Below are 144,179 nucleotides of genomic sequence, written 5' to 3'. Positions count from 1 at the left end.
TAATTCCACATATTCATATCAGGAACCATGTCCTAATGGCAGGATTGATTAGCTTGTGGAATAGCCATCCCACGGGAAGGCGTGGAAACAGCATTATTTGGAACTAGGACTGGACAAAGCCTTGCGGAATAAAGCGTAGGCAACAATCCTCCACTAGCTGTGGGCAGAGGGGCAAGAAGTGACCTTGAGGGCCTTGGCTACACTGAGGATGTCCTGAATTTCCCCCACCTTCTCCCTGGCACCAGTGCAGCTCCATCAGAGTTGCAGATTTAATAATTGTATTAAGATGATATTAAAATAAAAAGAAAACGGCACAGAGTTTAAGCATAGAAGTTTCTGGTTATCAGGGAATAAGGTACAGATTTTCAAGGGGTGCGAAGTTCGGGTTAGGATCGGGTGGCGTAAGGAATACATAATCTGCAATATCCCCGATTGGGGCTAAAAGGTTAACAGGTCAAAGTACAAACATCGAGATATGGGGGTATGTTGTTCATACAATGGCTATGGTCAGGTGTGGAGTATAATGTACTACAGCTTCCACCACTAGCAGCATGAGCGGAGCTGCCCCAGTGGGCAATTATAGGTCCTAAATTTCCCAGCGTAGACAAAGCTCCGGAGGGACTCCCCTTAAACCTAGGACACGATCCATTTCCCAACCCACTTCCATGATGTTAGGCATGCTGAGCTGCTGGAAGTACTGCCCAATATACCCCAGACATGCTCCACTGAGGCCCTTTAAATATAGTCCTCCCCCCCCGCCCCCCCATAGTACATGGTCTTTATTCAACAATGGGAAGCAGGGGAAAGGGAGGAGGCAGCGCAACCTTCATGGACCTCCTTACACAGAAGCCAGGAGAAGAGTTTTCTCTGAAGCCGTTCAGGTTCTGCATTCGGATGAATGAAGAGTATGGACCCCTCCAGGCCAGACCAGGCGGGAGACAGGTTTTCCCTTGTCTGGGGAGCTCCTACCCCAAGCACGTGGCCACCAGCAGCTCTGCACAGACCCTCCAGCACTGAATAAAACCAGAGGGAGGAGACAGCCTGGAGCTCCTGCTAGGCATGTAGAATTAAACAGGAGTGTATTCTCTTGGAGGTACATTGCCCTCCATTGCCCAGTCTGAGTATTGCCCACAGTTTCTTAGCGGTCTCCCAGTGGGAATATCATCTGCACAACTAACAGCTGTAGCAAACCTTCAGCCAAAAAAAGTTATATTTAAGTCACCGCTGGATTGCTGTGTGTGCAAGGAAGGTATCCCCCAGCCCCCCACAACCTCCAATGTCTCTCCCCAGAAGTGCTAGGAAAAGAAGAGGTTTAACTAGGCGAGTCAAGTAGCTGATTTGTTACACAGATAACCATATGGCACATTTCTCTCCTGACTCACATCCTGAAGGATCCCAAGGTGCTGGACACGCTGGGATCAAGATCATTCGCTCGCCACTGCCCTCTCTGTAGTGGTTTAAGAGCACACGGAAACACTAGACAAACAATTACGGGCAGACGATGAAGAATAGTTTATACTTATATCCTGTCGAAATACCAGGACGTTCCTACTCTTGTGAAAAGTACCAGGCGGTTTCCCAAGACCTCGAGTAGCCAGAGCCTCCATTTCATATCTCATTCAAAAGACGGTACAATGAACCCTATGTCCACACTGGGGCATTCGGGCTAGTGGTTGTTCAGGGGGAAGAGCGCCCCCTACTGAGTAACCCTCATGCTCCCTGAAGCAAGGTATTGCTCTCAGTAGTGATTCAGGGGGAACCTGCTCCCTAAGGAGCCATCCACACTGTATTCTGCAGCACCCACATTTTCCCTACATCTCTACATCCAAGCACTGATCCAGGCGCATCTTATTTACCCTGTAGTGGCTGATGCAGATCAGAAAAGAACGAATGAAGAGCACGTGCTAAGTGAATGGTTTTGGCTCCTGTTGTAGTGGGCATAAATGGACACGGAGTCTGCAGGTGATGTTGTACCCACGTATGCTCAGCACAGCACAGAAGCCAAACCCATGTACTTAGCCCATGCTTTTTGGGTGAGTCAGTCTGTCCCTTCTGTGCCACTCTGGTGCTGGAAACCCCAACAGACACATATATTCCCCTTCCCGTTCTTTCTAAGCTCATCCCTGCTGAGGCTGTTGTCTGATTTTGGGGGGCTCTGCTTTCAAACCCAGCACCTGCTGGGCTGGAGTAGGGTTCCCCATATTGCCCAGCCCTCACCCTCATTGTCCCTTCCCCTGGGGCTGGCTCCCACCTCGGCATTCATGGGTGATTAGCAAGTGCTAGAGCCTGGGGCTTCCTTGGTTCTCACCTGCTCTCCATCTGAATGGAGGCAGGGAGGATGGTAAAGCCCAAGGACTGTGGAATGGAATCAGCAGGTGTATGTCGTCTGGGACTGAAGGAAGAAGGAGATTTACCTGCTTTTGTTTACAATATTTAGGTGGGTGACTGGGGAGAGACAGAAAGATACGAGAAAACAAAACAGAGAGAGAAAGAGAGAGAGAGGATGTAGTTTGGTACTTGATGTAGCTAGTGAAGGTCAACTCCAGGTGGGGGTATAATGTTAGCCTTGACCAGCAGCATCAAATTAACAACTACATGGGCCCTGTCTCCACTAGAATTTTATAGTGAGAGCTACCTTGAGTTGTTATTATTATTATTTGTTATTTCCATATACCATGGTACCTGTGAGTACCGGTCATGGACTAAAGACCCTATTATGCTAGGCCTGGTGCAAACCCAGAACAAAAGATGGTCCCTGCCCCAGGGATCTAGCTATCTCGACAAAGCCAGATTGAGAGAGAGAGATTAGACATGACCACAGACAGCAAGATTAGAATGTTGTCAAACATGCCTTTTCCATGGCTGTGTGGACAGAAAAAGCCATAAAACGGCATAGTTAAAGCACTAGAATCCCCAAGCGTGGATGCAGTTTTACCAGTATAGAAGTGCTTACACCCCTGTTGATTAGTGTGGGAAGAGGAATAAACTATACTGACTTAACGCACTTTATACTGGTATAACTGTCCACATGAGGGGCTGTACCAGTCTGGCTATTTCAATAAAAAACTACAGCCCTGACAAAAATAGTTTTTATCAGAACAAAATCTGTATGTAGACCAGGCCCCAGGGAGTCATGTTTTCACTCCAGTCGCACCTAGTTGCTACCATGGTTCTTTTACATGGCTGCAACCTACCCACAGAGGCAAAACAACCCAACATGTTATAACATGTTTTGGGCACAAATGTTATAACCAGGGTTATTTTTGTAGCGTAGACAGGATCAGAGGGAGAAAGAGAAACAGACATGACAAGATTCTGCTGTCAGCTTCACCAATGTAAATCCAGAGTAACTCCGCTGACTGTAATGGGGTTAATCCAGATGCACATCAGTATGTTTATGTTTACACTAGCATTCCTCTTCAAATTTCCCTCTCTTGCCCAGTCACCACTGCAGCTCCACCAGCAGTAGCAAAGGTGGCAGCACTATTGTAGACCACTGGTATTTTGATCACTGTGTCATTTAACCCTAATCAGAGCAGATCTACATGACTCAGTGGTTAAAATGCCAAAGGCAGTTGGCAGCCTGCCTACATTAGCGCTTCCATTATTGCTACTGCAGCAGTAATAATGCAAAGGTGGGAGAGTTGAAAAATGCTCCTGTAAGCAAGGCCTGTGAAAGGAGAATCTGCCAAATTGTGTATAAAATACCATTCCTATTCTGAAATCCTGTCCCAGGTACAGAGGCCCAAATGAATCCCTATGGGAACGCCCGCTGCAAATTAATGGAGTTACACCAAAGATGAATCTGGCCCACTGGGCCAGATTCTGATCTCCATTACTTGGGTGTCAATTGGGAGCAACTCCTCAGTGACAAAGAGAGTTCCCCATTGCCTTTGTGAGATCCGGATTTGGGCTCTACTTTGGGCTCACAGTGAGTGCAGCATCTGCCCTCAGATATTTGATGTATTCATTCTGGCAATACTTGCACATCCAGGCACACAGCCACTCAAAGAAGGATAGAGACATGCAAAGAGAAACAAGGCCACAGAGAGGAAAATGGAGAAAGCTAAAGAAAGAGAAAAGGCAGCATGTCTATTCTATTCTATTTCTTATACTGGCTTAATCATCATAGTAGTAGCTGAGCGCCTTCCAGTGGTGCATTAAAAGACATGGCTAATATTTGCCACGCATGGCTCATTCTCTCTCTCATCCTCTCCTCAGGGGGAGAATTGTGCGGGGAGTGGAGTGTTGTGTTTTGGTAGGGTTTTGGATTCAGGTTTTTTTAAGATGCACATATGTTTCTCTCGGAGAAGGCAGGTTGAAGAAGCGTTCCTTGTACTTGGAGTAGAAGGGACAGGCGGGGAGCAAATCAGAGCTGGATGAGCATCTGCATTGGAAAGAGGAGCATATCCCACTCCCACCCCTATTCATAGAGCATGGACTATCCACAGATATAAAACGGATATCCACAGAACTGCAGGGCTCCACCAGGAACCACAGCGGTGGAAGCCGCAGCATGTGAGGCCACTGGGGCTGGCACCAGGCTCACCGGCAGCTGTCCCTGGTCGTGCTAGTGTGTGCAAGCAGCTCCCACGCTCCTGGCCATGAGACGCACAGTAAACAGAGAGAGCACCAGTGTCCTAGCCCACATCACTCTCTCTCGAGCTGAAAAACAGTCTCCATAGAACTATCTCCCAATAAAACCAGGCACTGAGCTGTATCCACCTGGTATTTAGTTGTGACAGACTGAGTACAGTTCCCAGATCTGAAGAGCGTCTGTGTACCATGGGTGGTGGGGACACAGAGATCTGAAGAGCTCTGTGTACCATAGCCCACTGGTCCCACCCGTTCCACTCAAGGCTCCATCCACCTGCATGCCAGAGCCTTGGACCCTCCCCCCCACCCCCCCGATAAAAGGAAAAGCCCTGAGGGGCCCCCCCGACCGGAGGAGCCACTGACCCATGGCCCCCACCAGCACCAGACCGAGCCACTGTCCCCCCCCCCCGAGCGCCGGGCCAGCCCCCCCGCCCCGGGCAGAGTCGGGCCGGGCCGAGCCACCAGCAGCCTTCCCGAGCGCCAGCTTCTCCCGCCCCTGAAGGCCTGCCCAGGCCGAGCGGGGACCTTCGGGGGTGAGGGTTGGAGTGGAGGAGGTGGTGTGGGTCTCCGGAAAGGGGGGACACTGCGGCCCAGTTGTCCGTCGGCAGCGCCAGGAAAGCAAAGCCTTCCCTGGCCTATTATACCTGCCACCCATGCTGTGTACCTAAAAAGCTTCCCTCTTTCACCAACAAAAATTGCTCCAATCAAAGATGTTACCTCACCCACCTTGTCTCTCTAATAAGAGTGTCCACACAGCCTTCTGCATCAGACGCTGCCCAAAATCAACTTCATATCACACCTTACATCTCTGCATGTAGACATGCCCCAAATCTTGGTGGGTACCTTGAACTCAGCACCTGTGGCCCTGAGATGAGAGAGGCCTGTCCTTCTGAGAGTACAGCTCCAGATGGGATTACTATGGGGTAGAGATCACTGACCTCAAGTTCTTTGTCTACTGGACACTTCTAAGAAGCCAGGGGACCTCCCGGGTAGTGGCAAAAGGTTTCTGAGTCCATTTAAAGAGAACTTTTCAGACACACAAATGTGTGTGAGCACAAACACTTGCACAAACCACAGAGACACAATTTCTGAAGTAGCCAAGGTTGGCATCACATTCCTTTAAATGGCCACTAAGGGGCAGCAGACAGTGTTTAATGTGAGAGAGTAGGAAGAGGGTGGGAAGAGAGGGAAGGAGGAATAGAGAGAAAGAGGTAAAATAGTTTGCCTCACCTCCTCCTTCCATCCTTCCCCCTTTTTCTCCCTCACTCTTCCCCTTTCTCCTTCACCTCTTCCTCTCTTGCTTCCCACCCTCCTCTTCTCCCTCTCTCTCTTTACCCCCTCCAGCAACCACACGTGGAGATTGGGAGGCTTTGCTAATTCATGACAGTAAATCACTTGAGATCCCCAGCCGAAGGGGCTGTGCTAATGAAAAGTGTTCCCATAAGTGGTTCCTTTACTGCCCACATCAGCTGGGAATGAGACAGATGAAACAGAATGTCCCTTCTGCCCTGCTCACTCCCTGAGCCACATAACCCCTCTCTGCTGTTACCAGACCCTGAACCTCTCCACCTAGGACTGGCTCTAGGCACCAGCAAACCAAGCATGTGCTTGGAGAGGCACAATTATAGGGGCGGCGTTCCGGGTGGTTTGTTGTTGTTTTTTTGCTTCCGCAGTTGTGCTCTTGGAGGTTTTTTTTTTTTTTGCCTGGGGCAGCAAAAAACCTAGAGCTGCCCCTGTCTCCACCCAAAGCACCCTGGTTAACTCACTAGCTGTACGTGTCCTGGAAAGAGCTGAGGGGTATGTAGACATTGCCTAGTGCAGAGGGGTGAAACAGCTGGCCGGCAGGCCAACTCCAGCCCACGTGATGCGTGCATGTAGCCCATGGCATGTGGCCTGATTGTGTTAAACCTGGTTCCAAAACACGGTTACCCCCATGGGGTGAGCTGCACCGGCACGGGACCCTTTTAACACTGGTACAATGGCTTCCATATAGGGTGCTGGGTCGTGGTCGCACCCATCTCAGATGCATCGGTGTAGGTACAACCTTTAAAACCCCCCCGGTGTAAACGTGCCCTTAGTCTGTAGACAGGCTGAAGCAAGGATTCAGAGAGGTGTGGGCTCCCTGAGTCCCACTCATCTCCCTGGGGCACTAATGCTAAAGCATGATGGGGACACTTTAAATGTCAGTATTAACTATTTCATTGCTGATCATTTGAGATGGACAGGGTTATGTGGTATTGTTTCAACGCATGGTAAACTGCACCCGTGCAAATCCTGGTGCATTAAGGTAAAAGGTGGCTCAAATCCTGGTGCAGACATGGCCCCCGAGAGAAGAAAGGGAGGCTGCCCCGCTCTCCTGACTTGCATGATACGCCACCCAGGGAAGACCCTTTCCCCTCCCCTCCCTAGTGGCTACGGGACTTGTCCCCCAAGCCTTGCGGCATGAGCATCACATTTCTTAGCCCCACAGAGCTCACCTCTATTTCCTTCTTCCACTCATCATCTTCCCAACAGCAGCTGGGGTGGCTTTGGGATTCAGTTTCACTCAGCAAAGAGAGAGGAAAACATAGCTGCGGCTGGGAGAGAAGGTGACTGACTGTACCTGCTTGGAGCTGAGTCCTAGTTCCTCACCAAGTACTGACACCTCCTGGATGCTCAGATCTTTCTGTTTCTGAAAAGATGCCTCCAGGCGCTGGCGTTGAGCTTCACTGTAGAGATTCCGTTTCCTCTTCCCAGTCACCTGTGCTCTAAGCTGCTCTTCCCCCACTTGGACCCAGCTGGGGGCTACAGCCTGGTCAAGGCTCCCAGCAACACTGGAGGCAACCGACAGGGACTCCAAGGAGCTCTCAGAGTTGGTCTTTGCTATAAAGAGGAGAAGCCTCAGGACAGGTCTTAACTGTGGGGAAAGAGATTGCTTGGGGGCGGGGAGGGGGAGGTTGTTGGGGAGGAGGAATAAAAGGGGAGCGTAGATTGAAAGCTCTGCGGTGCAGGGAACACATCCCCATATCTATCCTGACTGGATCCCTCGGACACTACTGCAATGTTTATTAAACAAGAATAATAAATAACATGGAACAAGAGGTGGGAATTTCAGGCTGGAAAGGGGAACTTATCTGTCAGTGATGAGACTGTAGCATAGGCTCCATATGTGAAGGGATGGAATCCCCACCCGTCCAGTTTATTAATGACAGGCTAAAGCCCTGCTGCAGAATAAACTGTGGCGATCAATCCTGAATTGGCCCCTCAGCTCTGCTCCCCACCCCTACAGTATTTTACCAAAGTTGTGGAGGGGGTTGCTTCCTGCTGTCTCCATCCCTATATAAAGGAAGTTGCCGGCTGCTGTGAAATTGGCCTGGCTTCTGCTGTGGCACAGATGACCCGGGTCTTCCTCTGGGGCCATGGGTTGGAAAGATCCCTGGGAGTGAGGAACAAAAGCCATGAGGAAATGTGTGGTGTCCTGTCTGTCCCTTCTCTTCTCTGCTTCCCTCCGGCTCAAATGCTGTTGTGTGAGACAGCTCCATCACCCAGCTAATTGGGGAGGAGTCTTCAAAAGCTAAGCCTGTCTTCCTGGGGGGTGACTCCCTGGCCAGCTAGAGAGCAGAGAAGCTGCCAAACAATAGATGATGCATTTCTCTGATGAAAGGGAAAGGAAAAAACCTTCAACCCTGCAAATGTATGTGGTTGGGATTTAAAGTCAGGAAAGGGAGTCTCCAGTTCATATTTCCCTCCTGCAGGTATCAACCTTCAAGACACATTCAGTCTTAGCCATTCCATTGCTGGTCAGAGTACAGCCAAACTCAAGTACTCCAAACCCATGAAGCAGACTTTAAAACAAGGCTTTCAAAAATAATAAATGTTGGGTCTTTTTGTGCCTCCTGGGCCTCTCCAGGTTCTCTCCTCACCCTCCGGGCCTGGAAACGTACTTCAACAAAAATAAAACCTGAAAGTGAGATTCTCATGTCATCTCTCTAGGTCCTCACATCCAGGCTAAGTCTAAATCTTGTAAATTCTTTCTGCGTAACATCTCTAAGGGTATGTCTACACTACGGAATAAGGTCGAATTTATAGAAGTCGGTTTTTTAGAAATCGGTTTTATATATTCGAGTGTGTGTGTCCCCACAGAAGTGCATTAAGTGCATTAACTCGGCGGAGTGCTTCCACAGTACCGAGGCTAGAGTCGACTTCCGGAGCGTTGCACTGTGGGTAGCTATCCCACAGTTCCCGCAGTCTCCGCTGCCCATTGGAATTCTGGGTTGAGATCCCAATGCCTGATGGGGCTGAAACATTGTCGCGGGTGGTTCTGGGTACATATCGTCAGTCCCCCCTTCCCTCCCTCCCTCCGTGAAAGCAAGGGCAGACAATCGTTTCGCGCCTTTTTTCCTGAGTTACCTGTGCGGACGCCATACCACCGCAAGCATGGAGCCCGCTCAGGTAACCGTCACCGTATGTCTCCTGGGTGCTGGCAGACGCGGTACGGCATTGCTACACAGTAGCAGCAACCCATTGCCTTGTGGCAGCAGACGGTGCAGTACGACTGGTAGCCGTTCTCGTCATGTCCGAGGTGCTCCTGGTCGCCTGTGTGAGGTCGATCAGGAGCGCCTGGGCAGACATGGGCGCAGGGACTAAATTTTTAGTGACTTGACCAGGTCATTCTCTTAAGTCCGGCAGTCAGTCCTATTGAACCGTCTTATGGTGAGCAGGCAGGCAATATGGATTGCTTAGCAGTCCTATTGTACCATCTTCTGCCGAGCAGCCATGAGATGTCGATGGCATGCAGTCCTTCTGCACCGTCTGCTGCCAGCCAAAGATGTAAAAGATAGATGAAGTGGATCAAAACAAAAAATAAACCGGATTTGTTTTGTACTCATTTGCCTCTTCCCCTGTCTAGGGGACTCATTCCTCTAGGTCACACTGCAGTCACTCACAGAGAAGGTGCAGCGAGCTAAATCTAGCCATGTATCAATCAGAGGCCAGGCTAACCTCCTTGTTCCAATAAGAACAATAACTTAGGTGCACCATTTCTTACTGGAACCCTCCGTGAAGTCAACCCTGTAAGCCGTGTCCTCAGTCGCCCCTCCCTGCGTCAGAGCAACGGCAAATAATCGTGCATCTGAGTTGAGAGTGCTGTCCAGAGCAGTCACAATGGAGCACTCTGATTGGGCTAAAACATTGTCGCGGGTGGTTCTGGGTACATATTGTCCGGCCCCCGTTCCCTCCCTCCCTCCGTGAAGGCAAGGGCAGACAATCGTTTCGCGCCTTTTTTCCTGAGTTACCTGTGCGGACGCCATACCACCGCAAGCATGGAGCCCGCTCAGGTAACCGTCACCGTATGTCTCCTGGGTGCTGGAAGACGCGGTACGGCATTGCTACACAGTAGCAGCAACTCATTGCCTTCTGGCAGCAGACGGTGCAGTATGACTGTTACCCGTCCTCGTCGTGTCCGAGGTGCTCCTGGCCACGTCGGCTGGGAGCGCCTGGGCAGACATGGGCGCAGGGACTAAATTTTTGGTGACTTGACCAGGTCATTCTCTTTAGTCCTGCAGTCAGTCCTATTGAACCGTCTTATGGTGATCAGGCAGGCAATACGGATTGCTAGCAGTCGTATTGTACCGTCTTCTGCCGGGCAGGCAAGAGATGACGATGGCTAGCAATCGTACTGTACCATCTTCTGCCGGGCAGGCAAGAGATGAGGATGGCTAGCAGTCGTACTGTACCATCTTCTGCCGAGCAGCCATGAGATGTGGATGGCATGCAGTCCTTCTGCACCGTCTGCTGCCAGCCAAAGATGTAAAAGATAGATGGAGTGGATCGAAACAAGAAATAGACCAGATTTGTTTTGTACTCATTTGCCTCTTCCCCTGTCTAGGGGACTCATTCCTCTAGGTCACACTGCAGTCACTCACAGAGAAGGTGCAGCGAGCTAAATCTAGCCATGTATCAATCAGAGGCCACGCTAACCTCCTTGTTCCAATAAGAACAGTAACTTAGGTGCACCATTTCTTATTGGAACCCTCCATGAACTCCTGCCTGAACTACTCCTTGATTTAAAGCCACCCCCTTTGTGGATTTTAGCTCCCTGAAGCCAACCCTGTAAGCCGTGTCGTCAGTCGCCCCTCCCTCCGTCAGAGCAACGGCAGACAATCATTCCGCGCCTTTTTTCTGTGCGGACGCCATACCAAGGCAAGCATGGAGTCCGCTCAGCTCACTTTGGCAATTAGGAGCACATTAAACACCACACGCATTATCCAGCAGTATATGCAGCACCAGAACCTGGCAAAGCGCTACCGGGCGAGGAGGCGACGTCAGCGCGGTCACGTGAGTGATCAGGACATGGACACAGATTTCTCTGAAAGCATGGGCCCTGACAATGCATGCATCATGGTGCTAATGGGGCAGGTTCATGCTGTGGAACGCCGATTCTGGGCTCGGGAAACAAGCACAGACTGGTGGGACCACATAGTGTTGCAGGTCTGGGACGATTCCCAGTGGCTGCGAAACTTTCGCATGCGTAAGGGCACTTTCATGGAACTCTGTGACTTGCTTTCCCCTGCCCTGAAGCGCATGAATACCAAGATGAGAGCAGCCCTCACAGTTGAGAAGCGAGTGGCGATAGCCCTGTGGAAGCTTGCAACGCCAGACAGCTACCGGTCAGTTGGGAATCAATTTGGAGTGGGCAAATCTACTGTTGGGGCTGCTGTGATGCAAGTAGCCCACGCAATCAAAGATCTGCTGATATCAAGGGTAGTGACCCTGGGAAATGTGCAGGTCATAGTGGATGGCTTTGCTGCAATGGGATTCCCTAACTGTGGTGGGGCCATAGACGGAACCCATATCCCTATCTTGGCACCGGAGCACCAAGCCGGCGAGTACATAAACCGCAAGGGGTACTTTTCAATAGTGCTGCAAGTTCTGGTGGATCACAAGGGACGTTTCACCAACATCAACGTGGGATGGCCGGGAAAGGTACATGACGCTCGCATCTTCAGGAACTCTGGTCTGTTTCAAAAGCTGCAAGAAGGGACTTTATTCCCAGACCAGAAAATAACTGTTGGGGATGTTGAAATGCCTATATGTATCCTTGGGGACCCAGCCTACCCCTTAATGCCATGGCTCATGAAGCCATACACAGGCAGCCTGGACAGTAGTCAGGAGCTGTTCAACTACAGGCTGAGCAAGTGCAGAATGGTGGTAGAATGTGCATTTGGACGTTTAAAGGCGCGCTGGCGCAGTTTACTGACTCGCTTAGACCTCAGCGAAACCAATATTCCCACTGTTATTACTGCTTGCTGTGTGCTCCACAATATCTGTGAGAGTAAGGGGGAGACATTTATGGCGGGGTGGGAGGTTGAGGCAAATCGCCTGGCTGCTGGTTACGCGCAGCCAGACACCAGGGCGGTTAGAAGAGCACAGGAGGGCGCGGTACACATCAGAGAGGCTTTGAAAACCAGTTTCGTGACTGGCCAGGCTACGGTGTGAAAGTTCTGTTTGTTTCTCCTTGATGAAACCCCCCGCCCCTTGGTTCACTCTACTTCCCTGTAAGCTAACCACCCTCCTCTCCTCCCTTCGATCACCGCTTGCAGAGGCAATAAAGTCATTGTTGCTTCACATTCATGCATTCTTCATTCATTCATCACACAAACAGGGGGATGACTACCAAGGTAGCCCAGGAGGGGTGGTGGAGGAGGGAAGGAAAATGCCACACAGCACTTTAAAAGTTTACAACTTTAAAATTTATTGAATGACAGCCTTCTTTTTTTTGGGCAATCCTCTGTGGTGGAGTGGCTGGTTGGCCGGAGGCCCCCCCACCGCGTTCTTGGGCTTCTGGGTGTGGAGGCTATGGAACTTGGGGAGGAGGGCGGTTGGTTACACAGGGGCTGTAGTGGCAGTCTGTTCTCCAGCTGCCTTTGCTGCAGCTCAACCATACACTGGAGCATACTGGTTTGGTCCTCCAGCAGCCTCAGCATTGAATCCTGCCTCCTCTCATCACGCTGCCGCCACATTCGAGCTTCAGCCCTCTCTTCAGCCCGCCACTTACTCTCTTCAGCCCGCCACTTCTCCTCCCGGTCATTTTGTGCTTTCCTGCAGTCTGACATTATTTGCCTCCACGCATTCGTCTGTGCTCTGTCAGTGTGGGAGGACAGCATCAGCTCGGAGAACATTTCATCTCGAGTGCGTTTTTTTTTCTTTCTAATCTTCACTAGCCTCTGGGAAGGAGAAGATCCTGTGATCGTTGAAACACATGCAGCTGGTGGAGAAAAAAAAAGGGACAGCGGTATTTAAAAAGACACATTTTATAAAACACTGGCTACACTCTTTCAGGGTAAACCTTGCTGTTAACATTACATACATAGCACATGTGCTTTCGTTACAAGGTCGCATTTTGCCTCCCCCCACCGCGTGGCTACCCCCTCCACCCTCCCCCCTCCCTGTGGCTAACAGCGGGGAACATTTCTGTTCAGCCGCAGGCAAACAGCCCAGCAGGAATGGGCTCCTCTGAGTGTCCCCTGAAGAAAAGCACCCTATTTCAACCAGGTGACCATGGATTATATCTCACTCTCCTGAGGATAACACAGAGAGATAAAGAACGGATGTTGCTTGAACGCCAGCAAACATACACTGCAATGCTTTGTTGTACAATGATTCCCGAGTACATGTTACTGGCCTGGAGTGGTAAAGTGTCCTACCATGAAGGACGCAATAAGTCTGCCCTCCCCAGAAACCTTTTGCAAAGGCTTTGGGAGTATATCCAGGAGAGCCGCGAATGCCAGGGCAAAGTAATCCTTTCACATGCTTGCTTTTACACTATGTATAGTATTTTAAAAGGTACACTCACCGGAGGTCCCTTCTCCGCCTGCTGGGTCCAGGAGGCAGCCTTGGGTGGGTTCGGGGGGTACTGGCTCCAGGTCCAGGGTGAGAAACAGTTCCTGGCTGTCGGGAAAACCGGTTTCTCCGCTTGCTTGCTGTGAGCTATCTACAACCTCCTCCTCCTCATCATCTTCTTCGTCCCCAAAACCTGCTTCCGTATTGCCTCCATCTCCATTGAAGGAGTCAAACAACACGGCTGGGGTAGTGGTGGCTGAACCCCCTAAAATGGCATGCAGCTCATCATAGAAGCGGCATGTTTGGGGCTCTGACCCGGAGCGGCCGTTCGCCTCTCTGGTTTTCTGGTAGGCTTGCCTCAGCTCCTTCAGTTTCACGCGGCACTGCTTCGGGTCCCTGTTATGGCCTCTGTCCTTCATGCCCTGGGAGATTTTGACAAAGGTTTTGGCATTTCGAAAACTGGAACGGAGTTCTGATAGCACGGATTCCTCTCCCCGTACAGCGATCAGATCCCATACCTCCCGTTCAGTCCATGCTGGATCTCTTTTGCGATTCTGAGACTCCATCATGGTCACCTCTGCTGATGAGCTCTGCATGGTCACCTGCAGCTTGCCACGCTGGCCAAACAGGAAATGAGATTCAAAAGTTCGCGGTTCTTTTCCTGTCTACCTGGCCAGTGCATCTGAGTTGAGAGTGCTGTCCAGAGCGGTCAAAATGGAGCACTCTGGGATAGCTCCCGGAGGCCAATACCGTCGAATTGTGTCCACAGTACCCCAAATTCGACCCGGCAAGGCCGATTTAAGCGCTAATCCACTTGTCAGGGGTGGAGTACGGAAATCGATTTTAAGAGCCCTTTAAGTCGAAATAAATGGCTTCATCGTGTGGACAGGTACGGGTTTACATCGATTTAACGCTGCTAAATTCGACCTAAAGTCCTAGTGTAGACCAGGGCTAAGGTACAGCCTTAACTTGACAAATGCCACCTTGGCCTGCTCCTATCGATTCAGAATGCAGCTGCAGAGATCATTTCCTTAGCTTGCCATGCTGACCATGTCACCCCTCTCTTTACATCTCTCCACCTCCGTCTTCTCTATCGCATCAAATGGAAGCTGCTTGTCTTCACTTTCAAGGCCCTTCACAGCCTATTCCCCACTCTCCCTGTTACCTGTCATTTACAATTGAGCTGTGGATGCTCACCTCTGATCGGCCCATGATGCCAGCCTCCATCTCCTGCAAACAACACTTTAGTTCTTTTTCCCATGCTACCCCTCATGCCTGGGAGGTGCTTCCTATGACCATCTGCAAAGCTACCTCCTAATCCTCCTTCAAATCATCCTCATGACTCTTCCTTGCTGGGATGCCTACAAAAAAATTAACAATGGCTAGGTTGCTGGTGTGCCCAATATTGTCTCATTTTTCCTTGTGCTCCCCTGTCCAACTGTATCCATCTTTTGTCTCTGTCCAATACTGTGACTGTAAATGCTTTGTGCCAGGGACCATCTTTCTCTTCTGTGTTTGTACAGCACCTAGCACAGTGGGGTCCTGGTCTATGACAATCTGGTAATACAAATAATAATAATTAATAACAATAATCCAGTGACTTCAGGAGCTGGGGCTTTAAGGCAATCATCAGATATTGAGAGACTGGCCATACACTCCTCAGAGTTGAAATTACTATGCTGTGGAAACACATTATGGAGCAGGGTCTGGGAGATACAGAAGGAACCCAGTGCCTGACTTCCCTGGGGATGGAGCGAAGGCTGCTAAGAGGCGTCACCACAGCTGTGGGTCTGGGCCTGATTCTGTCTCACTAGTACTGTTGTAAATGAATTTCCCTTGCTGTCAGTGCATTTATTCTGGATTTTGCCCTGTCTGTCTTAGAAGAGGCTCTGGCCTAGATATATGGAATAAGGATGTACCATTATGACCAACCTGATTGCCTTCTATGATGAGATAGCTGGCTTTGTGGATATGGGGAAAGTGGTGGATATAATATAGCTTGACTTTAGCAAAGCTTTTGACATGGTCTCCCACAGTATTCTTGCCAGCAAGTTAAAGAAGTATGGATTGGATGAATGGACTATAAGGTGGATAGAAAGCTGGCTAGATTCTCGGGCTCAACAGGTAGGGATCAATGGCTCGATGTCTAGCTGGCAGCCGGTATCAAGCGGAGTGCCCCAGGAGTCGGTCCTGGGGTCGGTTTTGTTCAACATCTTTATTAATGATCTGGATGATGAGATGAATTGCACCCTTGTTGGATCATATTAAAGAAGTTCTTTATTAAAATCACAAATGAGTTTGATTCCCCATAGTTTAAATTCCAGGGTATTACTAATTAAGAGGTCTCTTGGTTTTTGGTACTGTTTCTCTCCCTCTATGCGTGAAACTTGCAAGCTGCTAATTGCGTTAGTACATTCTAAGACAGAGTCTGTTCTCAAAGCAATTCACACAGAGAGAGACTCAAAGCAATACTCTGTAACAACAGAAACAGCACCCAGAGACTCCCCGCCCTTTTGTTGAATTAACAATTGTGATTAAAATAGAGATAGAGGATGTATGTGGATGGATGCTTGGTGTGGATAATAACTGAATGATCAGGGAGGTGCCAGCCTAAGAATCCAGTGTCCATCGGCTGAAGAAGGCGTCAAGTGGAAATAACCAGAGGACCCCCGGAGGGCAGACTGGAATCCACCCAACAGCCTCAAGAATGGGAGAACCAAAGAACAAGATAACATCTAGCAGCACGGAGCCGTCAGGAATGTGCTATCTGCTGATTGATTCAGCAACAGCATGATGAAGCAATTCCCATAGACTGGCATAGGAAGAAACTCCTATAAAAAGGGACTCTAGAAAGTGAGAACTTTGGGGTCTGATTCTGCAAACCAACTTCCAGGAGCATCAGATGAGCATCTGACAAGGCCCTGCTCCCTCCTCATGTCCAGGCCACCTGGCCAGTGGCTTGGCATGAGCAACTCTAAGGCTGGTAACTATGATAACAACCTTGCAGAACCTGTGTGTGTGTGTGTGTGTGTGTGTATGAATGAATGAATGTGTGAATAAATATAAGATTGAATGGAATGTTGTAGCTATAACTAACTGCTTACTATGATTCTTTCTGTATTCACAATAAATGTGGTATTTTGCCTTTTCCCCTTTAATAAGATCCTGCTGGTTTTTATTTTATTGGTATAACACCCTTGGCAAGTTCGCAGATAACACTAAGCCGGGGGGAGAGGTAGATACGCTGGAGGGTAGGGATAGGGTCCAGAGTGATCTAGACAAATTGGAGGATTGGGCGAAAAGAAATCTGATGAGGTTCAACAAGGACAAGCACAGAATCCTGCACTTAGGAAGGAAGAATCCCATGCACCGCTCCAGGGTGGGGACTGACTGGCAAAGCAGCAGTTCTGCAGAAAAGGACCTGGGGATTACAGTGGATAAGAATCTAGATATGAGTCAGCAGTGTGCCCTTGTTGCCAAGAAGGCCAATGGCATATTGGGCTGTATTAGTAGGAGCATTGCCAGCAGATTGGGGGAAGTGATTATTCCCCTCTATTTGGCACTGGTGAGGCCACACCTGGAATATTGCATCCAGTTTTGGGCCCCCCATTACAGAAAGGATGTGGACAAATTGGAGAGAGTTCAGCAAAGGGCAATGAAAATGATTAGGGGGTTGGGGCACATGACTTACAAGGAGAAGCTGAGGGAACTGGGGTTATTTAGTCTGCAGAAGAGAAGAATGAGGGGGGATTTGATAGCAGCTTTCATCTACCTGAAAGGGGGTTCCAAAGAGGATGGAGCTGGGCTGTTCTCAGTGGTAGCAGATGACAGAACAAGGAGTAATGGTCTCAAGTTGAGGTGGGGGAGGTCTAGGTTGGATATTAGGAAAAACTATTTCACTAGCAGGGTGGTGAAACACTGGAATGCGTTACCTAGGGAGGTGGTGGAATCTCCATCCTTAGAGGTTTTTAAGGCCCGGCTTGACAAAGCCCTGGCTGGGATGATTTAATTGGGGATTGGTCCTGCTTTGAGCAGGGGGTTGGACTAGATGACCTCCTGAGGTCTCTTCCAACCCTAATCTTCTATGATTCTATGACACAGCTCTATTTCAGGACAGTAACGCGCTGTAGTGAAGCCATGTCTACTCTGTGTCTGGACTGCATTGTCCATTCCATCAGGCCCTGGGTCCTTTCAGGCTCTTCCTGGGAGGTAGCAAATGTTCCTCTGAAACTCATGCAGCAGAATCCCCAAGCAAACAAACTGTTTCAGCATCAACATATAGAGAAAATACCATTGTTTGATTACATATAAACCGGAACGTTTGTGCATGTTCACATTTAATTTTCTTATTTGAAAAACATAATGAAAATAGGGGGAAATGTCCTGAGCATAAAGTTAGCATGTGAATAGTCATAACAGGGCTGGGGATCCTCTCCTGGATGGGATTTTACTGGGGATGAGGGGAGGCAGGGCTTAAGTTGTCACCTCATTGATTTGAATGAGACAGTAGAGCTTGCCCTGCATTCAGGTGAATATGGGATCTGTTCTCACCTATTGTTTGGCCAGAGACAAAAGTTTTCTGCAAGGCTGGATGAAGAGGGTAACAGCAGAACTGGCTCCAAAGTGGGGGCTGAAAATATAAACTTCCGGGTTTGTTTGTTTTTTAAAAAAGCTTGCAGTTGGCAGAAGCAAGACAAATCCAGAATTGCAGAGGCACAAATGTTACATCAGCACTTCTCTGGATTGAGCCCTTACTTACGACAGTCATTCCAGAGCAGCCTAAATCCCCTGTCTAAATCCTACGTATGATCCTCTTGAAACAGCCACTTAAAGTCCTGTGGGACTGAAGAGAGGGAGCTTCTGGGACTTGGGCAGAGATTTTCTACTGGGTTGCTTAGGACCTGAACTGGGGGCTCAGGAGCTGCACAGGCAGGGACGCAACCCCATGCTCTGGGTGTCCCTAGGCCTCTGACTGCCAGAAGCTGGGACTGGACGGCAGTGGGATATGGATCACTCAATAATTGCCCTGCTCTGTTCATTCCCTCAGAAGCACCTGGCATTGGCCACTGTTGGAAGACAGGATACGGGGCTAGAAGGACCATTGGTCTGACCCAGCAGGTCCATTCTTCTGTTCAGTCTGTCAGGTGCTTGCACAGTCATAAGGGATATGGATGGCATTTTGGGATGGAGAAAGTTTCATGGTGGGAACTTCGACCCCTGGCTCCCACAGATTCCTGCGCAACTTATTTCTACCCCAAAATACATTGCAAAAATTTCACAAAAGGCATTGCAGTGACCGGTGGCATGAGGCACACTGGAATACTACCCATGGCGCAGCACACTGTGCCTTGCCACAAGCATTCCTGCTGAGTACATGCAGGGCTGATGCAAGCAGGCAAGTATGCACGTGCATGAGTGATATACTAACCCCAGAGGCTTTACCCTGATGAAACTTGAGTTGATTACAATCTACATACCACACAGACTATGCTGACAGCTTGTGCAACACGCTCTCAAAGAAACTGCGAACCACCTGATCAACATCCTCTACAGCAAACAGGGAAAGATTAAGAATCAGCTCTCAAAACTGGATACTCTCATAAAAAACCAGCCTTCCACACAAACTTCCTCGTGGCTGGACTTTACAAAAACTAGACAAGCCATTTACAACACACACTTTGCTTCTCTACAAAAGAAAAAGGACACTAAACTCTCTAAACTACTACATGCCACAAGGGGCCACAACAGTGGTTCCCTTAACCCACCCAGCAATATTGTTAATCTATCCAACTGTACTCTTAACCCAGCAGAAGAATCTGTCCTATCTCGGGGCCTCTCCTTCTGCCCCTCCACCCCCAAGAACATGAGACAGTTCTGTGGTGACCTAGAATCCTATTTTCGATGTCTCTGACTCAAGGAATATTTCCAACACACCTCTGAACAACATACTAACCCACAGAGACCTTCCTACCAAGACTACAAAAAGAAGGATTCTGGGTGGACTCCTCCTGAAAGTCAAAACAACAGACTGGACTTCTACATAGAGTGCTTCCGCCGATGTGCACGGGCTGAAATTGTGGAAAAGCAGCATCACTTGCCCCATAACCTGAGCCGTGCAGAACACAATGCCACCCACAGCCTCAGAAACAACTCTGACATGATAATCAAAAAGGCTGACAAAGGAGGTGCTGTTGTAATCATGAATAGGTCGGAATATGAACAAGAGGCTGCTTGGCAGCTTTCCAACACCACTTTCTCTGATCCCACTGAGGGTTACCAAAAGAAACTGCACCATCTGCTCAAGAAACTCCCTGAAACAGCACAAGAACAAATCCGCACAGACACACCCCTGGAACTCCAACCTGGGGTATTCTATTTGCTACCCAAGATCCATAAACCTGGAAATCCTGGACCCCCCATCATCTCAGGCATTGGCACCCTGACAGCAGGATTGTCTGGCTATGTAGACTCCCTCTTCAGGCCCTATACTACCAGCACTCCCAGCTATCTTCGAGACACCACTGACTTCCTGAGGAAACTACAATCCATCGGTGATCTTCCTGAAAACACCATCCTGGCCACTATGGATGTAGAAGCCCTCTACACCAACATTCCACACAAAGATGGACTACAAGCCGTCAAGAACACTATCCCCGATAATGTCACGGCTAACCTGGTGGCTGAACTTTGTGACTTTGTCCTCACCCATAACTATTTCGAATTTGGTGACAATGTATACCTTCAAATCAGCGGCACTGCTATGGGTACCCGCATGGCCCCACAGTATGCCAACATTTTTATGGCTGACTTAGAACAACGCTTCCTCAGCTCTCGTCCCCTAATGCCCCTACTCTACTTGCGCTATATTGATGACATCTTCATCATCTGGACCCATGGAAAAGAAGCCCTTGAGGAATTCCACCATGATTTCAACAATTTCCATCCCACCATCAACCTCAGCCTGGACCAGTCCACACAAGAGATCCACTTCCTGGACACTACGGTGCTAATAAGCGATGGTCACATAAACACCACCCTATATCGGAAACCTACTGACCGCTATTCCTACCTACATGCCTCCAGCTTTCATCCAGACCACACCACACAATCCATTGTCTACAGCCAAGCTCTACGATACAACCGCATTTGCTCCAACCCCTCAGACAGAGACAAACGCCTACATGATCTCTATCAAGCATTCTTACAACTACAGTACCCACCTGCTGAAGTGAAGAAACAGATTGACAGAGCCAGAAGAGTACCCAGAAGTCACCTACTACAGGACAGGCCCAACAAAGAAAATAACAGAATGCCACTAGTCATCACCTTCAGCCCCCAACTAAAACCTCTCCAACGCATCATCAAGGATCTACAACCTATCCTGAAGGACGACCCATCACTCTCACAGATCTTGGGAGACAGGCCAGTCCTTGCTTACAGACAGCCCCCCGACCTGAAGCAAATACTCACCAGCAACCACACACCACACAACAGAACCACTAACCCAGGAACCTATCCTTGCAACAAAGCCCATTGCCTACTGTGTCCACATAAACTATTCAGGGACACCATCATAGGGCCTAATCACATCAGTCACACTATCAGAGGCTCGTTCACCTGCACATCTACCAATGTGATATATTCCATCATGTGCCAGCAATGCCCCTCTGCCATGTACATTGGTCAAACTGGACAGTCTCTACGTAAAAGAACAAATGGACACAAATCAGACGTCAAGAATTATAACATTCAAAAACCAGATGGAAAACACTTCAGTCTCTTTGGTCACTCGATTACAGACCTAAAAGTTGCAATTCTTCAACAAAAAAAACTTCAAAAACAGACTCCAACGAGAGACTGCTGATTTGGAATTAATTTGCAAACTGGATACAATTAACTTAGGCTTGAATAGAGACTGGGAGTGGATGGGTCATTACACAAAGTAAAACTATTTCCCCATGTTTATTCCCTCCCCTCCCCCACCCCCCACTTTTCCTCAGACATTCTTGTCAACTGCTGGAAATGGCCCACCTTGATTATCACTACAAAAGATTCCGCCCTCCCCCCCCCCCCCCTTGCTGGTAATAGCTCACCTTAAGTGATCACTCTCTTGTTACAGTGTGTATGGTAACACCCATTGTTTCATGTTGTCTATGTATATAACTCTACCCACTGTATTTTCCACTGAATGCATCTGATGAAGTGAGCTGTAGCTCAAAAAAGCTTATGCTCAAATAAATTTGTTAGTCTCTAAGGTGCCACAAGTACTCCTTTTCTTTTTGCAAAGTTTGTAGTGTAGACATAGCCTCATAAACTTTTTTTTGCTCATTGCTAACTCAAAAAGCGCATGGGCTACAGACATGAAGCACGCAGCCTGGACTCCCCTTGGTAGGCACTATAGCCTTTAACTGGATTTAGGAGCCCTCCCCCCCACCATAAAAAAAGATCCCAAGGAAGACTGTAAGATCTTTGGGACAGAGACTGTGATTTACTATATTTGTGCAGTGCCCGACACACTGGGGCTCCAACCTGCTTGAAGGTTCTAGGCTAGTCACAATAACAATTAATAAGATATTTTAAGTAGGCACGGGAGGTGACAGTCCTGCTCTGCTTGGCACTGATGAGGCCTCAGCCAGAGTACTGTGTCCAGTACACACTTTAGGAAAGATGTAGGCAAACAGGAGAGAGTCCAGAGGAGAGCATCAAAAATGATAAAAGGTTTAGAAAACCTGACCTGTGAAGGAAGGTTGAAAGAACTGGATATGTTCACTCTTGAGAAAAGAGGACTGAAGTGGAACTTGATAAGTCTTCAAATACGTAAAAGGTGTTATAAAGAGGGCTGTGAGCAATTGTTCTCCATGTCCATCGACTGTAGGACAAGTAGTAATGGGTTTAATCTGCAGCAAGTGAGATTTAGGTTAGATATTAGGAAAAGCTTTCTAACTGTTAGGGTAGTTAAACTCTGGAACAGGTTACCTAGGGAGGCTGTGGAATTCTCTTCATTTGTAAGAACAGGTTGGACAAATACCTATGAAGGATGGCCTAGGTTTATTTGGTCCTGCTACAGCCTTGGGGGCTGGACTTCATGACCTCTCGAGGTCTCTTCCAGCCCTACATTTCTCTGATTCTGTGATTCTTGGGGCTCTACCTGGGAACAATGAGTGTGAACGACAACTAGTCTAAACAGGCAGATGCCTGACTCATCAAAGCCAACGGTAACCTGCAAACCTGCTCACACATTCCATGCCCCCATTAACCTGCATCAACCCCTGCCCTGAGCAGCCAGCAGCTTCATGGCTCTGAAGGGCTGTCCATAGGTGACTCACTGACCAGGAGACACAATCTTTCCACTGAATCTGGGATTCTTGTCTGTAGGGGGCGCTGTCTCCAGAATGGGAGTGGGGAGGGCATCCATGAACAGGGAGAGGGAGTTAACAGGGATATGTTAAGGGTCAAGAGTGGGGGAAAGGTGTGTGCAGGAGGGCGCTCTGCACTCTACATTCAACATTTTGTTTTTGATGTACAAACTAGTGAAGGGCCTGAATCCAAACCCTGGTTCTGAAACACCTCAATCTCTGAGAAAGTTCAGGGACGCCCCCTGTCCCCACTCCTTCTCCCCATACCCTCCAACCCAGAAACCACAGGGGCACAGAGACACCACCCCCATACACTCAATCACAGAAACACCTGGGCCAGTGAGAATAGACCCATGGACTACTGCCCTTTATCCATCCCATAAGCCCCTGGGGCAGGGACAACTCCTCCCCTTCCCCCCCGAGATATTGCCTCTCCATCCCAGAAGCCCCTGGGGCAATGATTTGAGACGCCCCTCTTCCCTGGATACTGCTCCCAATCCTTCCCATAAGCCCCTGGGGTAGCAAGAGCAGACCCATGGGATATTGCTCCATCTCATAAGTTCCAGGGGGAGGGATATGGGCCTTCAAGATACTAGCCCCCTCCTTCCCAGAAACCCCTGGATTCCATCTCTAAATCAAGACAGAGTTTGTCTTTAGCCCTCATTCCCCAGGCTCCAGTGGAAAATCCTCCATTTTGTTAGTCTCTAAAGTGCCACAAGTACTCCTTTTCTTTTTGCGAGTACAGACTAACATGGCTGCTACTCTGAAACCTGTCATTTAAGAAATACTTTCCCTAAAATATCCTGCATCTAAACTAAACTGGGGTGTTACCTCTGAAACAATCATGCTTGAAGGTGCTCTTCTCTTCCTTCCTTTTTAAATGGTCCCCCTCAGAGAGTGTGAATATCTTGGTGAAGTACCAGTGTATAACTGGTAGCATCAGAGGAACATGAGAAATAGCACAAAAGTGGGAAATATGGGGTCTGCTTCTGGAGTGGGAGAAGGAAATGTACTCAGGATATAAGTGACTCTTCATTTTGATAGATTCAGATCTCCCCCACCGTGAGATGTTTACAGGAGACCATTATAAAATACATTTAACTCCTCTAATAGTGCAGAGCTCATATCACCTGCTGAGCTCATAGTGCTTTATAAAAGTTGTGGCATTCGCCCCAGTTTATAGATGGGGAAACTGAGTTACAGAGTCGTGAGTGACCTATGAGCTCCCTGAGTGACAGTGCCAGAACCAGAATTCCTGATTCCCACACTCTTGCCTTAACCACAGTGCATCCTTCTCTTTAATTTCTTATGGGATTCCCATCAACTTTCTAAAGAGTCATGCTCAGCCTAAAGCAGAGGTTGCTTAATTGCACTGTATAGAGTGCAGATGAGCGCCCTCTGCTGGTGGATAGCACCACCTGAGCAGCTCCCATTGCACACATTAGGCTCTTTCTTGAAAAAGAGGCCAGGGCAATGTATGGTACTTGTCTCATTGTAGTACAGCAAGCAGCTCAGTTTCGTGTGCCATTTAGGGGCATGCTGCCCCGTACTGGAGTTCCCTGGAAGCTACCCTCTGTGAAGTCTGATAAATCAAATTCCTGCGGATGAAATGTGCTCTTGGTGACCAAAACCAAAATGCCACCCACCTTGTTTCAGAAGCTCTTCAACAAGAAGCATGGGCTAATTTCCCCTCCCCGGGACTCCAGGGAGGAGTGTGTCTTGTGCCTTTTCCTCGGGGTTGAGATCTGGTGCATTCCTTATTAAATGCGCCTAACTGCTGTGCAAATTCCAAAGCAAGTCATGATGACACAAGCATAACTTTTTCTCATTGATCTATTTTAATTGAAAAAGGGGCTTACTCAAATCTATGCCTTGGCACCTGTACAGTGATGAAACAGCAAGAGGCAAGCTAGCTCAGGCACAGGAGGGAGGGAAGAATGACACAGGGATTAGTAAGAAATGAGATAAAGTCAATAGGATCTATGGGGTGAGAAGTGAGGTGGTCTCTAAGACAGGGGGACGGGTGCAGGCCAAGAGACAGTTGGGCTGGGAGGTGTCAGCATGTCATCCATGGCTTTTACACCTGAACCCTGTTAAACTGGCCACCCAGTCAGAGAGATGGTCTTTGAGCCAGAACCCAAATCATGTAGAGCTTTATGGGTCAAAATTGCCAGCTGGAATTATACCCAGAAATGAACCAGAAGCCAGGGCAGATCACAGACCATGGGAATCATGTGTCCCCTCCCGGAAATGGCGCTAAGCCAGCTGCATCCTGGACCCTGAAGTTTCCATGTGATCTTCAGGCAGAGCTCATTGTAGCATTCCAAAGGAGAGGTGACAAAGGCCTGCACCGCTGTGGGGAAATTAACATGTGTGAGATGTGAATGAAAAAAAACAAAAAACCAGCTGCTCATAGGTCTCGGGCTTCAGGGCTGTTTAACTGCGATGTAGACATTCAGACTCAGGCTGCAGTGTGAACTCCGGGACCCTCCCACCTTGCAGGGTCCTAAAGCCTGGGCTCCAGCCCAAGCCCAAAAGTCTACACTGCAATTAAAACAGCCCTGCAGCCCGAGGCCCACCAGCCCGGCTCAGCTGGCATGGCCAGCCGCAGGTTTCTAATTGCAGGGTAGACATACCTAGTGAGTGCAGCTGGCCTGTAGTGGGTTGTCACACTGGCTATCCCACCTCACTCACGGGAAAAGTTATCAGGCCAGCTCTTAAGCCAAGCAGCACTTTGGCTGCTGCTCAAAGCATTTGGCCGTAGTTGCAATAGCTCCTGTGCTTGCTTGTTCCCAGCCTTGCCCCGACCTTTTTCCAGTCCTGCTCCTGTTTTGGACTTAGCCCTGCTCCTGCCTTGCTTAGCTCCAGGGAACATGGCTCTGACCCTCGGCTCTGATTCCTGATTTCTGCCTTTAGCGCTGACCCTTGGCTCTGGCATCTGGCTTCTGATTCCCATTCTGACCCTGGGCTCCTATTCCTGCCTACTCGCTCCTGCTCTAACCACTAGGCATGCCTCCTGCTCCAGCCACTTCTTAAAGTTTCTCTTGGGTGCCCTCATTTTCTCACACTATTTGGTTTCCACTTGACAGCTTCATGGGAGAGTCTGTGTGCTGGCATCCAGAGTACATGCCCCATATACATCCAACACTCCCTTCTTATTCTAGTGGAAACAAGGTGCTGTTCGGTGACTCTCAGATCTTTCTAACCAATGCCCAAAATCTTTCATAGACACTTGTTTTTGAAAGCGGCTAGTTTTCTGTCTAACATTTTGGTAGATCCCCAAGTCTCACAGCTGTATGTTAGTGCTGGTATCATAGGCGCTGTCTTTATGAGCTGCCGGGGGTGCTCGACCCCCCCACCCTGCCTCAGGCCCCATCCCCCACTCCTCCCCTTCCCCCAAAATCCCACCCCGCTCTGCCTCTTCCCACCCCCACCCCGCCCTGTTCACCCCTTTCCCTGAGTGCGCCCTGCCTTCGCTCCTCCCCCTCTTCCCCCAGTGCCTCCTGAATGCCACTGAACAGCTCATCGTGGCGGGCGGGAGGCGCTGGGAGGGAGGGAGAAGCTGATTGGTGGGGCCTGCCGCAGGCGGGAACCTAATGGGGCGGTAGGGAAAGGGCTGCTGGTGAGTGCTGAGCACCCACTAGTTTTTTCCCATACGTGCTTCAGCCCCAGAGCACCCACGAAGCTGATGCCTATGGCTGACATTATGTTTGCCTTAAAAACCCTCTGGTTTGCTGTAGTGCTGTATGTCTTTGATTTCCATGTGTTGATGAGTTTAGTAAATGTGGTGGATGCCTTTCCTATCCTCGATGTCGCTTCTCTGCTCGAGGTCTCCAGGTGCCCAGGTAGGTGAACTGTTCTACTCTCTTCCCATTTTTGCTTTCTCAGGTGATGTTACTGCTTGATGTCTGGGCATCAGGCATGTTTGTTTTAGCATAACTAATTCTGCCACCTGATTCGCCAGCTATTTTCGCTAGGTTGTTTGTCTTTGCCTGTAACTTTTTGGGGGTCGTCACACAGCAGCACAATATCATCAGCAAAGTGAAAGTCCTCTAGGCATTTGGCATCTACCCAGGCTATACCATTGTTTGTGCTGCGAATACACGTCTTCATTATCCAGTCTACAATGTCGGACAACAGCAGAGATAAAATGCAGCCCCGTTTCCCGCCTGGGTCCATGCTGAACCACTCTGTTCAGACAAGTCAAGGGAAGAATAAGAATGAGAATAAGAAAGTAGACAAAGCCAAGAAAAGCAACACAAGGAAAGATAAACGGAGATATAAACAAGTTTCAGAGTAGCAGCCGTGTTAGTCTGTATCCATAAAAAGAACAGGAGTACTTGTGGCACCTTAGAGACTAACACATTTATTAGAGCATAAGCTTTCATGAGCTACGTCCGATGAAGTGAGCTGTAGCTCTCGAAAGCTTATGCTCTAATAAATTTGTTAGTCTCGGGGATATAAACAGAGATATATCGAACTAACAGCTGAAGCTGAAGCTGCTACAAAGACAGAAAATCACGGAACCATTTACCAAATGAAATTTGTGGACATTTCAAAACAGGAAATGGATCAATAAAAAGCAAAGGTGGAAAACGTTTACAATGGAGGTAGAACAGAAAAACAGATGGGCAAAGCATTTCAAAGACGCTGTCAACAGACCTAGGCCCACTTCAGGGCCAGATTTTGATGGAACATGAACTTGATCAACTTGACATGAACATTGGTCCAATAGAGATGTCAGAAGTACAGGCTGTAGTAGAAGGACAGAGCCTACCTAGAACACTGGGCCTGGTGCAAGACCTGAGACCTGAACCACAGTCAGCAAAGCCAGGCCATGCTATGAGTCAAAGTCAGGCTGTGTCCTAAAGCAGACACTTGGGTACAAACTCACTGTCCAGTACATGAACTTGGCAAAGGTATGGCAAGCATTGCTAAAACACAGGCAGTCCTAAGTACTCGGTGCTGGATATTCACGTAAATACATTCCTGGGAAATGATACAGGAACACACTGACCCAGAGTAAGAGAAGGACGGGAGGACAGGATAATGGATGGAGAAGTTTTGTTCAAACCAACAGGTACAAGGTGTAGGGTTGGTAACTAACCACATCAGCAGTGTAATACGTAACTTGTTTGCGTCAATGTATAAAAGAGAAGTCAAAGGAGGGGCATCTTTGTCCAGCCGAGGGGCCATTAGAAAGTCCCACTGCTGATTGAGCTGGTCCACTGTTGTGAGTATACATGTTAGTGTACCTGTAGCTCCTATGGGGCACTGGGATCGTGCTTCGTCAACAATAAACCTGGCCGGGCGCCTTCGTCACTGAACAGAGCCTGTGGTCTTTCTGGCTAGTACTAGTGAGGTCTGCTGAATCAACTATCTGCACAGGGCTGAGACAGCATACAGACAGGACACACACACATGCCAGCTGACAAGACTGGTGACCCCAGCTACTGATTTGGTAAGTGGTGAGTTCTTTGCTGTAGGAGTCGCGAGTTAACATGGCAGAAAACTCCGAGGTAGGGAACACCCCTAATCCCCTCCCTAGATACCCTCACACAGTTTGATAAGGTTTGGACATACTGGGTAATGAAAAAAGCGGTCCATATGGGTTTAAAAAACAAAGTGGGGAAGAAACATGGACTGGAATCTGTAAGGCTAGGGCAGAGACTGTAGCCCTGAAAAATAATAATACGAGTAAGACATGTACAATATTGCAAACTATGACCATGGCTGTTAAATGGTTAAGACAACACACCACAAAATTGGTGGGACAAGTAACAGAAACAAAAAAGTTAAAAGAAACAAGAAAAGCAATAGAACCTTGGAAAGCTCCCGCTCTCCTAGCCGGGCAACAAGCAGCCCAGAGACATGATACATTACAGCAAGCACAGGAACAGAATAGACCATTGGAAACATCTGTAGAGAATCTGCAAAAAAAGAGAAGTGCCATTCCCTATTATAAATCTTGTTGGGCAACAATGGGCTTCAGGTACTTATATAGTGCCTGAAGGCTGGGGACAGAAATGGAAAAAGGTAGCCCTAGCAAAATTAAAAAATGGAACACATAGGATGATTGGAATGGATGGTGCAATGGAAACATGTAGAATGACCAGACCAAAAGCCACCAAGCAGTCCATGGGCAAGGCCACCACATTGCAATCATCACCATATGATGATAGCCAGGCTCCGGTAAAACCTAACCCAAGACCTAGATTTATGCCTGTCAGAACAGGAGAAGTAAGTGCACAGGAAGGAGAAGTAGCAAATAATACTTTCACTGGATTGGTAAATCAGATGAAGGAAACAATGGAACAGTTCACAGAGCTGCGCCCTGCCCTCACTGGGGAGTGGATAAAAAGAATTTCAAAGTGGAAAACCGAGAGTGAGCAGGGTAAGACCCAAAATTGATGCATTAACGCATGGAGTTGCCCAGAAACAGTTAACTGCAGCAGAAAAGGGAAATCCTGCAATCTATTTGGCAGCAGACAAAAGCAACAGACACTGGTGGAAAAATTCAGATTTTGCAAGAACAGGTAACAACCCCCATGCTCCTTTCAGAGCCAGGATAAAAACCAGGGATATGGGTTCCCAACTGTTTTAATCCATGGAGCTCTTCACTCAGAGCTAATAATATAACCTTCATTCTCTAATATTTTTATATACCTGTTAAGTTTTCCTTATGCATATAAAATGATGGGGTCTAAATTAGCTGTTACCACTCAAGGAAGAGATCTTGGAGTCATTGTGGATGGTTCTCCAAAAACATCCACTCAATGTGCAGCGGCAGTCAAAAAAGCAAACAGAATGTTGGGAATCATTAAGAAAGGGATAGATAATAGGACAGAAAATATCCTATTGCCTCTATATATATCCATGGTACGCCTACATCTTGAATACTGTGTGCAGATCTGGTCACCCCATCTCAAAAAACATATATTGGAATTGGAAAAGGTTCAGAGAAAGGCAACAAAAATGATTAGGGGTATGGAACAGCTTCCGTATGAGGAGAGATTAATAAGACTTGGATTTTTCAGCTTGGAAAAGAGATGACTAAGGTGGCATATGATAGAGGTCTATAAAATCATGACTGGTGTGGAGAAAGTAAATAAGGAAGGGGGGAGGGATAGCTCAGTGGTTTGAGCATTGGCCTGCTAAACCCAGGGTTGTGAGTTCAGTCCTTGAGGGGGCCATTTAGGGATGGGGGGCAAAAATTGGAGATTGGTCCTGCTTTGAGCAGGGGGTTGGACTAGATGACCTCCTGAGGTCCCTTCCAACCTAGATATTCTATGATTCTAAGTGTTATTTACTCTGTCTCATGACACAAGAACTGGGGTCACCCAATTAAATTAATAAGCAGCAGGTTTAAAACAAACAAAAGGAAGTATTTCTTCACACAACACAGTCAACCTGTGGAACTCGTTGCCAGAGGATGTTGTGAAGGCCAAGACTATAACAGGATTAAAAAAACCCTGACAAAAACTAGATAAATTCACAGAGGATAGGTCCATCAATGGCTATTAGCCAAGATGGGCAGGGATGGTGTCCCTAGCCTCGATTTGCCAGAAGCTGGAATGGGAGACAGGGGATGGATCATTTGATGATAACCTGTTCTGTTCATTCCTTCTGAAGCACATGGCATTGACCACTGTTGGAAGACAGGATACTGGGCTAGATGGACCTTTGGACTGACCCAGTATGACCGTTCTTATGTTCTTATATCCTCTCTCAATTTAAATTTGCCACGACTGCCTGTACTTTAAGATAACTTGATAGAGTTAATTAAACTCTCTTTGCTCAGGTCTCCCTTCCTTCCTAGGTTGCTTTTTCCCTCCCCACCTCACCATCTCTCCTTAAAAAATTAATTGCAATTAATCGTGCTGTTAAACAATAATAAAATACCATTTATTTAAATATTTTTGGATGTTTTCTACATTTTCAAATATATCGATTTCAATTACAACACAGAATACAAAGTGTACAGTGCTCACTTTATATTTATTTTTTATTACAAACATTTGCACTATGAAAAAGAAACGTCAGTTCACCTCATACACGTTCTGTAGCGCGATCTCTTTAGCATGAAAGCTGAACTTACAAATGTAGAATGAGGTAGAAAAGAATAACTGCACTTAACAATAAAACAATGTAAAACTTTAGAGCCTACAAGTCCACTCAGTCCTTCTTCTTGTTCAGCCAATCGCTCAGACAGACAAGCTTTCAGTGTTGGGGGAGGACAGGGGAGGGAGGAAGTAAGCAATGTCTTGTGCAGGAGGAGGGCCTGAGAGGACAGGGGGTGACAATGGGGAGGAGCAAGCAATAACTTGTGTAGGAGGCGGGTGAGGAAGGTGTCTTGCTGCTGCTTCTGGAAAGGTGGTTTCTGGTACTGGGCTCACCAGGCTCGCCTCCTTTTACTGAGTTAGGTGGGCCCCCCTCAGCTGAGTGAGCCCTTGTTTGCAAGGGAGGATGGATTTTACCTCAGGGACTCTTCATACTGCAGGGGTGGAGAGGCTGGTGCAGGGCGTCTGAGCTCGCCAGGCCCCTGTTCTCTATGGGGTATCTCCGGAGCGAGTGACCGGCTGGGGCAAGGGGACACGACGCAGAGGGGTTGGTCCTGGGAGTGAGGGGCTGGCCAGGAACAATAGGGCCCGGGCTGGCTAGGGTGCCGATATGTCCAATTTTAGCCAGGGCAGCCCCTTTTTTCAGTCCTGTCCCGGCCATCCCTACTTCTTTGCCAAAATTAGGCATTTGTCCTGGCTGCAAGGCAGAGCAGAGAGAGGCGGTTGCAGCCCGGGGGTCAGCTGAAGGCAGCAGGAAAGTGGAGAAACAGTGCTGGTTTCACAGCTGACCCCGGGGCGGGGCAGAGCTGGGGCAGGGATCAGCCTCAGCCGGGGCTGGGGGGAGGCATAGAATTTGGGAGTGGCGGTCAGCCCCAGCCCTAGGCAGCATGGGGAAGGGGCTAGGGGTCAGCCCCAGCCTCGGGCCGCACAGGGCTGGGAGACAGCACTGTGGGCAGTGCGGAGCTCGGGGTTGAGGGGCAGCCCCAGGAGCCAAGGGGAGGGCGGCTCTGGCAAGCCTTGCAAGCGAGGCTGTGGGGGGAGAGGGGGTCCAGGAATGCCCTGGGCATCCTGTTTTACTTTAGAAACGCCAGGATGAGACCCAGGTTACTGTCTCTCTCCTCGTCTCTTCCCGCCCTCTGGTGGCAGCGTGCGTTACTCCACCTGATCGGACCGGTTCTCCGGAGCAGCTCACGCTTCCCTCCCGCCCCGAGGGTCTGCGATTAATGTGTGTTAAAAAACACTAATGCGTTCATTGTGCCATGCGTTAATCACAGTTAATTGACAGCCCTCATGCAATGGTGATATGAACAAAATGTCAGTTTCTTGTCTGGGTTTTTATAGACCTGTCGGCACCTCTAAATATAGTTATTAGAATGATAGAGCAAAAATGTCAAAACATAACACCATGTAACTATGCCTGGTTATGTTGCAAAATGTTAAAGCTACGCAGAACAATTTCAACATGTACCTTATAGGGCTGGCTTGCGTCCATTATTTTCATTTGTAATGGAAGGAACCTAACGGCCTGTATCCTGAAAGACAGTGCTTTAAGCAAGCTAATATAAGTATAGTCAAGTAGAGTTGTAAGCTTGTGACCTTTGGCATAGATAAATTGCCTGGATTTCACCAAGACAGTGCCAAATGATAGAATAAACCACCAGTTTGGGGTGTATCTGCCCCATATCATACATCATGCATCTGAAGAAGTGGGGTTTTTTACCCACAAAAGCTTATGCCCAAGTAAATCTGTAGGTCTTTAAGGTGCCACCAGACTTCTTGTTGTTTTTGTGGATACAGACTAACACGGGTACCTCGCTGATACCCATACAATCTGTCCTGATTCTGGCATTCTCAGCTGTGACCCACTTAGGCATGGTTACACCCTCCTCATCAGGTTCATTTGACAGCCTGCATGGACACACACTGTGGAATATTCTGTGATCCATAATCCCAAAATGTCAAAATGGCTGGAAAACAGAAGACAGTTATTCCTCCCTGGAGCAGGAAGATCCTTGATGAATGCTGCTGGGTACTAGGAAATACCAATGGATACTGAGTGCTTGTAGAGCCTACATCTGGGGCAAGCCTACCTTATGGGCTCCAGCCGGGGCCAGCCCACAACATTTTGGCACCTGAGGCTGGGAGCTCAAATGTCGCCCCCATGCCACCTCACTTGGGCCAAAACTTTGAAAGGACTCAATTCTGCCTTCTTCCTGTTCTACTCCTCTCGTGGTACTGCTCTGCTACCTACCCCAATAAAGGAGAACTAACAACTTAAAATGCCTTGTTCAAAAATTTTAAGTAACACTTAACTCTAAAACGCCTGAACAGCAAATGTAACTTTTCTTGTCTGCATAGTAAACACTGGCGTTTTTATCTGTTTGAATAATCAAAGTGGTGCTTTCCTTGCCTTCTTGGTTGCAAAGATTTGAACTGCTTCCTGAAGGTCCACAGTCTGGGCCAGCTCATACTCTATTGAGATGATTGCAAGGCCAACCAGCCTTTTCTGTGTCATTGTGGAGGGTAGATGTGTTTTTATTAACTTCAGCTTGGAGAAGCTGCGTTCTCCACTGGCACCTATTACTGGAAGTGTTAGAAGTATGCGCAGAGCAACAAAAGCTTTTGGAAAGAGGGTGCATCCGATGAAGTGAGCTGTAGCTCACGAAAGCTTATGCTCAAATAAATTGGTTAGTCTCTAATGTGCCACAAGTACTCCTTTTCTTTTTGCAAAGAGGGTGGTCATCTTATTTGTGCACATATATTCCAGAACAGCCTTGCTGAAATGTATCTTGAAAGGGCTTTCAGTTCATCACCTAAATCACTATCACGCATGTCACCATGTGTCAACACTATCTCAGGTGACCTGCATTGCTGGTGTAGGTCTTCTTCAGGTATAGTGAGGAGTTTTGGAATATCATACAACATCCCAAATATACTGCTGTGTTCCTTGAGCTGCGTGAAACGTTCTTCAGCTGACTGTATTGCACAATCTAGCACCTGGTTAAAGAACTCAACTTTGAATTGTTGTTTGGGGTCTCTTAGGGGATTATCCCGTGCCTCGTAATCAAAATGTCTTCTTCTTCGGTGACTCTTGTATTCTTGAATGGGTGGGAAAATAGCTTCAGTGTGAAGTTCCTCTGCCAACTTCCGTACACTCTTCAGAACATTTTGAAATCCCTCATCTGACCAGTAAGGCTGTAGGTATGACTTTGCTTTGTCCAGTTGTTCCATTGCTCCAGCTATATCAAGGTCAACACCTTGGAGTCTCTTGTTTACAACATTTATTTCAAAGAGTATGTCATGCCACAACACTAAGCCACATAGAAATTTGAAGTTATGTATGTTTCTGGTGATTCCATTTCCCTCTGCCACTGTTCTCCCACGAACAGTTCCTGTCATAGCATTATCCTCCATAATGGCAACTATGGCATCATCTATCTTCCCAATTTGGTGTTTGATAGGCTTTATCGCCTCCACTCGACTTTCCCATCATGTGGCACTCCGTGGTTTCAGTGTCAGAGAGGATGTTCCCAGATGTTGCTTCAAAATTTGCCGTTGATGCAGAGAAAAATACATAGATGCTTTGAATTACATTAAAAAGTTCAGCAGCCTCACGAGAAGCTGATGCTGCATCACTGACCACCAAGTTCAATGAATGAGAACTGCATGGGACAAAAAAAGCTCGAGGGTTTAACTCTCGGATCCGTGTCTGTACTCCTCTGTTCTTTCCTCTCATGTTGGAACCATTATCATAGCCCTGACCTCTCATGTCAGCTATCGCAATTCCTGTATCTTCCAGCTTTTTAAGAAGCACATTTGTCATACCAACTCCTGTAGTATCATCAGTGTCAATAAATTCTAGAAAATGCTCTCTGACAGTCACCATTGCAGGGACATTTTCAGTAGGTTCTGTTGTTGTTACAAAACGCACCATTAAAGTCATTTGTTCCATATGGCTGATGTCAGGTGTGCAGTCCAGAATAACAGAGTCATATCTTGCTGACTTCAGATCTGCCACAATCTTCTGTTTGACTTTTGTTGCCAGTAACTGTTCATTTTGAATTGTTTTTCCAAGGTATGGTGTGTGTACATTTCTTGGGTGGTGACTCTTCTTCAATGCTCCTGGAGTACAGCATCAAACTCAGCCATCAGCTCCACAATTGTAAGGAAGTTTCCATTGTTTGGCACATACAGCTGATCTGAAGTGCCATACAGTGCTAGGTTTTGGGTAGCAAACATTCTCACAATGGCAATGAGCCTTTTCAGAACATTTTGCCAGTAAAGAGACTCTGATGCAATCTTCTCTTGATGCTGATCATCTATGGTGGCCTTTAACCTTAGTCTCATCTCAAGCTCTTTCCACCTGTGGAATGCTCTCTGGTGATTTGCTGCCTTCTCATGGCATGCCAGATTTCTAGCCAGATTTTTCCAGTCCTTTATTCCTGTAGAACCCAATGTGGCTGGAACATTAGACTGGAAGAGTTTGTAACAAAAACAGTATGCAGCATTCTGGGTTTTTGAGTACATAAGCCATGGCCTCTCCACTTTGTCACCATTGAGGATTTCACGCTTGTAATGTGTTGGATGGAAACTTCTATTTTCATTAGGGTGACTAGACAGCAAGTGTGAAAAATCAGGAAGGGCATGGGGATAATAGGAGCCTATAGAAGAAAAAGATTAAAAAATGAGGACTGTCCCTATAAAATCAGGACATCTGGTCACCCTAATAATCATTGTCTTTGGGGAACATGAAGTTTTTCACTTGCTGTGGCCCATGCAGTACAAGGAAGACCCTCAGGTTACTGCTCAAGTGGGTCCACAGTCCTGGATCATCTAGACTTAAGGAACTAAACTCAGCAGCTGCTGTTTCTTGCGCCTCCAACACACTCTTCTTTGACCTACACTTTTCTTCATGAATGTGCATGGTTACATCTATTTGAGATGGAGATATGGATGCTGCAGTAGCTGCCAGGTCATCTGCACTTGGGCTAACTGGAAGATCAGGCATTTCCTCACCACTCACATCCTCACTGGGACCGGAGGCTCACCCTGAACATTTGTGTCTATGTATCTCAGGAGAGCTCCTTCCGGCTTAGATAGAAAAGCTTCCTTTGCTTTCTTTCTTTTTCTGAATGCTGCCCCAGAGGGGCGTTTTCTTCTTTCACTCATGACTGCTGTTCTGTGCCAGCTATAGTGGCTTTCAACACTCAGTTGAAGGGGACAAATAAGCAGGCTGGTAGCAGGACCTGAGTGAGGGAAGATATCAGCGTCTTAAGGGCCTACCTGGCTCCTACTACTTCAGTTGGCTGCCTGTTCTCCTCAAGTGGGTTCAGGGAAGCAGCAGGAAACAGGAAGCTCCCCGAGAAGCTGGTGTTAATCAGTCCAGGTTCCTGGGGGTGCTAGAGAGGTACATAAGAGGCTCCTCCTCCTCTCTCTCCCTGCAGCTCCTGCTGCTTTCTGTTATTCCCTCTCCCCTTTTCTCCTGCCTGCCTGTTATGTCTCTTGTGCCCTCCTTCCTCCAGCACAGCACTCCACCATCTCTGTGCATCTAGAGCAGAGAGAATACATACGCACCAGCAGTAGACACAATTTTCTACACTCTGGGTCCTAGTGGCGCCCCCCCACAGTCTGGCACCTGAGGCGGCTGCCTCAGTTCACCTCATGGTAAGGCCAAAGTACAGACTAAGGCCATCCAGGGAGTGTCTTCTAAACTGAAGTGTGAAGGCTGTGGAGTTGCATCCTCAAACCAGAGTTGCAGAGATAAATCGCCCTGAGCAGGTGGTCCCTCAGGTGAAGGTGACATTTGAAAAGAGTGGAAATGAGCTGCAGGTGACAAGGAGGGAGAAGGGAGAACAAGTTTCTCTTCTTGGGAACGACATGATAGGAAACTGCGGTGCTCCAAGGGCTGATTCCTGCACAGGTGGCTAACTTAAGGGCGTTGCCAGAGAAGCATCAGGATGTCTTTTCTAAGGATGAGGTAACCAATTTGGATGACTGGGTCAAAGATCACCATGACAGGCTGAAGACAGCCTGTGAAGTTGGTCTCAGTACAACTAAAGACACAGTCCAAATTAGGAAAAGGACTTATGATTGCAAGTCCAATGGGGCTCTAATCAGATCTGGTTCATAACCAGTTCATAACCATAAACATCAAGGATGTCAAATCCCCACATTGTGGTCACTCACAACAATCCCGAACTGCTGGTTTACACTATCCAGCCTGAACGAGGAGGTCCTGAGAGAGTGGTACATAGGGACCAGATAAAACATTGGACTTTTAGTCTGATCAGGGCCCATAGGAGGCATAGACCAGCATGCCCTGATGAGACTGAAACCAACTGGGGTATGGTTCTAGTCCCAGAAACTGAGTACCAAGGGGCAAACCCAAACACTGACAAAAATCTCCAGATCCCTCAAATTGACCTGGTGTTACTCAGGGACAGGGGAATAGAAAATATGAATTTATATATATATATACATATATGGCTGTCGATTAATTGCAGTTAACGCACGTGATTAACTCAAAAAAATTAATCGCAATTAAACGCAGTTTTAATTGCACTGTTAATAAAATACCAATTGAAATGTATTAAATATTTTGAATGTTTTTCTACATTTTAATATATATTGTATTCTGTGTTGTAATTAAAATTGAAATGAAAGAGTAAATTATTTTTATTATAAATATTTGCACTGTAAAAAGGATAAGCAAAGGAAATAGTATTTTTCAATTCAAGTGCTGTAGTGCAATCTCTTTGTCCTTAAAGTGCAATTTACAAATGTAGATTTTTTTGTTACATAACTGCACTCAAAAACAAAACAAAGTCCACTCAGTCCTACTTCTCATTTAGCCAATTGCTAAGACAAACAAGTTAGTAGTATAAGGGCCCTACCATTAATCAAACCCTAACCCCTTGACCCCTTAAACCCTAACCCCTTGACCCCTTAAGCCCTGTCCACCTGTTACCAGAAGTCCCGCCCCAGGGGGGTATTACTTCCAGGGTCAAGGCGACCACATGACCGGAAGCAAGGTGCATCATGTGACCCCTCTAAGAACTCCTCCCACCGCCCTCTACCACTCAGGTGGGGTTTCAGCCCTTGGGTACCTCCCCGAGAGGAGATTTGACCAATCGGGGGGAGTTCAGGGGGCGGGGTGACCTGTCCAGAAGTGGGTCATGTGACCCTTCTAAGAACTTCTCCCACTGCCCTCTACCAATCAAGAGGGGTTTCAGCTGCTGGGGACCTCCCCAAGAGCAGATTTGACCCAAATAAGGCAAGTTCTGGGATGGGGTGAACCGCCCAGAAGAGGGTCGTGTGACCCCTCTAAGAACTCCTCCCAGTGCCCTCTGCCAATCAGAGCACAGCACCATCACTCCATAAATCTCAGTGCTGGGCAGAAGAGGCCATCTTTTACCAAGAATTCGTGTTTTAGAAATCATGGAACCATGGACTCCTTCACCACCCCCGTGAGAACTTCGGACTATGTTTTAGCCCCGAGCACCTTTAGGCTTGTGTAGAGAAAGTGCTACATCTGTGACAGTTCCAACGAGGGCCCTTTGACTCAACCATTGATGGATACACAGGAACCCGACCCCAAAACCCAAACCCTCATGAGGCACCCCAATGAGTGTGATGGCCTTTCATTGTCCACCCCCCCAGAGGTGGAAGGCGATCATGGCTTGGAGAAGGCACCGGCGGACAAGGTGAACAGAAAAGACGTTGCTCAGGTAAATGAATGATTAAGAAGTGACAGTTGAGGATGGGGTGTAATGGGGTTAGGAAGTGACCCAGGATTGCATAAATCTAAAAACATGCAGTGGGGGGGCTTACATTGATTCTTTTCTGAAAAATCTCTCAACAGCTCGATGATGCCTTTCTAGAGGCCTGTGAGAACTTACACATTGGTAGCTGTCATAAATATAAAGGGAAGGCTAACCACCTTTAAATCCCTCCTGGCCAGAGGAAAAACCCTTTCACCTGTAAAGGGTTAAGAAGCTAAGATAACCTCGCTGGCACCTAACCAAAATGACCAATGAGGAGAAAAGATACTTTCAAAGTGGGGGAGGGGGCACGCGGGGGAACAAAGGGTCCTGTCTGTGTGTGTGATGCTTTTGCTAGGACCAGAGCAGGAATGCAGGTCAGAACTCCTGTAAAGAGTTAATAAGCAATCTAGTTAGATATGCGTTAGATTCTGTTTTGTTTAAATGGCTGATAAAATAAGCTGTGCTGAATGGAATGTATATTCCTGTTTTTGTGTCTTTTTGTAACTTAAGGTTTTGCTTAGAGGGATTCTCTATGTTTTGAATCTGATTACCCTTGTAAGGTATTCACCATCCTGATTATAGAGGTGATTCTTTTACTTTTTCTTTAATTAAAATTCTTCTTTTAAGAACCTGATTGCTTTTTCATTGTTCTTAAGATCCAAGGATTTGGGTCTGTGTTTACCTATGCAAATTGGTGGGGATTTTTATCAAGCCTTCCCCAGGAAAGGGGGTGTAGGGCTTGGGGGGATATTTTGGGGGAAGATGTCTCCAAGTGGGCTCTTTCCCTGTTCTTTGTTTAACAAGCTTGGTGGTGTCAGCATAAGGTCCAAGGACAAAAGGTAAAAGTTTTAGCCTAAGCTGGTAAGAATAAGCTTAGGGGGTCTTTCATGCAGGTCCCCACCTCTGTACTCTAGAGTTCAGAGTGGGGAAGGAAACTTGACATGGAGGCACAGCGGCGGGATTAATTTGAAATAATTTTGAGAATTTTTTTTTGAACCAGAAGCACAGAAGGATTTTAAAAGATTTTAAAGGGTTTTGTAAAAGGGGACAAAGCAACAAGCATAACAAAAGGGAGCTTGCTTTTGGGAGCTGGAGTTTCTCTTCCTAAAGGCAGGGTAGTTAACCGCCTGCAGGGAAATTAATAAGTTCTTCACAGACCTGAAAAGGTGTTTTATTTAGCTAAAAGCAGCTAGAGGGGTTTTGGCCTGGAGACAGAGGTGTTCATTACAGGCTGAGAATAACTATCAGAGAATACGTATCAGGTTACAGCACAATCTATTTTTTTGACAAGCCAAGTTTTTTGTTTGTTTGTTTTATTTCTAACTCTCGGGTGTAAAGTTAGTTAAAAACAGAGAGGCAAATATGACAGAGCCCAGGGAAGAAAAAACCAAAGAGCTGCCCACAGGAGAGAACTGGAGGCAAAGGAAAAAGAAATGGAGGCAGCAAAAGAGGCAGAAAAAATCCAAGAGGCTGCCCACAGGAGAGCTATGGAGGCAGAAAAAAAACAAGAGGCTGCCCACAGGAGAGCTATGGAGACAAGGGAAAAAGAAATGGAGGAGATGGAAAAAGAGAGGAAGTATGCTACGGAGGAAAAGGAAAAAGAGAGGAAGCATACACTGGAGATAGAGAAGGCAAGGGCTGAGCTGAATCTACTGGATAACCCTAACCATCCTTCCCCGACAATCCACAAATGGGAGCAACGATGTCCACAGTATGATGAATCCAGTGATATTGCTGAATATTTTCTCACCTTGGAGAGACTGTGCACTCTCCATAAAATTCCTGAACCTCACAAGATGACCACATTGGTCACAAAATTGACTGGAAGAGCTCTGGACATATTCAATAAGATGCCTATTGATGAGGCTTCTGACTATAATAAGTTCAAGGATTTGGTTTTAAAGCAATTTCAAATTACATATGAAATGTACAGAGTAAAATTTCGAATCCTTAAGAGAGGGCCTGGACTAAGTAATGTGGCTTATCTAAACCAGATGAACGATCTGTTAGATAAATGGGTCCAAGAAAGGGGTGTTACTAGCTTTGACGGAATGTGTGATTTGATAGCTCAGGAGCAATTCCTGAATATGTCCAAAGAGGAAATAAAACAGTGTTTATGGGATAAGGATATGGACTCAGCAGAAAGTCTTGCTTCTTATGCTGATAGATACAAGCAGTCCCAGACTGCCAGAGAGGCAGGGCAAGCTGGAACAAAATGGGTGGAGGGAGGAGAGAGGAACAACCCTGGTCACAGTTGGAGCGGATACCAGAAGGAACACCCTCAGACCACACCCTACTACCGGGGACAGCCCAAGGCCCCAACTACGCACCAAGGAATACTCCAGACACCTTAACGTCCTGCCACACCATTCTCCAGCAACCCCCCTCTCCCCCATGACCTGTCAGCTGGACGATGTTTTAAATGTAATGAGCTGGGGCATGTAAAGGCCAACTGCCCCAAGAACCCCAACAGATTACAGTTCATTGCACTGGACTCACACCAGAGGTCCTCAGGCCCAGATACCTCCCAGACACCCTCGGAGCGGAGGGAAACTGTGAGTGTGGGCGGGAAGAAGGTCACCGTGTGGAGGGACACCGGAGCACAAGTGTTGGCTATCCATGCTTCCTTAGTGGACCCCAATTTAATGGACCCAGAGATCCAAGTGACAATTCAACCCTTCAAGTCCAACTCTTTCAATTTGCCTACAGCCAAGTTGCCTGTCCAGTACAAGGGCTGGTCAGGAACGTGGACTTTTGCAGTCTATGATGATTATCCCATCCCCTTGCTGTTGGGGGAAGACTTGGTCAATCATGTGAAGCGGGCCAAGGGGGTGGGAATGGTCACCCGCAGCCAGGCTGAACAAGCCGTGACGTCTAGCTCTGTTCAGGAAACTTCTACCAGGACCCGGTCAGAGGTGATGGAACCAGACCCCATGCCAATGTCTGCAACAGCAGTAATGGATCCAGTCCCAGAGACCCAGGCAGAGCCAGTCCCAGAACCGGAACCAGTGGAACAACCAGCACCAGACCCATTGCCAGCACTGAATCCAGTACTTGCAACCCCAACACCAAAGGGCCCCACCTAACCTGAACTGGCAGCAGCCGATAAACCTACACAAGAGGCTCAGCCGGATCCCGAACCCCAACATAGTGCCCCAGCGGAGAGTGGTTCACAAGCAACAGAAACAGCCCCATCCCCTACATCGCTTCCAGAGGGACCAAGCCTAGGTCCACAATCCAATGAGGAACTGATGTCCCCAGCATCGAGGGAACAGTTCCAGACAGAACAGGAAGCAGATGAAAGCCTCCAGAGAGCTTGGACGGCGGCCCAGAGCAACCCACCGCCTCTCAGCTCTTCTAATCGATCCAGGTTTGTTGTAGAAAGAGGACTTTTATACAAGGAAGCATCTCTCTGGTGGACACCAGGAAGACTGGCATCCTCAGAGACAGTGGGTAGTTCCAAATAAGTACCGGGTCAAGCTCTTGAGCTTAGCCCACAATCATCCTAGTGGCCATGCTGGGGAGAACAGGACCAAAGATTGTTTGGGGAGGTCATTCCACTGGGAGGGAATGGGCAAGAATGTTTCTACCTATGTCTGGTCTTGTGTGGTATGCCAAAGAGTGGGAAAACCCCAAGACCAGGTCAAAGCCCCTCTCCAGCCACTCCCCATCATTGAGGTTCCATTTCAATGAGTACCTGTGGATATTCTGGGTCCTTTTCCAAAAAAGACACCCAGAGGAAAGCAGTACATACTGACTTTCATAGATTTTGCCACCCAATGGCCGAAAGCAGTAGCTCTAAGCAATACCAGGGCTAAAAGTGTGTGCCAGGCACTAACAGACTTTTTTGCCAGGGTAGGTTGGCCCTCTGACATCCTCACAGATGCAGGAACTAATTTCCTGGCAGGAACTATGGAAAGCCTTTGGGAAGCTCATGGGGTGAATCACTTGGTTGCCACCCCTTACCACCATCAAACAAATGGCCTGGTGGAGAAGTTTAATGGAACTTTGGGGGCCATGATACATAAATTCGTAAATGAGCACTCCAATGATTGGGACCTAGTGTTGCAGCAGTTGCTCTTTGCCTACAGAGCTGTACCACATCCCAGTTTAGGGTTTTCACCATTTGAACTTGTATATGGCCATGAGGTTAAGGGGCCATTACAGTTGGTGAAGCAGCAATGGGAGGGGTTTACACCTTCTCCAGGAACTAACATTCTGGACTTTGTAACCAACCTACAAAACACCCTCCGAACCTCTTTGGCCCTTGCTAAAGAAAACCTAAAGGATGCTCAAAAAGAGCAAAAAGCCTGGTATGATAAACATGCCAGAGAGCGTTCCTTCAAAGTAGGGGACCAGGTCATGGTCTTAAAGGCGCTCTAGGCCCATAAAATGGAAGCATCGTGGGAAGGGCCATTCACGGTCCAAGAGCACTTGGGAGCTGTTAATTATCTCATAGCATTCCCCACCTCCAACCGAAAGCCTAAGGTGTACCATATTAATTCTCTACAGCCCTTTTATTCCAGAGATTTAAAGGTTTGTCAGTTTACAGCCCAGGGAGGAGATGACACTGAGTGGCCTGAAGGTGTCTACTACAAAGGGAAAAGTGCTGGTGGTGTGGAAGAGGTGAACCTCTCCATGACCCTTGGACGTATGCAGTGACAGCAGATCAAGGAGCTGTCCACTAGCTACGCGCCGATGTTCTCAGCCACCCCAGGACTGACTGAACGGGCATACCACTCCACTGACACAGGTAATGCTCACCCATTTAAAGTCCAACCTTACCGGGTGTCTCCTCAAGCTAAAACTGCTATAGAATGGGAGATCCAGGATATGCTACAAATGGGTGTAATCCACTCCCGCAGTGCATGGGCATCTCCAGTGGTTCTAGTTCCCAAACCAGATGGGGAGATACGTTTTTGCATGGACTACCATAAGTTAAATGCTGTAACTCACCCAGACAACTATCCAATGCCATGCACAGATGAACTATTGGAGAAACTGGGATGGGCCCACTTCATCTCTATCTTGGACTTAACCAAGGGGTACTGGCAGGTACCACTAGATGAATCCACCAAGGAAAGGTCAGCCTTCACCACACATGTTGGGCTGTATGAATTTAACACACTCCCTCTTAGGCTGCGGAATGCTCCCGCCACTTTCCAAAGACTTGTAGATGGTCTCCTAGCGGGATTAGGAGAATATGCAGTCACCTACCTTGATGATGTGGCCATATTTTCGGATTCCTGGGCAGAACACCTGGAACATCTACAAAAAGTCTTTGAGCGCATAAGGGAGGCAGGACTAACTGTTAAGGCTAAGGAGTGTCAAATAGGCCTCAACAGAGTGACTTACCTTAGACACCAGGTAGGTCAAGGAGTTATCAACCACCTACAGGCCAAAGTGGATACTATCCAAAAGTGGCCTGTCCCAAAGTCAAAGAAACAGGTCCAGTCCTTCTTAGGCTTGGCCGGATATTACAGGCGATTTGTACCGCAATACAGCCAAATTGCCGCCCCACTGACAGACCTAACCAAAAACAAACAGCCAAATGCCGTTCAATGGACCGAAGAGTGTCAGAAGGCCTTTAACCAGCTTAAAGCGACACTCATGTCTGACCCTGTGCTAAGGGCCCCAGACTTCGACAAACCGTTCCTAGTAACCACAGATGCGTCCGAGAGTGGTCTGGGAGCAGTTTTAATGCAGGAAGGACCGGATCAAGAATTCCATCCTGTAGTGTTTCTTAGCAAGAAGCTGTCTGAGAGGTAAAGCAACTGGTCAGTCAGTGAAAAAGGAATGTTACGACATCGTCTACACTCTGGAAAAGCTACGCCCATACATTTGGGGACGGCGTTTCCACCTGCAAACCGACCATGCTGCGCTACAGTGGCTTCATACCACCACGGGAAATAACAAAAAATTTCGGTGGAGTTTAGCTCTCCCAGATTTTGATTTTGACATACAACACATCTCAGGAGCTTCTAACAAAGAGGCTGATGCACTGTCCTGTGAAAGTTTCCCAAAATCAACTGGTTAAAATCATCCTTGAGATGTGGAAAATAGTGTAGGTCTTTATACACTTGGTAGTATATTTAGAGGTGCATGTGTCTTATTAACTCTGTTTTCTCCTAGAGCTCCAGGAAGAAATCACAGCCAGCGTTTCACCCTATCTGTGATTTGTGGGCGTGCCATAAATATAAAGGGAAGGCTAACCACCTTTAAATCCCTCCTGGCCAGAGGAAAAACCCTTTCACCTGTAAAGGGTTAAGAAGCTAAGATAACCTCGCTGGCACCTAACCAAAATGACCAATGAGGAGAAAAGATACTTTCAAAGCTGGAGGGGGGTGGAAAAACAAAGGGTCCTGTTTGTGTGTGTGATGCTTCTGCCAGGACCAGAGCAGGAATGCAGGTCAGAACTCCTGTAAAGGGTTAATAAGCAATCTAGTTAGATATGCGTTAGATTCTGTTTTGTTTAAATGGCTGATAAAATAAACTGTGCTGGATAGAATATATATTCCTGTTTTTGTGTCTTTTTGTAACTTAAGGTTTTGCCTAGAGGGAATCTCTGTGTTTTGAATCTGATTACCCTTTAAGGTATTCACCATCCTGATTATAGAGGTGATTCTTTTACTTTTTCTTTAATTAAAATTCTTCTTTTAAGAACCTGATTGCTTTTTCATTGTTCTTAAGATCCAAGGATTTGGGTCTGTGTTTACCTATGCAAATTGGTGGGGATTTTTATCAAGCCTTCCCCAGGAAAGGGGGTGTAGGGCTTGGGGGGATATTTTGGGGGAAGATGTCTCCAAGTGGGCTCTTTCCCTGTTCTTTGTTTAACACTCTTGGTGGTGGAAGCATAAGGTCCAAGGACAAAAGGTAAAAGTTTGTACCTTGGGGAAGTTTTAGCCTAAGCTGGTAAGAATAAGCTTAGGGGGTCTTTCATGCAGGTCCCCACCTCTGTACTCTAGAGTTCAGAGTGGGGAAGGAACCTTGACAGTAGCCCTGTGGGAGTAAATATATCATGCATCAGCTGTTTTTGCTCATGTCTGAGACACAGATCACAAGAGGAAATTCCAGAAAAGGACAAAATAGAAGAATGAACCAGCTCAGACTCCCTTATGATAGGGGTCATGGTGTCCATTTTTACAGGCAGCTGAAAAAGGTTGTGTTAAACCAGGAGATTAATAAAACTTATTTAAATGTGTCCATATGAATGTGTCCCCCTTTGTACTCATGTTAGTAAAAGACGGTACCAGTAACAGTCATTTCTACACAGGCGGCTCTGTTAAAGAAAATATATTACACTCCCGGGGAAGCTGGGAGCTTTGGCGGGGTGAACCCTCTTTTTCAAGTGGCCAAAAAGCATAGTAAAACTTTAAATAGAAGACAGCTTGGCTTTCATACCAGGATGCTTACACTTTACACAAACTGGCTCGAATAAGTTTTAAAAGAAACAAGACCATTGTTTCATATGTTGATGCGCAATGGCAGGCAGATTTGGTGGATATGCACTGGTTCTCCAAACACAGCAGCGTTTTTAAGTACATCTTAACAATGATAGACGTTCTATCCAAATATGCCTGGGCCTTAGGCCTAAAAGACAAGACGAGTGGTGAGATATCCAAGGCCTTTAAAGCTATTTTCAGGGAAGGTCGCGTGCCTCAAAAATTACAAACCAATCGGGGGAAAGAATTTTTTAAAAAACCTTTAAGCAGATTGGTAAAGCAGATGGACTTCACCATTTTGTCACTAGTAATGAAGTCAAAGCAGGGGTTGTGGAGCGATTTAACAGAACTTTAAAAACTAGGATGTGGAGATATTTTACAACCCATAACACCTTTCGCTACATCGATGTGTTACCTGACTTTATAAAGAGTTACAACCAGAGCTTTCACAGAACTATACGTACCAGAGCCGCTGATGTTAACCCTTCAAATTCTCTGAAGGTATGGAAAACAGTTGATAGAGACGGATTTAAAATAAAACCAATTGTTGCCCCTTTTAGAAAAGGTGAGCACGTGAGAACCAAAGGAGCTTTTGAAAAAGGTTATGAACAGACATTTACTGATGAGATATTCATAGTGGATGAAGCCTTAACCAGGGGCCAGAGAACTGTATACCGATTAAAAGATTACAAGGGTGAGACAGTTACTGGATGTTTTTACCCTGAAGAATTACAAAAAATAAACCCCAAACGAGACAGGATTTACAGGATTGAAAAAGTTCTAGCAGAGAAAGGAAAAGGGAGAAAAAAGCAGCTACTGGTGAAATGGTAGGGGTGGCCCGATAAGTTTAACAGATGGGTGGAAGCTTCTCAACTCTGTGACATTTAGATACGAACAAACAAACAAAAAAAGAGATTCCTCCTGCAAAGACAGAAAGAGAAAAATGAGTGATGGTGGGTTTTACATTACTTTGCCCAGTAATGCCAGCTCTGCAGTTTTTCTCCAAAACACCAGCTCGAACTTTACAATACGGCTAATTAAGCCCTTGGATCTCCCGGGTGCCTGGGAGGTGGGGTTAGTGGAAATACAATACCCGCACAGTTGGAACACTATCTACGAAGACACCCCTTTCGAAATCACCTTTGGAGATATGGCGCGGAGTTTCATCCTATGACGAGGTTATTACTCGTCCATACCCGAATTACTGGATCATATGAACAGCACCATGGCTTGTCATCACAGACCGCCTGAGGTAGTCATGAATTACAACCCTGGGGATAGAAAAGTTAGACTTAAATCCACTGATTTTACTTATATGTTTTCTACCAGCGGGGAGCTAGCTAATATTCTGGGTTTGGGCCCCAAGCACAACGTCCAAAAATTCCCCTTCTCGGCAGACATCACAGGGGGTTTCAGTTCCTTGTATCTGTACACAGATATCGTAGAACACCAGTTTGTGGGGGACTTTTCTGTTCCCGTTATGCTGTGTCGCCGTCCAAGGAACAACGAGTTTGTCACCATCACCTACGATAAACCTCATTATGTCCCCGTCAGTAAACACCACATCGACACCATCACCATTGAAATAAAGACAGATCAGAACAGATGCGTCTCATTTCGCTTTGGCAAGGTAATCCTCAAGCTGCACCTGCGTCCCCGGAGAGAGCGAGGTTTCTAAAAAGCAAAACACTATTATGGCGATCCTAAAAAATTATGGTGACCCCACCATCTACAGGAACTATTACAAAGCCCAGATGGGATATGCCCTTCCTGGATATCATGGGTCCCCCATGATGTACGGAGCTGGCGTGGGCAGAATATTCCATAGCCTCTTTGGAAAAGCCGTACCGCTTTTGAGGAGGGGGCTAGAGATTATTAAACCCCACGTAAAAACTGCCGCTCAAAACATTGCTAAAGACGTGGTAGGCCATGTGTCCCACGCTGTTCTGGAGAAGGTGGGGAATACAGCTTCACAGGAAGGATCGGGGCTGATGTACATTAAAAGGAGGAAGAAAAAGAGAAATGCCTCATACCCGCGATGCACAGGTCCCCTGAAGCCCTTTAAAAGAAGGGCTTTGACACGCAGGGCAGCCATAAGCAAAAGTCCAAGAGGAAGCCTGGGCAAAAGAGGAGATGCTCTCCTTTTGGTAAAAGAGATATATTTTAATCAACATGGCTTTTGTTCACTGCGGATCTGAAGAGTGCACCAAATCCGAACGAGACTTGTTTCAAATAGCCCCTACGCAGGCCAGCATTGAGAAAAGCATCTACATCGAGGTGCCACCTCTATCGGCCGTTACGGAGTCTGCCCCCATTGACTTTTTTATAGCAGGGAATGGCATTGATTATATGGATTTAAACAACATGCTGCTGTACCTGTGTTGCAAGATTGTAAAAGGAGACAGAACTGAACTTATCTCAGATGCCGAGGTGGGCCTGGTGAATTACCTTGTGGCCTCTATTTTCAGTCAGCTGGATGTCACGCTGGGAGACCGGGTGACCGCCTCATAAGCCAAAGCAACACCCTTACAGGGCCTTTATAGAATCGGTGCTCAAGTACAGCGATGACACCTTCGCCCCGCAATTTTCCACCGGCCTGTTTTACAAAGACACTGCCAGACAACACAAAGAAAGGGAGTTGGATGGCAGGAATCTAGGGTTTGTGAAGCGTGCAAAGCTGACAGCCCAGGGCAGGATGGTAGAGCTACTGGGTCATCTACACAGCGACCTGTTTTTTCAAGAAAAACTTTTGTTGAAGGGAGTGGACATGAAAATTAAACTGACGCGCAGTAAAGTCGCCTTCTGTTTAATGGGCAGTGCAGCCAAAGGCTTTAAACTGTGCATTGTATCAGCATCCCTTTTTGTGAAGAAAGTACAGGTGGCCCCGAGCATTCGTCTGGGGCACGGGGAGGCCCTGCTTACTGCTAATGCTAAATACCCCATGGACCGTGTGGGAAAGAAAGTGTTTAGCATCCTCACAGGCAGCAGGGTCAGTAACCAGGAGAATCTGTTTTGGCACAGTTACCCAAAATGCTTGTTCTAGGGTTTGTGGATAATGATACCTTTAGAGGAAGTTATGCTAAAAATCCCTTTCATTTTAAACATTACGATATTAATTTTGTGGACTTGTATGTGGATGGTGAACAGATACGAGCCAAGCCTCTGCAACCAGACTTCGAGGCCAGAGGCTGCGTGAGAGAATACATGAATCTGGTACAGACAGCTGGTAAAGCACATGAAAGATCGTTCTCTGTTAATCGACCATGAGGAGTTTGCACAGAGTGACACCTTGTTTGCCTTTGACCTGTCTCCAGACCAGGAATGCGCTGATCACTATTTCCTGATTAAAACCAGGAACATGAGAGCAGAAATACGTTTTGGGACGGCTTTGACAGTCACCGTCAAGATGATTGTGTATGGGGTTTTTGATAACGTCATAGAGATAAATCAGAGGAGAAACGTTCTGTTTGACTACAGGTGAATATCGACACCATGCAGCTCTCACGTGTCTTATCAATGGACCCTTACACGAAAAAGAATTTCGCAGATGTGTTCCCTTTCGATTGGCTCCCTGGTGGCAAGCTGTCTCAGAGACCCCGAGGTTTGGTGGTCAACACGCATCCACATAACCAACCGGGTGAACACTGGCTCGCCTTGTATCTGGCGGAGCGTAACCGTGGAGAATTTTTTGACTCATACGTGCACCCCCCGAACAGTCTGTTGTTTCCTAGAAGCATTATGAAATTTTTAACAAAAATGTCACAGACATTGTGTTTCACACTAGACAATTACAAGACCCCGCTCCGTCGCCTGCGGCTATCACTGCATGTTTTTCTTACATCATCGAAGCAAGGGTTTATTTTTTGACAGGATTTTAGAATTGCATTCTAACGACTTAGTGCAAAACAACCGGATGGTGATGAATTTTGTAAAAAATAAATGTAAATTCTCAGGCATGTCTAGCCTTGCTCAAAACATGTTTCAACAAGCCCAGAAGTGTATATCTTGCAATGATTTTCATAGCCATGTTACCCAATAAAGCACCCCAGGTGAGGGGTTTAAAGAGAATGGATGTGTGGTGGTTTTTAAAAAAAACAACAAAACAACAACAACAACAAAAAACAACAATGACCAATTCAGAAAAAGTACACAGATTTTTTTTTAAAAGTATAGAAATGTTTTATTTAAAGCAAAACATTACCAATTTTAAACATTTTAGAACGTGAAAACCATCACACACTGACCCATTCAGATCTTTTAGCTAATTTTTGTTTTTTAGATGGCAAAAAAGGGGTCACGGTTTCTCAGTCCACCCTGGTGTCGGCGGTCGAGGCCTTGAGGCGTTCCAAAAGATCTCTGTTGGCCGCTTTGCCCATGACAGAAGATGGTATGTTCAGCTCCACCATGGCATTCATAAACACATCCCATCCTTTAGGTACACGTCTGCTAGGAACAGAGCACGTCTGGGTGATGGCCCTGACTAAGTCGAGCAAGTTAGAACCATTAACCACAGAGCCTTTGTACACAAAAGCCCCTTTATCGTTCCACGAAGGGATATTTTTATCCTGGCCCAGCTTATTTAGCAATACTGATGCATTTTTCTGATAATGCTTATTCATGTTATCCAGCACCTCCTGAGCAACAGAGTCTGAGGTCGTTGGTGTTTCTGGGGGGTTGGCAGTCACACTCTGTTCCTGTTCCCGTAGAAACAGACTTATTTTCCGTTCTTCCGCATCTCTCTGCTTCACGTATGTTAGGAACCTTTGAAGCACGGCGCTGTAAAGTTCAGCCTTTTCGTATTCGGCTAAGTCAGTTCTTTGAAGAACAGACTTCATTTCAGCATCCTGTAAGCAAGTTGTGGTCGTTCTGATATTTTCCTCTGCCGGAGGGGAAGCCCTTAATTGCTCCAGCTGGCGGCTGGGCACCAGGTACATTTTTTCTGCATACTCCATTATCGATTAGTCAAATGCCCTGTTATCAGAGAGGTAGCAAAACTTAACAGAGGTCCAATAAACCCCCCAGACTGCTTCACCAAATGCTGCTTTCTTTTAAGTGAAACCCTTTTATTACACAAAGTTTTTATAAGCGTGCTTCTCTTTCTCAGCACACGCACTTGATTTTGGGTCAAAGATATGTTTCCTTTTAAGGTATTGAGTGCTATTTCTGACATGGCTGCTACTAAATCGTCAGAGGCCGAACACAGTATAGCCCTCCTTTGCTGTGGGGACGATTTACTAATTTTGAAAGGACCAGGTTTCTCTTCATGCAGCTAGACATGTTTTCGGTCAGCAACCCCAGCTGTTAAAAAAGGGGACTGCCAATAATTCATCTCTTTTTATACCCGGCTGTTGTTCTTTTCAAAGTATAAACTGCTGGTCATGGTGGAGGGAAAAGACCGGTTCTTAGTCTCTACGCTTCTGGTGTGGAAGCATTTAAATCCACCACCAGGTAGCCATAAGGTCTTTTGGTAGCATCCTCAAAAGCTTCTAGAATGAATTGAGGTTTGCCAGGGTACGTTTGCCAAGCGAGCGTAGCGATTTGTAATTTATCTCTGGGGTTTTTGAACAGAACCATGTACTTTGTGTTTAGGTTAATTGTGCGGCTCTTTTTTCCCCTTATAAAATAAGTTTTGAACTATATACATAATGCTCAGGTTTCTGTGATGCACGTACTTGGTAAAGGCTTTCTCGATTTCATCGCTTTCACAGAGTTCATCAGATCGTCTACTATAATCATATTTACTTTATTGGTAGGAAACAAACAGTCATCGTCAAAAGCATCAGGCAGCCCCTCCACAAAATTGATAAAGGGATATTTACAGAGCAGTTCTTTATACAGAGGTTGCCAACAACTGTAACACCACATAATATTCTCAAGCATAACAGACAGTGTTTGTTTGGCATTATACAACACATTTTTTATAAAGTAACTTTTCCCGCAGTTGCTAGGCCCAGCGAGAATTGCAGAAAAAGGGTGTTTTCACCTCGGATCCATTTTCAGAAGCCGTAGGACAGGGTTTTAAACCCTTCTCCTAGGACCCTCTTGTTGTAAATGACTTTCTGCGTTTTCTTAAGGGTTTTTGTCTCTATTTGCCACTGATTTTTTTTCCTCACAATAGAGGGCTGCTGCACCTCTATCTTTTTGGAGGGGTTTTCTCGCAGGCCCGTGCAATGGTCCAGGACTAGATCTTTCAGACTGTCAAAGTTGATCTTTTCACAGTTTGCTACGTTCAGGGTAATCCCTTTGACTTTCATACAGGTCTTTCCTCCCAACAGCTTATACCCGTATGTTTTCGGGCCTGCCGACACAAACTCGGTGATGTGTTGATGTGGCAGATCTCGCTCATGAGGTCCCCTAAATAATCCCCCAGAGGGGGATTCCAGTCACCCTCCCTTTTCACAGATATCACCGAGTCAGTGTCATGGTACAGGCACCCCTCCTGCAGCCTGTCTAGGAGGTTGTATAGTTCTAAGTGGTGTGACAAAGTTCCTGCTCTACCTTGGTGGGTCTTGCGCTTATTGGCAGATTTGCTCACCTTGGAGCTTCACGGCAGCCCTCAGCTTGGCTGTTTTTCTGAATTCACAGTCCAGGTCGACTCCTCCTGTGTCTGACCGGGAGTTGGGAGGATTTGGGGGGAACCTGGGCCCTCTACTCCGGGTTCCAGCGCAGGGCCCTGTGGAATGCAGCTGTCTAGAGTGCCTCCTGGAACAGCTGTGCGACAGCTACAACTCCCTGGGCTACTTCCCCATGGCCTCCTCCCAACACCTTCTTTATCCTCACCATAGGACCTTCCTCCTGATGTCTGATAATGCTTGTACACCTCAGTCCTCCAACAGTTCGTGTTCTCACTCTCAGCTCCTAGTGCCTCTTGCTCCCCGCTCCTCACACGCACACCACAAACTGAAGTGAGCTCCTTTTTAAAACCCAGGTGCCCTGATTAGCCTGCCTTAATTGATTCTAGCAGCTTCTTGATTGGCTGCAGGTGTTCTAATCAGCCTGTCTTAATTGTCTCCAGAAGGTTCCTCATTTTTCTGGAACCTTCCCTGTTCCCTTACCCAGGGAAAAGGGACCTACTTAGCCTGGGGCTAATATATCTGCCTTCTATTACTCTCCTATAGCCATCTGGCCCAACCCTATCACAGCGGGCATAAGCAGTGGTGAAACAGGCTATGAAGACGTTGGTATTGCCGGAGACAGAGTACCGGTCTTTTGCATGCTTCCAAGATACACACATGGTTTCATCGTTGATAAACTAGCAGGATGAAACCTCGTAATTGGGGGAAAACAGGTAGTGAAAGAGTTTGTCCGGGTCTCTCACGATGCTGGTGTTGGGTAGGTTTGTTCTTTGGCCGAATTTACCCCACAGAGAATTTAAAAACAGTTTAGCAATTTGGCGTTTAGCAGGGTTTGACCTGATCTTGTGTTGGCGTAAACGCACGCCTTCTTTCTGATAGAAATCGTTAATGTACTTATTTTGTTTTTCTTCATCTGTGCACCACCTGAGATACCCTGAAGCCTCCTGTTTCTGGCAGAGGTGTAATTTTATGTACTCTGAAAAGAGTTCATCAGATTTTTCATTAAAATGCCAGATTTCATAGATTTTAGCCACCGCGTACCCCTTTACTATGGCTGCATTCAATTTCACCATGCACCAAGTGCCCAGGATGGCCCTCTCCTTCTCAGTGTGGGTGCATGTCTCCCGCTGCTCGGTTTCCGCACAGGTTCGGCATAGCAGGAACATAAGCTTGCCACCCACTCTGACAGGTAACAATGGGGAAAAGAGGCCTCTCGGGGGTACACTTTAACTTTTGCAATTCCAAAATAATTTGCAAGGGGTCCAAATTTGTCATAAACTATATCGGGGTGTCCGATAGGGTATTCTTTGGTTTTGTTTACGAAAGGGTACAGGCTGGTAAAATCATAATAGTGGATTTCTTCCCCAGGGTTAGGTTTGTAATACAGGCGGATAGCATTTGTCCTCCCCGCAAAAAGAGCATCCCTAGGCACGAGAGGCTGGGGCAACTGGACTCGGTTTAAAAACCTGCAAGCTCCCTGTCTATTTCTTTCATCACCTCCCACTCGTGCTCCCAGAGAGTCCTCACTACAAAACCGAGTCTTTTCAGATAGTTGGTCTTGAGCTGCGTCTTGTAATAAAGAAACCCAAAAGTTGTCCCTGTCATAGGATTTTGTGCTTTTTCACAACAGGTGACACAGCCGCGGAAAAAACACCCATTAAACTCAAAGGCCATGTGTACCCCGTTAACATTGGCATAACCATCTAAAAAGTAGGGGCCTACCTGTAGTTTCCCACCCTGTAAAACATGCCATATCTCTATATATTCTTTGTGAGAGGTATACAACAGCCACTGAATAGATGGGGTCGAATATCTCTTTTTCTGCCTGTGATAGTTGTCTGGAGGGAGAAGAGCTACCACGTTAGGCTCCAAAAACATAAACCTGTACATAGCCATGCAGATGGATGCCAGCGTTATGTACCGGAATGGATCTATACACAGTTTCATCATGGTGAATTTACCAAGTTCTTTCTCTACTATATCTCCCATCTCCGTCATTTTCATAATCTCTTTTCTGTATAGGATACAAGCCTGTCTCAAAATTTTGACATCCTGCTGACAGTAGTACGCAAGCTTTTTCTGCAAGTCAAACATCTCATATCTGTGGTCCCGACAGCAGTCGAGAAACTCTGCTTTCTCCCTGGGCATCAGGCTTTCCACGCCATAGTGCTCCACACCGGGCATAGGCCCCAAGTAATTTTGATTTTCTAAAAAGTGTTTAAAAATGTGGAAAATACCCTTTGCACCCTTCAATCCCCATCACCTGCAGGAACTTGCTAAGCTTCATGGGCAAGAAGTTTAAAGAGTCTAAAACGAATGCCCAGGGCCTTAACTTCCACACACATTAGTTTACTACCCTGAGTGATCAGTTCTATGCACATCTTTTCCTTCAGTAACTGCCTAATGATGAAGTACACATCATAACCTTTGGAACATTGTGCTAGGAACGTGTAGTCCCGGAACTCTTTGCCAATAAAGGTCTAAACATAGAAAGACACTCACAGCCCTTAAATTCCCAGGATTTTTCCGGCTTTAGGGACATAGCAAAAATGTAATTGGGCATGTGCAACCCCATCTCCTGCGTGCATTCAAAATCATAAATAAATAAATAAATAAATAAATAAATAAATACATTTATCTGATGATTCGGGCTTTCTAATGCTGTCCATAAAACAGAGGTGGCTGTGTACATCACCAGCGATCAAACCCTGACCGGGCTTACAGCACCTCCCTTTACACCTGTGCCGCTTGTCCACGTAAGACTGACACTTATCACACAAAGTTTTAGGCAGCCATTTGACTTCTTTTTTCGATGCACAGTCGACGTGTCTGTCTAAACTCCTTGGACCAACAATACAGTCGACAGCTAGGACACCTCAGCAGCACGCCCACGCTGTCCGAGCACGTTACACTCAAGCAGAGGCGGCAACGATACCTGCAAGAGAAGTCATGACTGTACACCGTGTGGCAAAACTCACAATAATTTTTTGCTCCGAACAACTTTTTCACATCCAGAACCCCATAGTAATGCTCATCGTACAGCAGGATAAAATAAGTCTTAAGGTACAGTGGGCTCCCCCATTTTAAAAAAGTCCCAGCTGCCTTTCACTGCATACAGCACCACCTGTATGTTGACTCCTAAATGCTGTTCAAACCTTGCTACGTCACTGAGCAGAACCTTTTTTTGATCTGACCACCCCAGTTTCTCATGCAACTTGCTAACCCCCGCTAACAATTCCACATCCGTAGGTTTATGCTCAGACATGATGGCCAAGAGCCCACCTGCAAAACACAGATTGGTTGTGGTGTAAATCAGGTCTACTAAACATTGTCTCTTTTTATGAATAATTTGACTACTGAGGATAGAATTTAAAACTCTACGACCGCCCCCACCCCCGTTTTTTACAACTGTCACAACGAGGTGCAATGTCCCATCGACATGCAACTCTCTATTGCTCTGCAGCAGCTTTGAGGTCTGGTTTAAGAAATCCTCAGCAGATCGCTCATCCCTAGTTCTTCTGACCAAAAACAAAGGGTTAGTTAAATTTCGGCTCTCTAAACATAACTGAACATAATCATCAGGGCCTACCATACCATTAACGTCATCAAGAACTAATTGTATCCCTCCGTGTATGGCTTCAACAACCTGTTGAGCTGAATTTATTTGCTCAAGATTGACAGAACAAAATTCCTCACAATACACTGACCCCCCATATCTAGGTAATTCACCTTGCCAACTTCTTACTCTCTCCATATACACCTCTGCATTTTCAAGGTTACTTGGGGGTTTCCTCTACGGAACCATCAGCAGCATCGTCTACATCATTACCTCTTTAGCCCTTTTAAAAATTTTTACAGCGACCCTGGCCTGGAACTTTTTGGCAGCCATCTGTTTATCCCCCAAGCACTGTCCCCTCTTTTGTTTACACCTGAGCTGATGTGCACCCTTGAGGGTGCCCCTTTTACCCAGGCCCCTTTCCACGACTAGTCATGCCTGCTCAGAGCCACCCTTTGGAAAAATTGAAGTATTTTTCAAAAAGTCACCAGTCAAAGCTTTTGCATTTTTGATGTGGTTTCCGCCCTCCTTTTTTTTAGACCCCCTGAGGATACAGAGTTCACCAATATTCTGAACAAAGCGTCATATTTCTCCCAAATCTTCTTAGAATGCCGTTCTTTTATAACCCCCAAGGATACAGCGTCCATCAGTTTTCTGAATGAAGCATCAAACTTTTCCCAAATACTAGAATATGGGGGGGCTGTGATGAGCTTATGGTGTTGGGAGAATGGTTTGTCAGTGCTTGGTTTTTTACTCACAACCCCTAAAGCGCATGCTCTGGGTTTGTGAATGTGTGTGGTTTTGCTCACGTTCAGAACTCCTGGAGTGTGTGCTCCGGGTTTGTGAATGTGGGCGTTTTCGCTCACAGTTTTCTCAGGGCTTGGTGTGGCAATGGCCGCTGAAGAACTGGAGTTGTGTTTTCATGTTGTTTTTTTTACCAGAGTCTTTTGTTTTGTTCTTGGGTTTGATGTATATGAGGTTTGGATTGCCCTGATGCTTCATCTGCACTCTTGTGCTGTTTTGTGTTGTTGTTATAAAAAAGTGCTTATATGCTATTTTATATGAATGTTCAATAAGTTTGTTCTTATAACTTAGCATAAGTTACTAACTTAGCATAAGTGATTAAAGTAGTTGAAGCCTTAGGCTGAGGTCAAGCTGACCTGAGAGGAATGCTGAAGAAGCAGCTACAAAACCAGTTGAGACTACCTGTTATCACTGAAGATAAAAAAGAATGCAAGGAGTAGGACTGAATGTCTCCCAGAGCAAATCCAGCACCCGGCAGCAGACTGTCCACTCAGCAACAGAACTGTCCAATGGAAAAGAGCAGAGACCCCTACTCAAATTAGGGGATTGGACTTTGGACATGGGCAAGGGCAGTGTTACCAACTGTAAAGGGTATAATTGCTTGCAATTTCTGAGGGGCGGGGTCCCTCTCCTGAGGCACCCAGCTCGAGCTGTATTTCTGTTAACTAATAAAAGATGCATGTATAGATTAGACTCAGGATTTAGAAGTTCATGGGATCCTAGAGTGAAATCAAGCACCTAAATTGGTGAGAGCAAGGGCTAATTGTTTTTTCCCCTAACAGTTTGGCAACCACGGCAGGACTGTAGGCGACCATCGTCGGGGCCTCTCGCCTCCAAACATCCACTTGGCGCCAAAGAGTGAGTTCACCTGGGATCTTTGGCAGCGAGGGGCACCGAAGGGTGAGTCTTAAATTCCCACATTCTAAATTCCAAATTTAGGTTTCTGGTTATAGTGCACTTGGAATGGGTGTGTGGCCTGATCAGCATAAAGCGCAGCCCAAGAAAATATAGGTAGAGTGCACTTGGAAAGGGTGCGTGACCTGATCAGCATAAAGTGCAGCCCAAGGAGAATATAAAATGGATAATTCTTCAGGCGTGGAAAAGGGGACGCCCTTGTCCGAAGTGCTGGGAAATTGGAGGAGGATTGATGGTACCAAGGGGCTAGGGAAAAAGAATCTGGTACAGCTGTGTCAGAAGGACTGGCCTTTTTCAACCAACGGTGGTAATCCTGCAGAGCAATGGCCAGGCTTAGGGACTTTTAATTTACAAGAATTAACCTTTTTACGCCAACAATTGAAAAATAGGTTTCCTAAACAGATGAATTATTGGTATGTATGGGACAACTGGGCTTATGCGCGTGCGAAAGGACGTCCTCTTTCCTCCTGCTTTTCTTATTCATCTCAGGGGTCTCCAGCCCCGCTCTGTGCTATGCCTGCTTCTGCCCCTCCTCCGGCTTACCCTCGGCTTTCTGACTTATGCCCGTCACCTCCTTGCTTGTCAATTGGCCGTGCGTTCTGTCCAGGTAACAAGCCTCACGGGGGAGGACTTGGGTAGCCCTTGTGAGTGAGAATATTTAAGAGAAGAGACCAGGAGGGCTGGGGGGCTAGTTAAAAAGCCCACCCTCCTTGTTAAATTGGTAGTGGGATAAAGTTGTTGCTCATGGAAGGGACAGTTCAGAGAGAAAAACAGGATCAGGCCCAAGCGGGCAGGCAACAGATAGAAAGATTGGAAAACAGGTTGGAAACTTGGAGGGCATAGTGGAAAAAGAGGAGTAAATAATTACAGGAATGGGAAACGTAAATCCCAGAATAATACTTGGAATGGTAAAATCTAAGTTGATTGGATGTCGTTTTGGAAGATAAGCAAGTGATTTAAGAAAGGAAAGTGAGAAGTTAACTCTGTAGTTGCTGGAAAGAATTAAGCAGTTGAACTTTGTGAAATACTAGAAAAAAAAAGAACTCTTGGTTTCTTTGCAGCCATTTTTAAGGAAAATGGGCCCTTTTCCAAAGGAATGCAATTATACAGTGCTACTTAATTAATATCTTATCAGGCTCCAAGGGGCTACAATAGGCGGTGTCTTCCTTTTCAGGTCGCTGTGTGTTTGACAGCAGGAGTTAAAAATAAAAGGCAATCAAAAGTCTGGTAAAATTTATTGTGCCTTTTTTAAAGTAAGAATCTTTAAGCTGTGGATCTAGAAGCAAGCCGGAAAGCATTTGTTTTAATGTAAATTACCTAAATAATAAGGTAGAAGCCACTGAAACCTGGGCTGCCTATGAAACAAATACAAAAAAAATGCGTAATTCCTCTGTTGTGCCTGCAATTAACAAGAGTATTTGTATAAAAAGGAGATATTTTAAGCAATGACTGACTGCCCAAAAGGGGTAGATCTATGTTCTTTTTGTCTTTCAGAAAATCAGAGAAAACTGATGCCAGCTGAAAAGCAATTCAACATCCTTTGAATTTACTGGCACAATAGAAATTATGTTCTGTGTTCTATGTGTCCTGTCTTGTGGTGTTTGTCTTGTGGCCAGAATTGCTGTGTTTAATTTTTCATAGGACAGTTTAGTTTAAAACTAAATAGAAGGGTTAAATCAAAATGCAGATACTTGTTTTATTCAACTTAGAATACAAAGTGTTTGGATAATATCAGGAAAATGTGATATACTAAAGTTTAATACATTTGCTTAAGTAAAAAAAAAAGAAATTTCATTGTCCAGATCTTTTAATTAAAAAAAAAATTGTTGTTAAAATTCGCACACCAACAGTCTTTGGAAGCAAGGACATGAAAGGTTAACCCACTCCCTATATTATACATGGGATCCTTCTGGCTACCTCAAATTTCTAGCCAGAGGGCTGGGGAGGGAGGAAAGCTATTGGACACCAGAGGTTGTACCAAGTGGACTCCTCAAAAGTGGGTGTGCTTGTCCTGGCTTGTTGCTCCAAAGCTCCGCAATAAAGTCATTTTCCTAGAAGGGTGTATGTGGCATACATTAAACAATAAGACTAAAGTGCTATATAATGGGCAATATATATGTGGTCATTTTTAAACAAAGGTGTCTGAGTGGAAAGTGAAAGTTTCCTTTGCAGGTTAATAGAAGCCAAGAAGGGGAGAAGAAAAAGAACGGAGGACGAGCTAATTCAACCCTGTAGCTGGCAGGCTCGGTCCAAAGATAAGATGCTGGCCTGCCCAAGGACACTACTCACAGCTAGAATTTGGCTGACAGCCAAGAAAGAGGGAGGCTTGAATGTGCCCAAGCAGCTGTGAGATCTGCAAAACACTTCCAGACATTAATGAAATGTGTTAGATCTCTGTATTTACAGGTGAAGGAAGTCCTGCTCCAAGGATCCTGAGCAAACCTGCCATTTGTTAAAACCAGGTGACTGGGTCTACATAAAGGTCCATCAACGAAAGACTACTCTGGCCCCATGCTGGAAAGGCCCTTATTAAGTCCTGCTAACTACCAACACCGCTGTAAAGTGCCAAGGACTGACTGCCTGGACCCATGCTTCTTACTGCAAAAAGACCCCTCCACCTTGAAATGACTTCACTTTGACTACTGATCAGCCTGTCCCTCCTTCTGGGTTTTTTCTTTCCTCCTTTTGGACAGCAGGGGAAAGGACAAAGTAAAGTGCTAGTAACCTCTCCCTTGTCCACTGACAGAGCTAACCTGCATTCAGTATTTGCTAAAGAAACCAAAGCACTACAGGGTGACGTGCTAGTAACCTCTCCCCTGTATAATGCAAAACCATGGCTGCTCCAAGAGAGAAGAAGGAACGCCTGCTCTGCTGAAACCACCAAGATCCAAGGATTCCTGACTGCAAAAGACATTGAGAATTGGCCTTGGTGGCGAAGATGGAGCATTGTACATTGGCAGGGAGGGAGTTGCGGGATGTATTCTTGGGAATGTGGAGTGAAGTGGTGAGGTGGGTTTATTCCAGGGGCTGGAATCTGTGCTTGTGGGCAAGTACCATCAGAATGCACTGTCCTCCCTAATTGTTTTCCGGATGATGAATACCAAAGATGCCTTACAGCCACAAACATTACTCCCACCATCTGCCACCACTCCTTTGCAGGTAAAGGTTCCTGGATCCATCATAGTTACATTAAGTTGGTACTGGGACCCCCACCTGACCCTGACAAGCCATCGGACGAGCCACTTCACAAATAAACACCACTACCGACCCATGGACTGAGCTTTCCAGTTATTGGAACCTTTACAGCCCACCAGGACTTCTTGTGTTGCTGTTTATTGGACTTACATTGGTGGTGGTGTTTTTTTGTATGGTATAGAGGAGGATGCCGACATTGGTATGGTTTGCCTAGGGTGTTCCATTCTGGGGATAGTACCACTACTAACAGGGCCAGCCATGACATGCATAGGCCGTTACACCGTGAGACTTCAAATGGTACTTAGAAAGGTTGCCTTGGAGTTAGAAGACTCGATTAGTGGTTTGGGATCAGCGGTAAAAACATTAAATAAGGAAGTGCAACAACTCAGAACGTATTCCCTCCAAAACAGGTTGGCCTTAGACTACCTGTTAGCATCCCAGGGAGGGGTCTGCGCTCTCATTGGATCCCGTTGTTATGTGTGTGTAGATGATAGTAGCTATGAAGTCTATGAGGAAGTGGTACGGGCAGAGGCCCATGCACGAGTCGGAGCACAACGATTCGGAGTACCTACACCGCCCCTGAAAGTGATTGGTTGCAAACTCTGTTTTTGGGGTGGGGTTTATCATCATGGCTTAGTGGTTTGTTCAGTTTATTACTTAACATTTTCCTTCCTGTATTGATTGTACTAATGACATTATGTTGTGCAGTGTCGTGTATTAGGAAGCTTTTGCAAAATATGTTAATTCGTTCTTTTCAAGGCTATCGCAAAGTGCTCATGCAAAGTAAATTGTAGAATAAGTAGGCAGGGATGCCTACAAAATCAAAGGGGGGACTGTTATAAAAAAGCGCTTATATGCTATTTTATATGAATGTTCAATAAGTTTGTTCTTATAACTTAGCATAAGTGATTAAAGTAGTTGAAGCCTTAGGCTGAGGTCAAGCTGACCTGAGAGGAATGCTGAAGAAGCAGCTACAAAACCAGTTGAGACTGCCCGTTATCACTGAAGATAAAAAAGAATGCAAGGAGTAGGACTGACTGTCTCCCGGAGCAAATCCAGCACCCAGCAACGGACTGTTCACTCAGCAACAGAACTGTCCAATGGAAAAGAGCAGAGACCCCTACTCAGATTAGGGGATTGGACTTTAGACATGAGGAAGGGCGGTGTTACCAACTGTAAAGGGTATAGTTGCTTGCAATTTCTGAGGGGCGGGGTCCCTCTCCTGAGGCACCCAGCTCGAGCTGTATTTCTGTTAACTAATAAAAGACGCATGTATAGATTAGACTCAGAATTTAGAAGTTCGTGGGATCCTAGAGTCAAATCAAACACCTAAATTGGTGAGAGCAAGGGCTAATTGTTTTTTCCCCTAACAGTTGTTAAAGGTCTCAAAGCAGATTCCTGGTTCTTTGGTGGTTCTAATGGAGGTGTCCTTGTAACTCCCACTATGGCATTGTCAGAAGGGCTGCACATGCCTGATTGGGGGCGGTGAAAAAACATATTACAAAACTTAGCTTTACCATCTTTCTCACCCTCACCTATGTATTTACTTAAAATACAAGACCTCATAAAATAACCAAACCAATAAGCAAAATATATTTACTGGGTTTCATCCATCCATCAGTCATTGATACTGGGGAATTTTTCTTTTCAGTTGTCTCTTTCCTTTGAAGCTTGTTTACCCTCTGGTCTAAGGATCTCATGTTTTGACCATACTGTGAAGCAGGCATTATTATTATAAAACACATGAAACTGTCTAGTAAACTTAAAAATAGAATATTCATTAGGATGTTTTTCTATTTAAAAAGTCATAGCTTTAAAACAAAATAATTCATTTCAGGCTGTACAAGAAACACAGGTTTTGAGTTTATTTCTACCACTTTAAAATACATCTCATTTTGCAGAATAAAAACCAAACTGCTTTTAAAAATCAACTTTTAAAATCCAGTTTAAAACACATTTTGCACAGTAAAAGGCCACCATGCTCATCGGGCTGTCTCACAAGCAGTTGGGTTTCGGGTTCAGGTTCCAGCGTATCCATCAACGGCTGGGCCAAAGGGCTCCCCTCGGCCGCTCCCTCCTCCTCCTCAGAACTGTCACTGAAGTAGCGCTTTCTCTGCAGATGGTCGAAAATCCTCTGGGGTAAAACAAAGTCCAAAGTTCTCACGGGGGTGGTGAAGGAGTCCATGTTTCCACGATTTCTAAAACACATGTTCTTGGTAAAAGATGGCCTCTTCTGCCCGGTGCTGGGACTTATGGGATGATAGTGCTGAGCTCTGACTGGCAGAGGGCGCTGGGAGGAGTTCTTAGAGAGTTCACACAACCCTCTTCTGGGCGGTTCACCCCGTCCCAGAACCAGTCCTATTTTGGTCATATCTGCTCTAGGGGTGGTCCTATGTGGCTGAAACCCATTGCGATTGGTAGAGGGTGATAGGAGGAGTTCTTAGAGGGGTCACACAAACCACTTCCAGATGGTTCTGCTCCCCCCCGCCTGTTCTCACCCCGCCCCCCGAACTCCCCCCAATTGGTCAAGTCTCTTCTCAGGGTGGTCCCCAGTGGCTGAAACCCCTCCTGATTGGTAGAGGGTGGTGGGAGGAGTTCTTAGAGGGGTCACACAACCCATTTCCGGACAGGTCACCCCGCCCCATAACTCACCCTGATTGGTAAAATCTCCTCTGGGGCGGTCCTATAAGGACAAATCCCATCCTGATTGGTAGAGGGAAGTGGGAGGAGTTCTTAGAGGGGGTCACATGATACACCTTGCTTCCGGTCATGTGGTCGCCTTGACCCTGGAAGTAATACCCCCTGGGGCGGGGCTTCTGGTGACAGGTGAGCAGGGCTTAAGGGGTAAAGGGGCAGGGTTTAAGGGGTCAAGGGGCAGGGTTAGGGTTTGATTGACTGTAGGGCACTTATACAACTCAAGTTTGTTTACATTTACAGGAGATAATGCTGCCTTCTTCTTCCTTTACAATGTCACCAGAAAGTGAGAACAGGCATTTGCATGGCATTTTTGTAGCTAGCATTTCAAGGTATTTAAGTGCCAGACATGCAAAACATTTGTATGCCCCTTCATGCTTCGTCCACCATTCCGGAGGACATGCTTTCATGCTGGTGACGCTCGTTAAAAAAATAATGTGTGAATTAAATTTGTGACTGAATTACTTGGGGGAAAATTGTATGTCCCCTGCTCTGTTTTACCAGTATTTTGCCATATATTTCATATTATAGCAGTCTTGGATGATGACCCAGCACATGTTGTTCATTTTAAGAACACTTTCACTGCAGATCTGACAAAACACAAAGAAGGTACCAATGTGAGATTTCTAAAGATTGCTGTAGCACTCGACCCAAGGTTTAAGAATCTGAAGTGCCTTCCAAAATCTGAGAGGAATGAGGTGTGGAGCATGCTTTCAGAAGTTTTAAAAGAGCAACACTCTGATGCAGAAACTACAGAACCAGAACCACCAAAAAGGAAAATCAGCTGTTTGCTGGAGGTATCTGACTCAGATAATGAAAATGAACATGCGTCGGTCCTCACTGCTTTGGATCGTTATCGAGCAGAACCCGTCATCAGAATGGACACATGTCCTCTAGATTGGTGGTTGAAGCATGAAGGGACATATGAATCTTTAGCGCGTCTGGCACATAAATATTTTGCAACACCATCTACAACAGTGCCATGTGAACGCCTTCTTCTCACTTTCAGGTGACATAAATAAGACATGGGCAGCATTATCTCCTGCACATGTAAACAAACTTGTTTGTCTGAGCGATTGGCTGAACAAGAAGTAGAACTGAGTGGACTTGCAGGATCTAAAATTGTACATTGTTTTATTTTTGAATGCAGGTTTTTTGTACTTCTCCATTTGTAATAATTCTCCATTTGTAAGTCCAACTTTCATGATAAAGAGATTGCACTACAGTACTTGTCTTAGGTGAATTGAAAAATACTATTTCTTTTGCTGTTGTTTTTTACAGTGAAAATTCTTGTAATAAAAATAAATATCAAGTGAGAATTGTACACTTTGTATTCTGTGTTGTAACTGAAATCAATATCTTTGAAAATGTAGAAACCATCCAAAATATTTAAATAAATGGTATTCTGTTATTGTTTAACTGTGCGATTAATCGCAACTAATTTTTTTAATCGCTTGACAGCCCTAATATGGGACTTGGATGTGCTGGTGTGAACATTCCGGCTCTGGCAGAATTTTAGCACGTGGGAATGTAAGGAGACTGTTGGCCTCTTACTGAAACTTCGTGGGGTTTTTTGATTGGCCCTCTGCCGGTACCAAAACAAAGGGGAAGGGCCAATGAGAAATCAAGTTCCTGAGGCTGACAGTCCCCAGGGCCAATGGAGAGAGGCCAGTGCTTCTGAGCAGCCTGATTGACAGGGCAGGTAGGTCAAGGAGGGCATCAGGAGCCCAGGGCCCCATCCCCCCTGTGAGCTGGGAGCAGCAGCCAGAACCAGGGGGGGGGAGAAGTAGGAGCCCCGAAGGCAGAGCTGGGCTGGAACCCGAGCAGCATCAGCCAGAACCAGCTGGGGAGCAGGTGCTGGAGCAGCTCAGCCCAGCCACGCCGGCCTGAGACAGAGCTGAGTTACAGCCGGGAGCTGCTGTGCCCCGAGTCACCGGAGCCGGGTGCGCTGAGCGGTGGGGGAGAGCGAGGAGAGATCCCAGAGCAGAGAGCCCAGCGCAGGGAGCCATCGCCAGACAGGAGGGAGATCGTGACCCTGACGGCGGGGGCTGACACTGAGGAGAAGGGTCCTGTTCCCGACAGCTTGAGGGCGTGTGGCCACCACCAGAGCAGGTGTCTGACCCGTGGTATCAGCACAGGGCAGCCAGGGTCTGGGAAGGAAGTCTGGGAGGCGTGAGGAACAGACTGTGAACTTTCCTTATCTCCCAGAGACGCTGGTTGTGGTGTCCCCGTGCCACAGAGCGGGGTGACGTGTTTTCCTTTAACCTTTCCCATTTTTCCCTTATTATTTGACAATAGCTGTTTCATAAATTGTATTTGCTTTGAGCCATGGGCGGCGCCTTCCCTGCCGCTGCCGTTGACCCGCCACTGGACACCTGGGCCGCGCTGGCCCCGGCCCTTCCCCGAGATCCCCACCGCCTCCTCCACTCCACCCCCACCCCCCGAGGTCCCCGCTGCTCGCCGTATCCCTCCTCCTTGGGACGGGGAAGTGAGGAGGGACGTGGAGAGAAAGCGGCTGGTGGACTGAGGAGGCTCGGCTGGGCACTGGGACTGGAGGCTTGGCGGGGGGGGGCCTTCAGGGGAGGGAAGAGTTGGCGCTCAGGGGGCCGGCAGCTTGGCTCGGCCCCACTGTGTGTGTGGGGGCGGGGGGGGCTGCGGGGCTGGCGGCTCGGCCCAGCACAAGGGCCGGGCTGGCACTCGGGAAGGCTGGAGGCTTGGCCTGGTGCTCAGGGAGGCCAGTGGGTTGGGTGGGGGGCGGCGGCGGCGACAGCTCAGCTCAATGAGCTGGGGTGGGCAGGTTGGGGTGGGCAGGTTGGGGCTCCTCCCATCCTGGGGGCCCCTCAGGGCTTCTCCTTTTATGGGTGTGTGTGTTTTTTCGGGGTTCTGGTGTGCGGGAGGCGGGGGAGGCCTTGGGCAGAAGGGGTGGGGCCTCCCCAAAGCCCATGCTTTGAACTATATCTAATGATCACTGGGTTACGGAAGTGTCTGATGTGAAGAGATTACTCTGGAGTGAGGACACCCTCGACCCTGTCCTAAGTGACCATGACAAGACAGGGGGTCAAGCCTCCCAGGAATCCCAGGCCCAGCCTCGTTAGGGTTACGAGGACTCTGCCACACAGGAGAGTGGAAGGAGCGTCCTTGAAGTCAGGCAGGCCTCTGGGTATAGGGAGTTGGAGCAAGGACTCAGATGCTTTTGCTAGCCCCTTTCACTGGGGTAGTGTATAAGCCAGGAAAGTTTTTCACAGCCGGAGCATTCCCCCGCTTACACATGTACATCAGTCTCTCTCTTTCTGTGAGGCCTCTGAACTTAATTGGAAGTGTTCCATTTGCGAAGATCTTGAGCGCTGCAATCCAGCCTAGGAAACTACACCTCCCATGATGTCTTGGGGAGAGAGAGAAAGAGAGAGAGAGAGAGAGCATTTGCCTTCCACTTTCAGGAAATGCAAGAGAGCATGGGATGGGATCCATTTTGGAGAGAAGCTGAGGTTGCTTGATGGAGCTCTGTCCACACCAGAAGCTGCCATTAGAAAGCCAGAAGCTGCTGCTGAAAGCTTGTTGGGGCTTCGATGAATTGTGCCGCTTGGAAAGATGCCAGATTGGAATGACTCTGCCTCTTGTTGCCTTGGCTGGTCAGATTTAGGGGATCAACAGAGTGCTGTCCTCAGCTTCAGGACCTTCAAGTGCACCCACGCCAGCATTTACAACTCTGAAATCCAGAGGTCCGGGGTGGGGTAAAGGGTGGCAGTGTAAACGCAAATTAGATATATTTCATTTACTGCTGTAAACTGTATTTGTTAATTGATTTATCGAACTCCCCCCTGCTGATTTACATTAGTTGGAACATTTAATTGAAGTCTGTTACAGCATGTTTCCTTAAATCGTTAAGTAAAGCTTCTAATCTAAGTGTAGATTGCGTGTATACTGTTTATAATTGGTATTTTTGAGTTAGACCCAATGCACAGATTAGCTCAGGTTTACTCGTGGAGGCTCCCAAGGCACGTCGTGTATACAGGACCCAGCCAGGTGGAGGCACGGCCAACTTTAGTTTCCTTTTCAAGTAAAAGGACTGCAGCAGAGGGGTAGATAGAGGATTCCCTCCTGTCCAACATCACCATTGGGATATTTCTTTACTGTCAACGGCATCCGGTGCCCGGTCATACAGGCAAGTGTTGCCAGCTCCTGAATAACCCAGGGAGGAAAGTGGGGGGAAGAGGGGAAAGGAGGTTCACACAAGTAATGCAGTTTACATCTGCTCTACTTTTGCTTCTGCTTCTGCCAATGGGAGTGCAGGTGGGGTGGGGTCGCCTGGGCCCAGTGGCCAATGGCAGGACAGGGAGTAGATTTGAAGTGCTGCAGGGAGGGGTGGAGGCCTAGGCACGGAGCCCAGGCAGTGCTCGGTGAAGGCAGTACAGAGCAGGGGAGGAATAGCGCTGGGGCAGGATGCTCTCTGAAATTAACAAGAAAGTGTGGATCAGCATGCTGGGTTCTCTAATCCAATGTTTCTGTTCTCAGGAATAGAAACTGAAAGGGAGAAACACACCCCAGTAAAACAGGGGACAGCCTGGGAGGCTGTACTGAAAGCCATGGCCACTGGCTGGAACAGAGGTAAAGATGCTGTGTGTGTGTGTAAAATATATATATATATATATATATATATATATATATATATATATATATATATATGTGCTTGTGTGTCTATATCCATAAAGTATAAGTGACAGGTTTCAGACTAACAGCCGTGTTAGTCTGTATTTGCAAAAAGAAAAGGAGGACTTGTGGCACCTTAGAGACTAACCAATTTATTTGAGCATAAGCTTTCGTGAGCTACAGCTCACTTCATCCGATGAAGTACTCCTTTTCTTTTTAAAGTATAAGTGTGCATTTATATGTGTTAAAGCCTATATGACTTTCTGGGCATATATATGTATGTGCATCTGTACAGCTGTTGTGAATCTATGTATATAATATATAGTAGATACCTCCAGTCTGTTTCTCTGTGTGAGTTTATTTATAACCAAACTATATTTTTAGTTACTAACTTTTTAATAAAGATAAAGTAACTGACAATAAAATGATTTTCTTGCTTAAATACCAAAGAAGTGCTTCTTACAAAAACAAAAGGTGAGAGAATACAGCAGAGCTGATGCAGTCTAGGTTGCAGATTACAAGAGGTACATGTACAAAGTTATAGACATTTTTTTTTTTGAAAAAAAAAAAATAGTATATCCCATTGGACCCATCTTCCCTCAAAGAGCTCAGATTTTTGTGTGTGTCTCTATCTTTCTGTCTGTCTGTCTGGGCTTATCTATATTAGAAAACTTTCACCAGTGTAACTAAATAATGACAGGTTTCAGAGTAGCAGCCGTGTTAGTCTGTATCCGCAAAAGAACCAGGAGTACTTGTGGCACGTTAGAGACCTACACATTTATTTGAGCATAAGCTTTCGTAGCCCACGAAAGCTTATGCTTAAATAAATTTGTTATTCTAAGGTGCCACGAGTACTCCTGTTTTTTTTTGTAACTAAATAGTTACACTGGAGCAATTTCTTTATAGGTATGTGCATGTGTTCTTTCTGGGCCTGATCCAAAGTCCATTGAAGTCAAGGAGAGTCTTTTAACCGATTTCAATGGGCTTTGGATCAGGCCCTAGCTGAGTATGTGTCTGTGCATGTCTGGACATGTTTTGACGATGGCCGCATGCCCGAGTGTGGGCTCTCAGATTGAGTTGAAAATGGCAGACAAGAAAGTGCCGATGATGCAATTTTAAAGATACAGACTCTTTGTTACCACTAACTCCTGGTGCTGAGGAGGAAATGAGAAGTTTAGAAGTGTCCTGTGCAGTTTGCTCTCTGTGTTCCCATAGCATGTCAATCCTGTTTTGTCTCCTGAGACTCTCAATACAAATAACAAGGGACGGTTATTCTGTTCCAAAACAGAACCAACCTGAGCATATTGCCTGAGAAATCTCCATTTTAAAAACACTATTATTAATTTTAGTTTCAAACATATTACTGGCAGCATCCACATTTTAAAATAAAAGAAAAGTTTAAAAAAAGAAGAAAGGAAAGAACAGTTATTTGGGCATCGGTGGGATCTTACAGTTATAAGTCACAATTTGAGGGCCTGAATCCCATTGATTTCAATGAACTTTGGACCATGTCCTAGATATTATTAATGTTATTTTATTATTTATTAATAATAATGATTTTTCATTGTTCCATAGCAAGTAATGGGCATTCTCCTTCCCTCCCTCATGGTTAAATTAATGGACATATTGGGGGCCAGAATGACCCCTTATCCACCTCCACTATCTTCAGGATACTTCACATTAGCAGGGAGTTGCTTTTCTCAGGAGTACTGAATAGGAATTGTTCATTGAGAAGGAACAATTGTAGGCCACATGGTCCCAGGGAGGATGCATTGGGAGGCCTCCCTTTTTCTCTCTTCCCCTATGTTTCTCTCTGTGCACCAGGTGACTCTATTCTCTTTCCCACAGATCCTGTATGCAGAGGCATCACACAGGGGTGAGAATGAAAGCACCATACCCACATCCTCCACAAGATTTACAGAGAAAGTGGGAGCTGGGAAGATTCAGATCTCACTCCTGTCTCATCAGTGTGACACCAGATTTAACTCTCCTTCTTCCCTACCTCTCTCTCTTTTCTTCCATCACTATCTCTAAGTCTCCCTCTATCCTTCTGTGAGTTCCCTTTCCATTTATCTGTGCCTCCTTCCCATCCCTCTCATTTTTAACTTGCTGTGACTGGCAAGCTCTTAGTGATACAGATGCAGACAGTGACTCCTTGGGATGTCTTTCAGGTGGAAGATACGGCAGAAGGCATTTGTGAAGAATTATGACCCAAGTGTCCTTTCAAGTGTGACTTACCTTCTCTATGAAATCAAGTGGAACTATTGCAGAAGGCGCTGGCAAAGATGGATCCGTTGTGCCGGCGGTGAGCATGCTGAAAAGTACTTCCTGAAAGATGTGCGTAAAAAGCTAAGATATGATCGTTTTGTCCACTGCTCCATCACCTGTTACATGTCCTGGAGTCCCTGTGGGGACTGCTGCAAGGAGATCATAGGTTTTCTGGAGAAAATGCCTAATTTGAATCTAGTCATTTATGTAGCACGGCTCTACTGGCACAAAGAGGAAAACAATCGTCAGGGTCTGTGGAGCCTGATGAACATCGGCGTGTCCATCCAAGTCATGGATCTCTCAGGTAATGACTAAACCTCCCAGGTAATGACTCATGGGGTTACAGGATCTGGATGGTTCAGAGGGGATTAGGGATGGGACTGGGGGCATTTTGCCTCTAGGTCACTGGTTCCAGTTCATCCCTGGTCAGTGACCAGCTGAAGTTGTATATGAGTTATGGAACCCCTCACTTCTGGGTCAACAATTCCAGTCTGTCCCCAGGTCTTGGGGGGATTGTGCAATGGGATGCAGAGCTTTGCCTCTTTAGGTCTGTAACTGAAAGACACTATCCGACAGCCATTTTGTGGCTTATGTGAAATGAGCTGGTGGTTGCAGGCAAATTCCTAGCAGGGCAGGTGACGATCACTAAAATCTCCATCCCTGCTGGCACTTATTGATCCCCTTGTCTCAGCACAGAGGTTGAGGCATGAATGAGCCGTAAAGAGTGAAAGCCCCTTTTACTGCTAGCGGTGGGAACTCAGAACTGAGGCAGTGCAAATTGGTGAGCCCATGTGCATGGGTGAAGCTGGTTTGGCTGCCACTGTCTCTGATGTTCCATTCAGAGAATAAACAAAGAACACCAGCCTCCTTCATGGTGCAGTCAGTCTGGCACATTTCCACATTGTCAGTTTCCCCTTAGAACATACCATTATATTTAAATGCAGGGGTATATCTTTGAAGCCGCCTTTAATCCAGCCCCAGTGTAAAATCGACTCACGCACTGATGCTGTGCTGTTGCTACTAATTATGAAGAATTAGGTGATATTTTACTCTTACTTTACATAAATGACCTGTCCCAGGTGAATAAGTCGGGGAAATATTGCAAGACAGGTTTAATGAGGCCTCCCCTGGACAGAAAGATGGAAAAGGCCAGGAGAACATGAGTTCCAAATGCTAGTGTATCCTTGGCTTTCGTCAGCTGGTTCTTCCTAAGGGTGATGTGTCTCCATGGCAGAAGCCCAATACATGGCCTTGCTCCCTTGAGCCTGACTGATCTCTGAGTGGGCTGAGTCCACTGATGTCTCCTTCAGCTCATAAGTGAATAGGTCCATTTCCCCAGATTATGGTGACTGTTGGAGAACATTTGTCAATGATGAGGACAAGTATGAAGATGAGTATTGGCCCAGGCACTTCGCTCCATGGATAATGCTATATTCTCTCGAACTCCAGTCCATACTTCAGGTCAGTGGAACTTTAGGGAGGGGGAAAGTGCGTCCAGAAATGATCCACAGTCGCATGCAGAACCCATTTTCTGACCTGGATGTTTCCTTGACCTCCTTTGAAATCTCCTTGGTTCTGTGAGAGTTTTTCCTGCAGCTGAGCTATAACATACAGTGATTCCCAAATGAGCCCATGGGGATGCTAAAAGGACAGGAAAAGGTTCTTCACGTCTTTTGTGGCATTTAAAAAACACCTCTGTGGTTTGCTTTATTACAAAGCAGTATAAATGTAAAAAGTGTCCAGTCCTTTTAAGAGATAAACACCAGCAGGGTTTTCCTCAGCCAAAGTATAAAGCAAAGGTCTAGAGCAGGGGTTGGCAACCTTTCAGAAGTGGTGTGCCGAGTCTTCATTTATTCACTTTAATTTAAGGTTTCACGTGCCAGTAATACATTTTAACGTTTTTTTAGAAGGTCTCTCTCTATGTCTTTATATTATATAACTAAACTATTGTCGTATGTAAAGTAAACAAGGTTTTCAAAATGTTTAAGAAGCTTCATTTAAAATTAAATTAAAATGCTGATCTTACGCCACTGGCCCGCTGCCAGCCTGGGGTTCCGTTCACCTAGGCCGGCAGCAGGCTGAGCAGGGCTTGCGGCCGGGACCCTGGCTGGCAAGGGGCCGGCAGTGGGCTGAGCGGAGCCAGCAGCCGGGACCCCAGACCGGCAGTGGGCTGAGCGTCTCAGCCGCTGCCACTCAGCCCACTGCCGGTCTGGGGTTCCGTCCGCCGGCTCCTGCCAGCCAGGGCCCCGCTCAGCCCACTGCCGGTCTGGGATCCTGGCCCTGCCCACATAGAGTGGGTACCTACCTTCTTCCTGGTTCTAGCCCATTCTCTTCCTCTCTCTCTCTCTCTGCACTGAGCTGAGGGTGGGAGTGCACTGAGCACAGGGCTGGGGGTGAAGGAACAGGCTGGGGGTTGGGGTGTAGGGTCTGGCCAGGAGCTAGAATGAGGGAGGGGGTTCAGGGTTGGGGCAGGAGGTTTGGGTGTGGAGTGCTTACCTGGGCAGCTCCCATTTGGTGCGAGGGGAGCAGGTGGGAATGTGAGGTGGGGGGGTGCAGGAGCTCCCGTTTGGTGCTCAGGGTGGGAGTGGGAATGTGGGGGGTGCAAGCGTGGGGTGTGAGGGGGCTGGGTATGTGAGGGGGGTGCAGGAGTCAGGGCATTGGGCGTGGGGGGCTGGGTATGTGTGGGGGTATTGGAGTCAGGGCTGGGGTCATGGGGGGTGCAGGGGTCAGGGCAGGAGGCTGGGGTGTGTGGGGGTGCAGGGGTCAGGGCAGAGGGCTGGGTGTGTGTGAGGGGGGTGCAGGGCAGGGGCTGGGGTGTGTGTGTGGGGTGTAAGGGTCAGGACAGAGGGCTGGGGGTGTGGGCTGGGGTCATCGGGGGGCTCCCAGCCCCCTGCCCAGAGTGGTTCAGGGCAGGGGGCTGGAGGGGATATGCCCTGATTCCACCCCCCTTCCCCAAGGCCCTGTCCCCACCTCTTCTCCGCCTCCTCCCCAGAGCAGCGAGCGTGCTGCAGCGCTGCTTCTCCCCCTTCCTCGCAAAGGCCATCAGCTGATCCGCGGCAGGGAGGGAGAGGAGGAGGGGCAGGAATGGAACACGCTGGGGGAAGAGGTGGGGGAGGGGGGAGCTTGCCTGCTCTGCAGCAGCAGCCAGCGGGGGGGGGGGGGAGGGGGGCGGAGAAGAGCAGGCCGGGGTGGGCAGGACTTTTAATGGCACGCTGCTGCCTGCCGGGGTCCCGGCCTGGGTTCGGCAGCGGGCTGAGCGGGGCCGGTGGCTGGGACTCGGCAGGCAGCAGCGTGCCATTAAAAATCAGCTTGTGTGCCGTCTTTGGCATGCGTGCCATACATTGCCGACCCCTGGTCTAGAGCATGGCTAGGCAAGTTCCAGAGAGGGAAACCCCCCAGTTCTTCTCTCAGATCCCGTCCTCAATCTAGAGACCTTTCTTCCTGACCCTCCCTTGCATACTCAACTTCCAACTCTACACTGCACATCCTTCTCTCAGGGCCCATCTACACTAGCAAAACTGTTGTCCGGCCTCCCATCCCCCAGCCAGAGCTGGTTAACCCCTTTCCTTGCCAATGTCTGGATAGGGTTTATATATTCCCTCCCAGTAACAGGGCCATAGAATGTTTCATTGAACTCCCCTAAAATCGCCTCCATTTCCAAATCACCAGTGTCAGTGGTTGATCTGTAATCCACAATCAGTGCATGATGAGTAGAGCTGGTCAAAGAATGGAATTTCTGTTCTGTGGGAAATAACAAGATTTGCTTTCATTCTACTTTGGAATAAACCTGAGACCTTTTGAATTTTTTTTATAACCACTCCCAGGAGGTGAAAGCAAGCAAGCACACCCTCTGCAAAAAGACAACGGCCTGGTGACTAGAGCACACATGTGGAAGACCTAGGTTCAAGTCCCTACTCAGCATTAGACAGAGTAGGGACTTGGACCTCAGTCTGCTATATCCCAGGTGAATGCCCAAACCACCAGGCTATTGGCTATTCTGGGAAGGGCATCCTCCCTCTGTCTTTCCCTCTTTAAATGACATTCTGGCCTTGAGAAAACCTTCCTGGAAAAAGCTTCATCATAACAGATATATTTCTCCAACACATTTTGGTTTCGATGAATCTGCATGTTCTGATGAAAAATTGTTTAGTTGGAAAACTCCCAACCAGTACTAATGACTCCTTGTGACCATTAAGCGTGCCATGGAACTCCTTTCAACTCACCCTGGTTCTGAATGAGATTTGAAGCATGGTGATTGCATTTACAGTGAGTTCCTGCCATGTCCATTAAATCCCAGAGTGAGTCTAGAGTGCAAATGTTAAACTGCCAACCTCCCGAAAAGAAATTAACTTCAGTTCCCATTTTTCTCACCAGGACATTCCCTCTTGCTTAACGATTTCATCAGGTAGGAACCAGCCTCCAGTTTTCAGCCTACATGTAAATAAGAAACAGAAAAGAGCACTCGCATCAGCCAATCCCTATTAGGCGCCAGTATCCTGGCCTGGGCAGCCAACCAGTCTCTGGAAGCCGTGAGTGTCTTGAACCAGCCATCAGCTGCTAAGCAACAGAAACCAGTTGACAGGAAACATCACCCACATTAAAACTCCAGAACTGGGGGAGGGGAAGAGGATGCAGCCAGGATGGGTGCAAGAGAGTGACTGCTTTGCGATCACAGCATGTTTTCTCAGTTGGTGGGTTGCTCTTGCATGAGCTGAAAGCCCAATAGAATGTTTAATCATTTCAATTTGATTTAGTTACTCGTAGCCATTTCCTTGCCATTGCTTCAGCTTGTAGCCTTTTGAAAAGTGAATCCTGTTTAAATGTTTAATGCTGTACAGGTTTCAGAGCGATAGCCGTGTTAGTTTGTATCCGCAAAAAGAACGAGGAGTAAATTTGTTAGTCTCTAAAGGGCCACCAGTACTCCTCGTTCCTAATTCTGCACAGTGACTGGGTCGTGTTAGCACCTTTGTACGTGTTTATTCCATCACAGCTAACACAAGAGTATCTTGCTTATTCTGCAGCCGATGCTGTTTCACCAAGGGAACATAAAACTATAAGATTTGCTTTGTGTAAGCAGTTTATAAGGAACTAACTCGTTATGCAATAACATATATAGAGAGCTTAGAGAGGATTTATTTTCTGCGGTTATTTCTTTGAATTATGTTTCTCTTGTAGATTTCTAGATATTACTTTGTGTCATTTGTCAACATAACATTTGAATAAAATATCTATAAGGAAGCACTGCCTTTGTTTGTTTGTTTTTACATTTTCAAAATGTAAATCATATGGTACTCCTTAATAATCTCTGGTCAGTGCTAACATAAGAATGGTCCAATGTATGGCATCACAGATTGTTCTAAGAGTTGATTAAGTGGTGGGGGCAGTTCTTTAAATGAATTGGCATTCCAGAAATTGGCTTTACCAGTGTTTAAATTTTCCTCTAGGCTTTCCCGTGGTCCTCACACTCCATATATTGTGTTCCTTTATGAGATCATGGAAGGCTGATCGCATCCTACAAATAAGAACTTCATATATATGCAGACATTAACATGTATTTACATAAAGAAGATATGGCAGTGTACAAGGACAGCAAATTGTTGCAGAGAATCTCCGCAGCTATTGTAATCGTAGCATCTCCCAGCAGACTGATGCTGGGGTTAGGGAGCTCCCAGTTATTCCATTCTTGGCCTCTCCCAGCGGAAGGCAATGTGGAGAAAAGAGCAGGAGACTCAGAGCAACTCTATTTCCTGCTCTTGCAGCTACAGGTGCTGTAGGGCCCAGTGTTTTGAAGTGGATTTGCCATGGAAGCTATGGCTGAAAAAACAAGCTACAAGTTTCAAGTGAAATTTTCCCCCTCTATATGTCTGTCTGTGTCTCTCTCCCCTCTCTGTCTCCTTTATCCCTCCTCCCTCTCTTTTCAATCCCTACAATATCTCTGTCTCTCACTCAGTTACACACACCCATGAGAATTTTGGGAGATTCCCACATCCCTAACGAGAGATCGTCAAGACTCTACAGTGTCCTCTGTGTGCCTAAGTTACCTCCGCAGGAGTCCCTATATAGAACTCTGATATATTTCTCATTTCACCTCCCTTACATTCCAGATGACACACTGGGCAGATATGAGGCAGTTTCCTTTGATCCCTGAAGTTTTAGTGACCAGGAATAGAAACAGAAAGAATAACATTTAATAAAATCATCCCACAGTTCCAAAGCCTGGCAAGATAGTGAGAGGAACTCATGACAACGGTGTCTCTGTGTGTGTGTGTGTGTGTGTGAGAGAGAGAGAGAGAGAGAGAGAGAGAGAGAGAGAGAGAGAATCACTCCCTTGGGAGTCAGCTAAATTGAAAAGCATTTGTAGTGGCTTTTACTACCAAGTGATGTTTAATTTTTAAGAGTTAATTTTCTAGTGCTAAATTTATCAGTGAACATGAATTTATTCAGTGTGCCCATAACTGAGAATTTCCATACTGTTTCACATTTCATTATAATGCTATTTTATAGCTGTTTCTGTAAGTGGGGAATAACATGTATTAAATAGTAATGATATCTGAATTTTTTTCTGGTCATAACTAGGGCTGTCGATTAATCGCAGTTCACTCAAACGATTAACTCAAAAAAATTAATTGCAATTAAAAAAATCAATCACGATTAATCGCAGTTTTAATTGCACTGTTAACCATAGAATACCTATTGAAACGTACTAAATATTTTGGCTGTTTTTCTACATTTTCATATACATTGTATTCTGTGTTGTAATTGAAATCAAAGTGTATATTATTTTTGATTACAAATATTTGCACTGTAAAAATGATAAACAGAAGAAATAGTATTTTTCAATTCACCTCATAAAAGTACTGTAGTGGAATCTCTTTGTCATGAAAGTGCAGAACAGGCATTTGCACGGCACTTTTGTAGCTGGCATTGCAAGGTATTTACGTGCCAGATATGCTAAACAATTGTATGGCCCTTCATGCTTTGGCCACCATTCCAGAGGACATGCCTCCATGCTGATTACACTCGTTAAAAAAATAATGCCTTAATTAAATTTGTAACTGAACTCCTTGGCGGAGAATTGTATGTCCCCCTACTCTGTTTTACCCACATTTTGCCATATATTTCATGTTATAGCAGTCTCAGATGATGACCCAGCACATGTTCAGTTTAAGAGCACTTTCAGTGTAGATTTCACAAAACGCAATGTGGGATTTTTAACCGACCCAAGGTTTAAGAATCTGAAGTACCTTCCAAAATCTGAGAAGTCTTAAAAGAGCAACAACTCCAATGCGGAAACTACAGAACCCGAAACCACCACAAAGAAAATCAACCTTCTGCTGGTGGCATCTGACTTAGATGATGGAAATGAACATACATTGGTCTGCACTGCTTTGGATTGTTATCGAGCAGAACCCATCATCAGCATGGATGCATGTCCACTGGAATGGTGGTTGAAGCATGAAGGGACATATGAATCTTTAGTGCATCTGGCACGTAAATATATTGTGACGCCGGCTACACCAGGGCCATGCGAACACCTGTTCTCACTTTCAGATGACATTGTAAACCAGAAGTGGGCAGCATTATTTCCTGCAAATGTAAAGAAACTTGTTTGTCTTAGCAATTGGCTGAATAAGTAGTACGACTGAGTAGACTGGCAAGCTCTAAAATTTTATATTGTTTTATTTTTGAATGCAGTTTTTTTGTACATAATTCTACATTTGTAAGTTCAACTTTCATGATAAAGAGATTGCACTACAGTACTTATATAAGGTGAATTGAAAAATACATAAGTATGAAGTGAGCACTGTACACTTTTTATTCTGTGTTGTAACTGAAATCAGTATATTTGAAAACATCCAAAAATATTTAAATAAATGATATTCTATTTTTGCTGAACAGTGCGATTAATCATACGATTAACTGTGATTTTTTTAATTGCTTGACAGCGCTAGTCATAACCAGCGGAGCAGAGTTAAGTGTAGAGAGGTAACCTGTAAAATGTAAAAATAACATATATAAATTCAGTGTCAGCACAACGTAGGTACTATAAACCACACGCTACTGACATAAATGGGCCTTACATTTGGTATCTTTAAGAAACAGAATCATATGATAAGTGCATGTATTATTCACTGTAACAAATGTACAGTGTAATTAGGGCAGCGGATTTGATGGTAGGTGTATGTATTGTGATACAGCATGGCCAGAGGGCAAAAGGAGAGTGTTAGAAGGGAACCTTATTCCCTGTAGAGGGAAGAAAGTTTGCTATAGATTAATTAAAGCACCTGAAGCCAATTGGAGCACCTGAAGCCAGTCACATGATAAACCCCCCCGGCTTCAACTGGACAGGAGGAGGAGTTGAAACAGAGTGGATTGGTGTTGGAGCAGAGAGGAGTTTGGAGGGAAGCAGAGGAGAGTTTGGAGAAGTGCTGTGGTGGGCTAAGAAGACCAAGACCCTAGGTAAAGGGACACCTGGTTTGTGCAGAAGGAGGGCAGGAAGCCCCACAAGTTGAAGGACAGGAGAGGGAAGTAGCCCAGGGGAAGGAACTGCTAGTTTAAGCTGTTTACCGCTATCCCTAGGGCCCCTGGGCTGGGACCTGGAGTAGAGAGCTGGCCCAGGTCCCTCCCTCTCCACTCCCCTCCTCTAGGACACTAGTGGGGCAGTTAATACCCCAATGCCCTGAACCCCTCCAAGAAGAGAAAGCGCGAGACTAATCAAAGTAGTGCCGGCAATTTGCCACACGTGGTGTTAGCAGTAGGATCTACGCGCTCGGGACTTAAACCAGGATTAGCCAAAACCCTCCTGTCCCTAAGATGGACGACGTGGTCAAGGCCCTAATACAAGCCACCGCAGCCCAGCAGGAGGCTACCTGGGTCCAAGCAACTGCCCAACAGGAGGCGACTCGGATGCAGCAGGAGACTAATCATCTGTTGATGAGTCAGGCTGCCCAGGACCGAGCCCTGCTGCAAGAGCTGGTGAACCAGATGAAGACCTTTATGGAGCTGAACCACAACTGCGACGGGACCCGGACTATACGAGCCAGCCACTGCCTACAGAAAATGACATGGGAGGATGATGTGGAGACAAACCTCCTGGCTTTTGAAAGAGCAGCCCTTCAGGAGGCCTGGTCCCGAGATCAGTGGCCTGGTATCCTCGCCCATTCCTGTGTGTGGAGCCCAGAAGGTTTACTACGATATGGCCGCGGAGACTGCAGCAGATTACCCGCAGCTGGAGTCAGAGATCCTGGCCAGAACCGGAGTAACGACGGCGTTGCGAGCCAAGAGGTTCCATGAGTGGCAGTATACAGAGGACAAGACACCCCAATCACAATTGTTTGACCTGGTCCACCTGACCCGGAAATGGCTGCGCCCTGAGACCCTCAGCTCTGAGAACATGATGGAGCTCCTGGTACTGGACCGGTACATGAGGGGGCTACCACCAGGCCTCCGGGCTTGGGTTGGCCAGAATGATCCCTCCACCTATTATGAGTTGGTCTCCCTCGTGGAAAGACAGCTGGCAGCCCGCGAATTGTTCCAGACCCCAGGGGGTGAGACACGGCAAATCAGGAAGCCAGTCCCAAACCCAAGGCCCTGGACTATCGAGAACTCCAGGAGAACCAAAACTTGGAGGAAAGACACCGAGGAATGGCCTGAGGCCAAGAAGGGACCTGGGGGTTTGGGAAGAGAGGGCTGGGGGGGCCAGCCAAATAGCCCCAGGCAGAGGGCGGCAACCAGAATAAGGGGGCGGTGTTACGAGTGTGGGGAATTGGGGCTTATAGCAGCCCAATACCCCAACAGGGAAGAGCCTATGCAATGTAATCTGGGGGATCATGGGGAGCAATGTGGCCTAATCAGCCTGGTAGGGGTCACAATGACCTCGCATGGGTATACAAGATCAGTAAAAATGAATGGAATTGAAACCGTAGCATTAGTAGATTCTGGGAGTGCTGTCACGCTGATCTCGGGGAAGTTGGTGGGGCAAGAACAACTAACCCGGGCCAAAAACACAGGGGTAACATGCATTCATGGCACCGTAAATTTCTACCCCACAATCCCGGTACGGATTGAGATCCAGGGGAATACTACCGGGGTGACTGCAGGGGTGGTCCCCAGGCTCCCCTACCCTGTCTTAATTGGTAGGGACTTCTACGAGTTTGAGAGCTTACTCCCCCCAATAGAGCCAGGGGAAGGTAGAAACCCCTGGGCTGAGACGGAGGCACCTACAGATAGCCTCACCCCAATGTTTGCCAAATTTGCCCCACAGTTATTCTCATCCCCCGGAAAACCCTGAAAGTCTAGGCTGGAAAGGAAGGCAGATAAAAAATTAGGGACCAAGATTCTAGCAGAGAACTAGAAAACCTCCCTTGTTGGTAAGTGAACCCGTTCAGGAGGCCAGGAGATAATTCAGGCCAGTGAGGACTCGGAGGCGGTTCCTAGCCCAAGTAGGGGCAACCCAGGGGGCGGAGTAGAAACAGGCCCCCTGGAATTAGGTCAGATGGGTACTGCACGTGAGAATTTTGGGCAGGACCAAGCCAATGACCCGCTATATGCGAATGTGAGGGAGGACGTAGTGAAAGTAAATGGTGTACCCATGGAAGGAAAGACCAAAGGCCCAAGGCTATATTACATGCTCAAACGTGATCTGTTGTACAGGATAGCACAAATACGAGGGGAAGAAGGAGAGCAACTCTTAGTCCCACGGCAACACACAAGGGCAGTACTAGCGTTAGCTCACAGTCATCTATTTGGGGGACATCTAGGAGTAGACAAGACACTGGATAGAGTCCTAAGAAGGTTTTATTGGCCAGGAATACATGCAGAGGTCCAACGCTATTGTGCCTCCTGCCCTGAATGCCAGTTGCATAGCCCCCGACCTCACTTGCGGGCCCCATTATTACCTTTGCCTATTATTGAGGTCCCTTTCGAGAGGATAGCCATGGACATAGAGGGCCCACTGGAAAGATTGGCACGGGGCCACCAAAATGTACTAGTCATCCTTGACTATGCCACACGGTATCCAGAAGCCATTCCTTTAAGAAACCCCACATCCAAGGCAATAGCAAAAGAACTACTCCAGGTTTTTGCCAAAGTGGGTATCCCTAAGGAGATCCTGACAGACCAAGGAACACCTTTCATGTCAAAATTAATGAAAGACTTATGTACCCTACTCCACATCCAGGCCATACGGACCTCAGTCTACCATCCACAAACAGATGGACTGGTCGAGCGGTTTAACCATACCCTTAAAAGTATGATCCAGAAGGTGGTAGCACAGGACGGAAAAGACTGGGATACCCTTCTACCGTATCTAATGTTTGCTATACGGGAAGACCCCCAGGCATCCACTGGTTTCACTCCCTTTGAAATACTATATGGATGCCACTCACGTGGAATATTAGATACTGCCAAGGAAGATTGGGAAGAACAACCCAACCCAGGAAAGAATGTCATTGAGCATGTGACACAGATGAGAGAGCGAATAACTCGAGTAACCCCTATAGTACAAGAACATTTGGAAAAAGCACAAGAGGCCCAGCAGACATATTACAACCGTCGGGCGAAAGTACGGAGATTTCAGTCAGGGGTGATGGTGCTAGTGCCGACAGCAGAAAGCAAACTCCTAGCCAGCTGGCATGGACCAGATGAGATAGTGGAAGCCATTGGGGAGGTGGACTATAAGGTCAGACAACCAGACTGCCGAAGGCCAGAGCAAATCTACCACATCTACTTACTGAAGCCCTGGCATGACCGAGAGACATGCCTGGTCATTCGGGGAGCTCCACCCAAGACAGACGACTCACAGGGGCAGGTGAAGATATCTCCTGAGTTAACTCCAGAACAACAAACAGAGGTCATTGATATGATCCAATGGAACCAGGACGTGTTCTGTACACAGCTGGGCCGTACGACACTCATCCAACATCATATTGTCACCAGTCCTGGAGTAAGGGTGACGATAAGACCGTACCAAATACCGGAAGCTAAAAGGGAAGAAATTAGGATAAAAGTGAAGAAGATGCTGGAACTCGGGGTTATTGAAGAATCCGACAGCCAGTGGTCCAGCCCTATCATCCTAGTCCCCAAGCCTGACGGCACCCTAAGATTTTGCAACGACTTCCAGAAGTTGAATGAACTATCCCAATTTGATGCCTATCCAATACCACACATTGACGAGCTAGTTGATCAGTTAGGCAAGGCCCAATACCTAACCACTCTGGACCTGGGGACGGGAAGGAATTTTCCTCCAGGGCAGATTGGAAGAGGCCCTGGAGGTTTTTCGCCTTCCTCTGTAGCATGGGGCACGGGTCACTTGCTGGAGGATTCTCTGCTCCTTGAAATCTTTAAACCATGATTTGAGGACTTCAATAGCTCAGACATAGATGAGAGGTTTATCGTAGGAGTGGCTGGGTGAGATTCTGTGGCCTGCATTGTGCAGGAGGTCAGACTAGATGATCATAATGGTCCCTTCTGACCTTAATATCTATGTATCTATGATATTGGCAAATTCCCCTGGCTGAGAATGCCAAGGAAAAGACTGCCTTCTCTACACCCGATGGCCTGTTCCAATACACTGTCCTCCCTTTCGGACTCCATGGGCCCCCTGCAACATTCCTACCACTTATGGACAAATTGCTGCGACCCCATGCCAAGTATGCCGCCGCCTATCTAGACAACATAGTCATCCATAGCCCTGACTGGGAAACGCACCTAGGAAAAGTAGAAGCCGTGCTAGGCGCCCTGCAGAAGGCCGGCCTCACTGCCAACCCTCTCAAGTGCGTGATAGCACTAGCTGAGGCCAGATACCTCGGGTATGTAGTAGGGAGAGGTTTGGTGAAACCCCAATGGAACAAAGTGGACGCAATACAAGGTTGGCCTTGACCAGTCCGCAAAAAGCAGGTCGGAGCTTTTCTAGGGATAGTAGGATACTATCGGAGATTCATTCCTCATTTCGCCACAAGAGCAGGGCCATTGACGGATTTGGTAAAGGCTCGGGGCCCCGAGATAGTAAAGTGGACTGATGCAGCAGAAGGAGCATTTGCAGATTTAAGGACAGCCCATTGCTGCCATCCAGTACTCATAGCCCCAGACTTCGAGAAGGAATTCATCCTACAAACAGATGCCTTGGAGGTAGGACTAGGAGTCGTCCTTTCGCAGATGGTAGGAGAAAAGGAACACCTGATCTTGTACCTCAGCCGGAAACTCCTCCCCAGGGAACAAAAGGACGCCGTCGTTGAAAAGGAATGTCTGGCGGTAAAATGGCTATGGCAACTCTCCGCTACTACCTACTGGGGCGGCGGTTTACCCTTGTGACAGACCACGCCCCACTCCAGTGGATGCACAGAAACAAGGAGAAGAATGCAAGAGTGACTAGGTGGCTCCTATCCCTGCAGCCCTTCCATTTCCGGGTACAGCATAGGGCTGGAAGCCAACAAGGCAACGCTGATGGCCTATCACGACAGCACTGCCTCTAGTCCCAAGTAGCCCAACCCCATGGTGTTGAGCAGTGGGGGGGATATGTGATACAGCATGGCCAGAGGGCAGCAGGAGAGTGTTAGAAGGGAGCCTTATTCCCTGTAGAGGCAAGAAAGTTTGCTATAGATTAAGTAAAGCACCTGAAGCCAATTAGAACACCTGAAGCCAGTCACATGATAACCCCCTCCCCCCCGCCCCCGGCTTCAATCAGACAGGAGGAGGAGTTGAAGCAGAGTGGATTGGTGTTGGAGCAGAGAGCAGTTTGGAGGAGTTAAAGCAGAGTGGATTGGCATTGGTATAGACACACACACAAACACATATGATAAAAAAAAAATCCAAACAAGACACTCGTCTGGACACTCCATTTTCTGCTGGGGAGAGGATGAGAGAACAAACACATGACCGATGTTAGCTAAATTGCTTAATCATCTAAGGAGACCAGAGCTGTCTCTGTGCCAAGAGCCAGCCTGAAAGTGGTTCAGAAAAACAGAGGATTCCCAATAATCCTACAGTTATTTTCTCACATATTAAAGTAAAGAACTGGGAGTCAGTAGATATGAGTTGTATCCCTGGCTTTGCTACAGACTCACTGTGTGGCCTTGGGCAAGTCATTAAAGCTCTTTATGCCTTGTTTTCCATATCTGTAAAACAGGGATAATACTCCCCTACCTTCTCTTTTATAGAGTTTCTCCTACCGTGCTCATCACTGCAATATCTAAGTGTCTCCCAGAAGTGCATTAAGCAATTTAACTAACATCGGTCATGTGTTTGTTCTCTCATCCTCTCCCCAGCAGACAATGGAGTGTCCAGAGGAGTGTCTTGTTTGGAATTTTTTTTTATGATATGTGTGTGTGTGTCTATATATATATATTTATGTGTGTGTGTGTTCAACCATATTGTTATTTCTCTCTCTCTCTCTCATATACACACACACACTCATATACACACATTGCTATATGTTTATCTTAAGGTCAAAGAATTGCACCTTCCACTTGAAGTGGAAGGTGATGAGGTGTGAGACGGTCCGTAATTCCTGGGATCCTTCATTCCACAGTCACAGACCAGCCCCTGAGAAAGTTCTGTCTCCTGCAGCTCCTCCAGGGGTTTCTGAGGATAGCTATATTCTTGTAAGAGAGGCACTCAGGTACTACGGTGATGGGGGGGGGCCATAGAAATGCCTATGAATACAGCACCCAGCACAATCAGGTTGTGGTCCATAACTGGAGCACCTAGGCACTATGATATTATAAATAAGAAAGAACGATCAAAATGAATTCTCATTAATCTCCCAAAAATGGGCTGTTAGAAAGAGGGTGATAACTGAGGTGCAGATCAGCTACACAACCAAGGACCTCGAACTGGTCTTTTAAGAGACACACAAAACTATAAAAGGAGTACTTGTGGCACTTTGGAGACTAACCAATTTATTTGAGCATAAGCTTTCGTGAGCTACAGCTCACTTCATCGGATGCATACTGTGGAAAGTGTAGAAGATCTTTTTATACACACAAACCATGAAAAAATACCTCCTCCCACTCCACTCTCCTGCTGGTAATAGCTTATCTAAAGTGATCATTCTTCTTACAATGTGTGTGATAATCAAGTTGGGCCATTTCCAGCACAAATCCAGGTTTTCTCACCCCCCCCCCCCACAACTTGATTATCATACACATTGTAAGAAGAGTGATCACTTTAGATAAGCTATTACCAGCAGGAGAGTGGAGTGGGAGGAGGTATTTTTTCATGCTTTGTGTGTATATAAAAAGATCTTCTACACTTTCCACAGTATGCATCCGATGAAGTGAGCTGTAGCTCACGAAAGCTTATGCTCAAATAAATTGGTTAGTCTCTAAGGTGCCACAAGTACTCCTTTTCTTTTTGCGAATACAGACTAACACGGCTGTTACTCTGAAACCACACAAAACTATGGTGCTGAGGGTCAGATTGAAAGCTGGTGGCTTCCTGCCCTCCCCTATAGTGATACTGACAGTTTTAACCACTAATCAAGCATGCTCCTGTTAAATTTTCAGAACTATATGAAAACTGCAGGTAACAATTATAATGTAATCCAGTAAGTGTTATTTACACATTTTTACCAGTTATCCCTGCTATTCAAGTATACCAATGGACACTGCCAGTTTGCTATAGCTCAGCCATGGAACAGACTCACTCAGAATGAGGGGAGAATTGAGTGGAGACCCATGAGAAGTTAAATGGCATCATGAAGCCACCAGACCCAGAATGCATTACAGATCAGCTACGGAACCGTGGGGATGGAGGGGTGGCTGTTGGGAAATGTATTTCTCTGAGGTTGGCTCTGAAATATTCTCTTTGGCTGCCAAGGGTGGAATCAGTGACGAGTGACCGTGCTGCTGTCAGGGACAAGGAACTGGGGTCTGCTCCCAGCTATTGCTCCCATACCCATTGTCATCCTCCATGATCCACAGAGAAGAGTGTCAAAGGAAACAAGGCTGTGCCTGAAAAAACAAACCACAGGTTTCAAGTAAATTCTTTCGCTTCTCCCACCTATGAGTATCCTTCTGTCACACAAAGAAACCTCCCTAGAGGTTGCTGGAGGATCCCTGTCCCAATTATAGATGACGGAGTCTCTACCCAGTTGCCTAGGTCAGCTGACAAGTGCCCTCTGCAGGGTGCTCTCTACACAAGTACCCTCCATGGTGCCTCCTCTCTGTGTGTTCTGGGGGGTGGGGGGAAATTTCAAGGGCAGTTCTGGGCCTACACTGCCTTACCACGCAGGGAGCAATGCCCAGTATTGTGGCAAAGGATATATTTCTTCCCTTGCACTAAATATTACTAATCTCCCTTCCATTCCTGCCACACCTCTGGGTGCCCATGATAAGTCCAATTTGTCACAGTGGGGTAAAAGGGCTGTTTCAAGTTGGTGAGCCATAAGTACATTTATTCCCAAAATAACTAAATTGCACAATCTAAAGAAACAAGAAATGGAGGGGTCACATCTTAATAACTGTCTCTCTTGATGTCTCTCTTAATAACTGTCTCTCCCCCATTCAGGGACATGACTCCCACTTTTTAAATCATGGGTTTCCCTTAAAGTTACATGAAGACTTCAGAGAGTTTAACCACGGAATCAGTTTTTGATAGGAATACTGCTGGAATTCTTTGTGTGAGCTTAGAACCAACATTTTGCTTTAGAAAGAGAGAAGGGTTAAAAGAAGAGGCTCCTGGCTCAGCTTTTGCGGTCAGATGCTTTGTACACTACTTCTCTTTGAGAGCCTAGAAAAAGAATATCTTCACATTCCTTAACAAGGGGGAGACGTCCCCTTCCAGCTTTTCATGCCTGTGTCTTACCGACAGAAAGCACAGATTTCCTAGGTTTCTTTAATTAGCCAGAATATTTCATTTAATAAAACAAGCAACTAAAACATCAATATAGAAGCTATTATTCTCCAAGCCCCATGTATATCTAATAAGTAAAAAGAAAAGGAGTACTTGTGGCACCTTAGAGACTAACCAATTTATTTGAGCATAAGCTTTTGTGAGTTACAGCTCACTTCATCAGATGCATCCGATGAAGTGAGCTGTAGCTCACGAAAGCTTATGCTCAGATAAATTGGTTAGTCTCTAAGGTGCCACAAGTCCTCCTTTTCTTTTTCCGAATATAGACTAACACGGCTGCTACTCTGAAACCTGTCATTACTTATAAGTAGTTCTTTAAATTGAATAAACATGCAGGCAAATCTGTAATGACCAAATATAAGAATACATTATAATAATTTTCTTTATAAAATTTATTTATTTATTTATTTATTTATTTTGCATCAGTATTGAGGTCTAGCCTCTACAAAATACTGTGAGCCTAACCTCACAGAGCTGAGCCTAACCTCACTGGCTATGTACAACTGGCTTCCGCACAATCCATGTCTCTCAGCTTGTCAGGGAGTCTCAAAATGTTCGTAGGTTTCTGTTCTGAGGAATAGAAACTGAAAGGGAGAAAATGCACCAGTAAAACAAACAGTCTGAGAGGCTGTAGTGAGAGAAAGCCATGGCTGCCGGTTGGAACAGAGGTAAAGGTGCAGGATTAGTGTATATGTGTGTGTATGTGTTTGCAAGTATACATGTGTGTGTGTGTATACACTATTTTAGTGCATTTATGTGTGCAAATGTCTATATCAATTTATGGGTGAATATATGTATATGCAGCTCTATGGGTGTATATATGTATGCCTATCTGTGTGGCTATTATGGCTCTATGTATATAAGATATACATAGATGGTAAACAAGTTGGAGCTGTCTATCTCTGTTTTACATCTAAAATGTGTTTTTAGTTTCTAACTTAGCAAAGATAAAATCACTGACAGTAAAATGATTTTCTTACATAAGTACTAAAAGAATACTTCTTACAAAGACAAATGGTGAGCTAAAGCTGTGGTAGATTGTACTGTGTTGTAGTGGAAATATATCCTGGTTTTATCAAAGTTACAACAAAGATTTGGTTTTTATTAGTACATCCCATTGGCCCCCTCTTTCTATAAACCGTTCAGATTTTTCTGTGTGTCTATGCATATGTGTTTGTGTGTGTCTGTATAGGCTTGTCTGTATTTGAAAACTTGCCTCAGCGTAACTACGTAGTATACGTATGTGTATAATATATGTATATGTGTTCTTTGTGGGACTGAACCAGTGCCTAATTTGTACTGGGGCTTGGCCCTGGCACCTCTAGACATGGCAGTTCATAGCCCTGGCACCTCTGGTCTCCTGGCCATCAACCGCTGCTCTCTGGCCACCCAGCCAGTGCTTAATTTGTGCTGGGGCTTGCCGGTGTAATGACAGGGCGGAAATTGTGGATGTTTTCGACCACAAAACCCCATCCCTCCTAATTCGCAACCCCTGGACCAGGCGGTAGCAAGTCCTGAGAAGTAGCCAAGAAGGTCACGTTTGCCTGGCGGAAACTGCAACTAGCAGCAAAACAGGAGGGTTTCTTTGTGTGACACTCCACCTGGCTGAGCCCCAGCATCTCATTCATTACAGATTAAGCACTGGATTGAACCACATTGCATAGAAGTCAAGGGGAGTCTTTTCACTGATTTCAATAGACTTTGGTCCAGGCTGTAGTTGAGTATGTGTTTGTGCATGTCTTGAACTTCCCTGCATGCCACTGTCTTAGCTTTCAGGTTTGAGCTGAAAATGATTGTGGCATGAAAATGGTGGCAGAAAAAAGCGCTGATCTAGGAATTTCAAAGACATGGGGATTTGTTATTAAGTCCTGGCACATAGGTTGTAATGAAAATTTTAAATGTGTCCTACATTTTAAAAAGTTTGTTCTCAATGGTCTTGAGCCATATTTCTCTAGTTTTGTTTTCCAAGGTTCTTAAAGAAAATAACAAGGGACTGTTATTTTTTTCCAAAACAGAAATAACATAACTATATCTCCTGGGAAATATCAAATTAAAAGTTTAAATTAATAATGATTATTAAGTTTATTTTAAAATATTAATCAGAAAATCCACATTTAAAGTAAAATAAAATAAAAATAAATGAAAGAACAGTTCTTTGGACATTGGTAGGCTCTTACAGTTATACACAGAATTGACAGCCTGAGTCTGATTGATTTTAATGAGCTTTGGATAATGTCCTAGATATTTATTATTACTTATTGATATGATTATTTTTATTTTATTGATTTATTTCACTGTTACTTAACAAGTAATGGGCATTCTCCCTCATGTGCACATGGTAAAATTAACGGCCATATTTGGGACCAGGATGATCACTTATCACCTTCACTATCCTCAGGATACTGCACATTAGCAAGGAACTTCTTCAATATTCAGCAGTACTGAATAGGAATTGTCCATTGAGAAGGAACAATTGTAGGCCACATGGTCCCAGGGAGGATGTATTGAGAGGCCCCCCTTTCTCTGTCTTCCCCTATGTTTCTCTCAGTGCACCAGGTGACTTTATTCTCTTTCCCACAGATCATGTATGCAGGGGCATCACAGATGGGTGAGAATGAAAGCTCCATACCCACATCCTCCACAGGATTTACAGAGAAAGTGGGAGCTGGGAAGGTTCAGATCTCATTCCCCTCTCTTCAGTGTGATACTAGATTTAACTCTCCATCTTCCCCATCTCTCTTTCTTTTCTCCCATCACTCTCTCTAAGTCTCCCTCTATCCTTCTGTGAGTTCCCTTTCCATTTATCTGTGCCTCCTTCCCATCCCTCTCATTTTTAACTTTCGGTGACTGGCAAGCTCTTAGCGATAAAGCTGCAGTCAGTTACTCTTTGGAATCTCTCTCATGTTTCAGGGGGAAGATACTCCAGGAGACATTTATAGACAGTTATGACCCAAGTGTCCTTCGAAGGGTGCAATACATGCTCTACGAAATCAAGTGGAGCACTAGCAAAAGGCTCTGGCAGAGATGTTGCCATAGCACTCGCACGGAGCATGCTGAAATCCACTTTATAGAAGATGTCTTTAAGGAGCAAAGATCTGATCCTTCTGTCCACTGCTCCATCACCTGGTACATGTCCTGGAGTCCCTGTGGGGATTGCTGCAAGCAAATCAGGGATTTCCTGAAGGAACAGCCTAATGTGAATCTAGTTATTTATGTAGCACGGATCTATTGGCACAAAGAGGAAATCAATCGTCAGGGTCTACGGAGCCTGATGAACATTGGAGTGTCCATCCAAGTCATGGACCTCCCAGGTAATGACTCATGGAGTTATGTGGACTAGATGGGATAGAGATGGGACATGAGGCATTTTTCTTCTAGGTCTCTGGTTCCAATTCAGCCCTGGTCAGTGGCCATGGATGACTCCATGGAAGTTGTAAAATGGATTATGGAATCTTTTCCCTTCTAGGTCAGTGGTTCCAGCCTGGCCCCAAGTCTTGGGGGATAGTGCAGTGGGATACAGAGCTTTTCTTCTTTAGGTCTCTGGTTTCAAACCTTCCCCTGAGTGTCAGTGACCGAAATGCAGTGGCTGACAGCCATTTTTTGACCTATGTGAAATGTGCTGGTGTTTGCAGTCCAGTTCCTAGCAGTTCAGATAAAAATCACTAAAATCTCCATCCCTGCTGGCACTTGCTGATCCCCTTGTCCCAGCAGAGAGGCTGAGGCATAAATGAGCCATGAAGAGTCAAGGCCCCTTTTCCTGCTAGAGGCGGGAACTCAGAGCTGAGGCACACTGGTGAGCCGTGTGTGTGGGTGAAGCTGGTATGACACTGCCACTGTCTCTAGGGTTCTAGTCAGGGAATAAACAGAGAACACCAGCCTCCTTCCCGGCGCAGTCCATCTCCCATCTTTCACTTTCATTTGAGAACACAGTATTGTATTTAAATGTAACGGGGATGTCTTTGCAGCTTTTTTCTAATCTACCCCCAGAGTAAAATCAGCTCACCCACGGAGAGTGTCCTGCTGCTGCTACTAATCAAGAAGAAATAGATGATATTTTACTCTCCCCTCAATACATAAATGACTTGTCCCAGGTGAATAAGTGAACGAAATGTTGCAAGGCTGGTTTAATGCGACCTTCCCTGGACAGAAAGATGGACAAGGCCAGGAGAACATGAGGCCCAGATGCTGTAGTCTCCTCAGCTGGTCCTGTCTAGCAGAAGCATTCTGCATGGCTCAAATTAGTCTTGCTCCCTTGAGATTGACTGACCTTTGTGTATACTGAGTCCACTGATACCTCCTTCAGCACACGACTGATTTGCTCCATTTTCCCAGTTTATAGCTACTGTTGGAGAACATTTGTCAATGATGAGGACAAGGATGAACATGATTATTGGCCCAGGCACTTCGCTCCATGGATAATGCTATATTCTCTCGAACTCCAGTCCATCCTTCAGGTCAGTAGAACTGTAGGGAGGGGGATACTGCATGCCGAAATGATCCATAGTCACATGCAGAACCCAGTGTCTGAGCGGGACAGTTCCTTGACCTCCTTGGAAAGCTCAGTGATTCCAAGAGCTGAGCTGTAGCACACAGTGACTCCCACATGAGCTCATGGGGACACTAAAAGTTTCTTGGAAAACTCTCAGCGCCTGAGGAGATCAAAGGGCTGGTTGGTTGGAGGAGAAAAAAGGCTCTTCACACCTTGGTGGATTTTAAACACCTCTGTGGTTTGCTTTACTGCAAAACAGCATACATGTAAACAGTGTCCTGTCCCTTTCAGGGACAAAAACAACAGGGTTTTTCCTCAGCCCAAGTACAAAGCGAGTTCTAGAGCATGGCTAGACAAGTTCCAGACAGAGAAACCCCCCAGTTCTTCTCTCCCCTTTCCTCCCGTCCTCGATCTAGAGACCCTTCTTCCTGACCCTCCCTTGCAGACACAGCTTCCAACTCTACACCGCACATCCTTCTCTCAGAGCCCATCGACACTTGCAAAACTGTTGTCAGGCCTTCCATCCCCCCAGCCAGAGCTGGTTAACCCCTTTCCTTGCCAACATCTGGATGGGGTTTATATATTCCCTCCCAGTAATGGGGCCACTGAATATTTCATTGAACTCCCCTGAAATCTCCCCCATTTCCAAATCACCCGTGTCGCAGGGTGATCTGTAACACACAGTCAGGGCGTGAAGGGAAGAGCTGGCCAATAAATGATATTTCCGTCCCATGGGAAATTCCGAGATGTGTTTTCATTCTGCATTGGAACAAACCCGAGACCTTTTCAGTTTTTGTGTGAAAACTACAAGGAGGTGGAAGAGAATGAGTGAGAGCAGCCTCCCGAGAGTAGCCACCAGCCTGGTGTGTAGGGCACTCACACACTCCTCTGGGATACCAGGCTATGTCTACACTACAAGCGATGCAGCGGCACAGAGGCAGCACTGCAGATACGTCTCTGTAGCATAGACAGTACAGTGACGGAAGGGCAGTTTCTGTTCCTGTGGTAAATCCACTCCCTCAAGAGGCAGTAGCTATGTCAACGGGAGAGTTGGTTAACCCACGGCGCTGCATCTACAGTGGGGGATAGGTTGACCTAAGTACATCACGCATGTTATGAAATTTTTCACAGTTTTCGATGTAGTCTAGGCCCCAGGTTCAAATCCCTGGTCCTTATTGAGACATAGCAGGAACTTGAACCTGAGTCTCACATATCCCAGGGGAATGGCTATTTTGAGGTGGGGTCGCTCTCTCCCTCTCTCTCTCCCTCTCCTTTTCTCCCCTCCCCTCCCCCCTCCCGCCCCCGCCATGGTGGACCTGAGAGATGTTCCCAGCAAAAGTTTCTTCACAACCGATATATTTCCACAAGACATTTTGGATCTGACGAATCAGCATTTTCTGATGAATAACCGTTTAGCTGGAATACTCCCAACCAGATCTAATGATGAGTCCCTGTGACCATTAAGCATGCTTGGGAACCCGTTTGTAATTTGCCCTGGTTCTGAATGAGATTTGAAGCAATGAATATTATAGGTGATTGCAGTTACAGGGAGTTCCTCCCCTGTCCATTAAATCCCAGAGTGAGTCTAGAGTGCAAATGTTAAGCTGCCAACCTCCCGAAAAGAAATTAACTTCAGCTGTTGCTTTTCTCACCAGAACATTCCCTCTTGCTTAGAGATTTCAGCAGGTGAGAACCAGACTCCAATTTTCAGCCTATGTGTAGAAGATGAGGAACAGAAAAGAGCACTCGCATCAGCCAATCCCTGATCGCCGCCAGTATCCTGGCCTGGGCAGCCAACCAGTCTCTGGAAGTGTATTGAACCAGGCCATCATGGGGGAGGGATGTTGATAGGACACTAGGATGTTTAATCATTTCCATTTGATTTAGTTACTCGTAGCCATTTCCTTCCCATTGGTTCAGCTTGTAGCCTTTTGAAAAGTGAATCATGTTTACATGTTTAATGCTGTACAGGGACTGGGTCATGTTAACACCTGTGACTCAGTGTACAGGTTTATTCCATCACAGTTAACACAAGAGTATCTTGCTTATTCTGCAGCCAATGCTGTTTCACCAAATGAACATAACGCTATACGGTTTGCTTTGTGTAAGCAGTTTATAAGGAATGAATTCATTTGTCAATAACATATATAAAGACCTTAGAGAGGATTTATTCTCCAGGATTATTTTTCTGAATGATTTTTCTCTTAACAGATTTCTAGGTTTTACTTTCTCTGTCTTTTGTCAACATAACATTTGAATAAAATATATATAATCTAAGGAAGCACTGCTTTTGTTTGTTTGTCTGTTCATTTTCAAAATGTAATTAATGTGGCACTGCTTAATAAACCCTTGTCGGTGCTAATATAAGAATGGTCTAATGTATGACATCACAAACTGTTCTAAGAGTTCATTAAGTGGGAGGAGGAAGAGTCTGGTGATCGCTCTTAAAATGAACTGACATTCCAAACTTTAGCTTTTCAAGCCCATAATTTTCCTCTAGGCGCTCACCTGGTCCTCATACTCCCTATATTGCCTTTCTTTGCAAGATCATAGAAGGTTGGTCTCATCCCACACACATCACATAAATGCAGACTTTAACATGCATTTATACAGAGAAGACACAGCACTGGGCAAGGATAGCAAATCCTTGCAGAGAATTTTCCCTGCTATTGTAAACCTAGGCTCTTCGACCAGACAGATGCTGTGTTTAGGGAGCTCCCAGTTATTCCATTCCTCAGCAGAAGGTAGAGTGGAGAAAAGAGCAGGAGGCTCAGATCAACTCCATTTCCAGCTCTTGCAGCTACCGACACTATAGGGCGGGGTGGCCAACCTGAGCCTGAGAAGGAGCCAGAATTTACCAATGTACATTGCCAAAGAGCCACAGTGATACATCAGCAGCCTCCCATCAGCTCCCGCCCCCGCTCCCAGTGGCTCCCGCCCACCAGGAGCCCTGCCGATCAACGCCTCCCCTTCCCTCCCCGCAACTCCTGATCAGCTGTTTCGTGATATGCAGGAGGCTTTGGTGGGGAGGGGGAGGAGCGAGGGCACTACAGGCTCAGGGGAGGGGGTGGGAAGGGGTGGAGTAGGGGCAGGACCTGTGGCAGAGCCAGGGGCTGAACAGTGAGCACCCCCAGCCCATTGGAAAGTTGGCACCTGTAGCTCCAGCCCCAGAGTCGGTGCCTGTACAAGGAGCCGCATATTAATTTCTGAAGAGCCGCATGCGGCTCCGGAGCCACAGGTTGGCCACCCCTGCTATAGGGCCCAGTGTTTTGAAGTGGATTTGCCAAGGAAGCTATGGCTGAAAAACAAACTACAAGATCCAAGTGAAACTTTTCCTTTCTCTATATGTCTATGTGTTCCTTTCCTCCTATCCCCCGTCTCCCTTACCACTACACACACACACTTTTCTCTCTTTGGCTATCCCTCAATGTGAGGATGATGTCTGCCAAGGGGGTTCATTGGTGGGTTTTTAAGTAGCTGAGAAGCCCAGTTTGTGCCTTGGAGATTTTCCCACAGAAGTGACAGGTGTAAACTTGGAGAAGACATAGTTAGTTGTTGGCTGGATTGTTGTGCCCTTTCTTTCCTCCTTTGTTGCTTCTCTGTCTCATGAGCACGTCTGTTCTCCTCAAAGTGAGCTGTGGCTTGGTGTATGGTGTGGTGCCACTGTGTTCTGTTCTGTGTCAAGTCCTCCCAGTTTGTTAGGTTGATACCTCCCTTTTTAAGATGTACTTTCAGTATGTCTTTGAAATGCTTCCGCTGCCATCCACAAGCCCTTCTTCCCTGACTTAACTGAGAGAAGAGTACTTGCTTTGGGAGGCGAGTGTCAGACATACATACACAATGGCCAGGCTAGCGGAGTTGGTGTTTCATGACCTGCACTTCTATACTGCTGATTTTGGCTGTAGAGAGAATGCTGATGTTAGTGTGTCGGTCTTCCCAGCTGATCCTGAGAATCCTCCTGAGGCAGCACTGTTGAGATGTTGTCTATAGGTTACCCAGGTCTCACACCCATAGAAAAGGGTGGGGATGACAACTGCCTTGTAAACCAAGATCTTGGTGCCTGTTTGTAGATCCCTATAATTGAAGACTCATTTGAGTAATCTTCCAAAGGATGTGCTGGCATAGTGGATCCTGTATTCAATTTCTGAGTCAATGCTGGCTATTTGGGAGAGGTGGCTACCAAGATATGAAAAATGGTCCACATTTTCCAGGGGTTCCCCGCTGATGGTGATTTGTGGTGAAGAGTAGTTTGTGCAGATGAGGGCTGGTAGAATACCTTGCTTTTCCCGATGTTGAGAGAGAGACCCAGGCTGTGATAGGCATCTGCAAAAAGTTTTAGGGTACTTTGCAGGTCGGCCTCTGTGTGTGCTATAATGACGCAGTCATCTGCATACTGAAGGTCAGAGTGATACCAATTCTTATGATCTTAGATTTTGTTTGGAGATGTCGGAGATTGAGGAGTTGACAATCCATACGATACTCAATCACGATTCCATCAGGAAGGTGGTCACAGATGAGAATCAGGATCAAGGCAAGGTAAATGGAGAAGAGTGTTGGAGCAATGACTCAGCCCTGCTTGACACCGGTGCGAATGGTGAATGGTTTGGTCTCTGAGCCGTTGCACAGAATGGTGGCAGTCATCCCATCATGGAGTAGTCAGATGATGGAAATGAATTTCTGTGGACAGCCAAACGTACACAGCACCTTCCACAGGGCATCATGATTGATAGAGTCAAAGGTCTTGGTTAGATCGATGAACGCTATGAACAGTTCTTGGTGTTGCTCTCTGCACTTCTCCTGAAACTGTCATGCCACGAAGATCACGTAAGTTGTGCCTCGGGATGGCCTGAAGAAACACTGTGATTCGGGGAGGAGTTCCTCGACAAGGGGAGAAGATGGTTTAGTCGGATCCGGGCAAGGATCTTCCCTGCCATGGAGAGGAGAGCAGTACCTCTGTAGTTCCTGCACAAAGATTTGTCCCCTTTCTTGAATATTGTAACAATGTTGGTGTTGTTAAAGTCAGGTGGAATTTCTTCGCAGGTCCAGATTTTGTTGAGAAGTTGGCAAAGTTTGTGCTGGAGCATTGTTCCACCAGCTTTAAAAACCTTAGCTGGGATGCCATCTGGGCCTGGTGCCTTGTGATTTTTTGTCTGGGTGATGGCATGCCGGACTTCCTCAGAAGATGGGGGATCAGCAAGGTGTTCCATTGCTGAGTGTTGAGGAATAGACTCGATGGTGTCTTCAGAGACCGTGGATTCACGATTTAGTAGGCTCTCAAAGTGCTCCTTCCAGCATTGTTTAATTGCCCCATAGTCCATGAAGAGGGTGGAGCCATCCTGGGAACGTAAGGGGGTTGGGCCTTTGGAGCTTGGCCCATATATAGCTTTTGTTGCTTGAAAGAAGCTTCTCATGTCATCCTGGTCTATGAAACCCTGGATCTCAGAGGACTTCTCTTGCCACCACTTATTTTTGATGTCACGTAGCCTCCTTCGGACTTCATCTTTGAGCAGGTGATAAGCCTCATGTTTTCATTGGTGAGAGGAATCATTTTGCCAGTTACAGAATGCAGTTCTTTTCTGTTGAAGATTTCCTTGTTGTTTTTGTCAAACCAGTCTTGGTGCCAATGAGTGGAATATCCTATAGTTTCAGTACATACACTGTTGTTGGATCATATTAAAGAAGTTCTGTATTAAAATCACAAATGAGTTTGATTCCCCACAGTTTAAATTCCAGAGTATTACTAATTAAGAGGTCTCTTGGTTTTTGGTACTGTTTCTCTCCCTCTATGTGTGAAACTTGCAAGCTGCTAATTGCGTTAGTACATTCTAAGACAGAGTCTGTTCTCAAAGCAATTCACACAGAGAGAGACTCAAAGCAATACTCTGTAACAACAGAAACAGCACCCAGAGACTCCCCGCCCTTTTGTTGTATTAACAATTGTGATTAAAATAGAGAGAGAGGATGTATGTGGATGGATGCTTGGTGTGGATAATAACTGAATGATCAGGGAGGTGCCAACCTAAGAATCCAGTGTCCATCAGCCGAAGAAGGCGTCAAGTGGAAATAACCAGAGGACCCCCGGAGGGCAGACTGGAATCCACCCAACAGCCTCAAGAATGGGAGAACCAAAGAACAAGATAACATCTAGCCCCACGGAGCCGTCAGGAATGTGCTATCTGCTGATTGATTCAGCAACAACATGATGAAGCAATTCCCACAGACTGGCCTAGGAATAAATTCCTATAAAAATAGACTCTAGAAAGTGAGAACTTTGGGGGAGGTCTGATTCTGCAGACCAACTTCCAGGAGCATCAGATGAGCATCTGACAAGGCCCTGCTCCCTCCTCATGTCCAGGCCACCTGGCCAGTGGCTTGGCATGAGCAACTCTAAGGCTGGTAACTATGATAACAACCTTGCAGAACCTCTGTGTGTGTGTGCGTGTGTGTGTATGAATGAATGAATGTGTGAATAAATATGAGATTGAATGGAATGTTATAACTATAACTAACTGCTTACTATGATTCTTTCTATATTCACAATAAATGTGGTATTTTGCCTTTTCCCCTTTAATAAGGTCCTGCTGGTTTTTATTTTATTGGTACAACATTTTGGTGGAGAATTGCGAAAGGGGGAATATTGGTAAAAAACCTCAGTTATTGTAAATATTGGTGTGCACACCGCCAGCTCTATTGAGCTAGGCATTTCTATTAGATTAAACCAGACCTCCTGGCCTCCAGGAAGGTAGCAGGGGACCTGCTGGCCTCCGAGAAGGTAGCAGGGAAAACAGATTAAACTAGACCTGCTGGCCTCCAGGAAGGTAGCAGGGGACCTGCTGGCCTCCGAGAAGGTACCAGGGAAAACAGATTAAACCAGACCTGCTGGCCTCCGAGAAGGTAGCAGGGAAGAACAGGTCAACCGGACCTGCTGGCCTCCAAGAAGGTAGCAGGGAGAAATAGGTTAACCGGACCTGCTGACCTTCGGGAAGGTAGCAGGGGACCTGCTGGCCTCTGGGAAGGTAGCAGGGGAAAAACGCATAGATTAAGCTATGATTTCAGAATCTAGGCTGTGTCACTTGCTAAGTAATACCAGCAGTGACAAAGAGATTGAAATATCCATGTTAAGACGTTTAAAAGAAAACAGGGGAAGCCAGTACCAGAGGGAGGAATGGAGTCAGAAGGAACTCCAACCTCACCTTTTGTTAAAGAAATTACACCTTTTAAACAAATCCTTCAAAAATTTGGGCACAGTCCTTGGACTAAACAAGCCCTAGCTAATGTCTGCACTATTTCGGACCTAGAGGATAGATTGGCTCAGTATATCCTCATATACAAACCTTCTCGTGCTGCCAAAAGAGATGCAGCAGCAATTTGGTTGTTGTGGGAGGCATGTAAGGATTCTTCCCTCCGCTTGTCATGTAAAGAGGAAAAGGCACAAACGGAAAAGGGAGCAGACAATTGGAAGGTGCTGGCTACAAATACCCGAAGCCAGCTGAAAATAGTGAAAAAGGCACTCCAGGAATACAAAAAGAGTGAAAAAGTTAACTCTGCAGAGGCTGGAGGGACGCAGGTAAAGGGGGAGAAGGTCCTATGTACGGCACCCCCAGGCATAATTACAAAGAGAAAAGAGAGTAAAAAAAAAGGTAACTCTGCAGAGGCTGGAGGGAATTAAGCAGCTAAACTTTGTGAAAATGTTAAAAAGGAAAAGTGTTAGAGGAAGAGCATTCTTGGTTTCTTTGCAGCCATTCTGAAGGAAGAATGAGCCCTTTTCCAAAGGAATGTCTGTAAATTAGCCAGGCAAAAATAAACTATCTGATTAAAATCATTTCACTGGACAATTTAGTCAAATTTGCTAAAAGAACATAAGTGGGTTCTATTGGAACTTAACTGCCTCAAATGTATAGAGGGAACGTAAGATGTAAAAAACAGAGCAGTGTGGAAGGGATGTTAAGGAAAAGAAAATGTGTATGTATCTATCTGTGTGTGTGTAAATATGTAAAGTTCTAAGGACCAGTTGGTTTTGTTTTTGTTTTAAATAATGCCACTAAAAATCCATTTGACTCTTTAATTCAAAGTTGCAAAACTTACAGACCTTTTTGCTAGACACAGGTAATTAGTGTTGTTTGGCTTTGGGATTTGCCATTTAACCCTTAAAAGGTAACTCAATGCTTTACAAAATTTAAAATGTTTTTAAGTTGTGGCTGCAGCAGGGCAGTCAAAATCAGGAGAATAGAAAAAAAAAATTCTGGATTCTTTTTGTTTGTTTGTTTTTTGTTCATTTGTTTTTGTAACAAAATAGCAAATGAGAGTTGTAGTAAAAAAAAAAATTAAAAAAAGACAGTGCCCTTCTGAAGCAACAGCAGGGGTGAGGTGCACAAAACAAAAAGAAGCAATGTTAGAAACACTGAGTCTTAAAATGGCTCTGAGTAATCAGACTGTCACTTTGATAAAGGTACATGAAAACTCTGTAAGCAAAAAAAGAAATAGTTACACCTTATGTAAAAATTGATATGGATAATGTTATAGAAGTTAAACTATGGAAGGAATGTGCATTTGACCCAGAACATGTGCAGGGTATATTGTAGAAGGGGCAAAAGAAATACAAACATACCATGCTACTTAATTAAAATGCTATTAGGGCTCCAAAGGGAGCCACAATAGGTTGGGTTTTCTTTTTCAGATTGCTGTGTGTTTTGGAAGCAGGAGTTAAAAGTAATCAAAACTCTGGTGAAAGTTGATTGTGTCCCTTTTAAGACAGAGTCTCTGAGCCGCTGATGGCTTTAAATCCAAAAGCAGGAAGTGTCTGTGAAAATGCAAATTACCTAAATGATAAAGGAAGGAAAGAACTAGCAGCACAAAGGAGCTGAAGATAAAGGACACACCTGGTCAGCAAACAAATTGTCTAAATAAAAGGCATGGGATAACAAGATAATTTTAATAAATAATGTTAATAAGTACCCCTGTAGCAATGTATAGTGTGTATGATTTTTGGAAAAATCTTTTAAGGTCATATGGTAATGATGCTTCTCAGCTATTACCTGTAAATAAACTTAAAGCTTAACACAGCAGGAAAAACATTATAAACTTGGTCTGCTGTATAAAAAGGAAAACTGAGGTACCCCACCTCAGGGATTTAACGACTAAACAGTGGGATAATTTCCCCATAACCCTTAAAAGATAGAAGCCATTGAAACCTGGCCTGCCTATAGAACAAAAACAGGAAAATGTGGGGGCAATTCCTCCGTTTTGCCTGCAATCAGCAAGGGTATTTGTAAAAGAAATATTTTAAGCAATAATCTGCCACCCCAAAAGGGGTAGAAACATGTTCTTTTTGTCTTTCAGAAAATCAGGAAAAGCTCATGCCAGCTGAAGAGCAACCCAATACCATGAATCTACTGTCACAATAGAAATTGTGTTTTGTGTTCTATGTTTTGTCTGGTGTTTTGTCTTGTTACTAGCACTGTTGTGTGTTTAAAAAAAAAATACTGAAAACCTGCAGGTACTTAAAAATAAATTAAGCTCTCTGTCCCAGCTACAGGACAGCCTGATACAAAAACAAGTACATGCCAATGTAGACTTGGTCCAACTTGGTCTGGGTAACCTAAAAGGCGATGGAATCTTTGGTAATGGCTTAATACTACCACATGGCTTATCCATAAGAAAAAAAAATATTAGAAATAGGAAACTACACAGCCATAGCTATGGGATGCACTGAAATGCAGATATTTGCACTAGCTACTTTGGAACACGAAATGTTCTGGGTCATATTGGGAAATATTAAGGTTTGATGCATTTGTTAAAAAAGAAAGAGATCATTGTCTGACACTTATCAATATGAATGGATGCAATATGTTTCCAGTATTGTAAAACCAGACTTGTTAATGGGAGAAATTGTTGTCAAAATTGCACACCAACAGTCCCTGGAGGCAAAGGTATTGAAGGTTAGCCCACTCCCCATATTACACATGGGATCCTTCTGGCTACCCTGGACCTCGAGCCAGTGGGCTAGGGAGGGAGGGAAGCTATTGGACACTAGAGGTTGTACCGAATGGGCTCCTCAAAAGTGGGTGTGCCTCACGTTGCCTGTTGCCCCAGAACCTTGTAGTAAAGACACATCACTAGGATCATGTATGTGGGATGAATTGGAATCACAAACTCAAATTGCCTCACAGTACCTTCTCTTGAATAGGCTACATAGAAAGTGACACTGAGGATTATAAATCTTAGTGTCAAAAGGGGGATTATGTTGGATCATACTAAAGAAGTTCTGTATTAAAATCACAAATGAGTTTGATTCCCCATAGTTTAAATTCCAGAGTATTACTAATTAAGAGGTCTCTTGGTTTTTGGTACTGTTTCTCTCCCTCTATGTGTGAAACTTGCAAGTTGCTAATTGCGTTAGTACATTCGAAGACAGAGTATGTTCTCAAAGCAATTCACACAGAGAGAGACTCAAAGCAATACTCTGTAACAACAGAAACAGTACCCAAAGACTCCCCACCCTTTTGTTGTATTAACAATTGTGATTAAAATAGAGAGAGAGGATGTATGTGGATGGATGCTTGGTGTGGATAATAACTGAATGATCAGGGAGGTGCCAGCCTAAGAATCCAGTGTCCATCGGCTGAAGAAGGCGTCAAGTGGAAATAACCAGAGGACCCCCGAAGGCAGACTGGAATCCACCCATCAGCCTCAAGAATGGGAGAACCAAAGAACAAGATAACATCTAGCAGCACGGAGCCGTCAGGAATGTGCTATGTGCTGATTGATTCAGCAACAGCATGATGAAGCAATTCCCACAGACTGGCCTAGGAATAAATTCCTATAAAAATAGACTCTAGAAAGTGAGAACTTTGGGGGGGATCTGATTCTGCAAACCAACTTCCAGGAGCATCAGATGAGCATCTGACAATGCCCTGCTCCCTCCTCATGTCCAGGCCACCTGGCCAGTGGCTTGGCATGAGCAACTCTAAGGCTGGTAACTATGATAACAACCTTGCAGAACCTCTGTGTGTATGTGTGTGTGTGTGTGTGTGTGTGTGTATGAATGAATGAATGTGTGAATAAATATGAGATTGAATGGAATGTTATAACTATAACTAACTGCTTACTATGATTCTTTCTGTATTCACAATAAATGTGGTATTTTGCCTTTTCCCCTTTAATAAGATCCTGCTGGGTTTTATTTTATTGGTACAACACTGTGAATGGTATTTTCTCTCTTTCTCTCTCTTTCACACACACACACACACACACACAAAACCTGCCTAGAGATTTCTGGAAGAGTCCCTCATCCCTAACTACAGATTATTAAAGCTCCATGTAGTTTGTAGAGCAGCTGACCAGTGCCCTTTGTGCATCCAAGGTGCCTCCTAAGGCTTCCCTGTATCGAAGTCTGATGTATTTCTAATTTCTCCTCCCTTACATCCCAGTTAACACCCTGGGCAGAAAGGAGGCAGTGTCCTTTGAGCCCTGACATTTCAGTGACCAGGAATAGGAACTCAAAAAACAGCATTTAATAAACAGTCCAAGTTAGCCAAAGGAATTCATGGCTTCTGACACAGAGACAGATAACAATGCACTCATGCGCGTGCATGTGTGTGAGAGAAAAAGAGAGAGAGAGAGAGACCTGTGTTACTGTGTTGGTGTGCTTCTGTGTGTGTCACCAGTCCTTGATGTGGTCTTTCAAAGGTTCCCTACTGCCCCCGACTGGCTTTTTCTGTTTGGCCCCTGGCCTTTCTTTAGGCCAGTTGGTCTGCTTCAGCCTCTTTGGGCTGTGTGTCTAGAGACAGCCTGGTACAGCGCTATTACCCCTTCACTGTCCCAGACCTTTCTGCCTCACATCCCTTGCTGAGCTCTCCCCTTTCATAGCAGGCCTTGTTTCCCCTATTGGTCGCAGCTGGGAAGAGTTTATTTCTAGCATAGGACAGATTGAGCATTTAAACTGAGATGAAGGATTTGCATATTCAAGGAAATAAGACTGAGTGGCAAGCCCTCTGCAATGCTTTGCTCTCCATTCCCTGCAAATCAAGTTACCAAGAAAGTTATGAGTAGTGGAGAGTAATCCTGCACTGCCCCAAGGAGATGAAATGGATGATCTATTAGGGCTTTCCCCTTTCTATTAGATGTGATCATATGATACATTTCATTATGACCGTATTGGGGAGATGCTTTCATCGGTGTTTCTGTGTGATGAGGTTAAAATGTCAACTGCAAAAACTGATATAATTTGTAAAGCAGAAAAAGAAATATTAAGCCACCAAAAAGCAGAATGCGGTAACATCAAACGATACAAGTCATGTCTGACAGAGTACCCAGTCATGGGAGGTCCTCATTTTCCTCCATGAGATGGAAAGCACCAGCTCTGCCCCTTCTTTCAATTGTGCTTCCTCAGTGTTACAGTGGATAGAGCTTTGGCAACCACCTGGATGAGGATCACAGCCCATGGCAGTCAGAGCTAATCATTAATTACACAATTAATATTCAGGTATATCTTTAACAGAATCCACTCTCTGGGGATTAAAGTAAAAATAACAACAGATAGTTCCTTGGACAACAAGGCCCAAATTCTCAAAGGTATTTAGACAGCTAACTCCCACTGATTTCCATCAGAGTGAAGTGCCCAAATATCTTTGAGAAATTGAGCCTAACTGCATCCCTGGTTATAAAGAGGATTAGATACTTCACTAGAGGCTTAACATACAGGATTAAACTGATTACCAGAACTGGAGATAAGAATTATTTCCCCTTCCCTAAGGAGTATATCAGATTGTATGTCAGAGGTACATTCTATTTAGCAGCATTGCACATAGGTCATCTGTTAGAACCATGCAACTGATTTATCTGATCACAAAAAGGCAAAGTTGTGGGACCTTTGTTCTTCCCCTCTGTTTCTGCCATCACACAATAGATGACTTTCTAATGATCTTTTCTAATAGGTCACTTGGCTGAAGATGCCATGTAGAGGTGAGAATGACAATTCTATATCCCTAAACCTGACCAATCCCATTAAGGGTTCCAGAAAGAGTGGGGGATGGAAGACTCCAGATAGCCTTCCTCATTCACTTTTATTCCAAATCTGTCTCTCTCTCTCGGTGTCTCTCTCTCTCTCTCTCTGTGGGTCTCCGTCTCTCTCTTTAGTCCCTGGATTTAGCTATGTGGGAAAGGGCTAGTGAAAATGCCATTGGTGGACAGAACATTTTCTCAGTGACTCACTAGACTATTTTTCATGTTTCAGGTGGAAGATACAACCAAAGGTGTATCAAGAAGGTTTATGACCCGAGTGCACGTTCCAGGGTGACTTATTTGCTCCATGAAAACAGCTGGGGCAGCAGCACCAAGATACAGAGAAACTGGTGCCAAAACACCTGCACACAGCATGCTGAAATCAACTTCCTGGAACCAGCCTTCAAGGGAAGATCTCTCAGTCCTTGCCCCACTGCTCCATCACCTGGCTCCTCTCCTGGAGGCCTTGCTGGGAATGCTCCCGATCTGTGGTAGAGTTCCTGAAGACATATTTTGAACTTAGAAATTCATGTTGTATGGCTCTTTAGGCATGAAGACAGAAACAACCGTCAAGGTCTTTGTGACCTTGATGAATGGAACCACCATTAGAGTCATGGTCTTCTCAGGTAACTGTTCATTTAGTTTCCAAGGAGACTGAAAGAATGAAGTGGTCTGGGGGACTGCACTATGGAGCCTTTCACTTCTATGTCATTGGTTATAACAAGGACATGTCTTTGTAATGAGCAAACATCATTTTCCTCACAGAAACCAGCACTGCACTGGCATTAAGGGTCCCCTGAGTCAGCCTAGATTCACAGAGGTACGCTGAGCATCACAACACCTAACTTTTAGGTTCCTAGAAAATCACAGGAACACACTGTGATTCACCAAGCCTGAGTTAGGCACCTAGGTTTCCTATACAATGAAGAGGAGAGACAGGCACCTTAGTCTGTGATTCCCAAAACCAGCATGTTATGGGGAGAGATGTCTAAGCTAGCCAATGGGGGATGCCAAAGAGGGGGATCAAGGTGCTATGCCCTGCCCCTCTCTCGGAGATAGGTGCCTAAGTCTGGGCTGCAGGGAAATGCCTCTCTCTGCTAGTGATTATCAGCTGTGAGCCCTCTCTCAGTGTCTGCGAGAGCTGGGGGAGGGAAGTGAGGAGGCGGAAGCTCACTCAGAACTTTGAGGCCAGTGGTAATACATTTTACAATACATTAACTTCCTCCAGAGGGCCTAGCTCTGACCCAGGTATCTCGTGGTGCCAACTGGCAGAGGGCACAGGGGGGCATAAGGGTGCAAGGAATCCCCTGGGTCTGGTATTTACATCTCAGTTCACCAAAGAATGTCATGTAAGGGTCTCTACTGAGTCACACCGCTCATCATAATCCTTGTGAAATGTATGTGCCACTAATATGGAAGGAGCTGTGTACCGATAAAGGCAGTTATGTTCTTAAAGCCTTGAAGTTAAAGGCAGGTCACCCAGAAGGGCATCTTGTTAGTTTGCTTTAGGCTCTTGAATGTGTGTTATGATTTTATTTGATCTGTAACCCTTTGGTTCCAATATTTCTGCTTCCTATCACTGCAATCTCTGGGCTTTGTTAAATACACGTACGCTTGCTTTCTCTATAACCAAAGCAAAGTGCTGTGTCTACAAGGAGCTGTAGTGGCCTATGGGGTAGCTGGTAAGCTGTGCAGCACTGTTCCTTTGGGAATGGCAGATCTGGGAATTCTGTGAGTGTCCAGTGGATCAGGGACTGGGCACTCCAGGGAGACGCTCGGAGGACTCAGCGGTTGGTGTGTACCAATTGCTGACCTGCAGAGGGACAGTGGAGCCCGTCTGAGCTGAGCTGGGACCTGCCCCTGGCAGCCACAGACTGGGCTTCCTCATGCTAAGAGACGGTGGTGGTGAGGTGCCTCACAAACCTGGGTACCTCCGGGCAGCATCACACTCGCTCATGTCACCTGCAGATCTCGCGGTGCTTTACAAAGGTAAGTGTCATTACTCTTATTTTACAGATGGGTAAACTGAGTCACAGAGTCATTCAAAACCCACAGTGTCACTCAGTTATAGTGGCACAACAGGGATTTCTGATTCCCAGAGTCATATCTTAACCACAACGCAGACTTCCCTTATAGGCTTCCCATCAGCCTTGAAAGAGTTATGCTCCACTGTATACTATGGAGACAAGTGACCTCTGCTGGTGTATAGAGCCATCTGAAGGGTTCCTATATGTACATTACACAGGTTAGGATCTTTTTGGATGAAAGAGTCAAGAGAAATGTACAGTAGTTGTCTCACTGTAGTACAGCAGCTCAGTTTTGCAGACCATTTATGGGTGTGCTGCCCAGCATTGGAGCTCCCTGAAAGCCACCCTCCAAGAAAACTGATAGATTAAATTCCTGGGGATGAAATGTGCTCTTGGTGACCAAAACCAAGTGTCATACAGCACCTGTTCTTCAGCATTGAGATTGGGTGTATTCCTCATTAAATGTCCCTATAAATGTCCCTAACTAGCCAGATGTGAATGAAAAAAAATATTTAGGGCACAACTGCTACTTGATTTTCCAAAATTAGCTGAGTATACAACAGAACCCACAAATACACACCTTATTTACAGAAAATGGAAGCAAGCCTTCTCCACCAGAGGGGCAGATTCAGACATACTGTTTTCTCTTGATGCTTCCCCCGGCATCACTTCTGTCTTCTCGGGGCTGAGCTTTAGCCAGCTGGGCCTCATCCAGACCCCCGTCTCCACTAGATGCTGAGAGAAAGAAGAGACCTCACTGGTCTGATTAAAAAGAAATGTCATGATGAGTTCCAGACACATACTGATGGTGTCATCATCCAAACTGTTTCACGGTCTCTTTTCACAGCCTCACGCTGGACAGAAGGAGTGACAGGATGGAGCCTGGTGGCGGCCCACAGAGAGCTTCTGCAGAGCAAAGGCAACAAACACAAACCTGTGCTGGCTTAGGCTATGTCTACACTAGCACTTTTGTCGTTAAAATTAGGGACAACTACAGTGCTATGATGATGATGACAGTAATGATAATAATAATAATAATAATCGTAACAACAACAATAATAATAATGTAATAAAAATAATATGTAATAATTAATTAATAATCATAATAATTTCTCATTGATCATCTCCAAAAATAGGATGGTGAGAGAGGTGGTGATAACTGATGCAATGATCAGCTTAAAGAGCAAGGGCCTAAATATTGCTTTTAAAGAGACCTACAAATACAATGGTGATGATAGATCGATAGATAGATACTGTCATCTTGCCCTCCACCAGAGGGGCATTGACAGTTTCTATCAGTAATGCACACAGCATCTCCCTGTTTCATTTTCAGAAACTGCACATGAAAACTATGGTACAGTAGGTGCTGGTTACATATTTTCAGCACTTAACTGCACTATTCAAGTATATCTCCAATATACTTCAAGTATATCTCCAATGGACACTACCTGTTTCTTCTAGCTCAGCCAGGACCTGAGTCACTCAGAACACAGGGACAATTTAGGGGAGAGACTCCAAGAAATGTTCAACAGTGTCATGAAGTCACCAGGCACAGACTGTATTGTAGATCAGCCCTGGAAACAGATCACTCAGACCCACGTGGGGATGTTGGGAAAGGTTTTCTAATATTTCCCTCTGATAGCCTAGTGACCAGGAATCAGTGACCAGTGACTGTGCTGATGTCAGGGACAAGGAACTGGGTTTTTTCCTGGATATTGCTCCCATACCCATTGTCATCCTCCATGATCCTCAGAGAAGAGTGTCAAAGGAAACAAGGTTGTGCCTGAAAAAACAAACCACGGATTTCAAGTAAATTCTTTCGCTTCTCCCACCCATGAATATCTTTCTGTCACACAAAGAAACCTCCCTAGAGGCTGCTGGAGGATCCCTGTCCCAATTATAGATGACAGAGTCTCTGCCCAGTTGCCTAGGCCAACTGACAAGTGCCCTCTGCAGGTTGCTCTCTAAATAAGTGCCCTCCATGCTGCCTCCTCTCTGTGTGTTCTGGGGGGTGGGAGAGAATTTCAAGGGCAGTTCTGGGCCTACACTGCCTTACCACGCAGGGAGCAATGCCAGTATTGTGGCAAAGGATATATTTCTTCCCCTGCACTAAATATTGCCTATCTCCCTTCCATTTCTGCCACACCTCTGGGTGCCTGTGGTAACTCCAATTTGTCACTGCGAGCTGAAAGGGCTGTTTCAAGTCGTGAGCAACAAGTACATGTATTTCCAAAATTACTACATTTTATAGTCTAGAGAAACGAGAAATGGAGGGGCCACATCTTAATAACTGTCTCTCTTGATGCCCATTCAGGGACATGACTCCCACTGTGTTAGTCACATGGATTCTTAATGACACAAAGACTTCAGAGTGTTTAACCGCAGAATCAGTTTTTGATAGGAATACTGCTGGAATTCCTTGTGTGAGCTTAGAACTGACGTTTTGCTCTAGAAAGGGAGAAGAAGGGTTAAAAGAAGAGGCTTCTGGCTCAGCCAAGAAAAAGAATTTCTTCACACTCCTTTACGAGGAGAGACAACCCCTTCCAGCTTTTTGTGCCTGTGTCTTACTGGGAGAAAGCAGGCATTTCCTAGGAGTTTCTTGGATTAGCCTGAACACTTCATTTAATAAAACAAGCAACTCAAATATCAACAGAGAAGCTATTATTCTCCAAGCCCCATGTAACAGCCAAGTTTGTAACAACCTAACACAACAAGAATACATTAAAATAGTTTCATTAAGCACAATTTTGCATCAGTGCTGAGGTCCATCCCCCACATCACTCAGAGCCTCACCTCCCAGAGCTGAATCACCAATCACTGGCTGGTTTCGCTAATCTCTTAGGTTTCTTCTTCTCAGGAATAGAAACTCAAAAGTGCAATAGTAACACAAGATAGCCTCGGAGGCTATTGTGAGAGAAAGCCATGGCTGCTGGCTGGAATGGAGGTAAAGATGGAGCAGTTGTGCATATGTCTGTGTACAGGTTTGCAAGTATATACATATATCTGTGCATTTGTGTTTTTATGTCTATACAGTATATGTGTACATTTATGTGTGTTCATGCCTATATGAATTTAGGGGCATATATATGTATGTGTATCTGTATAACTGTTGATCTATGTATATAAGATATGTCTATTTAATAGCTAACTCTGGTTTGTTTAGCTCTCTGAGTGTATTTATAAACATATAGTGTATTTAGTTACTAACCTGTCAGTAAAGACAGACAAAATCACTGACAGTAAAATGGCTTTCTTACATCAGTACTAAACAGGTATTTCTTACAAAGACAAAAGGTGAGAGAATACAATAGAGCAGAGGCGCTCTAGGTTCCAAGTTATAGCAGATAGACATACTGGTTTTATCAGAGGTAAAGCAATGGTTTTTCTTTGTAATTAGTACATCCCATGGGGTCCATCTTTCCTCAGACAGGTCTGATTTTTGTGTGTGTCTACACATATATGTTTGGTTTCAGAGTAGCAGCCGTGTTAGTCTGTATTCGCAAAAAGAAAAGGAGGACTTGTGGCACCTTAGAGACTAACCAATTTGTTAGTACTCCTTTTCTTTTTACATATATGTTTGTGTCTGTCTGTCTGGGTTTACCTATATTAAAAAAACCTGCACCAGTGTCACTAAATAGTGATATTGGTGCAAAACCCCCACTCCGGTCTCTGCTCATAGGCATACCTTTTGGCCCTGATCCAAAGTCCATCGACGTCAAGGGGAGGCTTTTCACAGTTTCAGTGGGCTTTGGATCAGGCCCGAGCTGAGTGTGTGTCTGTGCGTGGCTGAGCATGTTTCGAAATTCTCTGTGGGCCCCTGTGTGGGCTCTCAGATTTGAGTTGAAAATGTAAAGTGTCCTGAAACCAGCGCACAAAGAAACTGCTGATCAAGGAATTTTAATGACACGGGTTTTGTTTTGTTTTTATTAAATGTTAACTCCCGATGATTAGGAGGAAATGAACATTTTCAGTGTCTCCTAGATTTTTAAATATTTGTTCTCAATGGTCCTGAGCCCTGTTTATCTAGTTTTGCTTTCCAGGTTCTCAGTGCAAATAACAAGGGACTCTTATTTTTTTTCCAGAATAGAAATAACCTGAATATATATCCTGAAAAATCTCCAGTTAAAAAAAATTAAATTAATAATGATTATTAATTTTATATTCAAATACATATATGGGACAATCCACATTTAAAATAAAAAGAAAGGAAATAACAGTTCATTAAATATTGGTAGGGTCTTACACTTATAAATGGGAACAGCTGGCCTGAGTCTGATTGATTTTAATGAGCTATGCACATGTACTAGATATAATAATAATTAATAATAATTTGGGCAGAGGGATAGCTCAGTGGTTTGAGCATTGGCCTGCTAAACCCAGGGTTGTGAGTTCAATCCTTGAGGGAGTCATTTAAGGATCTGGGGCAAAAATTGGGGATTGGTCCTGCTTTGAGCCAGTGGGTTAGACTAGATGACCTCCTGAGGTCCCTTCCAACCCTGAGATTCTATGAATGTGTAATAATTATTATTTCACTGTTCCATGGCAAGAAATGGGCATTCTCCCCCCCACATACATGGTTAAATTAATGGCCATATATGGGGCCAGGAAGAACCTTTCTCACCCCCCACTCTCCTCAGGACACTGCACCTTACCAGGGAGTTTCTTTCCTAAGCAGTATTGTATAGGAATTGTCCATTGAGAATGAACAATTGTAGGCCATGTGGTCTTGGGGAGGAGGCATTGGAGGCACCTCAGTTTGTCTGCCTTCCCTATGTCTCTCTCTGTGCACCAGGTGACTCTATTCTCTTTCCCACAGATCATGTATCCAGAGGCATCAGGCAGGGGTGAGAATGAAAGACCATGCCCACATTTTCCCAAGATTACAGGCAAAGTGGGAGCTGGAAAGAGTTAGATCTCCTTCCCCGCTCATAAGTGTGATACCAGATTTAACTCTCCTTTTTCCCTGCCTCTGTCTCTTTTCCCCAAATGCTCTCTCTGTGTCTCCCTCTATCCTTCTGTGATTTCCCCTTTCCATCTGTCTCTCCCTCTACTCCGTTGCTCTCACTTTGAACTTTTTTTTGACTAGCAAGCTCTTAGTGATAAAGCTGCAGTCAGTGAATCCTTGGGATCTCTTTCATGTTTCAGGGGGAAGATATCCCAGGAGGCATTTATGGAGAATTATGACCCAAGTGTCCTTCCCAATGAGACTTACCTGCTCTATGAAATAAAATGGAGCAGTAGCAAAAGGTCCTGGCAGAACTGTTGCCATAACACCCTCTCAGAGCATGCTGAAATCTACTTCCTGGAAGATGTCTTTAAAAAGCAAAGATCTGATCCTTCTGACCACTGCTCCATCACCTGGTACATGTCCTGGAGTCCCTGTGGAGACTGCTGCAGGGCAATCAGGGGTTTCCTGAAGGAACAGCCTAATGTGAATCTAGTTATTTATGTAGCACGGATCTACTTGCACAAAGAGGAAAACAATCGTCAGGGTCTACGGAGCCTGATGAATATCGGAGTGTCCATCCGAGTCATGGACCTCCCAGGTAATGACTCATGGAGTTATGTGGACTAGATGGGATAGAGATGGGACATGGGGCATTTTCCCTCTAGATCACTAGTTCCAATTCAGCCCTGGTCACAGATGGCTCCACTGAGGTTGTTGAATGGACTATGGAATCTTTTCCCTTCTAGGTCAGTGGCTCCAAGTCTTGGGGGGATAGTGCAGTGGGATACAGAGCTTTTCCCCTTTAGGTCTCTGGTTTCAGACTTGAGTGTCAGTGATCAAAATGCAGTGGCTGACAGCCATTTTTTGACCTATGTGAAATGTGCTGGTGTTTGCAGTCCAGTTCCTAGCAGTTCAGATAAAAATCACTAAAATCTCCATCCCTGCTGGCACTTGCTGATCCCCTTGTCCCAGCAGAGAGGCTGAGGCATAAATGAGCCATGAAGAGTCAAGGCCCCTTTTCCTGCTAGGGGCGGGAACTCAGAGCTGAGGCACACTGGTGAGCCGTGTGTGTGGGTGAAGCTGGTATGACACTGCCACTGTCTCTAGGGTTCTAGTCAGGGAATAAACAGAGAACACCAGCCTCCTTCCCGGCGCAGTCCATCTCCCATCTTTCACTTTCATTTGAGAACACAGTATTGTATTTAAATGTAACGGGGATGTCTTTGCAGCTTTTTTCTAATCTACCCCCAGAGTAAAATCAGCTCACCCACGGAGAGTGTCCTGCTGCTGCTACTAATCAAGAAGAAATAGATGATATTTTACTCTCCCCTCAATACATAAATGACTTGTCCCAGGTGAATAAGTGAATGAAATGTTGCAAGGCTGGTTTAATGAGACCTTCCCTGGACAGAAAGATGGAAAAGTCCTGGAGAACATGAGGCCCAAGTGCTGTAGTCTCCTCAGCTGGTCCAGCCTAAGGGTGACCTAGCAGAAGCATTCTGCACGGTACCGGGTTTACCATGGTGCCATGGCGCCAGGCCCAGGCTCCAAAGGGGCCCCAGCCCTCTCTGCTTGGGCTGCGGTAAGGCCCCGCCAGCTCTTCTCCACCTCCTGCCCACTGCTCTCTCCTGCGAGGGCAGAAGCTTGGTCCTGCTGTCTCCTGGGGCTCCTGCTACAGGGCAGGCTCTGACCGCATCCACCGGCAGCCAAGCTCCTCCCTCCCCCACCTCTTCCCTCGAGTGCACCGTGTTTCCACCCCTCTCCCTCCCAGCACTTCCCCTGCTGCTGAACAGCTGTTTGCCGGTGCAAGGGAGGGGGAGGAGTGGGGCCGTAGCGCACTCAGGGGAGGAGGCGGAGAAGAGGCAGGGGCGGGGAGGGGCCCTGGGGAAGGGGGTGGAATCGGGGCAGGGCGGAGCAAAGGCAGGGCCCCGGCACTCCCCTACACATACTCCCCCACAGCCTGCTGCCGTGAGCTGCTCAGGGCAGGGGACTGGGAGCACCCCCACAAACCCAGCCCATACCCTCAGCCCTCTGCCCTGACTCCTGCACCCCCCTCACACACTCCCAGCCATGACTCCTGCACCCCCTCATACAACCCCAGCCACCTGACCTCCCTGACTCCTGCAACCCCCCCACCCCGCCCTCCACGCAGCCCTCAGCCCCCTGCCCTCCCTGACTACTGCACCCCCCCCCACATCCCCACCTGCACCCCTCGTACCAAATGGGAGCTGCCCCAGGTAAGCGCTCCACACCCCAACCTTCTGTCCCAACCCTGAGCCCCCTCCCTCACCCTAACTCCTAGACAGACCCTGCACCCCAACCCCCAGCCCGCTCCTGTACCCTAACTCCCTCCCAGACCCGGCACCCCCAGCCCTGAGCCCCCTCCCACACCCTAAGTCCTGGCCAGACCCCGCACCCCAATGTTTTTTTACATTATTTTTTATAAAGCGCTCTCATCCAAAGAACTTTACAATAGTTAGCTAACGGTACAAACAATATTTGGAAAGATCATTAAGTGGTCTGCCAAGATCCCCAGCAATTTTCAAGTGGCCTGTGGAAAAATAAGTTAGACTACAAAAACAATCAAGGTACCTCACTTTATTTTCATTTACTTGCTATTACTTATAGGAGGAGGATGAAGAAAAAAGAATGAAAAACGGGGGCAGGGAGGAGATAAGAGAGAATGTCCTTTTTCTTGGCTGGGTCCCAAGGAGGGGCCCCAAAAATGAAGCTGAGCACAGGGCCCCACTAACTCTAAATCCCCCACTGTGGCTGACCCGTCCCCCACAGCTCCCCACACCGCAGCCAGGGGCTGACCCCCCCCACTCCCCGAGCTCTGCATGCTGCTGCCAGGACAGGGGCTGACACCCTCCCCACACAGCTGCCAGGGGCTGGGGCTGGCCCCTAACCCCTCCCCCCAGATCCATTCTGGCTGGGGTTGACCCCCCAAGTCCTGTTGCCTGACACCTCTTGTCACCACCCCCCTCACACACATTCCTCCACGCCCCTCTAGGGACTTTTTTGGGCATTTGTTCAATTGCTCTTGCCAAAGCAAACGGGATAAATGCCAGTTTTTGTCAAAAAAGTCAGGATGGCCAGGACATAGCTTAAAAAGGGAACTGCCCCGGCCAAACGGGGATGTATGGTCACCCTATCTCCGGGCAAGTGAGTCCTGAGGGAGTCTGGCCAGGGCGGGGGCAGACCCTGACCTGGCTAATTGCGCCAGTCCTGAAAGGCCGGAGTGATTCCCCACCCTGGCACTGGACCGGCCCCGGCCGTGCTGCCAGCTCAGCCTGGCAGATGCTGTCACCTTCCAGCAGGACCGGTGAGTGTGGCCAGGGGGCAGGGTGTGAGGGAGTGGGTCTCTGGAGGTATATGGGGGGGGGCTGCTGGCCAGTTGGGGGTCCGTTGGGGGGCGGTGGGGAAGGTCTGTGTGTAGGGATACTGGGCAGTGGGGGGTCTGAATGGGGTGCTGTGTAGTTGTGGTGGTGGGCTGTGGGGAAGTGCATTGGGCAGTAGTGGTGTGGCTGTGTGTGGGGGGGTGCTGGGCAGGGGTGCTGGTGTGCAGGCCACTGTGATTTGTGGTGAAGGGTCTGTGTGGGAGGCTGCTGGGCATAGCAGGTCCAGGGGACGCTGGGCATAGGCAGTCAGGGGCTGTGTGGCACGGCATGGGCCCACCCCCAAGGGGAAGGGGCACGCTGGCAGCACAGGGCTGGGCAGGCCAGTGAGCGCCTGGCAACTGCCGGTTTGTGTACAGTGCCCTTGCACTGGGCTAGGTGGAGCGGGGCTGGCCCCACCATGCTAAGCCCCATTGCTCCTGGCTGGCCCCTTGCTCTGGAGACCGACCTCCCCACTCCATGCTCCTTTGCCTCCATGGGGGCCAACAGATATGTTTGCTGCCAGGCCCACAAAAGTTTAATCCAGCCCTGATTCTTTCTGCATGGCTCAAATTAGTCTTGCTCCCTTGAGATTGACTGACCTTTGTGTATACTGAGTCCACTGATACCTCCTTCGCCACGTGACTGATTTGTTCCATTTTCCCAGTTTATAGCTACTGTTGGAAAACATTTGTCGATGATGAGGACAAGTATAAAGATGATTATTGGCCCAGGCACTTCGCTCCATGGATAATGCTATATTCTCTCGAACTCCAGTCCATCCTTCAGGTCAGTAGAACTGTAGGGAGGGGGATACTGCATGCCGAAATGATCCACAGTCACATGCAGAACCGTGTCTGAGCGGAACAGTTCCTTGACCTCCTTGGAAAGCTCAGTGATTCCAAGAGCTGAGCTGTAACACACGGTGACTCCCACATGAGCTCATGGGGACACTAAAAGTTTCTTGGAAAACTCTCAGCGCCTGAGGAGATCAAAGGGCTGGTTGGTTGGAGGAGAAAAAAGGCTCTTCACACCTTGGTGGAGTTTAAACACCTCTGTGGTTTGCTTTACTGCAAAACAGCATACATGTAAATAGTGTCCTGTCCCTTTCAGGGACAAAAACAACAGGGTTTTTCCTCAGCCCAAGTACAAAGCGAGTTCTAGAGCATGGCTAGACAAGTTCCAGACAGAGAAACCCCCCAGTTCTTCTCTTCCCTTACATCCCGTCCTCGATCTAGAGACCCTTCTTCCTGACCCTCCGTTGCAGACACAGCTTCCAACTCTACACCGCACATCCTTCTCTCAGGGCCCATCGACACTTGCAAAACTGTTGTCAGCAACAGCCCTCCATCCCCCAACCAGAGCTTTCCTTGCCAATGTCTGGATGGGGTTCATGGGCGCCGACACCGTGGGTGCTCCGCGGTTGGAGCACCCATGGGGAAAAATTCATGGGTGCTCTGCACCCACCGGCAGCCAATCTCCCCACCCTGCCCCACCTCGCCCCACCTCACCTCCTCTGCCTCCGCCTCCTCCCCTGAGCACGCCGCATCCCTGCTCCTCCACCTACCTCCCAGTGCTTGCTGTCGCCAAACAGCTGTAGCAAGCTAAGGGGGGAGGAGCGGGAACGTGGTGCGCTCAGGGGAGGAGGTAGGGAAGAGGTGAGGCCGGGGCGGGGGATTTGGGGAAGGAGTCGAATGGGGCAGGGAGTGGGCAGAGACTTTGGGGAAGGGGTTGGAATGGGGGTGGGAGGGGCAGGGTAGGGGTGGAGTCGGGATGGGGCTGGGGGCAGAGGGGGATCGACCACCCACCGGTGCCAGTAGAATTCGGCACCTATGATGCGGTTTATGTATTCCCTCCCAGTAACGGGGCCACTGAATGTTTCTTGAACTCCCCTGAAGTCTCTCCCCTTTCCAAATCACCCGTGTCGCAGGGTGATCTGTAACACACAGTCAGGGCGTGAAGGGAAGAGCTGGCCAATAAATGGTATTTCCATCCCATGGGAAATTCCGAGATGTGTTTTCAGTCTGCATTGGAACAAACCCGAGACCTTTTCAGTTTTTGTGTGAAAACCACAAGGAGGTGGAAGAGAGTGAGTGAGAGCAGCCTCCCGAGAGTAGCCACCAGCCCGGTGTGTAGGGCACTCACACACTCCTCTGGGATACCAGGCTATGTCTACACTACAAGCGATGCAGTGGCGGTATTGCAAATACGTCGCTGTAGCTCTGTAGCATAGACACTATGGTGACGGAAGAGGGGTTTCTGTTGCTGTGGTAAATTTACCCCCTCGAGAGGCAGTAGCTATGTTGTTTCAAGTATAAAGGGGGATAGTTTCACTTGAGCACATCAAACATGTTATGAAATTTTTCACAGTTTTAGGTGTAATCTCGGCCTTAGGTTCAAATCCCCGATCCTGAATGAGACATAGCACGGACTTGAACCTGAGTACCTCATATCCCAGGGGAATGTCTAAACCACCAGGCCATTGGCTATTCTGGGGTGGGGTCGCGGTCTCCCTCTCCAGCCCCATCCCTCCCCCCCTTTTTTTTTCTTTTCCCATGGTAGTCCTAAGAGACTTTCCCAACAAAAGTTTCTTCACAACCGATATGTTTCCACAAAATGTTTTGGATTTGACGAATCAGCATTTTCTGATGAATAACCGTTTAGCTGGAATACTCCCAACCAGATCTAAAGATGAGTCCCTGTGACCATGAAACATGCCTGAGAACCCCTTTGTAATTTGCCCTGGTTCTGAATGAGATTTGAAGCAATGAATATTATAGGTGATTGCTGTTACAGGGAGTTCCTCCCCTGTCCATTAAATCCCAGAGTGAGTCTAGAGTGCAAATGTTAAGCTGCCAACCTCCCGAAAAGAAATTAACTTCAGCTGTTGCTTTTCTCACCAGAACATTCCCTCTTGCTTAGAGATTTCAGCAGGTGAGAACCAGACTCCAGTTTTCAGCCTATGTGTAGAAGATGAGGAACAGAAAAGAGCACTCACATCAGCCAATCCCTGATCGCCGCCAGTATCCTGGCCTGGGCAGCCAACCAGTCTCTGGAAGTGTATTGAACCAGCCATCATGGGGGAGGGATGTTGATAGGACACTAGGATGTTTAATCATTTCCATTTGATTTAGTTACTCGTAGCCATTTCCTTCCCATTGGTTCAGCTTGTAGCCTTTTGAAAAGTGAATCATGTTTACATGTTTAATGTTGTACAATGACTGGGTCATGTTAACACCTGTGACTCAGTGTACAGGTTTATTCCATCACAGTTAACACAAAAGTATCTTTCTTATTCTGTAGCCAATGCTGTTTCACCAAATGAACATAACTCTATATGCTTTGCTTTGTGTAATGCAGTTTATAAGGAACTAACTCATTATTCATTTACATATATAGCGATCTTAGAGAGGATTTATTCTCTTGGGTTATTTGTTTGAATTATTTTTCTCTTGGTAGATTTCTAGGTTTTACTTTCTCTGTCTTTTGTCAACTTAATATTTGAATAAAATATCTATAATCGAAGGAAGCACTGCCTTTGTTTGTCTGTTCATTTTCAAAACGTAATTCATGTGGCACTGCTTAATAAATCCTAATTGGTGCTAACATAAGAATGGTCCAATGTATGACACCACAAACTGTTCTAAGAGTTCATTAAGTGGGAGGAGGAAGAGTCTGGTGATCACTCTTAAAATGAACTGACATTCCAAACTTTAGCTTTTCAAGCCCATAATTTTCCTCTAGGCCCTCACCTGGTCCTCATACTCCCTATATTGCCTTTCTTTGCTAGATCATAGAAGGCTGCTCTCATCCCACATCATCACATAAATGCAGACTTTAACATGCATTTATACAGAGAAGACACAGCACTGGGCAAGGACAGCAAATCCTTGCAGAGAATTTTCCCTGCTATTGTAAACCTAGGCTCTTCGACCAGACAGATGCTGTGTTTAGGGAGCTCCCAGTTATTCCATTCCTGGCCTCTCCCAGCAGAAGGTGATGTGGAGAAAAGAGCAGGAGGCCCAGAGCAACTCCATTTCCAGCTGTTGCAGCTACAGGTGCTGTAGGGCCTGGTGTTTTGAAGTGCATTTGCCAAGGAAGCTATGGCTGAAAAACAAACTACAAGATCCAAGTGAAACTTTTCCCTTCTCTATATGTCTGTGTGTGCCTCTCCTCATCTCTTCAATTCCCCACAATGTCTCTCTCTATTACACTCACAAACATACACACAATGAAACCTCCCTCGAGGTTTAGGGGAGATTCTCCCATCCCTTACTAGAGATCATCAAAGCTCCACACACTTTTTAGTGCAGTTGACCAGTTCCCTCTATGTGTCTGAGATGCCTCTTATGGTGTCCCTATATCGAAGTCTGAGATATGCCTCACTTCACCTCCCTTACGTCCCAGGTAACACATGGAGCAGAAAGGAGGAAGTGCCCTTTGAGCCTGACGCTTCAGTGACCAGGAATAGGAACTGAAAGAACAACATTTAATGAACAGTCCAAAAGGCTGGAGAGATAGCCAAAAGAACTCAGGACTTCTGACACAGATAGATAACAATGTGTGTGTGTGTGTGTATTTGTGTGTGAAAGAGAGAGAGAGATTATGCATGTGTTACTGGGTGAGTGTGCTTCTGTGCATGTGTGTGTTTATATACAATGGTGTTTACAGTTACATGTGTTTGTATTTGCTGCATAGGGTTATAGCAGTGAGTGTGTTTCTGGTTGTATAGTTGCGTGCACCTCTCCATGTGCTTGTGTACAAATATGCATAGGGTGACGGGTTAGGGATGCGACCTGATGTACTGGGATTTCACTGAGCCCACCTGCTTCACTAGCCTGGGCTCCCTCTTCCTGTTTTGCTGAATCAGGCTCTCCGGCTTCTGGCAGCACACACACACACAGGTAGGGATGCACCAGCTATAGAATCACACAGAGTCTGTAAACAGCTGTCTATGAGAAGGCTCAGCTAGGAAATTGCCCAGCACCCAAGTGCAGGTTCCCTCTGGAAAGTACACCCAAAATAATATTGTTTTGTGCTGTAGAGAAATCTATACAACGTAAGCTCATAAATTTGCCCCCTCCCTCAATGTGGAGAAAGGTATCATCAGAAACTTCTTGCACAACTTCTTGCGCCCCCCCCCCCAGTTAGAAATTGCACAAACTGGGTTTAATAATAAACAAAACCAAGTTTATTAACTATAAAAGGCAGATTTTAAGTGATTATAAGGGATAGCAAAGAGAACAAAGCAGATTACCAAGCCAATAAAACAAAACACGCATACTAAGCTTAAGATCTTAAAGAGACTGGTTTCAAGAAGTAAGTTCTCACCCTAAATGTTGTTTTAGACAAGTTGCAGAGTTTCTGTAGCTTAGAGTTCCAGTTATTGCTCTGTACAGACTAGACTCCTGTCTTAGTCTGGACTCAGCCCTTGCCTTTCCCACCCCAGAGTTCCTTTGTCTCTTCAGGTACTTTCAGCAGACTTTCTTCTTGGGCAGGAAGGCAATGGAGAAGAGTTTGCCTGTTTGCCTTACTCCTCAGCCTTAAATAAAATTTACATAAGGCGGGAATCTTTTGTTTCTAGTCTTGACCTCTCGTCCTTTTAGTGGAAAATTACTAGAAGTCCAAGATGGGGTTCAGTACCAGGTGAGAGGACCACCTGACCTAGTAGTGTCACAGCTACATCCCAGGACTCTCAGGAAGGAGAGAGATTAGTATCTTCAAAGTCTTATTGTTTCTTCCTAATGGCCCATCAAAGCTGATGGCCTGTTGTCTGGTGGGTGTCTCTCAAATACACACACTGTTGTAATTGTTACATAGTCAATATTCCTAACTTTAGATACAGAAATGATAGTCATTGTCAGTAATGCTGACAAACCCTGGTCATCAGCGGGCGGGATCGAACCTGGGGCCTCTAGAGCTTAAAGCATAAGCCTCTACCGCATGAGCTAAAACCCAACTGCCTCTTAGCTAAGAGCAGACTCATTTTATTTCTCTCTCTCTAAGTGGTCTCGGTGCCACTAGATGGGACAGAACACCACACCCAGAAGGTGTGTGGGTTACATATTTCCCCAAGCTGAGGTAGAGTGTCCTGAGCTTCAGAGACTTCCCAGTTGAAATCCCAGACAAGCCCCCATTTGTAATACCCACAGACTCCAGTTGTCAGTGAGCAGGATTGAACCTGGGGCCTCTGGAGCTTAGTGCATGAGCCTCTACTGCATGAGCTAAAAGCAAACTGGCTCTTAATTAAGACTGTAGAGCAGACTCATTTAACTCTCTCTGTAAGTGGTCTTGGTGCCACTAGATGGGACAGAGCACCACACCAAGGAGGTGTGGGGGTTACATAGGCATACAAATTGGATAATCACATTCAGTAAATTATAACCTTTCTGATGATACCTTACAAGACCCATCATGCATAAAGTATATCTCAGTTATGCCATATCCATATCATAAGCATATTTCCATAAAGAATATGGGTTGTAACATCACACATAGTATGTACATATATAGTTGGGTGGGTTTGTAGTTGTATGCGTGTATGTCTGCAAATGCACTGGACATCACTGCTCTCATGCTTCTCTCACTTCCACCAGTGTAAATCAGGAATAACTCCATTGCAGTCCATAGAGATACACTGGTGTAAAACAGGGATAATTAAAAGGAAAATGTGAGTGGGGGCTGGAGGTGTGAAACACTCCCTGAGCAGCCAACTAAGCCTTTTTTTGTGAATACATGGAAAAGTATTTGCAGTGGTTTTTACTGACGAAGTTTCTCGTGTGAAATTTATCAGTAAATATGAATTAATATTCAGAGGGCACTGTGGACAGATCGGGGTGCACCACCTAGTGGTGGCGGTCTCTGGTGGTCACTCCACCTACTGGTCATAATGGGAGAGGCAGGAGATCCCAGGCCCTCCCACGCTACTGGGTTCTGACGCAGGGCCCTATGAGGTCTGTCCAATGTCTTTCATTCTGGAGTGCCCTGGGTCAACCTCCCTGGGTCATTTCCTACCTCCCTCTTTCCTACAGAAGGCTTCAGTTTAACTCAGTAAGCACTACCCAATAGGGAAGGATGTTCATGGGAAGGATGTTCCTTGCTGTCTGTTTTCATTTGTTTGAGCTTCCTTTGTTTTCCCTTCCTGCTTAATGACTCTGTTTACTGCTTAATTGAAAATTAAAGCAAACATACACTCCTTTGTTCAAAACAGGCTGGTTTGACTAGTTTGGTGCTACATGAGTTTTGAACATGCACTCTTAACATCAACCAGGGGAATCATATAACTTCACGTAAAGCTTGCCACACGTGTTTTATCAGGACAATTCTGACCAGCAAGTTATGAGTTTTCAAATGATACCTCACAAGGCATACCTGGTACCTAGATCATTACACTAGTGTGTGGGATGTGAATACAGGGGTATATTACATCACAGCCCCCAAGGAGTTATTTGTGAGGAGCTGGGGGAGGGAAGTGAGGAGGCGGAAGCCCACTCAGAACTTTGAGGCCAGTGGTAATACATTATACAATACATTAACTTCCTCCAGAGGGCCTAGCTCTGACCCAGGTATCTCATGGTGCCAACTGGCAGAGGGCACAGGGGGGCATAAGGGTGCAAGGAATCCCCTGGGTCTGGTATTTACATCTCAGTTCACCAAAGAATGTCATGTAAGGGTCTCTACTGAGTCACACCGCTCATCATAATCCTTGTGAAATGTATGTGCCACTAATATGGAAGGAGCTGTGTACCGATAAAGGCAGTTATGTTCGTAAAGCCTTGAAGTTAAAGGCAGGTCACCCAGAAGGGCATCTTGTTAGTTTGCTTTAGGCTCTTGAATGTGTGTTATGATTTTATTTGATCTGTAACCCTTTGGTTCCAATATTTCTGCTTCCTATCACTGCAATCTCTGGGCTTTGTTAAATACACGTACGCTTGCTTTCTCTATAACCAAAGGGAAGTGCTGTGTCTACGTGGAGCTGTAGTGGCCTATGGGGTAGCTGGTAAGCTGTGCAGCACTGTTCCTTTGGGAATGGCAGATCTGGGAATTCTGTGAGTGTCCAGTGGATCAGGGACTGGGCACTCCAGGGAGATGCTCGGAGGACTCAGCGGTTGGTGTGCACCAATTGCTGACCTGCAGAGGGACAGTGGAGTCCATGTGAGCAGAGAATGGAGGGCTTGTGTTTCTTATGAATTGGTGGAGCTGGGAGCTGACCTCTGGCAGCAGTGCTTAATTTGTAATGAAAGATGTGCCGGGGTTCAAGCAATGCTTTAAAATTCATAACTGATGCAGCAAGCACAGAGGTGCCAGGCGATGAACTGCCAAGCCCAGAGGTGTCGGTGCTCAGCCCTGGCAAGCCCTGCTGGCACAAATTAAACATTACCTTGCAGGTACAGACCAGGCTTCCTCATGCTAAGGACCAGTGGTGGTGAGGTGACTCACAAACCTGGGTACCTCCAGGCAGCATCACACTCGCTCATAGAATCATAGGACTGGAAGGGACCTCGATAAGTCATCTAGTCCAATTCCCTGCACTCAAGACAGGACTAAGTATTATCTAGACCAGGGATCGGTAACCCTTGGCACGCGGCCCGTCAGGGAAATCCGCTGGCGGGTCAGGACGGTTTGTTTACTAGCACCGTCCGCAGGTTTGGCCGATCGCAGCTCCCCCTGGCCGTGGTTCGCCGTTCCAGGCCAATGGGGCCTGCGGGAAGTGGCGGTCAGCACATCTCTCGGCCAGCGCTGCTTCCCGCAGCCCACATTGGCCTGGAAGGGAGAACTGCGGCCAGTGGGAGCTGCGATCAGCCGAACCTGCGGACGCTGCAGGTAAACAAACCGTCCCGGCCCACCAGTGGATTTCCCTGATGGGCCACGTGCCAAAGGGAGCCGATCCCTGATCTAGACCATCCCTGACAGGTGTTTGTCTAAACTGCTCTGAACAGTCTAAAATAATGGAGATTTCATTACTCCCTAGGCAATTCATTCCAGTGCTTGAACTACCCTGATAGTTGGGAAGTTTTTCCTAATGTCCAGCCTAAACCACCCTTGCTGCAATTTAAGCGCATTGCTTCTTGTCCTACTCTCAGAGGTTAACGAGGACAATGTTTCTCCCTTCTCCTTGTAATAACCTATTATGTACTTGAAAACTGTTATCCTGTCCCCTCTAGTCTTCTCTTCTCCACACTGAACAAACCCAATTTTTTCAATCTTCCCTCATAGGTCATGTTTTCTAGACCTTTAATCATGTTTGTTGCTCTAGTTTGGATTTTCTCCAAGTTGTCCACATCTTTCCTGAAATGTGGCATCCAAAACTGGACACAGTACTCCAGTTGAGACCTAATCAACATTGGAATAGCAAGGAAGAATTACTTCTTGTGTCTTGCTTACAACACTCCTGCTAATACATCCCAGAATATTTGCTTTTTTTGCAACAATGTTACCCTGTTGTCTCATATTTAGCTTGCAATGTACTATGACCCCCAGATCCCTTACCGCAGTACTCCTTCCTAGGCAGTCATTTCCCATTTTGTATGTGTGCAACTGATTGTTCCTTCCTAAATGGAGTACTTTGCGTTTGTCCTTATTGAATTTCATCCTGTTTACTTCAGACCATTTCTCCAGTTTGTCCAGATCATTTTGAATTTTAATCCTATCCTCCAAAGCGCATGCAACCCCTCCCAGCTTGGTATCATCCACAAACTTTATAAGTGTACTCTCTATGCCATTATCTAAACCATTGATGAAGATAAGAAAAGGAGTACTTGTGGCACCTTAGCGACTAACAAATTTATTTGAGCATAAGCTTTCATGAGCTACAGCTCACTTCATCCGATGCATCATGTAGCTCATGAAAGCTTATGCTCAAATGAATTTGTTAGTCTCGAAGATGCCACAAGTCCTCCTTTTCTTTTTACGAATACAGACTAACACGGCTGCTACTATGAAACCTGTCATTGATGAAGATATTGAACAGAACCGATCCCTGCAGGACCCCACTCGTTATGCCCTTCCAGCTTGACTGCACCACTGATAACTACTCTCTGGGAATGGTTTTCCAACCAGTTCTGCACCCACCTTATAGTAGCTCCATCTAGGTTGCATTTCCCTAGTTTGTTTATGAGACAGTCAAGTAAGACAATATCAAAAGCCTTACTAAAGACAAGATATGCCATATCTACCGCCTCCCTGCCATGAGTGGTGAGTGACTCTGCCATTTGGGGAGGCTGGGTGTGCCTGGACTGTGGCCCCACCCTGTGGCCCACCCCCACTCGGTATCTTCCCCCCCAAAGCCCCACCCATGCTCCACCCCTGGCCCCACTAGGCTCCCTCCCTCAAGACGTCTCCACCCAACACTTGCACCTCTTCACCCGCTCCGTTGAGGCCTCTCCCCCGTCCACCTGCCAGCTAGGTGGCTGGCCACTCACCACTTATACGTGCCTCTTCACCCCCTTCCCTGAGGCCCCCATGCAGATGGAGTGGAGATGGGAAGAGGCGGAGCAAGGGCAGGGCCTCAAGAGGAAAGAGGATGAATGGGAGTGGGGTCTCGAGGTGGAGCGTGGGTGGGCCATGGCCTGGGTGCCCCTTCTGTGGCAGCACACTCCAAAGGCAGTGGGCTGGCTGTTTGGGGAGACTTATCCTCCCCTGGCCTCTTATACTGCCGTCCGTGTTCCCCACTATCCACAAGGCTTGTTACTCTGTCAAAGAAAGTTATTAGGTTGGTTTGACACGATTTTTTTTTGACAAATCCATTCTGACTGATACTTATCATCTTATTATCTTATAGTTGTTTGCAAATTGACTGATAATTATTTGCTCCATTATCTTTCTGGGTACTGAAGTGAAGCTGACTGGTCTGTAATTCCCTGGGTTGTCCTTATTTCCCTTTTTATAGATTGGTACCATATTTGCCCTTTTCCAGTCCTCTAGAATCTCTCCCATCTTTCATGACTTTTCAAAGATAATTGCTAATGGCTCTGATATCTCTTCAGTCAGCTCCTTGAGTATTCTAGGATGTATTTCTGTGGGGAAGACAACATGTGAGAGAAAAGGTCAAGACCTTCTAACCAGATGTGAAGGAAAAAAAGATTTTGGGCTACAGCTGCTACCTGATTTTCCAAAATGAGCTGAGTATTCAACAGAACCCCCAAATAAACACTTTTCTTTCAGAAAACAAAAGCAATTCTTCTCCACCAATGGGATAGATTTAACTGTTTTCTCTTAATATTTATCCCAGCATCACTTCTGTCTTCTCTGGGCTAAGCCTTAGCCAGCTTGGCCTCATCCAGACCCCAGTCTCAGCTAGGCACTGAGAGAAACAAGAGACCTACTGGTCTGATTAAAAAGAAATGTTATGATGAGTTCCAGACACATACTGATGGTGTCATCATCCAAACTATTTCACAGTCTCTTTTCGTGGCCTCACACTGGACAGAAGGAGTGACAGGATGGAGCCTGGTGGTGGCCCACAGATAGCTTCTGCAGAGCAGAGACAACCAACACAAATCTGTGCTATCTTAGAGACAAAAGAATGGAGTCACACTCCACTCGGGACCCACAGACCTTGTGATCCATGATATCAAAGGCAGCTGAGAGAATGAAGAAAATCAGCCTGGATGGACACTTGCATGCCAGTTGAGTTCAGTGGAGCCAGAATGTCACCTTTGATCTTTGTTCATTACCAGGAACGGGTTATCAGCCAAGTAGACTAGAGTTGTCTGTACCAAAAGCCAGCCAGCTGTTCAGAAAAACTGAGAATTCCAGATAATGCCACAGTTATTTTCCCACATATTGAAGTGCAGAACTGAGAGTCAGTGAATATGAGTTGTATCCCTGGTTTTGTCACTGACTCACTGTGTGGCCTTGGGCAAGTCCTTAAGCCTCCTTATACCTCATTTTCCACATCTGTAAAACAGGGATAATACTCCCCTACATTCTATTTTCTACAGGTTCTGCTACCACATTCATCACTGCAGTCTCTGAGCGTCTTCCAGTAACATGATAAATATGAAGTAACATGATAAACATCTGTCGTATATATGGTGTTCTCTCATATACACGTTGCTATGTGTTTATGTTAGAGGAGGTAAGATCAAATGCACCTTAACACCTGAAGCAGAATTTGGTGAGATTTGCTGTCATAGTTCCTAGGACAGTTAATCCTGCAGTCTTGGGAAATCCCCCCCAAAATCTCTGCCTCTTGCAACACAGCAGGGTGTGTGGGAATAAACGCATTAACGCATGAGAGGTGCTCAGGTCCTGTGTTGATGGGGTCCACACAAATGCCTATGAATTCAGCACCTAGCACAATGGGGTCCGATAGCATATCTGAGACAACGAGGTGCTATGGTCACCAGCATAATAATAATGAATCCTCATTATGATTTCTCATTAATCTTCCCCAAAAATAGGATGGTGAGAGGGATGGTAGTAACTGATGCAGTGATGAGCTTCAAGAGCAGGGGCCTATCGCTTTTTAAGAAACCTACAAATACTAGAGATGGAGTGAGAGAGAGAAAAAGAGAGAGACAGAGAGTTACTGTCATCCTGCCCTCCCTCCCCCAGTGGGGCATTGACAGTTTCTATCAGTAATGTACACAGCATCTCCCTGTTACATTTTCCTAACTACACAGGAACTGCACATGAAAACTATGGTACAGTACAGTAGGTGTTGGTTACATATTTTCAGCAGTTAACCTTGCTATTCAAGTATATCTCTAATGGACACTGCCTGTTTGCTCTAGCTCAACCGTGGAACTGAGTCACTCAGAACACAGGGACAATTTAGGGGATACTCCAGGAAATGTTCAACAGTGTCATGAACTCCTCAGGCACAGACTGTATTGTAGATCAGCCCTGGAAACAGATCACTCAGACCCACGTGGGGATGTTGGGAAAGGTGTTTCTCTAAGCATGGTACTGGAATATTTCCCTCTGGTAGCACAGTGACCACGAATCAGTGACCAGTGACCGTGCTGACATCAGGGACAAGGAACTGGGTTTTTTCCTGGATATTGCTCCCATACCCATTGTCATCCTCCATGATCCTCAGAGAAGAGTGTCAAAGGAAACAATGTTGTGCCTGAAAAAACAAACCACAGGTTTCAAGTAAATTCTTTCGCTTCTCCCACCCATGAATATCTTTCTGTCACACAAAGAAACCTCCCTAGAGGCTGCTGGAGGATCCCTGTCCCAATTATAGATGACAGAGTCTCTGCCCAGTTGCCTAGGCCAACTGACAAGTGCCCTCTGCAGGTTGCTCTCTAAATAAGTGCCCTCCATGCTGCCTCCTCTCTGTGTGTTCTGGGGGGTGGGAGAGAATTTCAAGGGCAGTTCTGGGCCTACACTGCCTTACCACGCAGGGAGCAATGCCAGTATTGTGGCAAAGGATATATGATTCCCCTGCATTAAATATTGCCCATCTCCCTTCAATTTCTGCCATACCTCTGGGTGCCTGTGGTAACTCCAATTTGTCACTGCGAGCTGAAAGGGCTGTTTCAAGTCGTGAGCAACAAGCACATGTATTTCCAAAATTACTACATTTTATAGTCTAGAGAAATGGTGGAGGGGCCACATCTTAATAACTGTCTCTCTTGATGCCCATTCAGAGATGTGACTCCCACTGTGTTAGTCACATGGATTCTTAATGACACAAAGACTTCAGAGTGTTTAACCGCGGAATCAGTTTTTGATAGGAATACTGCTGGAATTCCTTGTGTGAGCTTAGAACTGACGTTTTGCTCTAGAAAGGGAGAAGAAGGGTTAAAAGAAGAGGCTTCTGGCTCAGCCCAGAAAAAGAATTTCTTCACATTCCTTAACGAGGGGGGGAGAGATGTTCCCTTCCAGCAGAAATAGCCTAGGAGTTTCTTGGATTAGCCTGAACACTTCATTTAATAAAACAAGCAACTCAAATATCAACAGAGAAGCTATTATTCTCCAAGCCCCATGTATATCAAATAACTTTTATGTAGTTTTTCAAATATAGTAAAGGTGCAGCCAAATTTGTAACAACCTAATGTTATCAGAATACATTAAAATAGTATTATTAAGAACAATTTTGCATCAGTGCTGAGGTCCATCCCCCACATCACTCAGAGCCTAACGTCAGCAAAGAGCTGAATAATCAGTCGCTGGCTGGTGCTATTTGTTTCTGTAATCTCCTAAGTTTCTGTCATCAGGAATAGAAACTGAAAGGGAGAAAAGCACCCTACAAAAAGAAGGTAGCATTGGATGCTGTAGTTAGGGAAAACCATGGCTTCTGGCTGGAAGGGAGGTAAAGATTCAGCATTAGTACATTAGTGCCTGTGTGTGTGTGTGCACATTTGAAATATATACATATAAGTGTGCATTTGTGTGTCTTCATGGCTATATGAATTGATGAGTGTACACATGTATGTGCATCTGTATGACTGTTGTGGATCTATGTATGTAAGATATGTATATTTGGTAGATAAATCCAGTCTATCGCTCTGTGTGTGTTTATACATCTACAGTGTTTTTAGTTACTATCTTTTCAGTAAAGACAAACAAAATCACTGACAGTAAATGATTTTCTTACATCAGTACTAAACAAGTACAACTTACAAAGGAAAAGGTGAGAGAATACAGCAGAGCTGAGGCAGTCTAGGTTACAAGTTATACTAGATAGACATATTGGTTTTATGAAAGTTAAAGCAACAATTATTTAACTTAGTACATCCCATTGGACCCATCTTTCCTCAGACAGTTCCGATTTTTGTGTGTGTCTATGCGTATGGGTTTGTGCCTGTCTGTCTGGGCTTAAAAAATTTGCACCAGTGTAACTAAGTAGGTATATTGGTGCAAAAACCCCACTCCTGTGTCTGGAAGTCCTTTGAAGTCAAGTGAAGTATTTTCACTGATTTCAATTGTAGCCCATAGGGCCAGCCTGCTGACTTGTTTTATTATTATTCTGCCTTTATTTGCTGGTATGCTTGTTTGATTTACTGTATTTTGTATTAGATTACTTTATGTTTGGCTGTAATGCAAGGAACCTACAGGCCTGTATCCTGTATGATTAGCTTAAGCAAGTTAGCATAGTATTGTTAAGTCGGCTATCTTTGGCATAGATAAATGGCCTAACAATCACCCTTTTAGATTTTCGGGGAACTAGACATGTTTACCTAAGAAAGTTGGACCTTGACAGTGACCATCTCACTTCCACTGATTTCCATTGGAGTGAGATGCCTGAATACCTTTGAGGATCTGGGCCTAACTGTATCTTGGGTAATAAAGAGGATTTGATGCTTCACTAGAGGCTTAACATGCAAAGTTAAACAGATCACTGGAAATGGGGTTCAGAAAGATTTCCCCTTCCCTAAGCAATATAACAGGTGGCATGTCAGAGTTACATCCTATTCAGCAGCACTGAACGTGGGTCATCTGTTAGGACCAGGTGGTTATGAGACTCATGCAATTGATTTCTGTGAATACAAAAAAGCAGAGTTGCAGGATTTTGGTTATTCCTGTCTTCCTCTGTATTTCTGCTGCCAGAAGATAGATGATTTTCTAATTATCTTTTCTAATAGGTCACTTGACTGACTATACCATCGAGAGGTGAGAATGACCATTCTATATCCCCAAACCTGACCAGTTCCATCAAGGGTTCCGGAAAGGGGGATGGAGGACTCCAGATAGTCTTTCTCGTTCACTTTTATTCCAAATCTCCTCTCTCTCTCTCTTTCTCTCTCTCTCTCTCGCTCTCTCTCTCTGTCATTGTCCCTCTGTCTATGTCTCTGTGGGTCTGTGTGTCTCTCTTTGGCCCCAGGATTTAGCTATGTGGAACAGGGCTAGTGAAAGTGCCATCAGTGGACATTACATTTTCACAGTGACTTGATCTTGTTTCAGGTGGAAGATACAACCAAAGGAGTTCAAGGACGTTTATGACCCGAGTGTACTTCCCAGAGTGACTTATCTGCTCTATGAAATTAAATGGGGCAACAGCACCAAGATTTGGAGAAACTGGTGCCGAAACAACAGCACCCAGCATGCTGAAATCAACTTCCTGGAAAATTCCTTCAAGGAAAGATCTCTCAATCCTTTGACCCATTGCTCCATCACCTGGTTCCTCTCCTGGAGTCCTTGCTGGAAATGCTCCCAATCTGTGGTACAGTTCCTGAAGACATACCCCAAGGTGAACCTAGAAATTTATGTAGCGCGGCTCTTTAGGCATAAAGACAGACGCAACCAACTAGGCCTGCGTGACCTGGTGATGAATGGAGTCACCCTTAGAGTCATGGACCTCTCAGGTAATTATTCATTTGATTTCAAAGAAGGTGGAAGAATCAACAGGTTTGGAGGACTCAGCTATGGAGCTTTTCATTTCTATGTCATTGATTTTAGCAGGGACACTGGTATGTAGTGACCAAAAGTCATTTTCATCACAGACACCAGCCCTCCATTGAACATTAATTGTCTCCTTTGTCAGGCTCAGCTGAGATGGCAAGGGCTGACTGCAACATGAAGATTGAACTTCTTTCACTATTATTCGTGGTCTCCTGGTAAATCAAACTAATGGGGAGGGCATGAGAGGCTCACTTACACACTCACTGTGGCCTGTCCTGTTCCTGTTCTGAGGATAAATTGCAAATTTCATTCTCAGGTGCCATCAATTCAGCATCTTTTATCAATATCAACATTTATCTCAGCTCTAAACTGTAGCTTTCCAATAGTCTGACAAAGTACATTCACCTGCATAACCCCACAGCGCACTTGTCCAATTTTTTAGAATATGAACATTGAACAGATGTGCCCGGTTTGTTAGCCACATGGTGTATGTGCTGTAAAGTTGCTGACTCTGTAATATGGTAGCACTCTGTTCAGTAAAGAGATCTGGTGATTCCAATACTGTATAACATTTCTCTAAACAAAAGCTCACTGTTACAATGCGTATTATTTTGTCTCTGATATTTACATGGCAAAGATTTGTAAACCTGTTAAAACTTCCTCAGTAAATAAAAAGGAAAAAAAATGCTCTGTCTTAATAGCAGTTACATAACAACTTAATCTTTCTTGAACCATACTGACCTCTCATAGTTGCACAGACAGCCTCTTGACGTATCTTTTAATTTATGTGACTGGATATTTCTATTTCCTCAGCTTACAACTATTGTTGGAGAACATTTGTCAACCATCAAAATGGAGAAGACTACTTGCCTTGGCACCTCACCCCATGGATAATGTTCTTTTTTTTTGAACTCCAGCTTATCCTTCAGGTTAGTAGATCTTTGGGAGGAAAATTTGATCCAGAAGTTATCCAGAGTCATGTACAGATGAGGTATCCAGAGTGCACCACTGTGATATTTCATGGATCTCCTCTGAAGCCCTTGAAATCTTTTCTGGTTCTGAATGGCCAAGTTCCATGGCTGAGCTACATCAGTCAGGTTTCAGAGTAGCAGCTGTGTTAGTCTGTATTCGCAAAAAGAAAAGGAGTACTAGTGGCACCTTAGAGACTAACCAATTTATTTGAGCATAAGCATCCGATGAAGTGAGCTGTAGCTCACGAAAGCTTATGCTCAAATAAATTGGTTAGTCTCTAAGGTGCCACGAGTACCCCTTTTCTTTCTACATCAGTCAGTGACTGATGAGTTAATAGGGCTATTAATATTCCATGGGTCTCCCCTGAATTCTCCCTGGTTCTGGGTGACACGGTTCCATGGCTGGGCTATAACTTGTGGGCAGTGCCAGATGTGTTTATGGTTCCTTTGGACATGCTGGGTCTGAGTTACATGTGAATTGCTCATGGACCTGACATACATTTGTTGAAATGTTGCAGGTGTTTGTATGTTTATAAAGAAATTTCCTATTGTGGACCCTACCCATTAAATATCTGAGTGATTCTAAAGTCACTATGTTTAGTTGTTAACCTCCAAATATTTTTTAAATTCATATTTCGCCTCTCCCACCAGGGCTCCGCAGCCAGTTTACAGATCTGGCCGGCAAGTAGCAATCAGATTCCAAGTTTCAGTCTTATTCGACCAGAATATTGTCATCTAATGCCTCTGCAAAGGGTTGGCACAGAAGCTAGTCATGTGAAGTCATCACATAACTGGCCTGAATCAACAGCCAATCACCAGCAACTGCTAGTGTTTGGGCCTGGACTATCCGCCAGTCACCAGCAACAGCCAATGTTTAGGCCTGGACCAGCAGTCAGTAATCATCAGCCACTAGTGTTTGGACCTGGACCCGTAGCCAATCACCTGCAACAGCCAATATTTAGGCCTGGACCAGCAGTCAGTCATCATCAGTCACTAGTGTTTGGACCTGGACCAGTAGCCAATCACCTGCAACAGCCAATGTTTAGGCCCGGACCAGCAGTCAGTCATCATCAGCCACTAGTGTTTGGGCCAGGACTATCGACTAGTTGCCATCTGCAACCTGTGTTTAGGCCAGAACTACCAGCCAATCAGCGACAGCAACAGGATTCAGGCCTAGACCATTAGCCAATCAACAGCAACAACAAAGTAACAGGTTCTGGAATAGATCCCCTTGGATCTCCATAGGAAATAAACCTCTGGGAGTCCCCTCATAGTTTGCACTTACGTAAACAAGGGGAAACACATTTTAACATACTTCAGGCAATACCCTTGTTATGAATAACCCTAAACATTTATTGCTCCTATGAACAGTTTTGTGAGGAAATAATTGGTGATACTGTGATGTTCTGTACCTCGGGGGAACACCCTACACCCCCATGTTCATCTTTATAAAATGGTTGTGTGGTATCCAATGCAAAGTTTGTCATGTTGGGTGTCTTCGGAAGGCTCATAATGCACTGAGCATGGTTGTTATAGTGATGTTATAGTAATTGTTACAGTAATGTTATAGTAAGTTTATAGGTTATAATTTCATGTATATAGTTATAAGGATGAAAATGTATCCTCATGGCTTAAAGCAAGCCCATACAAAAGCTCTCCAAGAACAGAGAGGCAGTTCACACCTCATCAGGGCATGGTGTGAACTGGGACAAACCCAGCCCAGCCTCACAGGAACAATGGACACTGGCTTAGGCAACAACAAAAGAATCTGTTAGACCCTCGAGGGAGTCACCCCCATCCTTTGGTCACTTTGGAACTGTGATGAGGTAATGCTCACCTGACTCTGAAAGGGGAAAGTGGGGAGGCAAAGCCAAGAGGAAAGAAAGGATGTGATAAAAGGGAGAGACATTTTGCCATGCTCTCTCTCTTCCACCTACATCTACAGACACCACCACCACCAAGCGATTGAAACACTGATCAAAGGGGAGAGCCTGACTGAAAAGTAACCAGCCAGCCTGTGGTGAGAAGCATTTAAGTTTTTAAGGGCATTGAAAGTGTTAAGATCAGCTTAGAATGCATTTTGCTTTTATTTCATTTGACCAAATCTGACTTGTAATGCTTTGACTTATAATCACTTAAAATCTATCTTTATAGCTAATAAATCTGTTTGTTTATTCTACCTGAAGCAGTGCGTTCAGTCTGAAGTGTGTCAGAGGCTCCCCTTGGGAGAACAAGCCTGGTACACATCAATTTCTTTGTTAAATTGACAAACTTATATAAGCTTGCAGTGTCCAGCAGGCATAATTGGACACTGCAAGCCAGAGGTTCCCAGGGTTGCATCTGGAACCGGAGATATTGGCTAGTGTCTGTAGCCAGACAGCCAGCCCCCGCCCCCCCCTCAGACCAGCATTGCTGGAAACACACGGGAGCCAAAACAACAGGGCACTTAACATAAATTCCAGCACAGCCTTTGAAGCTGTGAGAAGCACAGGTGTCCTGCTACAATGTGCCTCTGGGAACATATACAACGATTAGGCTCACAGCAGACAGAGAAGCTGTGACAGACATGGCTCTTAGCCCCTACTAAATAGCGTGATGCACACACCCCAACATCCTAGGTGGGAAAATATTTACCCTGATAAAAGAAGTGTCCAGTAGTCGAAACTTATTGTTTCTCCCTTGCAAGTGTGAACTACCCTTGCGAGAGCTGGCGTCGCCCAGACAGACCAGCCCCAATTTGGCATAAGAAAGGAGAAAGAGAATAAAGGAGTACAGAGGTATAAGTAGGGGACCTACAGCACCATGATTTTTGAGTGCTTTTCACTATCTATCTGCTGGTCAGATAAGTGACAGCCTCCCAAGGCTTCTGCAGCTAAGAGGGTCCCTAAGCCTTGTCCCTTATTCGTCTTTCCGCGGAATTGAGTGACCGATCCTGGCTTGGCACCGCTGGAATCGAGAGATGCAAGGAGGGTAAGAAGCACCCACACCTGATCTCCTATCTTTAGTGTACACATATTTTGAAATAGAGCTCTATACTTTGTTTTCTTTCTTTGGGATTGTGGCTTCAGTTTTGTAACTTGTTTGTGTGTGTAACATCTCTACATTTAAATAAGTAGGCACTAGCAATTTTGTAACCACATGATTAGAATCTAGTTTAATAAATTTTGGTAACCATTGTGCATAAGCCTGACTTGTTTCTCTGGTTTACTGTAAAGCAGCCAACACAATTAAAGAACCTCAGCCGTTTTGGCTATAAAGCCTGGCCATTAGGTGAGAGTACTAAGAGCCTAGCGTTGAGTTGTGCCGCCTCCACGGGGCAAACTCCTGGGGCACCTGTCAGTCAATCCTGGCTGCCCGCTGCGAAGGAGCTCTGAGCTCTAGCAGTTAAAGTCACGGGTGTGGAGAGGCTCTTAGTGCTGCCATTGGGGCACCTGTCAGTCAGTGTTGACTGCCCGCTGCGAAGGAGCTCTGAGCTCTAGCAGTTAAAGTCACGGGTGGTTAGGACCTTGGGGCATCCGTCAGCCTAGCCCGGGCTGCCCGCCGAGAAGGGACAGTGCGTCCTAGCGGTTAAAGTCACGGATGGTATAAACGGGCATAGCTGGCACCTCACCAAACATCCCTGGCCATCGGCTAACAGTGTCATTTGGTTGCAAGAAGCTGGGAGCAGCTTACATGCCAGAGGCTCTGCGTGAACAGCCCAGGAGTGGGGGTTCTCACAGCAGAGCAGGGAAAGGCTGGCTCCCAGAGTCAAGGATTGGGTGACCTAGCAGATCACTGATCCAGACAACACCAAAGAGGAACGTCACTGATGCATATTGATATTCCAAGGCCTGGAAGATTCTTTACTCTTCCAAGCTTATTCCTTCGTGTTATTTTTCAGTTGGGGTGTCCTAGATTTTATTGTCCATTTTATTTGTAAATTTACCTTTTGAATAAAATAAATCAAACATTTATTTTAATGAGCTGCTGCTCTTGTTGTCTAATTTTGCTGTTATTTTTAAGAGTGTGCATTTTTCCGAGCCCTCATAATGATCCTGGCAGTGATAACTAGCTAATGACCTAATGTGTGACAAAAGTATCATATAAGTGGAATTGAAACTAGAGATAGAGACCCAGTACTTGGATTTTTTTTTAAACATATTGATTAATTATTAGTACATTTTTTAATTTTTATTTGTACAGCGCTAACGTTGTGCAAGGTGCATGCATGTGTGAAGGCACTGGGCCAGATTCTTCTCTCTGAGCCTGACCCAAAGCACACTGAACTCAGTGGAAGCCCTTCCATTGATTTTCAGTGGGCTTTGGATCAGGCTCTCTGCTACACCAGTGTCAAACAGTTGAAATCAGTGGATTTAAACCAGTGCAATCAAGAGCAGAATTTGGCCCAAAGTCCCTACTCTGAAGAGTTTACAGTCTAGATACAATCTATGGGCCAGGCCCCAAGACATGCTGAGCACCTCTAGCTCTCATTGACTCCAGCACAGGTGTTCAGTACCACTTAGAACTGCAAGCCCAGCAGATGGAACTCCACTAACTGAATTTGGTCCAACAAGCCTATTGTTACAAGAGGTAATTCACCCTAGTCGAGAGCGCCGTCATGAGATCTATGCCCCACTGCAGTCCCACTTAAGCACTCAAAACAGATCTTAAGGGAGTCTTATATGGTGTTTAGGCTTCTGCTCAGGGATGAATTTCATTCACACTCAGTTAAGGTTAGAATAGAAAATCCAAGAGAGAAGTAATGGGTCAGATCTGATCTCAGTTATAGCAGTCTAAGCCTGGAGTAACTCCTGTGAAGTCAAGGGAGTTACTCTGGAGCCTCCCAGGTGTTACTGAGAACATAATCTGTTTCCGTGGATCCATTCTTTCCATACCTGCATGTCTACCAATGTGATATATGCCATCATGTGCCAGCAATGCCCATCTGCCATGTACATTGGCCAAACCGGACAGTCTCTACACAAAAGAATAAATGGACACCAATCTGACATCAGGAATTATAACATTCAAAAACCAGTAGGAGAACACTTCCATCTCCCTGGACACTCAATAACAGACTTAAAAGTGGCAATTCTTCAACAAAAAAAACCTTCAAAAACAGACTCCAGCAAGAAACTGCAGAACTGGAATTAATTTGCAAACTGGACACCATCAAATTAGGCCTGAATAAAGACTGGAAGTGGATGGGTCACTACAAAAACTAATTTCCCCCTGCTGATACTCACACCTTCTTGTCAACTGTTTGAAATGGGCCACCTTGTTTACATTGGCTTCATTAGCACTACAAAAGAGATTTCCACCCCTTCTTGTCAACTGTTGAGAATAGCCCACTTCTACCTTAACTGAATTGGCTCGTTAGCACTGACCCCCCACTTGGTAAGGCAACTCCCATCTTTTCAGATGCTGTGTATTTATACCTCCCTACTGTATGTTCCACTCCATGAATCTGATGAAGTGGGTTTTAGCTCACAAAAGCTAATGCCCAAATAAATTTGTTAGTCTCTAAGGTGCCACAAGGACTCCTTGTTGTTTTTCCATACACTGACACCTAGTGGACTACACAGGGAGAGTTTAATTCATTTCTAGAGGACTGATTAGATATTGACACTGTGCTGCCCAGGGACCCTCAGCCCCATGGAACAACATTTAGGGACTATAAATCCTCGTCAAGTATGAATTAATACTCCTATATCATGCCCAGATCTACCTTCCCTCAACCTAGACTCTGGATAACTTCTGGATCAAATTTTCCTCCCAAAGATCTACTAACCTGAAAGATAAGCTCTGTTATAGTCTCTGTTGGACCAACCTCTCCCATCCCTCTGAAGGTACCTTTGTCCTCCTCCCACTCCCAGTTCCTCTCCACTGTTGTAACTGCAAAGTTAGGTAAGTTGCTAAGGGCTCTGTCTTCTACCTCCAAAAGAAACCCTTCCTAAGGGCTTCTACACCCCATGGCTTGTGAATCACCTGCATGTGCTTTGTCCTCGCAGGTAACCTATCATCTCAGGAAGAATAAAACACTGAGGGTGCATCTACATTGTAAAGAAAAACCTGCCACTGACCCATGTCAGCTGACTTGGGCTGCGGGACTGTTTCATTGCAGCATAGGTTTCCAGGCTTGGGCTCCAGCCTGAGCTCTGGGACCCTCCCACCTTGCAGGGTCCTAGAGACCAGACTCCAGCCTGAGCCTGGAAGTCTACACTGCAATTAAACATCTCCTTAGGCCGAGCCCCACAAGCCCAAATCAGCTGGCACGGGCCAGCTGTGGGTGTCTAATTGCAGAATAGACACACCCTAAAAAAACTGGTTTCAGAATAAGCAACCGTGTTAGTCTGTATCCCCAAAAAGAACAAGAGTACTTATGGCACCTTAGAGACTAATAAATTTATTTGAGCATAAGCTTTCGTGGGCTACAACTCACTTCATCAGATGCAAGCAGTGGAAAATACAGTAGGATGATTTTATATACACAGAGAACATGAAACAATAAACTGTCATTATAGTGTGCATGGTAACACCCATTGTTTCATGTTCTCTGTATACATAAAATCATCCTACTGTATTTTCCACTGCATGCAGCCAATGAAGTGGGCTGTAGCCCACGAAAGCTTATGCTCAAATAAATTTGTTAGTCTCGAAGGTGCCACAAGTACTCCTTTTCTTTTTTCCTAAAAAAACCTTGCTCTCAAATACATACGGATGGAGTGAATTCCCCTGTTATTTTTCAATACTGTGAGCCAAACTTGGCCCTGACGTGAGTGCATGGAACTCCCATTGATCTCAGAAGGAGTATACATATTTATGCCAGGGCTGAACAGGTTTTTCATTCATTCATAATATATCACGGTATGCAATGGTTTAATGAAAGTGGAGACCTCCTAAAACTCCCACTTGGTGAACCATAGAGATGAGATTAGCAAATCCATCTCTCTGTTAAACCACCCAACAAATCGTTTCATAATCCTCTTGTCTTCCATGCTGCTAAGTGGTGTTTTGATCTGGGAAGAAGCTTCTGGCTAATATGTTAATTACCAGCAATCCCGTGTCTTTGTCATTAAATACGGAATGCTACAGGCCATGTCATCCCTTCTAATTTTAGCCATGGAGAGGATGTAGTGAGGAGAAAACCCAAGTCAGAAGGCCTGATAGACCTCAATGGGAGCAGGAGCAGGCCCTGTTACCACTTTCTTCCCACCTCTTAGGGTCCTTCCTGTTTAAATTAGGGCCTGATCCCAATGGAGTGCTGAGCGCCCTCCACTGCACTAACTACAGTAGAGCTGAGGGTGCTAACACTGCACCTTTCAGGAGGTACTCAGTACATATCAGGAGCAGACTCTGAATGCTAATGTAAATCATGGGAATTTCTACACCATTCCTTCTCCAACAATCCTCCCGATGAGGCTTGAACCTAAGAATGGAAGGGAAGCCAGTGAAGTACTGCAGAGAGGTTATCCCTCTTCACAGATGGGGCATATCTCCACTGATGTCCTGAATGGCCCACTAATCCCACAGAATTTCCCCGGGGGCTTTAAAACCTCAGTGGGATTAGTGGGCCATGGTCCCTCCACAGCCAAAAACCGGTGGACAATGCCATCCTCAAATAACACACATGCTCATCACAGCAGTGTCTCCAGAAAGCGAGAAGAGACCTATCGGCAGGACTTTGCTCTTGTTGACAGACTGGTTGTGCATCACTGTAGCATGCGCACTGAAGTGTTCCTATCTTTACACCACAGCAGCACACAGATTGACAGGCATGCTTCCAGGACCACAGTTAGTGGCCAAAATAATATTAACGGAGGGCCTGGTGTTTTCCATGCTGGCTCCCAAGTGTCAGGTGCCTATATATATGAGTGGCTGCTGCATTTGTATTATTATTTATTCTTTGTATTACCATAGTGCAGTGGTCCCCAAACTGTGGGGCATGACCCCCAAAGGGGGTGTCGAAGAACATTGGGGGTGGGAGCGTGGTGGGCCGGGCCAGCCCCGACAGGAGGCGGGGAGGGAGCTCCAGCCCTGCCCCACCCTGCCCGCAGTTCTGCTCCAGCCCCACCCCCAGCTGCAGCCCTCAGCCTCGGCATGGCTCTGCAAGTGGCCAGGGGACCGACTGCTCGCCCTGCCTCCACACCCGGCTTTGCCCTGCCACCAGTTTTGGCCCCCATTACAGCTGTCCATCCCCGATCCTGGCCCTGGCTCTGGGGGGGGGGCATAGAGAGGGGGAAAGGGGGTTGTGACCCTCAAAAGTTTGGGGACCACTGCCCTATATGCTACTGCAGTAATATGTGTACATAATATGCCTTGTGAGGTATCATATGAAAGCTAATAACATGCTGGTTATTAATATCATTGTAAAATGCATGTGTTAATGTTATATGCGACGTTATGAATTTCCTCTGTATGATGTTACGAAAACATGTGTAAGACCAGACAGAGTAGCCTAGGTAAAGGTGGTAAACATGTGAATGTGGGTTTACCTCAATTTACATATTAGCAATAAATAAAGCCATTGAACTAAACTATCTAGGGTTATCCTGATCCTGAACTGGAAAGACAGAGAATAAACATGGCTCCAACACCCCAGAAAGACACATGAGACTGATTCCACAGGAGGTCTTCCTGACTTATAAGACAAAGACATCCCTTTGGGAATATAAGGACCAGTGAGAGACTTCGTCTTTATCCTTCACCTTCACTAGACAAAGAAACCAAGCTCTTTGATCTCTATGATGAGCCCTGGCCAGGCTGAGAGGTAAATAGCTGAAAAGAAGACTGTGGGTGAAATAAACCATTTGAACAAGTACTGTATCTGGTTAGATTGTTTTAGACTTTTAGATGCATGTTTTCATTTTTATTTGCTTGCAACCACTTCTATCTTTATGTTTTTTACTTGTTATCCCTCAATCCCTGCTCATTTATTAATAAATTTGTTTTACTTTTACTAGTATTAACCAACTCAGTGCTGCATTTCAAGGGAAGAACATAAGAATGGACATACTAGGTCAGACCAAAGGTCCATCTAGCTTAGTATCCTGTCTGCCAACAGTGGTCAATGCCAGGTGCCCCAGAGGGAATGATCAGAACAGGCACTCATCAAGTGATCCATCCTCTGTCGCCCATTCCCAGCTTCTGGCAAACAGAGGCTAGGGACACCATCCCTGCCCGTCCTGGCTAATAGCACTGATGGACCTATCCTCCATGAACTTAGCTAGTTCTTTTTTGAACCCTGTTCTTATCTTGGCCTTCACAACATCCCCTGGCAAAGAGTTCCACAGGTTGACTGTGCATTGTGTGAAGAAATGCTTCCTTTTGTTTGTTTTAAACCTGATGCCTATTAATTTTATTTGGTGACCCCGAGTTCTTGTGTTATGAGAAGGAATAAATAACACTTCCTTATTTACTTTCTCCACACCAGTCATGATTTTATAGACCTCTGTCATATCCCCCCTTAGTCATCTTCAAAACTTAGTCATTTTCAAAGCTAAAAACTCCCAATCTTATTAATGTCTCCTCATATGGAAGCCGTTCCATATCCCTAATCATTTTTGTTGCCTTTCTCTGAACCTTTTTCAATTCCAATATATGTTTTTTGAGATGGGGTGACCAGATCTGCACACAGTATTCAAGATGTAGGCGTACCATGGATATATATAGAGGCAATAAGATATTTTCTGTCCTATTATCTATCCCTTTCTTAATGATTCCCAACATTCTGTTCGTTTTCTTGACTGCCGCTGCACATTGAGTGGATGTTTTCAGAGAACCATCCACAATGACTCCAAGATCTCTTTCTTGAGTGGTAACAGCTAATTTAGACCCCATCATTTTATATGTATAGTTGGGATTATGCTTTCCAATGTACATTATTTTGCATTTATCAACACTGAATTTCATCTGCCATTTTGTTCCCCAGTCACCCAGTTTTGTGAGATCCTTTTGTAGCTCTTCGCAGTCTGCTTTGGACTTAACTACATTGAGTAGTTTTGTATTATCTGCAAATTTTGCTGCCTCACTGTTTACCCTTTTTCCAGTTCCTTTATGAATATGTTGAATAGGACTGGTCCCAGTACAGACCCCTGGGGACAGCACTATTTACCTCTTTCCATTCTGAAAACTGACCATTTATGCCGACCCTTTGTTTCCCATCAGTTACCGATCCATGAGAGAACCTTCCCTCTTATCCCATGACTGATTACATTACTTAAGAGCTTTTGGTGAGGGACCTTGTCAAAGGCTTTCTGAAAATCTAAGTACACTATATCCACGGGATCCCCCTTCTCCACATGCTCGTTTACCCTCTCAAAGAATTCTAGTAGATTGGTGAGGCATGATTTCCCTTTACAAAAAACATGTTGACTCTTCCCCAACAAATTATGTTCATCTATGTGTCTCATAATTCTGTTCTTTGCTATAGTTTCAGCCAGTTTGCCCGGTACTGAAGTCAGGCTTACCATCCTGTAATTGCTGGGATCACCACTGGAGCCTTTTTTAAAAATTAGCATCATATTAGCTATCCTCCAGTCATTTGGTACAGAAGCTGATTTAAATGATAGGTTACAAACCACAGTTGGTAGTTCTGCAATTTCACATTTGAGTTCCTTCAGAACTCTTGGGTGAATACCATCTGGTCCTGGTGACTTATTGCTGTTTAATTTATCAATTTGTTCCAAAACCTCCTCTAATCACACCTCAATGTGGGACAGTTCCTCAGATTTGTCACCTAAAAAGAATGGCTCAGGTTTAGGAATCTCCCTCACATCTTCAGCCATGAAGACAGATGCAAAGAATTCATTTAGTTTCTCTGCAATGGCCTTATCGTCCTTGAGTTCTCCTTTAGCATCCTCGATCATCCAGTGGCCCCACTGGTTGTTTAGCAGGCTTCCTGCTTCTGATGTAGTTAAATAATTTTTTGCTATTACTTTTTGAGTCTTTGGCTAGCTGTTCTTCAAATTCTTTTTTGGCCTTCCTAATTATATTTTTACACTTCATTTGCCAGAGTTTATGCTCCTTTCTATTTTCTTCACTAGGATTTAACTTCCACTTTTTAAACGATGCCTTTTTGCCTCTGACTGCGTCTTCTACTTTGTTGTTTAGCCAGGCTATGTGATAGGATGTTAGATGGGGTGGGATCTGAGTTACTACAGAGAATTCTTTCCTGGGTATCTGGCTGGTGAATCTTGCCCATATGCTCAAGGTTCAGCTGATCACCATATTTGGGGTCAGGAAGGAATTTTCCTCCAGGGCAGATTGGAAGAGGCCCTGGAGTTTTTTCGCCTTCCTCTGTAGCATGGGGCACGGGTCACTTGCTGGAGGATTCTCTGCTCCTTGAAATCTTTAAACCATGATTTGAGGACTTCAATAGCTTAGACATAGGTGAGAGGTTTATCGCAGGAGTGGGTGGGTGAGATTCTGTGGCCTGCATTGTGCAGGAGGTCAGACTAGATGATCATAATGGTCCCTTCTGACCTTAATATCTATGAATCTATGAAGCTATATAACCTGAACATGATGCAAAGGTGTGGATAGACCT

The 144,179-nt window shown here is 46.0% G+C and overlaps 2 protein-coding genes and 1 long non-coding RNA gene across 5 annotated transcripts; all 3 read left to right on the top strand.

Moving 5' to 3' along the window:
- The first annotated feature begins 68,146 nt into the window (after nucleotides 1-68,146).
- Nucleotides 68,147-118,914, top strand: LOC119567405. Its single transcript, XM_037912864.2, has 10 exons — nucleotides 68,147-68,381; nucleotides 70,272-70,299; nucleotides 90,453-90,853; nucleotides 91,875-91,996; nucleotides 93,687-93,792; nucleotides 105,582-105,659; nucleotides 111,736-111,904; nucleotides 112,206-112,606; nucleotides 116,053-116,174; nucleotides 118,289-118,914. The coding sequence occupies exons 1-10, from the start codon at nucleotides 68,273-68,275 to the stop codon at nucleotides 118,397-118,399; spliced, it is 1,647 nt and encodes a 548-aa protein (XP_037768792.2). The 5' UTR covers nucleotides 68,147-68,272; the 3' UTR covers nucleotides 118,400-118,914.
- On the top strand, nucleotides 70,857-75,093 carry LOC122461885. Of its 2 annotated transcripts, none has more exons than XR_006284117.1 (3): nucleotides 70,857-70,995; nucleotides 71,890-72,152; nucleotides 75,066-75,093. It is a non-coding gene; the product is annotated as an uncharacterized LOC122461885 (long non-coding RNA). The 2 variants fall into 2 exon arrangements; XR_006284130.1 differs by having other exon boundaries at nucleotides 70,862-70,995; nucleotides 72,002-72,152.
- A 9,399-nt stretch (nucleotides 118,915-128,313) lies between the features above and the next one.
- LOC102943254 (C->U-editing enzyme APOBEC-1) lies at nucleotides 128,314-134,176 on the top strand. 2 transcript variants are annotated; one of them, XM_043523255.1, is made up of 6 exons: nucleotides 128,314-129,651; nucleotides 130,925-130,952; nucleotides 131,244-131,644; nucleotides 132,495-132,610; nucleotides 133,304-133,488; nucleotides 133,531-134,176. In XM_043523255.1, exons 1-6 carry the CDS (start codon nucleotides 129,630-129,632, stop codon nucleotides 133,835-133,837), a joined length of 1,059 nt encoding a protein of 352 aa, XP_043379190.1. In that variant the 5' UTR covers nucleotides 128,314-129,629; the 3' UTR covers nucleotides 133,838-134,176. The 2 variants fall into 2 exon arrangements, with proteins under 2 accessions (XP_043379190.1, XP_037750899.1); XM_037894971.2 differs by having other exon boundaries at nucleotides 128,315-129,651; nucleotides 133,304-134,176.
- Nucleotides 134,177-144,179: the final 10,003 nt, after the last annotated feature.

The sequence above is a fragment of the Chelonia mydas genome, chromosome 1 (genome assembly GCF_015237465.2).
Source record: "Chelonia mydas isolate rCheMyd1 chromosome 1, rCheMyd1.pri.v2, whole genome shotgun sequence".
Classification (NCBI taxonomy): domain Eukaryota; kingdom Metazoa; phylum Chordata; order Testudines; family Cheloniidae; genus Chelonia; species Chelonia mydas.
This window is presented reverse-complemented; position numbering and strand designations above follow the sequence as displayed.

What these genes read in the sequence shown, in the direction of transcription:
- LOC119567405 (XM_037912864.2), top strand. Translation starts at nt 68,273, where the DNA reads ATGTTTCTGTTCTCAGGAATAGAAACTGAAAGGGAGAAACACACCCCA. An exon ending in CCAAGTCATGGACCTCCCAG is followed by an intron (nt 90,854 to 91,874) that starts GTAATGACTCAT and finishes CCATTTTCCCAG; the next exon opens with TTTATAGCTACTGTTGGAGA. An exon ending in CCGAGTCATGGACCTCCCAG is followed by an intron (nt 112,607 to 116,052) that starts GTAATGACTCAT and finishes CCATTTTCCCAG; the next exon opens with TTTATAGCTACTGTTGGAAA.
- LOC102943254 (XM_037894971.2), top strand. Translation starts at nt 129,630, where the DNA reads ATGGCTTCTGGCTGGAAGGGAG. An exon ending in ACTGACTATACCATCGAGAG is followed by an intron (nt 130,953 to 131,243) that starts GTGAGAATGACC and finishes ATCTTGTTTCAG; the next exon opens with GTGGAAGATACAACCAAAGG. An exon ending in AACTCCAGCTTATCCTTCAG is followed by an intron (nt 132,611 to 133,303) that starts GTTAGTAGATCT and finishes CTCTCCCACCAG; the next exon opens with GGCTCCGCAGCCAGTTTACA.